Below are 144,179 nucleotides of genomic sequence, written 5' to 3'. Positions count from 1 at the left end.
AATTTGCATTAAAATACTCAAGTACAAAAGAAAAAAACAGGAAGGGGATAGCTTGAAAGACGATTTTGAAAGTGCTGACCACTTTTGGCTGAGTGATAGGTACAAGGAGGAGTATTATATCAATCTCTCAATTTTTTTGTGTTTGAAATTTTGTGTAACAAAATATTTTAAAAATATATCAACCACTTCTTCACAATAGCAAAGATGTGGAACCAACCCAAATGCCCATCAATGATAGACTGGATAAAGAAAATGTGGCACATATACACCATGGAATACTATGCAGCCATAAAAAAGGATGAGTTCATGTCCTTTGCAGGGACATGGATGACGCTGGAAACCATCATTCTCAGCAAATTAACACAAGGACAGACGACCAAACACTGCATGTTCTCACTCATAAGTGGGAGTTGAACAATGAGAACACATGGACACAGGGAGGGGAACATCACACACCAGGGCCTGTTGGGGGGTGGAGGGCTAGGGGCGGGATAGCATTAGGAGAAATGCCTAATGTAGATGACGGGTTGTTGGGTGCAGCAAACCACCATGGCACGTGTATAACTATGTAACAAACCTGCACGTTCTGCACATGTATCCCAGAACTTAAAGTATAAATATATACTTTAAGTATATATTTACATACTATAAATATATATATACATATCAACTCTTATCAGCAATCCATTTGCAGCCCCATTTGTTCATTCCTATATGTAAGCCCTCAGTGTAACTCCGGTATCTAAGTGCTTTTGAATGTTAACATTAAACAGAAATTTGAAACAAAATAACAATATTAAGACATGCCTTTCTCTTTAAAAACAGCGAAATACCTGGCAACTAGTCCAATTTTTTTGTTGTTTTAGAATGAGACTTCATGAGAAAGTTCAGCACATCTGGATGACAATGGCTGCTTTCCTTTCACACGAGAAGAAATAGAAGTGTATGTTCATTTTGAAGAGGATGTTTATTTAGCATGTGATGTATTATCTTCGTGAGACTCCACCCTTTAACTAAAATGGGAGTTAAGTACAGGAGCACTGCAAATAAACCGGATTTTTTTTAAGCTTCAGAACCTCTTGGAAGAATATGTGTTTGTAAACAGTTTCCGTATTATTACACATGCCAATCAGGTAACTATAAAAATAATAACACTGGAATAAAACACTAAAAAGTTGATCACCTCTGTAATTATTTCCATTTTAGAACTAGAGTACTGTACTTGCATTGACAGAAAAGGGCTTTAATGCACAATGAGGCTTTAATCCAAGGCCTGTGCAACAGAAAACTTGGAAACATTTTGTAGTTCATAAAACTCATCCTCAATTTTGACTGAAACCAGCTGTTTCATTTAAGCCAACAGAGATTTAAAAAAAAAAAAACAACTATGGTTTCTGGAGCCAGATCCCACATAGCAATGCCTCAACAGACTTCTGATCCTTTAGGAAATCACTACTAGAAACTTTTTACAAGCATGTTATGTCTCCAGGTATTGTTTTAAAGAATTGGCTTAAACTGCATATTTAGCCAAGTATATGAGAGTTCATCAAATATGTAACATGATTCACTGGGACAGTTATAATCAAAAAGAGGGACAATAACAAGTGTTGGTGATGATGCAGGGAAACTGGAACTCTCATACACTCCTGGTGGGAATATAAAATGGTGCAACCACTTTGAAAAACAGTCTGGCATTTCCTCAAAAATTTAAACATAGAGTTACTGTATCACCCAGCAGTTCCACTCCTAGGTATATACCCAAGAGAAATGAAAACATGCATCCACATAAAACTTGTCCACAGATGTTCATAGCAGCATGACTCATAATAACCATAAAGTAGAAAAACCCAAATGTTCAACAACTGATGAGTGGATTAAAAAAATGTGATATAGGCACATAATGGAATATTATTCAGTGAAATTCTGACACATGCTACAACACAGATAAACGTTGAAAACATACCAAGCAAAAGAAGCCAGACACAAAGGACACATATTGCATGAATCTCTATTAATATAAATAGACTTGTTTATGAACTGTCCAGAACTGGCCAATCTAGAGAGACAGAGTGATTGCCTGGGGCTGGGTGGGAGTAGGTTGAGGAAAAATGGGGGCTTCTTTTTGAGATGATGAAAGTGTTCTAGAATTATTAGTGATGGCTGCACAACTTTGTAAATATACTAAAAACTACTGAATTTTACACTTTACAATGGCGAATTTTATGGGATGTGAATTATATCTCAATAAAGAAAAAGCGTTTTTAAATACATAGCATGCCACTACCACATCCCTATTTATTTCCTTGTAGAAGCAAATGAAGAGCACTGTGTAGTGGGTAAGAGAACAATCTAGTTCCTCTCTTTTGCCTAAGTCATGCTTGGAATTTAACTCTCCAGACATATCAGTCTACACTGATCCAAAGAGGTAACACTTCACATGAGGTGTTGCCATTCTTTCACCACTTCATTGCATTGTGAAAATGCCATGATCATATTGGACTACGTCAATTAAAAGCAAACATAAAGACTGCGGTGAGAGCAGTAGGAGTAAACCTTTTCAAATGGTGCCCTTTCTAAATCTTGTCTTTCCTTGCCTCTCTCTTAGCCTGGATCAGGGCCCCCAAAAGAATTCCTTGTCTCCAGAGAGTAGAACCATATGAGGCATCTTCATCTGAATATCCAGTTGGGGAGGGCAGTTCTCTAACCTTTTCCCAGGCTTCCTGACAGCCATTTCTCTTTCCCACCCTGTTTTGGGAGTTGTGTTTCACTTGATAACCCCTGTGATGGGATATGTTTCAGATACATCTCTGAAACTTTCTGTATAAACCTGATTTTTATAAAAATAAGTGAAATTTAAACAAATTCAGGACAAGATTTAAAATAAATCTTATTATGAATCATTTTAGTAAATGACTAATCACCTCTATTTCTTTGTTGGGTCATATATCTGGTTTACTTAAAGAACAGGAGACATATAAACATTCTATATTACAGATACATATATGAGTCTGTGTCCATATATAAATATATATTATACATTTATATATATTATACATTTATATATATATATATACATCTATTTTTTTTAAAAATGAAACTTGTATGTAAAAAATTATTTTTTTTTATTTAGCTGTATAATATATATTAATATGTATAATATATTTATATATTATATATGTGTGTATATATATAATTATATATATATAAAATTCATTAGAGAAAAGCTTCCTGAGCCCAGAAAATAGTTAGGTTTAGATCTTAAATAGTGAAGTTAATGTAAAGCTTTCTTTTTAACAAGTTTCAAAATCACACATCCAAAACTTAGTATGGCTAACTCTAGGTAGGTTTTATTTATTTATTTATTTATTTATTTATTTATTTATTTTTTAACTGAATGAAACTTCTGTCTCATATCAGCTTATATAAGAATTAAGTAGGGTATATATACATGTAAATAATAACTAAATTTAAAAAACAATAATTATGTTGCACAAATACCATCAACAGAGATGGATAAACAAATGTGATATACACATACAGTGGAAGAATATTCAGCCTAGAAAAAAAAGAAAATTCCGACACATGCTGCAACATGGATGAGCCTTGAGAATATTCTGCTAAGTGAAAGAAGCCCATCACAAAAAGACAAATACTGTACAATTCCACTTATGAAGTACCTAGGGTAGTAAAATTCATAGACAAAGAGAGTAGAATGATGGTTGCCAGGGGCTGGGAGGAAATGGGGAGTTACTGTTTAATGGGTACAGTTTTAATTTTGCAAAATGAAAAAGTTCTGGAGATTGGTTGCACAACAATGTGAATATACTTAACACTACTGAACTACACTTAAAAATAGTTAAGACAGTAAATTTTATGTTATGTATATTTTACCACAATTTAAAATTTTTTAATTAAAAAATTAATGTCTCAAAACATACCAATTCTTACTTAATAAAATCTTTTCAAAAACATACTTCCCACCCAACTTGTGGGCTGCTGATATTCTGGCAAATCATAATATTGATGCCAATGGTTCTTCCTCCTATTGTCAAGGCTTTCCTGTCCCCAATCACTTTTTAAAATTGATACATAACAGTTGTACACATTTATGGGACACATGATATTTTGACATCTGTATACAATGTGTAATGATCAAATCAGTGTATTTAGGATACCCATCACCTCAAACAGTTATTTCTTTGTTAGGAATATTGCAATTCTTCTCTTCTAGCTATTTTGAAATATACAACATATTATTGTTAACTATAGTCACCCTACTGTGCCATCAAACACTAGAACTTATTCCTTCTATGTAACTGTATGTTTTGTACCCATTAACTGGCATCTCTTCATCCCCCACTCCCCTCTTCCCTTCCCAGCCTCTGGTAACCACCATTCTACTCTCTACCTCCATGCAACCCATCTTTTTTTTAGCTCCCACATATGAGTGAGAACATGCGATGTTTATCTTTCTGTGCCTGGATTATTTCACTTAACATAATGACCTCCAGGCTCATCCATGTTGCTGCAATGACAGGATTTCATTCTTTTTTAAGGCTGAATAGCATTGTAGTATACATACCATATTTTGTTTATCCGTTTATCCATTGATGGACACTAACGTTGATTTTGTATCTTGGCTATTGTGAATACTGCTGCAATAAATATGGGAGTGCAGATATCTCTGTGACATACTGATCTCCTTCCTTTTAAATATATACCCAGCAGTGGGATTGCTGGATTGTATGATATTTCTATTTTTAGTTTTTTGAGGAACCACCACACTGTTTTCCATAATGTCTATACTAATTTACATTCCCACCAACAGTATGAGAGTTTTCTTTTTTCCACATTCTTGCCAGCATTTGTTATTTTTTGTCTTTTTGGTAATAGCCATTTTAACTTGAGTAAGACAATATCTCATTGTGGTTTTGATTTGCATTTTCCTGATGATTAATCCATTTTGAGTTGATTTTTGTATACGGTCAGAGAGGGGGGGCTCTAGTTTTTTTCTTCTGCATATGGATATTCAATTTTCCCAGCACCATTTATTGAAGAGACGGTCCTTTCCCCGCTGTATGTTCTTGATGGCTTGTCAAGAATCAATTGGCCGTAAATGTGTGGATTTATTTCTGGAATTTTTTATTCGGTTCCTTTGGTCTATGTGTCTGTTTTTATGCCCCTACCATGTTATTTTGATTACTATAACTTTGTAGAATATTTTGAAGTCACGTAGTGTGATGACTCCAGTTTTGTTCTTTTTGCTCAGAATTGCTTTGGCTATTTGGGGTCTTTTGTGGTTCTATACAAATTTTAGAATTTTTTTTCTATTTCTGTGAAGAATGTCATTGGTATTTTAATACAGATTACATTGAATCTATAGATTGCTTAAAGTAGCGTGGGCATTTTAACAATATTAATTCTTCCAATCCGTGAGCATGGGATGCCTTACTGTGTTTTTTGTTTGTTTGCTGTTTGTTTTTTTGTCTTTTTGTCTTTTTGAGACAGAGTCTTGCTCTGTCATCCAGGCTGGAGTGCAGTTGCATGATCTCAGTTCACTGCAACCTCCGCCTCCTGGGTTCAAATGATTCTCCTGCCTCCGCCTCCTGAATAGCTGGGTCCACAGGCACATGCCACCATGCCTGACTAGTTTTTGTATTTTTACTAGAGACAGGGTTTCACTGTGTTGGCCAGGCTGGTCTCGAACTCCTGATGTCAAGTGATCCGCCTACCATAGCCTCTTAGAGCGCTGGGATTACAGGCATAAGGCACCACATCTGGCCTAAATTATGATTTTCACAGAAACTTCATTATGTTTTCAATTATCATCACAATCCTAAAGTTTATGCATTCACTACAAAGACTCTGTCAGTTCCTTTTGCTAATATTCAGTTTCTAGAGTACATTTGATGTCAGCTAATATATTTGTTGCTAGATTACATTTGATGTCAGCTAATATATTTTGTCATTTACATATTATTACTTACATTTGTCCAATTTGGATTTTTTGTTGTAACCATAGTGCCCCATTATATTCCCAGTTTTTAAAAATGGATCAACAGTTCATTGTAGTATAAAAGGGGTTAAGAAAAAGTTATCTAAATACTGCAGTGCGGGATAATTCATAAATATAAATAATACATAAGAAGTCAGTGTGAATATAGAGTATGACTCTGTATTACTGGGGCAAAAGAATATGTAATAGTGGTGGCAGAAAAAAACGAATAGGAATGAGAAATACAATAATTATATGAGAATTAGATGCTATCTATAGATGCCTGTGCTTCACCTATTATGAAACTGTCAAATAGTGGCAGGAAGCCACCACAGCCTTTTTATGCTTTTCAAAAACAATGCACAATGACCTCTCTGGTGAACCCACTGAGATTTTCCAGAATAAGCTAAAAATTGTGCTTTCCAGGATGCTAAAGGTTCAAGTTGTACTGCTGCCAAGAACTTTGTAAAACCAGTCGCAAAGTTAATAGAAATGTTGTGCAAGAAGGAAAATTGAATGGTCTGTTGGCAAAACTCTCTTATCAAATGATGGTGTTGTACATCATCTAATATCAATGGCATTCTGCAAAAACAAGTACTTACGTGTTTATGTGAGCAGATATTTTACATTACAGCTAAAATATGTTTGCTTTTGGCATATGTAATGAGCATACATGAGTGATATGTGCTCAGTGTTTTCTTCTGTTGATCTCTGAATACCCAGGTTACAAAAGTGATTTTTTATTTAGGTAAAAATTATTGTGGGCACCAGTACTGAGGTAGCACCCGCTATGCAAGCAGCAATGCCAAGCTTTGCTAGGTGAGTCAGATTGATGGCAAGTGATAGAAAAATAATTGCAACTGCCTTAAGCCATCGAGTGTTTATTTGCTCATACAATTGAATTCAGATACTCAAGCAATATCATCACACTGGTTTTGTCTCCATCTTTCCTCTCTGCCTTCTGCCATGTTAGCTTCAATTTCAGGCTCTGCAGAGTGTCTTCCAGCTATTCCAGTCACATATGCTCTCATGTTGAAGTCCAACATGCCACTCTTCCAATAGCCCCAACGAAAGTTTATGAGAATTTATTAGCTAAGTCCAACTGGGTCACATGCCCATCCATGAATCAGTTTCTATGGCCAAGGGAAGGCAATGCTTTGACTGGTCACACCTAAGTCACCATCCACCCCAGGAGAAGGGGATTAATTCAACTCTCCCCAAAGTGCAGAGTCTGACATGCAAGGAGGGCTGGTATCCCAAAGAAAAATCAAATACTTATACCAAGAAAAGTTTGAATGGATGATGGAGATGGGCCAATAATAGATGTCAACTCTAGTGTCTTAGTAAAATGACAGTTTTTTCACACTCCTTTATTCACTTAGGACTGCTGGATGTTAGCAATATGCTTCTTGAATCAGTATGGACGTAATCTGACTAAATTGCCACTACTCAGAGCATGTTTCTTCAACATACTGTGAAAAGTTATAGGAGCATGCATAAGATGGCTTTTCCACACCAGAGTGCATTAACTATCAAGCAAAAGATGCTGACACTGCATACAAGTGTGACACTGATAATGCCAGCAAGGACCATTTCTGCATGTCCCAGTGCTTGCTACTTTCCAAAGTGCAATTCAGTGGTGCATTTATTTATGTATATGATATACTATATATGTACATATTTCTGAGGCACATGTGATATTTTGTTACATCCATAGAATGTATAATGATCAAGTCAGGACATTTAGGGTATCCATCACGTGAGTATTTATTATTTCTGTGTGTTGGGTACATTTCAAGTCTTCTCTTCAGGTTATCTTGAACTATCCAATACGTTGTTGTTAACCACAGTCACCCTACTCTGTTATCCAGCATTAGAATTTATTCCTTCTATCTAACTGTATGGTTGTACCTATTAACTAATCTTTCTTCATCACCTCCCACCCCATACATCCTTCCTACCCTCTGGTTTCTATCATTCCACTCTCTATCTCCATGAGATCAACTTTTTCAGCTCCCACATGAGTGACAACATGTGGTATTTGTCTTTCTATGCCTATTTCACTCAACATAAGGACCTCCAGTTCCATGCATGTTGCTGCAAATAACAGGATTTCATTTTTTCTCATAACTGAATAGTATCCCATTTTTATATATATCGCATTTTTTTCATCCATATGTCTGTTGATGGACAGTTAGGTTGATTTCATATCTTGGCTATTGTGAATAGTGCATCAATAAACATGGGGGTGCAGGTATCCCTTTGATATATTGATTTCTTATTTTATTTATTTTCTTATTTATTTATTTTTTAGAGAAAGAATTTCACTCTGCTGCCCAGGCTGGAGTGCAGAGACAAGATCATAGCAGTTGCAGTCTCCAACTCCTGGCCTCAAGCAATCTTCCCATATCAGCCTCCTGAATAGCTGGGACTACAGGCACGTGCCACCACACTCGGCCAATTTTTAAATATTTTTGTAGAGACAGGACTTCACTATGTTGCCCAGGTTGGTCTTGAACTCCTGGCCTCAAGCGATCCTCCTGCCTTGGCCTCCCAAAGTGCTGGGATTACAGGTGTGAGTTACTGCACCCAGCCTGTTTTCTTTTTCTTGGGAAAAATACCCAATAGTGGTGTTGTGTTTAATACATTGAATAGTCTGAATTTATCACTTGAGATCCAAAATACTGTGATTTATAATGTTCAGCATAAAATATTGGACATAAATATTTTTAAAAATATTTTTAAGAAAATCAGACCAAGGTCCAAACAGCTCAATCACAAGGAATTTGGCCTTCTTTCAACCTTTGATGAATTTCTTTATTTGTGGAGAAAGAAACCACTGCTGTATTTTGGGGCTACATTTTGAAATCACATTCGGTTCTAGTTAAGCAAGGCAGATTGATCTCATATATGTATACATCTTAGGCCCCTCTTCAAACCCCACTAGAAAGACTGAAAGGAAATTTTTTAAGACATAAACTCACAAGGAATCAAAACACCCATCAAAATGACAGCAGATGAGATATGACAACAAAATTTTGAAAGCTGGAAAGTACATGGCCAAGTGGCAAATAACACAATAAAGCAGAAAAAGCTAAGTGCCTGCAAGGTGGGAAGCCAAGAAGAAGCAAGGTGATTTGTGTCACAGAACTCCAAAAAAGCTTAGGAATTAGAAGGAGAGAGCCTGCTGAAGGTGGGTTGCAGGGTAGAGCCAAAAACAGAACTGGTGAAAATTCTTTAAAGGAACAGCTAGACCTCAGATCTTCATCCCACTCCCACATCGTCCTAAATATAGATGAATGTGTGTAAAAAATTTACTTGACTTACTCATGAAGAAACCTGCAGCATAGGAAAGCTGTTTCAAAGATCATTTGAGAGACAGAAATTTATATATTCAAACAAGAAAAATGTGCTGATATAAGCACGTTAGCATCAAAACCCTTAATACCCTACAGGGCAATAAAGCCATAACCTTTGGGGTTATCCTTTCTACTACTCTTGGCCAAAAATCTACACGTTTACTTGTAAGTTTACAGAGTATGAACCCTAATTAAAAGTGTCAAACAGGGCCGGGCACGGTGGCTCACGCCTGTAATCCTAGCACTTTGGGAGGCCGAGGCGGGCGGATCAGGAGGTCAGGAGATCGAGACCATCCTGGCTAACACGGTGAAACCCCGTCTCTACTAAAAAAAATACAAAAAATTAGCCGGGCGTGGTGGTGCGCGCCTGTAGTCCCAGCTACTCGGGAGGCTGAGGCAGGAGAATGGCGTGAACCCGGGAGGCGGAGCTTGCAGTGAGCCGAGAATGCACCTCTGCACTCCAGCCTGGGCGAGAGTGCAAGACTCCGTCTCAAAAAAAAAAAAAAGGGTCAAACAAAGATACATTCTCCTAAAGAATGAAATAAACCTTGGGCGCCGGGCACGGTGGCTCACGCCTGTAATCCCAGCACTTTGGGAGGCCGAGGCGGGTGGATCACGAGGTCAGGAGATCGAGACCATCCTGGCTAACATGGTGAAACCCCGTCTCTACTAAAACTACAAAAAAAAATTAGTCGGGCATGGTGGCGGGCGCATGTAGTCCCAGCTACTCGGGAGGCTGAGGCAGGAGAATGGCGTGAACCCGGGAGGCGGAGCTTGCAGTGAGCCGAGATCGCGCCACTGCACTCCAGCCTGGGCGACAGCGAGACTCCGTCTCAAAAAAAAAAAAAAAAGAAATAAACCTTGGGCAGGCCTGTTGGATAGTGCTGTCACATGACATCTGGAAGACTTTCAGTCACCCTCTTGCGTTGTTATATGCTTCATATTATTTTTTCTTGATAAGAGAAATAAACGTCTCTTTGAAAAGCCGTTCTTAGCTTTTTTTTTTTAGCTTGCAGCTGAACACAATCACAACTAATAAGCCCTCTTTGTAGCAGGGAACTTGGCTACTGAGAGACAGAGCTCCTGAATTTCAAATTGTACAATTCCCACCACAATAAGGGATTGATTTAGGCTCTTTCTAATCATGAATGGGGATAGCAAAGGCATGTTGATACAAGTAGTAAGCTGTGTGGAAATTGTTTTCACTGTCTGAAACCCCTGAAATGGGTTTCAGAGCCTATTTTGGTGATTAAAAGTTAGATATTTACTTTGTTTTTGCATTCCTGCTGTAATAGTCTTTAAAAAAATCTTCAAGATAATGAATGCCTCTGGCTTCATGTGGCAAAGTTCACTTTTAGAAAGTACCAACATGAACTCACATTAATAATCCTCTAGATTTTATCTTCCTACCTAAATATGGTCAAGTCTCTTCAATTTTTAAAAACAAATCTCTCCAGGTAACCTGGGGCTTGTCTTAGTCCATTCCAGTGACTATTATAAAATAGTGTAGACTGTGTGGCTTACATACAACTTTTATTTCTTACAGTTCTGGAGGCTGGAAGTCTGAGATCAAGACACAGGTAGATTTTGTGTCTGGTGAGGGCCTCCTTCCTGATTCATAGATGATGCCTTCTCGCTGTATCCTCACATAATGGGAGGGGCAAGTGAGCTCTCTGGGGTCCCTTTTATAAAGACACTAATCCTGTTCATGAGGGCTCCACCGTCATGATCTCATCACCTCCCAAAGGCCCCACCTCCTAATACCATCACCTTGAGAGTTAGGATTTCAAGATAGGAATTTGGGAGGGATATGTATATTCAGTATATAGCAGGGCTCATAGGGCATTCATCATCTTCAGTGATGCCCATTGTGCTTGGCTTCTCTTTTTCTTCATCCTCAGATATCTGTTCCTGGAGGACGCGGAGGGGCCTCGCCATCTCTGCATCCCAGCAGCTCCAGGAACAGCTCCTGTGCATGGCAGATGCACACTAACTGCTTGAAAACTGGCACTAATAGAGCAGACAGGGAAGAGCAAAAATCAAAGAAAGAAAAACCCAAAGTAAACAAAAGCAACAACAATCTCCAAATTTTAGAAACAGAGGCTCACAGGCGCTGTTGCTACCCTTCTTTCTATCCTTTACAATCTGTCTACTGTCTGCTCTGCTCCATGACTTTTGCTAACAGCATGGATGGCATCATAACCACTAACTCAATGGTCGTTTCTTATTTTTTATCCTGCTTGATCTCTCTCTGAAGATCAAACAAACAAAACAAACAAACAAAAAAAGTTAGCTGGGCTTGGTGGCACGTACCTGTGGTCCCAGCTACTCAGGAGGCTGAGGTGGGAGGATCACTTGAGCTCTGGGAGGTCGAGGCTGCAGTGAGCTATGATGGCACCAATACACTCCAGCCAGGGCAAAGAGTGAGACACAGTCTCTAAAAAAAAAAGGAAAGAAAAGGGCTGGGCACGGTGGCTCACGCCTGTAATCCCAGCACTTTGGTAGGCCAAGGCAGGCAGATCACCTGAGGTCGGGAGTTCAAGACCAGCCTGACCAACTTGGAGAAACCCTGTCTCTACTAAAAATACAAAATTAGCTGGGTGTGTTGGCGCATGCCCGTAATCACAGCTACTCGGGAGGCTGAGGCAGAAGAATCGCTTGAACTCAGGAGGTGGAGGTGTCGGTGAGCCGAGATCGCGCCATTGCACTCCAGCCTGAGCAACAAGAGTGAAACTCCGTCTCAAAAAAAAAAAAAAGAAAAGAAAAGTCAAACACACCATTGTGCTTCCTTTTTTAAAAAGAGATGGAATAAGTCTCAAAAAAGGCAACAAATTTTTTTCATATATATCATGCCTTATCAACAAATGTTTGTAGTCAAAAGACCAGAAAAGCTAAGACAGAAAAGGAAAATAAAAATTGAGGCAGGAAAGGCAGCTTTTACTAAAACACCAAAGTAAGTTAGTTAAACCACAGGATCCTCAGGTTCAGATAGGATAGAGCCATAGTGCCTGTTGGTTAATTCCTACCTGGAGTTCAAGTCCAACAGAGCTTATGTCTTACCTAGAGGGACTTAGCCTGAAACAGAATTTTTTGCACTAGTTAGGTTGTCTGGGCAGACATCCTCTTTGGCAGGGTGGGGACAAAAGGGGGGTCTTACTTTTTAAATTGAAGTATAATTGATATAAAACATATAGTTTTTGTTTGGTTTTGTTTGTTTGGAAACAGGGTTTCGCTCTGTCACTTAGGCTTGAGTGCAGTGGTATGAACACGGCTCATGCAGCCTTGATCTCCCAGGCTCAATTGATCCTCCCACCTCAGCCTCCCAAGTAGCTGGGACCACAGGTGTATGCCACCATGCCCAGATAATTTTTGTATTTTTTGCAGAGATGAGTTTTCCCCATGTTGCCCAGGCTGGTCTCAAACTCTTGACCTCAAGTGATCTGCCCATCTCAGCCTCCTAAAGTGCTAGCATTACAGGCATGAGCCACTACACCTGGCCTAGATAGATCTTAAGTATACAGTTCTATGGGTCTTGGCAATTATGTACTTGTGTAACCGATAGCAAAATCAAGACATAGAATATTTCATTTTTTGTTTTCTGAGACAGGGTCTTGCTCTGTCACCCAAGCTGGAGTGCAGCAGCACCATCGTAGCTTACTGTAACCTCTGCCTCCTGGGCTCAAGCGATCCTCCCACCTCAGCCTCCAGAGTAGCTGGGACTACGTGCATACCACCATGCCTGGTTCATTTTTTGTATTTTTTGTAGAGACGAGTTTCACCATGTTGCCCAGACTGGTCTCAAACTCCTGGGCTCAAGCGTTCCACCTGCCTTGGCCTCCCAAAGTGCTGGGATTATAGGCTTGAACCGAGCCAGGCCGACATAGACCATTTCTTCCATCTTAGAGGTCCCTATTGCCTCTTTCCAGTCAATCCCCATGTACCTACCTTCCCCACCCCTGCAAGTCCCTCCAATTACTTTCTGGATTTTATCACTATAGGTTAGTTTTGCTTGTTCTAGAATTTCACTTACATGGACTCTGACAGAATGGCTTTTTTCATTCAACATGATGTTTCTGAGACTCATTCATGTTGCTGCATGTGTCCTATTTATTTCCTTTTTATTACTCAGTAGTATTCCATTGTATCGATATACTGCTATTTGATTATTAATTCTCCCGCTGATGGATATTTGAGTTGTTTTCAGTTTGGGGCTCTTAGGAAGAAAGTTGCTAATGAACGTTCTTGTCCGGAGTTTTTGTTTGTTTGTTTGTTTTTGACAAATGGTTTCATGACTCATGAGAAAATACCTAGGCATGGAATTCATGGGTCCTAGGGCAGATGTATGTATAACTTTATAAGAAACTGACAAAAATTGTTGTACCTTTTTTTTTTTTTTTGAGACAGTCTTGCTCTGTCACCCAGGCTGGAGTGCAGTGGCACTATAGAACTCAGCTCACTGCAACCTCCACCTCCTGGGTTCAAGTGATTCTCCTGCCTCAGCCTCCCAAGTAGCTGGGATTACGGGTGCCCACCACCACGCCTGGCTAATTTTTGTATTTTTAGTAGAGACAGGGTTTTGCCATATTGGCCAGGCTGGTCTCAAACTCTTGACCTCAGGTGATCCATGTTGTATCATTTTAAGTTCCTACCAGCAGTTCAAGAATATTCCAGTTGCTCCACATTCTTGCCATTACTTGGCATTGTCAGCTTTTCAAAATTTTAGCCACATAGTGGTATCTCAACTGGGTTTTAATTCCATTTCCGCGATAACTAACGATGATGAGCACTGTTACATGTACTTCTTGGACATTCCTATGTCTTCTTTCATGAAGTGTCTGTTTTTAATGCCTTCTATCTGCCTTTTTTTTTTTTTTACAGCCTGCATTAATTTCCCTTAAAGAAGCAGCTCTCCAAGTCTGCTGCCTGGAAGAGTTCTGTGATGAAACAGATCAATTCAAGCAAATACATTTAGCCAAAATAGCTTTCTATGCTGGTCCAATTTCACCGTTAAAAAGCAAATATGCTTGCTCACATAAATTGGTATAACCTTTCCAAAGTAAAATGCTGACTCTAGCGTTTTACTTCCAACTTTGGGGTATGTATGTACTATAAGCAGTTTCACCACTAGCATGACCACTATAGACTATGGTCTATTATAAATAATGTTTAAAAAAAACCCATGTGTTTGCTTTTAAATGAACTCTAGCCTGGGGCAACATTGAAAATCATTAGTATTTCTATTCTCACAAAATGAGGCTGAGGCAACAAGCACAATCAATAATTAATAATCAACGAGTCTTAAAATACTTTAGAATGATTGGCATAAAATATACTGTAAGAGCTCATTAAAAGATAAATGAGAAAACTTCATTTTCACCCACCACAAAGTGTTTCAATAAAGAATTAAAATCTTACAGAGAGGAAGTCGTGGTCTTATGAGGTAGGTTTACAGCAGTTCATCTAACTTTCATGTTGGCTATCACTGGTGACACCAGCTTCATCTTTGTACTTAAGGATTAATCAGTTTGAATGCTTGATTATTCCATCTTTACTGGTGAAGACTTATTAAACGGCACTTTTATATGCTGTAAGGAACTTAATATTACTGAATGTAATCATAAATATGACGTTAGGGTGTGATACAATGGCCATCAGGTAAGTCTCATTCCACTTGACAGAAAAAATAATCTCTTTTCTTCTCCTGTATCTATTGCATTATGCTCACATTACAACATTTCAAAGTTTTCTGATTTTTGCCCACTGTTCTTATATTTGCACTTTTATTTTCTGTGTTTTTGAGTACTGATGCCAATTTGTCCCTATTTCACAACAGCAAATTGCTTGATCTAGAGTATTTTAAGCATATTGTACTGAGTCACCTCGGCTAGAGCATCTCAAACCTTAGTGTGCATAGGAATCACCTGGAGTTCTTGTTAAACTGCAAATTCTAATTCAGTAGGTCGAGGGTGGACCCTGATTCTGCATTTCTAACGCTTTCAGGGTACACCCATTCTGCTCACCAGGGATCCGACTTTAGTAGTAAGGGACTATAGAATAATGGCTGTCACCATTTTGACTGATATTCAAATGTAATTTACCATTTAAACTTTTTTCAGATAGGGTCTTGCTCTGTCACCCAGGCTGGAGTGCAGTGGTGAGATTTTTGCTCACTGCAATCTCCACCTCCTGGGCTCAAGTGATCCTCCCACCTCAGCCTCCTGAGTAGCTGAGTGCATGCTATCACACTCAGCTAATTTTTGTAATTTTTGTACGGACTGTTACGCCATGTTACTCAAGCTGGACCCAAATTCCTGTGTTCAAGTGAATCACCAGCCTCGGCCTCCCAAAGTGCTGAAATTACAGGCATGAGCTACCACGCCCAACCAAAACATTTTTATTGATACACAATAATTGCACTTATTTACGGGATGGGTCCATGTGATATTTTGATACATGCATACAATGTGTAATGATCAAATCAGGGTATTTAGGTATTTGATACATGCATACAACATGTAATGATCAAATCAGAATATTTAGGTATTTGATACATGCATGCAATGTGTAATGATCAAATCAGGGTATTTAGGTATTTGATACATGCATACAACATGTAATGATCAAATCAGAATATTTAGGTATTTGATACATGCATGCAATGTGTAATGATCAAATCAGGGTATTTAGGTATTTGATACATACATACAACATGTAATGATCAAATCAGGGTATCTATCACCTCAAATATTTATCATTTCTTGTATTGGGAACACTTCAAATCTCTTCTAGCTATTTTGAAGTATAAAATAAATTACTGTTAACTGTATTAGGCTGTTCTTGCATTGCTATAAAGAAATACCTGAGACTAGGAAAAGAGGCTTAATTGGCTCACGGTTCTGCAGGAAGCATGGTGCTGGCATCTGCTTGGCTTCCAGTGAAACCTCAGGGAGCTTTCAGTCATGGCAGACGGTGAAGGGGGAACCAGCATGTCACATGGCAAAAGCAGGAGCAAGCAAGAGAGAGTTGGGAGAGAGTTGCCACATGCTTTTTTCTTTCTTTGGAGAAGGAGTCTCACTCTGTCACCAAGGCTGGAGTGCAGTGGTGCAATTTGGGCTCACTGCAACCTCCGTCTCCCGGGTTCAAACAATTCTCCTGCCTCAGCCTCCCAAGTAGCTGAGACTACAGGCACATGCCACTACACCCGGCTAATTTTTTGTATTTTAGTAGAGACGGGGTTTCACCATGTTACCCAGGCCAGTCTCGAACTCCTGAGCTCAGGCAATCCACCCGCCTCGGCCTCCCAAAGTGCTGGGATTACAGGGGTGAGCCACCACACCTGGCCAGCCACATGCTTTTAAACAAAGCATCTCATGTGAACTCAGAACAAGAGCTCACGTATCATGAAGGGGATGGCCTAAGCCATTCGTGAGGGATCTGCCCCCATGATCCAATCACCTCCCACTGGACCCACTTCCAGCATTGGGGATTACAATTCCACATGAGATTTGTGTGGGAACAAGTATCCACACTGTATCATTAACTACAGTCACCCTGCTGTGCTATGGAACACTAGAACATATTCATTCTATCTAACTGCATTACAAGTTTTTAGCTACACAAATATTGCATCATGGCAGGTGATGTACTTTGCCTGCCTAACTGCCATCTCATCCCCACCTCCTCCACAAACCTTCTGTTTATTGATACAACTCCCATTTTACTTAGGGAACAATCTGACATTAGCTATTATGCTCCTCTTATCCACTTTCCCAGACCCTCTGCATCTAATAATGGCCATGTTACTCAACACTGGCCAACAAAATGAAGAGAAGAATTCTCCTAGGACACTTCTGGGAAAGCTTTTATTTTCCTGCTGAAAGAGACTGTAATAAAAGAAACACCGCCCTCCCCCCACCTTTTTTTTCTTAGAGACAGTATCTTGCTCTGTCACCCAGGCTGGAGTGCAGTAGCATCATCATAGTTCAGTGCAGCCTCAAACTCCCAGGCTCAAGTGATCCTCCTGCCTCAACCTCCCAAGTAGCTGGGACCACAGGCATGCGCCACCATGTTGGGCTAATTTTTTATTTTTTGTAGAGACAGGGTCCCACTATGCTGCCCAGAATGGTCTCAAATTCCTGGGCTCAAGCAATCCTCCCACCTCAGCCTGATTACAGGCATGGGCCACCACACTTGCCGGGTTTATATATATTTTTAAAAGAAAAGGCCACCCATATGTTCTGAGGATCCTGGAAAACATTGGGATAGGTCCAGAAGTTAAAAACAAACAAAACAAAAATAAGCACCTATCAAAATATCACATTACTTTATCGTCTTAGTCCAATTTAAATACCATTTGTTTTAAGTTCTCAGATGTTCTATGGAATGGGGAAGCTCCTGACCAAAGTCTTCTGGCTTATGTTTTAAAAACTGTCACCAAAGAAAATGTTAGCTTTGCAAAGCCAACCACAAGCTGAAATGCAAGAAGAAATGAGAACTAAGAAATTTAGGGTGTTAAAAATAGAAATTATAACTAGCAATAGTATCACCCTGCTTCCTGGGCTTTTTGTTTTCGTTTCTTTCGCAAACATAATTATGAAAAATATTTGAGCCGTTAAAATTTTTTGAGATGATTGATTTTCTGAATTTAAATGTTGTTATAACTCTTAATGGGTGTCCATTCTAAAGAAATTTGACAAAGTTTAAAATTTTCTACCTACGTAATGATTTCTACATTTAATATGTCAAGCTGAGTTTTGTTTCTGTTAGGGCTACAAAGCTATATATTTCTTTTTTTTTTTTTTCTGAGACAGAGTCTCACTCTGTTGCCCAGGCTAGAGTGCAGTGGTGCGATCTCGGCTCACTGCAACCTCCGCCTCCCAGGCTCAAGTGATTCTCCTGACTCAGCCTCCCGAGTAGCTGGGATTACAGGCACTTACCACCACGGCCCAGCTAATTTTTGTATTTTTAGTAGAGACAGGGGTTCACCATATTGGCCAAGCTGGTTTTGAACTCCTGACCTCAGGTGATCCACCCACCTCAGCCTCCCAAACTGCTAGGATTACAGGCGTGAGCCACTGCACCTAGCCCAAAGCTATATATTTCTGTTTTCAGTGTTAAGTAGTAGTAGGTTTCTTTCTCACAAAGTTTGTTATGAAGTTTTCAGTATTTCAAGCTTGTTGTTTCACAAAGCAAATAAAATGGAAGTTGGAGCAAGATGGTGGAATAGGACTCTCCAATGACTGCCCCACCACCATCTCTGCCAAAACATCAATTTGAACAACTATCCATGCATGAAAATACCGGCTGGGCGTAGTGGCTCACGCCTGTAATCTCAGCACTTTGGGAGGTCGAGGTGGGTGGATCACCTGGGGTCGGGAGTTCGAGACCAGCCTGACCAACATGGTGAAACCCCATCTCCACTAAAAATACAAAAATTAACCAGGCATGGTGGTGGGCACCTATAATCCCAGCTACTCAGGAGGCCGAGGCAGGAGAATGGCTTGAACCCGGGAGGCGGAGGTTGCAGTGACCCGAGATCACGCTACTGCACTCCAGCCTGGATGACAGAGCAAGATTCCATCTAGGACGGAAGGAAGAAAGGAGGGAAGGAAGGAAGGAAGGAAGGAAGGAAGGAAGGAAGGAAGGAAGGAAGGAAGGAAGCAAAATATGAATATAAGAAAGATATAGTCCCTACCTTTGAGGATCTTAGAGTCCACCAAAAGGGAGATGGGCACGTTAACAAATGAGCACTAAAGTTATGTAGGTGCAAAATTAAAAATCTGGGCCGGCACCGTGGCTCACACCTGTAATCCTAGAACCTTGGGAGGTCGAGGTGGGAGGATTGCTTGAGCCCAGGAGTTCGAGACCAGCCTGGGCAACATAGCAAGATGTTAAAAATAAAAATTTAGCCAGACATGGTGGTGTGTGCCTGTGGTCCCAGCTACTCGGGAGACTGTGGAGGGAGGATCACTTGAGCCTAGAAGGTCAAGACTGCAGTGAGCTGCGATCATGCCACTGCACTCCAGCCTGGGTGACAGAGCAAGACCCTGTCTCAAAAAACAAAAACGAAAAAAACTGCATGTGGCTCTATGACTTCCAAAGAAATGAATGTTCAATTCTATCCAAAGCAGAGGGTAGGCTTCTTTGAGGAGGTAAATCCTGTTGTGTCTCTAAAGATGTTCAAAGATCAATGGTGGGTCAGTCTGTGGGACTCAGAGTGGGGGATTACATTCCAGTTGAACCAGCAGGAGCAATGATACAGGGTGTGAAATAGCAAGGTGCATTCCCCGTTAAAAAAGCTCAGTGTGCCCATTCTCTATAGTTTTGAGGTGGGGAGAAGGCATTATAGTGAGATAACATGTAGCAGGTAGTCATGTATCACAGCTAAGGACTTTGAACTTTATCTTAGAGGGACGCAGAAGCCATGGGCTAGCCATTTTTATTTATTTCCTAGCCTAAATCATCCTGATTCTGAGCAGCTACTATGGTCTATGATTACTGCAATAGATTGTTTTCAGAATGGTTACCATCATTCCCCTCCCTATATCCCTGCCTTGGGTAGTTCTCTTCACTCTGACGCTTGAGCTTAGCCATGTGACTTGCTTTGGACAATGGGGAAATAACAAACATGACACTTGGAAAGTGCTTGCACTACAGTAATAAAGACACTATACACTATGAGCCAGCAAGAGGACTCCTTTGTATTTGATGAGTTGAAAACAGGTCCACAGCAAACCTGCACAGAAATAATCAGAGTATATAGGGAAATTGGGAGAAAGTAACAAACAAGTGAACTAAATGTAAGACATTGGCTGGAAACTTTTTCACAGAAGTTCAAAGACGATACATTAAAATTTATTAACCTCATAGTTAATTAGTAAAAACCAATATAAAAACACAAGACGATCCCATTTCACATACACTAGATAGACAAAAATAATTCATTAAAACATTAGATCATTCCAGTGTTGCCAATTACATGGAATAAATAGACACATGTGCAAGAATGGTGGAAGGGTCAACTCATAGACTGTATTAGAAATTACTGGTAATCTTGAAGTTTCCCAGAACCTACAACCCTGCAAATTTTCTCTAATGTAGAAAATTTGTTATGTATAGGCACTTGCAAACTTAAGTATGATTCGAGCAACATTTTTCATAAGAGAAGAACGGAAAATCAAAGGAAGCCAAAGACTATAATAAATGGAATGGATGAGCAAACTGAGTTGTCCAAGACTCAGACACCAGCAGGTGTGAAATATCCTAGGGGGAAGAAAACAAAGGGATGCCAAAGCATTTACTTCCTTTCATGGAAAGTGCAAATGAGGCAACATTAAGTAAAACACTCCTTGGTGATAAATAGTGGATAGTAAAGCCATAAAAAATATCCACAGAATGATAGATAGTGGTCACCTCTGATGACAGAAGGCAAATGAAGTCAGGGTAGAGCACCACAGGGAGACTATGAAATGCCCAATGTCTGTTCATTACTGTGAGCCTCCAGTCTAAAAAACTTTATATGATGTTTATCTAAATGTAAAACAGAACATTTTACTCATTTTTCTGAATAAGATATAATTTATTATACATATAGGCCAGGCACAGTGGCTCACGCCTGTAATCCCAGCACTTTGCGAGGCCGAGGCGGGCGGATCACCTGAGGTCGGGAGTTTGAGACCAGCCTGACCAACATGGAGAAACCCTGTCTCTACTAAAAATACAAAATTAGCCAGGCATGGTGGCGCATGCCTGTAATCCCAGCTACTCGGGAGGCTTGAGGCAAGAGAATTGCTTGAACCTGGAAGGCAGAGGTTGCAGTGAGCCGAGGTCGCACCATTGCACTCCAGCCTGGGCAACAAGAGCAAAACTCTGTCTCAAAAAAAAAAATTATTACACATATATAAAGAATGATTTAAGCACTAAAATTATAATTTATTTATTTATTTATTATTTATTTATTTATTTGAGACAAAGTCTCACTGTTGCCCACACTGGAGTGCAGTGGTGCAATCCTAGTTTACTGCAACCTCCGCCTTCCGGGTTCTAGTGATTCCCCTGCTTCCGCCTCCCCAGTAGCTGAGATTACAGACCTGTGCCACCACGCCTGGCTAATTTTTGTATTTTTCGCAGAGACAGGGTTTTGCCATGTTGTCCAGGCTGGTCTCAAACTCCTGACATCAAGTGATCCAGCCGCCTCAGCCTCCCAAAGTGCTGGGATTACAAGAGTGAGCCACTGCACCCAGCTAAAAACTATAATTTAAAAAAATAAAGTCCTTACACTTTGGAGTTGTTCCTGGGACCCATGCGGTCATCACCTTGTGGACAAGGCCAGGATGCCCTTCCAGAGACATGTAATCCAGTCACCTTCATCACTCTAGCCAACAGCCAGCACCCATTCCAGACATGTGAGTAATGCATACTACATCAATCATTTCTATTAATGCATAATCGTTAGGGAAACTCAGAATGCTAGAAAGGAGACATGTCACTCATAATTATACTACCCAAATATAACTACTATAAGCTTTTTTAGTATTTTTATTTCCAATCTTTTTTTTTTTTAAGTTTTTTGAGACGGAGTTTCACTCTTGTTGCTCAGGCTGGAGTGCAATGGCATGATCTCAGCTCACTGCAACCTCTGCCTCCCGGGTTCGAGCGATTCTCCTACCTCCGCTTCCCAAGTAGCCGGGATTACAGGTGCCCGCCACCACACCCAGCTAATTTTTTGTATTTTTAGTAGAGACAGGGTTTCACCATGTTGGCCAGGCTGGTCTCGAACTCCTGACCTCAAGTGATCTGCCCGCCTCAGCCTCCCAAAGTGCTGGGATTACAAGCGTGAGCCACCGTGCCTGGCCTATTTCCAATCTTATCTGCCCAGATTTCTCTATATGGTTATAATCAATATATATGGACAGTTTTGCAGCCCGCTTTTTAATTTGTATTAAACAAGTATATTTTCGGCCAGGCACAGTGGCTCACACCTATAATTGCAGCATTTTGAAAGGCTGAGGCAGGCGGATCACTTGAGGTCAGGAGTTCGAGACCAGCCTGTCCAACATGGCGAAACGCCGTCTGTACTAAAAATACAAAAACTAGCCAGGTGTTGTGGCAGGTGCCTGTTATCTCAGCTACTCGGGAGGCTGAGGCAGGAGAATCACTTGAATCCAGGAGAAGGAAGTTGCAGTGAGCCGAGATCGTGCCACTGTACTGTAGCCTAGATGACAGATCAAGACTCTTGTCTCTACAAAAAAAAAAAAAAGTATATTTTCGTATATGTAACACTTTAAATATACCATGTTTAATGGCTGGGTAATAGTCCATCTGATCTGGCAAATGAACTATAATTCCTTTGCTGTTGTTGAAAAATTAGGTATATGATGTAATAAACCTTTAAAACCTTTAAAAGTCGGCACCCCTGTCAGAGCAGACCTGGGGACCTGTGAGCCCTGCACCCAGTTAACCACTGAAGGGGTTGGCTAAGGCTACCAGCCCCTTTGGTGAGAACTCTGCCTGGGGCTCCGCTGATGGTTCTGAATCATGGAGGTGAAGAGGACTTCTCTAGCCAGGTGACGTTCTTGTTGAAAGTCACAGTCTACCTCAATCGGCTCTTCCTGCAAACTGTCTTTAAGAGAGATGCCTGCCCCCACTGATCCAGGAGCTAGGGCGTAGCAGCTTCCATGGATAGGGAGGTGGGCCCTCTTGTGACCTTTGTGTGGAAGGCAATGTTGACTATGCTTCTGCACTGGCAGGCATCGCCTTCCACAATGAAGGGCGCTGGTTGAATGATCCAGCCACAAGACCCTCGTGGTGCTGAGCTGGACCTACTACCTCAGAAGAGTGGCTCCGACAGCACCGGCAACAGCACTTGACATAGGGTTGTCCAACTGGAGCTTCACAATAACCAAATATTTAGCTGTCCTCTTCATCGTCAATCTTCTCTCTGATCTCCAAGCTGGAGGAGCTGCAATGGCACTGGTCCTTGTGATCCTCCTCATCGCCAGGGGTCTCTTCATGTTCACCTTCAAGTCCACACAGCCCAATGTGGAGGGCTTCGCCTTGGTGCTGGGGACCTCGCTCATTGGTGGCATTCGCCGAACCCTCACCCAGACATTCCTGCAGAAGGCTGATCTTGGCTTCCAGGACTCCATCGACAGCATGCTCCACCTGCAGCCGCTCATGTTTCTGGGGCTTTTCCCTCTCTTTGCTGTATGTGAAAGTCGCCATTTGTCCACGTCTGGGGAAATATTTCATTTCCAGGATACAGGGCTGCTCCTGGGGTACTTGGGAGCCTCTTCCTTGGTGGGCGTCTCACCTTTGGTTTGGACTTCTCTGAGTTCCTCCTGGTCTCCAGACCCTCCAGCCTCACTCTCTCCATTGCTGGCATTTGGAAGGAAGTCTGCACTTTGCTGTTGGCAGCTCATCTGCTGGATGATCAGATCAGCCACCTGAACTGACTGGGCTTCCTTCTCTGCCTCTCGGGAATATCCTCAAAACCCTGCACTCCAGAGGTGATGACAGCTCTGAACCCTTGAAGGGGCTGGGCTCCAGTTCAACCTGGAGCCACTGCCCTGAAGCGGCCAGCAGGAGGAAGATGACAATGGGGAGGAGGAGTACTTTACGGCCCAGAGACAGCAGTGACCAGCCAAGGGGAGCAGCTTGAAAGCAGGCCACTCCCTACTAACACTTGGCAGTAGCACAGGGGACCTGGGTGGCTGGCTCTTCATGGCAGCTGGGAGCAGTGGACCAGGAGTCACCTGGGCGTGACCATATGGTGTGGCCAGGTCAGGGACTTGTGGCTCCTTCCCCTCTCTTTGGAGCATGGTCAAACAGACAGGGTGAGCACCAGGCCAGCTTGGGACCTGGCCAGAGCTGGGCCCAAGCTGTGCTAGAATCACAGCAGGAGATGGGAGTGGGCTGGTTCTCCTCAACTATTTCCCAGACTCTGACAGCCAAGTCTCATTTCTGAGGCTTAGCAGCTTTCTAAGGGGACTGGGTTTGGACTGCAGAGCAATTGGGAAGGGGATCTGGAGAGGCTGGGGCCCTCATCACCTGGGCAGCATCTTTTCTCAGATAGCAAATTTATTTATACTTTGGAAATACATGGTTCACGGTCCAGAGAAAAGGAACAAAAAAATCCCTCATAAGCATAAAGGTTTCTTTAACTTTAGGATTATTCCATATAACATTCTCATGAAGCAGAGCAATTGGATCAAAAGGTGTGAATATCATTGAGGACCAATACACATTACCAACTCACATGAAGGATTTCATACCAGTTTACATACCCATCAACATTGTCTGAGTGGTCATTTCACCAAAGCCTCAAATGCCCCATGGCTTTCTGTAGTTGTTCATTTTGTTTTGTTTTCTATCTTTTTTAATTTGGGTGAGAAATTAATTCTGGTTTTCATTTTAATTATTTCTTCAATAATTAATAAGGTGGAAGTGTTAGAAAGTCACATTTTCCAGTGCCTATCAGAGCACTAGGCTAGTTGATTTAAGTTGCGTTAAAATAACTTTCTTCATAGCCACACAATAGCTGCTTCCAAATTTCCATATAGTGTCTAGAAATAGCTATCTGTTTGAATATGTATTTGCACAGCAATTTCAAAATATTGAGAAGATGTCAGTTGTCTATAACTAAGAATAAGGCTACCCAGTGAAGATTATTCGGCGGAGACCTAAACTCCCAAGCTACCCATTGGTATTGCCAGGAAATCCACACCACAGTATTGCTGCAATTTACAGATGAGTACCCTAAGCCTTGGAGGTTTTAAGAAACTTGCCTGGCTGGGCGTGGTGGCTCACGATTGTAATCCCAGCACTTTGGGAGGCAGAGGGGGGGAGGATCACTTGAGTCCAAGAGTTCAAGACCAACCTGGGCAACATGACGAAACTCCGTCTCTACAAAAAATACATAAATGAGCCAGGTGTGGTGCATGCACCTGTAGTCCCAGCTACTAACTAGGGAGGCTGAGGCAGGACCGTCCCCTGAGCCTAGGAGGTCAAGGCTGCAGTGAGCCATGATCACACCAATGTACTCCAGCCTGGGCAATAGAATGAGGAAGAAGAAAAAAAGAAAAGGAAACTTTCTCAAGAGTCCTGTAGATATATAAACCTCAGAGAATGTAAATAGACGATCAGGGCAGAGTGGATGGGGGTCCTCAGTTCATAGAACAAAAATCAAATTAAGTAGCAAGAATGACATAACATCGTTACAAGATCTTTCCGGTACATCTCAAATACAATCACTTCTTATATCTCTACTGCTACTACCCCATCCAAAGCACATCCTCTCTGTCTCTGCTGGATTACCACAGTAGTCTGCAAACTAGTTTCCAAGTCCATCCATAATCCTCTACAGCTTACCTTCTACACGTCTCCTAAAGATATTAGCAATCTTCCTTTTTTTTTTTTTTTTTTTTTTTTGAGACGGAGTCTCGCTCTGGCCTAGCGCAGTGGCGCAGTCTCGGCTCACTGCAACCTCTGCCTCCTGGGCCCAAGCAATTCTTCCGCCTCAGCCTTCTGAGTAGCTAGGACTACAGGCTCATGCCACAATGCCTGGCTCATTTTTTTTGCAATTTTGGTAGAGACGGGGTTTCACCATGTTGGCCAGCCAGGCTGGTCTCGAATTCCTGACTTCAGGTGATCCACCCACCTCGGCCTCCCAAAATGCTGAGATTACAGGCGTAAACCACCGTGCCCGGCTACAATCTTCTTTTTCCTTTTATTCATTTGGCAGTGAAGGGAACTTGCATAGGTGACTCTGGTCACTCTGGTGACTCTGGTCATCTTCCTCTGACATCTCGTAGTTCCTCCCCACCCCCAGTGGAAAAAAAGAACCATAAGTACATGAGCCCAAGCTGACGCATTCCCCACCTGTAGGACTTGGGCTTTGCCCATGCCTGGGTAGGAAGAGCAGCCAGACCATCATCTCGGCCACCTGAAACAGTCTCCCTCATTCTCCCTGCTCAATTTCCAGCCTGCCAGATGGAGGGGTGTCTTGAGTACCTGCTATGGGACAGACACCATGTCAGATAATAGGTACAAGACAGTGAACAAGATACAAATGATTCTAGAATTTTGGCACTTACTTTCTAGCAAGGAATACTGACAAAAGTAAATAAACAAAGAAAATTCATGCAGTGTGATAAGCACTAGGAAGAAAGTGCAGTATGAAATTAGCCTAGAAAGTAATAGGGAGGGCAGTCAACTGACTTATATTGGGTGGTTGACAAAGGTCTCCCTGGGAAAATGACATTTAAGCTGAGACTCAAAGGAAGAGAAGGAGGAGTGGGGTTGGGGTTGTGGAGAGGCTGAAAGAGAACAGTAAGTTCAAAGACCCTGAGGTGGAATAAAAATGGGCAAGCTCAGTGATCTGAAAGATCAGAATGTTCTTGGTGCACAGCGAGCAAAGGGAAGTTTGATATGAAACGTCCCTGAGATGTAAGCAGGAGTCCAATCACATAAGGCCTTAGAGACTATGATAAGGAGTTTGGACTTCATTCAAGGTACAATGGAAAGGCATAAGAAGAGTTAATGAAGGGAAGAAAATTAATCAACTATCCCTTGATGTTCTATGAGAAATGGATTGGAATGTTCATGAGTGGTGGTGGGAAGACCAGGTGGGAGCCTGTGGCTCTGATCAGGTGAAAGTTAATGGTGGCTGGGACTGGGCTGGTGGCCATGAAGATGGAAAGAATTGGAGGGCTCTCAAGATACATTTGGGAGGTAGAATCAAAAGAAATTGCTAAAAAGGAAAATCCACATTCACCAAATACTAATAGATTCGTTTGTGTCTTTAACAATTAAACAATCACTAAACACCCCTAGATCAAAATGGCAAGAAAAAAAAAAAAGAAATGTAAAGACTATTCTAGAAAGAAATGTTGGCCGGGCGCAGTGGCTCATGCCTGTAATCCCAGCACTTTGGGAGGCTGAGATGGGCAGATCACAAGGTCAGGAGTTCGAGACCAGCGTGGCCAACATAGTGAAACCCAGTCTCTAATAAAAATACAAAAAAATTAGCCGGGCATGGTGGTGGGCGCCTGTAATCCCAGCTACTTGGGAGGTTGAGGCAAGGAGAATTGCTTGAACCTGGGAGGTGGAGGTTGCAGTGAGCCGAGATCATGTCACTGCACTCCAGCCCGGGCGACAGTGCAAGATTCTGTCTCAAAAAAAAAAAAAAAGAAAGAAAAAGAAAGAAAAGTTATACTGCCATTTGTGATTTAAATTTTAAGAAATCATTCTGAAGGACTTTGATGAAACAGGCACTTATAATTGGATGGCTGATGACTCACAACATGCATAATCATTAAAAAATAAACTTTTTGGCTGGGCGCGGTGGCTCACACCTGTAATCCCAGCACTTGGGAGGCTGAGCCGGGTGGATGGCCTGAGGTCAGGAGTTCGAGACCAGCCTGGCCAACATGGTGAAACCCCGTCTCTACTAAAAAAATACAAAAATTAGCCGGTTGTGGCGGCAGGCGCCTGTAATCCCAGCTACTCAGGAGGCTGAGGCAGGAGAATCGCTTGAACTTGGGAGACGGAGGTTGCCATGAGTGGAGATCGCACCATTGCACTCCAGCTTGGGTGACAAGAGCGAGACTTCGTCTCAAAAAATAAAATAAAATAAATATAAATATAAATAAATAAATAATTTTTTTAATTGAGGATGACTCCAAGGTTTCGGGTTGAATAATGAGTTGGCTGGCATTGCCCTTTACTGAGATAAGGACAACTGGGCAGGGAAATAAGGTAAAGGTTGTGCACAGGGATTAAGAGTTCAACTCTAGACATGTTAAGTTTGAGGTGGGCTTAGTCTTCTTGACTCTGGATAAGGTAAACACACGATGGTTCTTTATAAAAATAGATGTAACAACAACAAATTAAGCACTAATAACAGTGGAGAACAATCTGTAAAAGGCCTTCCAAAAGTAAAAGCACCCAAAACTGCTGTGTTTCTCAGATAATTTATTTGAAACTTGCAAATAATAACACTATGAGATAGGTACAGGATTATTGCTCTCTTATTGTAGTTGTGTAAACAGAGAGTGGAAATTTTAAAAACTCATCCAAAAAATACACATCTAATAAGGGGAGAAATTTGGATTATATAAATTGTAACAATCTATGGTACATGTAGGAAAAGGTTATTTTTCTAAGACCTTGTGCCCGATGGTACGTTATTGTCTCCCAGTTCCAAACTGGTCCTTGCCAGGCCTGGGACTCTGCAAACATTTCTGCTTTGCCAGCTGCTCTCTGCTAGGCTCTGCCAGTAGGGGGAGCTAGATAGAGACTGTAAGTCGGGAAAAGGGAAAATAGACTTGCTCCTCCCCATCTGCTTTCTACATCTTGATTGCAGCAGTTCCTTGCAGCAGGGGATGGCGCCCTCTCCCCTGAGGTCTGGGTCCCAGTCCCTTCCTCGACGTTTCTAAGTTTTAATAATTCCAGCCTCTTCCTTTATTCACTCAGCCTTCCTTTGCTCACCTTAGAGTTCTCTTTTGAGTCTTTCCCAAGTCAAAATCCTTTATATTAATTTCTGTTTAAGTGACTGATGTGGTTTCTGTCTCCTGACTGACCCATGGCAGATACAGGCCTAAAAAATGAAAATTCCCAGCCAGTGTCACTTATGAATATAAACGCTAAATCCTAAATGTAATTTTAGTAAACTCAGCAGCAAAACAGTTAAGGCTCATGACATGGATCATCCTGGTGAAGCAGGCCTAATTTAATATGTTAAATTAATGAAATTTAACATATTATATGCAAGACACAATCAAGGAAAGGGGAGACAATTATGACCAAAATCAAAGTCCTGTCCTTCATGGAGCTTCAGCAAAGCCAGATATTTATATATTATAAATTGTATATTATATATTTAGACAGCGTCTTGCTCTGTCACCCAGGCTAGAGTGCAGTGATGTGATCATGGCTCTACTGCAGCCTCCAACTCCCGGGCTCAAGTGATCCTCCCACCTCAGCCTCCCAAGCAGCTAGGACTACAGGCACATGCCACCACACCCAGCTAATCCATGAGAGCTTTTAATAGGGTATGTGACATGGTCAGGAAGGTCAAAGGTCAGAGAAGGCCTCCCTGAAGAAGTGACACTTGGACAGATATTTGAAGGACACATAAATAGCTATTCAGGCAAAGAGACGAGGGAAGAGCATGTGCAAAAGTCATGTACTACGCTGGGCACAGTGGCTCACGCCTGTAATCCCAGCACTTTGGGAGCCCGAGGTGGGCAGATCACTTGAAGTCAGGAGTTTGAGACCAGCCTGGCCAACAGAGTGAAACCTCATATCTACTAAAGATACAAAAATTAGCTGGGTGTGGTGACATGCACCTGTAGTCCCAGCTACTCAGGAGGCTGAGGCAGGAGGATCACTTGAGTCTGGGAGGCAGAGGTTGCAGTGAGCCGAGATCTCACCACTGCACTCCAGCCTGGGTGATAGATCGAGACTCTGCCTCAAAAAAAAAAAAAAAAAGAAGGAAATCTCCACTGCAGTGTGCTCATCTGGGGTGCTTTTAAATATCTCACACTGCACAGCAGACTAATTATGTCAAAATTTGGGGGGAAGACCCAAGCATCAGCATTTTTTAAAATTCCTCAGATGATTCCAATGTGTAGCCAAGGTTGACAATTGACAGACTATTATTGTATTCAAAGTCCTATTCTAAATTCTAGTGGTGTTAAAATAAATAAATAAATAATAAACAAACAAAGCATGCAATGTGTGCCTCAGCTGGGCGTGGTGGTTCACCACTGTAATCCCAGCACTTTTGGAGGCCGAGGCACAAAGATCACTTGAGCCCAGGAGTTCGAGACCAACCTGGGCAATGTAGTGAGACTGCCATCTCTAGTTTTAAAAGCAAATATTCCTTTTGGTAGGAGATAGCTAAAATAAATAAATAAATACATAACATATTTTTAAAAAGAAAAAATGTATGCCTGTATACGGAGTTCCTTCACTTATTAATAACATGCTATTTTTACATAAAGTAATTTTTCCTTGAGCATTCTGGTCTTCTCAAACAATTAAAGATAAGCAGGTTGGTCAGACATTTAAACTTATAACTCTTTGAACCTTATTAATTGCCCACTTCAAAAGAACTAGTGGACTTAAGATGCAAATGAAAACTGCAAGTTCAAAGCTATCAAAAAATTAATGATTGAACCTCTCTGTTGTTGCAGAGAGATGATTATTTGATAACACTCATGGTTATTTCAGAACCAAAGGAGGTGCCTGTTATAAAGAAAGATTAATCTCCAGTCCCTTCATCTAGAATTTTAAAATTGTAGTCACTTTTTGGAAAAAGTTTTTATTGTGAAATAATTTCAAACTTGCAGTGTAGATAGCTATAAATAGTTTTGATTTATAAGAGAGTAAGTTTATCATGTCCCTTTACCCCCTAAATACTTCCGAGCATACATCCCAAAAACAAGAACATTCTCTTACATAATCACAGTTCAATCACAAGAATTTGGAAATTTAATGGTGCTATAGCACTATTATCCAATCTACAGCTCATATTCAAAATTTTTAATTGAATCAATAATGTCCTTTCTAGCACTTTCTCCCAGTCCAGGATCTAATCCACAAGTACACATGGCATATATCATGTCATGGCTCTTCGATCTCCTTTCATCTGAAATGGTTCTGTTAATATGTTGCAGAAAATCCTTCAGTCTGGGTTTGTGTGATGTTTTCTCAAGAGCAGATTGAGCTGCACTTTTTTTTTTTTTTTTTTTGAGACAGAGTCTCGCTCTGTCACTTAGCTGGAGTGCAGTGGCACGATCTCGGCTCACTGCAGCCTCCACCTCCCAGGTTCAAGCCATTCTCCTGCCTCAGCCTCCTGAGTAACTGGGATTACAGACAGCCGCCACCATACCCGGCTAACGTCTGTATTTTTAGTAGAGACGGGGTTTCGCCATGTTGGCCAGGCTGGCACATTTTTTTTTTTAGGCAGAGTCTCGCCTCTCTCTGTCGCCCAGGCTGGAGTGCAGTGGCACAATAACGGCTAACTACAACCTCTGCCTCCTGGGCTCAAGCGATTCTCATGCCTCAGCCTCTCCAGTAGCTGGGATTACAGGCACCCGCACCCAGGCCTGGCTAATTTTTTGTATTTTTAGAAGAGACAGGGTTTCATCATGTTGGTCAGTCTGGTCTGGAACTCCCGACCTCAAGTGATCTGCCCACCTCGGCCTCCCAAAGTGCTGGGATTACAGGCGTGAGCCACCGCGCCCGACCAAGTTATACATTTTTGGATGGGGATACCACATAAGAGATGATGTGTTCTTCTCGGGGAACCACATCAGAAGGTTCATGACGTCAACTTGCCCGATTGCTGGTGATGTTTGCTTTGATCACTTGGCTAAGATGCTGTCTAGTGTCTGTCAGGTTATCATGATAATGTTACTAATTTCCCTTTGTGATGTCATCTGTGGGGATCTACCTGTAGGGTCCAGGCTAGGCTGAGGTGAGTGAGGCTTAGGGATGTAAGCAGGCCCTGTTGGGGAGATCCTAGTCTCCCTTTTTAAAGACACCTTGTCACGTAATCAGTTCACCTACCGTCTCTTATCAGGTTCAGGAGGAAGTCTTGCAAAAATAAAATTATGCTATCAAAATTTTAACAGGAAATTTAAATCAAATCAAGACATCAAATTTGGCATAAATGAGATGAAAAGAGAAAGCAGGAAGAGTAATCTAGGCAGGTGGGGCAAACAACAAAAGCAAAGCAAGCAGGACAGGGCAGGGTCTGCTGGGCAAACTCGGAGCAGAGAGTAGTGGTTGGGATGACTGTGAAGGCCTCCTAACTGGGGCCCCTAAGTCCATCCTTGTCCCCCTACAGTCTGTCTCATCATAGAAAGCCAAGTGATCCTTTCAAACTCTAAGTTGCACTTGGAAGGAAAGGCTAATGGCTCACAGGGCCCTGCCTGAGCCACCCACACCCAGCTTGCTGACCTCTTCGCCCACTGATTGCCATAGCTCAGTGACCTTGCAGTACAGAGCTGCTCTGCTCCAGTCCTGCAAGAACAGAACAAGCCCACCCACCTCGCCTCGCCTCCCCTGCCTCGGGAACTTTGCGCTATATCCCTGGGCCTGGGACATTGTGTCCCCAGATAGCCATGTGGCTCCCTCCCTCTCCTCCTTCAGATTTCTGCTCAACCTTCTCAGCAAGACCTTCTCTGACCAACCCCCACAAAATCCTCCCTGCTACCTCCCTACCTCCCTTCTTTGCTTTACTTTTCTCCAGGGCACTTACAAGCAGCCAACAGGCAAAATGGGGTTCTTTGCTTCATCTTGGACATTCCACTAGAATGCAAACTGCATGAGGCGAGGAAGTTTTGTGTCTTGCTCACTTCTGGATTCCCAAAGCCTAGAACATGCCTGGTGCATAAGAGCTCAGTAAATGTGTGTGTCTTTGTGTGTGTGTGTGTGTGTGTGTGTGAGAGAGAGAGAGAGAGACAGAGACTGAGACAGAGAGAGAGAGAGAGAGAAAACGAAGGGAAGGGAGATCAGATAAGGTTGAGAGGTAGGTTGGAACTAGATTTTATTGGTTGTCTGACATGATGGATTTACCATGAAGATAATGAAGCTTAAGGAAAGGTCCTAGCAATGTGCACATGGCCATGTGTTTAAATTTGCAAAAGTAGGCTAGGTTCGGTAGCTCATGCCTGTAATGCCAGCACTATGGGAGGCCAAGGCTGGAGGCTCACTTGAGCCTAAGTGTTCGAAACCAGCCTGAGCAACATAGTGAAACTCCATCTCTATAAAAAATACAAAAATTAGCTGGGCATGGTGGCACGCACCTGTAGTCCCACCTACTTGGGAGGCTGAAGCGGGAGCATCGCTTGAGCTCAGGAGATTGAGGCTGCAGTGAGGCGAGATTGCACTACTGCATTCCAGCCTGGGTGACAGAGTGAGACCCTGTCTCTAAAATAAAATAAAATGAAATAAAATAAATTTGCAAAAGCAAAATGCTTAAGCTGCAATCAGTTAGAAACACTGTCTCCATTCCAACTTACCCGCCATCTCAATATATGCACAGAGCATAGTGCTAAGCGGGAGCTTTTTCCCAGAGTTCTCAGCTCTATGTGGTTCCAGGTTAGCACTGGCCACTAGAGACATTCTGCAGGCGATGTGGAGGGTAGATGTACACCAGCGGGCATCTTTTTGAAGCTCTGAAGGTTAGTCTGGGGGTGTGGGGGTAGGCACTGTGGCAGCTTGCAGGCAGTGTCACTGATCTGATCCCTCACTTAGGCGACACTGGAAAGCTCCTTCAGGGACTCCAAAGCCTGTGTCAAATGCATGTGTAGTTGCATGGGAAAGAGTACCAGCTTCTCGTGCAGGCCACACATGACACCATGACAAGAGGTGGTGAGAGGTTGGACACGTGTTCCACTTTGTCCCTAAGCATTCCAATTGTTATCCACATGCAGCTCTCCTTCCTAAATGCTGGTCTGGCTGACCTACAGCAACTTCAGGCTCAACAATAAACATGGAGGTGACAGCTTACACATACTCTTCCCCCAGACCCCACAGTGGCATAGGATCGAATCCCTATAATAAATCCGTTATTCTAGATCTCTCATGGCAGTTCTGCTTGTCGGATTGACCCCTGACTAATACACTTTCCACTATGCTCAGTGACATTAGAGTGGCTACAGGCATTTTGGGGATCTAGCTAGGGGAAGTTGAGTTGGAGATATATTTGGCTAGGGTTTAGAGAAACATACATGTTTGACGGTCATTTCCATGAACGATTAAGTCATTGATTAGCCATCCAAATAAAGAATAGCTCTCAGGAATACTCCTACACCCCACCGCCAGAGGACATATCACAATACGATCATGTCTCAGGGCACCTGGCACCAGATGTGGGTAGTAGACAAAAAATGAGGCTTATGGTCAGGTGCAGTGGCTCATGCCTGTAATCCCAGCACTTTGGGAGGCCAAGGTGGGCAGATCACCTGAGGTCAGGAGTTTGAAACCAGCCTGGCCAACATGGTGAAACCCCGTCTCTACTAAAACTACAAAACTTAGCCAGGCTTGGTGGTGTGTGCCTGTAATCCCAGTTATTCAAGAGGCTGAGGCAGGAGAATTGCTTGAACCTGGGAGGCAGAGGTTGCAGTGAGCTGAGATCGCGCCACTGCACTCCAGTCTGAGGGACAGAGCGAGACTCTGTCTCAAAAAAAAAAAAAAAAAAAAAAAAAAAAAAGGCTTAAAATGCACAAAGCCAGAAGCAAGTCTGGGGAAAGTTCTTCCAAGCATATTATGTGATTTTTCCAGATTTTGTGATGTTTCTGGTATCTGTCAGCACATTTGTAATGTGCCGTGATTTCTCATTCCAAATAATTATTCACTTTTGTATCTAATGTTGTACTATGAAGTTCGTATTATTGTTCTTAAAGAGGGCCCCCAAACTGCATAAGCTTCAGCACCCGTGAGATCATCTTCTGCTCTTAAATATCAAGCTGGAGAAACTGGAATCCACTCTGGAGCCAATCAGAAACCATCACAGGATTCTGGCAGAAGAATGGAATAATCAGGTCTGTACCAAGCAGTGATGTGTTGAAGAAGGGTCATACTGGCTCATGAGAGCTCACTGTGAAGTTTTCAGGAATTTTATGAGGGGACTGACGTCAGATCGGTAGCTTGAAATCAGCCACTGCAGGGGTATTTATACCATAGAAATTGGCAAGTGCTGCAAATCAGGCCTTCCCCCACCACCAGAGAGCCGGTTATTAAACATATACCAACACATCACTGATATAATACCAGGTGATTCCCTTGGTCACAAATCTTCGTGAGAAAATATCCCTGGAATGAATTGACTCTCAAGTGTAGCTGATAGAGATGGGGGTTAGGGAGGGAAGAAAGGGTAGAAAGCATCACAGAGGAGTTGCTTAAAAGCTTTGAGTACCTGAAGGAGAGAAATAAAGAAAAAGGATGGGAAACTCAAGAGAAACAAAATTGTACCCATCCCCCAACTTTGCCTAAGATGAGTCCTGCTGATCTTCCATTCTACATGGGAGCGTACTGCAGTGAAGTTTTTTTTTTTTTTTTTTTGAGACAGAGTCTTGCTCTGTCGCCCAGGCTGGAGAGCAGTGGCGTGATCTTGGCTCACTACAACCTCTGCTTCACAGGTTCAGGCGATTCTCCTGTCTCAGCCTCCCGAATAGCTGGGATTACAGGTGCATGCCACCACACCTGGCAAATCTCTGTATTTTTAGTAGAGATGGGGTTTCTCCATGTTGGCCCGCCTGGTCTGGAACTCCTGGCCTCAAATTATCTGCCCACCTTGGCCTCCCAAAGTGCTGGGATTACAGGTGTGAGCCACCACACCCAGCCTACAGTGGAGATTTTTGAGTTTGTGTGTTGCGTGGTTACTTGGGGAAGCTCTGATTATAACATATGTAATTTAATATTCTAAATTGGATTTAGAATCACAAAAAAGGTCATTGTCTTTGTTTATGGGGGACTTTGAAGATATATTAAAAGAAATATGAAGGTACATATTTTCAATGACGTTATTAAATTACACAGATCATATTTCGTCTAGTTTAAGGTGCCATGATTATAAGAGACACCATTATTTTATATATAAAACTAAGAAAAAAATGTTGCCAACCATACTATGATGTATTTCAGATGAAACGTTAATTCAGAGATGTTAAAATGTGGGGGAAAAAGAGAATGAGTCTCATAATCAGTGAAATCTGAAATAACCTTCGGATCTCTCCTGGGCTAAAAACCTTGTTTGAGAAACGAGGAAATTATAGATCCAGAAGAGCAAACCATCTACTTAAGGGGATAGGCCTAGTTAGTGACAGAGTTGGAAATGAAATGCAATTATCTCCCTGCCTTGATCAGAGCTCACAGTGATTAGAGAATTTCATACATCAGAGACAGCAATAAGGGGCTAGTGTGGAAGTACTTTTTACCTCTGAGAATACAATGTGCTAAAATGTACGGATTGTCCTCTGATAAATCAAAAAATGCTATATAGGACAAAATGACAGCATCTGCTAAAAAGCTTCCCATATCTAGCATTGGGTCTCACTCTGCCTTCCAGGCTGGAGTGCAGCGGCGTGATCTCAGCTCACTGCAACCTCCACCTCCCGGGTGCAAGTCATTCTCCTGCCTCAGCCTCCCCAGAAGCTGGGATTACAGGCACCCGCCACCATGCCCGGCTGATTTCTGGGTTGGTTTTTTTTTTTTTTTTTTAGTAGAGACAGGGTTTCACCATGTTGGCCAGGCTGATCTTGAACTCCTGACCTCAGGTGATCCGCCCACCTCGGCCTCCCAGAGTGCTGGGATTACAGGCATGAGCCACCGTACCCAGCCTAGCATTGGTTTCTATTACAGATTTCCAGTGTCTGTAATAGTGCCTTGCTGAAATATTTATTGGCATATTGTAGGTTCTCAATGGATGTTAGATGCATTTATCTAGCTCAGTGACTTTCTTGATGACTTTGAACCAGTTACTTCATCTCTCTAGGTCTGCTGCATCTTCATCAAATGAGCATACTAATATCCTTCACTGAGGGGCATAGCAAAGGTTAAATGAGATGGGAATATAAGTCTGCCTGGCACAGAAGCTGGCCAATGGTGGGAACATCAATGTTAGTTTTCTTTACCCTTAAGGTATTGTTGTTAGATTCAAAGTCGTTTAAATGCCAACTTCGTAAAGCCATTCAGAAAAATCAATATTCCTATACAGTCTAATGCTCTTCTCCAATATAGTAGCCAGTAGCCATGTGTGGCTATTTAAATTTTTAATTAGCCGGGTGCGGTGGCTCACGCTTGTAATCCCAGTGCTTTGGGAGGCCGAGATGGTTGTGCGAGATCAGCCTGAGAAACATACAGAGACCCTGTCTCTATAAAAAAATTTAAAATTAGCCATGCACGGCGGCTCAGGCCTGTAGTCCCAGCTACTTGGGAGGCTGAGGTGGGATAATTACTTGAGCCCAGGAGGTTGAGGTTGTAGTGAGCCGTACTTTCGCCACTGCACTCCAGCCTGGGTGACAGAGCAAGACCCTGTCTCAAAAAATAAAATAAAGTAAAAATAAAAATAAATGTATAGTTAAATGAACCAAAATTAAAATTTCATTTATTCACTCATTTTAGCCACATATCCGCTTGTGGCTAGTGGCTGACGTGCTAGACAACACAGATATTGGACATTTCCTTCATTGCAGAAAGTTCCATTGGATAGTGCTGCTCTACTTTCATGAGAGGACCACAATGCCCGTTTTTTTCCTCAACCCAAGCAAGGAGGTCCCAAAACATGTTATACCAAACGTCACTTGATTTGTGCGCCCTCCCGTGGCTAGAGGTGGAAACTAGTCTGCGTTTAGCTGATAAAGCAGCACATTTATAAAAGGGATAGCTTAGAAATCTTCAGTAATCTGACTACTAGAAAGAAAAGTGACATAAAACAGAATATGCATTTTGAATGCTCTAGAGACTACTAAGGAAAATCTGTTTGAGAAGGTTTGATCACGTAATCCTGTTATTCCTGTATCTCGGTATTTCCTGGAGTACCTACCCTCGTGGGATAAAGACATTCTCTGTTTAAACAAAGGTTGGTACTATATGGCTGTTTAAAAGTGCGGAGAGACGGGCAGGATTATTCGATGAATGATCCCAGGCGCTCTCTCAGTGGCACCTGGCAACAAACAAGCTGGAAACTGTGGCTCCCCCTGTGGGGACTGGGAGGACTAGACTGAGATTCCACTTCCCACTGGATGAAGGGGACTCCTGTTTCTGGGTGCCGGGCACCTGGCCCTTCCGGGCACTCCCCCACACAGCTGGCACCAGAGCTTAGCCTGCATGGAGCCCGAGCCCAAGAGTTTATGCCCGACCTACCACCCATGCAAGGCTGTTCTCACGCGTGCGCATTAGAAATGAAGAACCGTGGAGGCGGGGTGGGGCTTCCCGCGAAGCAGTCCCCGCCTGAGTTCTGCGGGTCCCCAAGCACCCTCGCCACAGGATGCACAAAACATGGACCTGGGCGGCCGCTGACTCTTCTGCCTGGGATTTCAGCCTCACCAGTAACACCTCTGGTGCTGGGGAGGGGCGGGGCGGAGGGAGAGCTAAACCTCTTTGTACAGATTTTTTTCTGAAGACAATATATTAATATTTCCACACACACACAAAATCAGTAAACACAGAGAAATACAAAGAAAATAAAGATCACTCAAAATCCTGTCACGCAGATAAAATCACTAATACAACTAAATATACGGTTATACTACACATAATGGCATTTCCCCCTACGCTGGTTTACTTAGCTTTAAGAGATATTCAGTGAGCAATGCACGTGGCCAAACAGCAGCTGCCTCCTGAGGTCTGGCACAGCTTCCGGGTCCCTCCCCCACGCAGGACATGCACAGTACAAGAATTGGGTTGAACCTGGTGCAGTTCTTCAACTCAGAACAGCTACCCCTTCAAATGGGCACCTACGTGTGTACACTGTGTTCGGTGCATTGTCCCTGTCTGGGAGCAAGTGCCAAGTCACATCCCTTCTCGTGCAGCTGCAACTCATCAATCAAGAGTTTCACAAAGAATGTTTTTGGAAACCAGGTACACACTGACCCGCTAACGTTCCACATTTATCTGAGCCCACTACATTCTGGGGCACAGTGACACATCGTGTTGGCTCTTCCTTTTTAAAAAATTAGCTTTATTGAGATGTAATCACATACTATACAATTCACCCAATTAAAGCATACAAGTGACTAGCTTTTAGTACATTCACAGTCTAATTACAGAACATTTTCATACCTCCTAAAAGAAAGCGGACAAATTAGCAATCACTCCTCATTTTCCCTCAAACCTTCCAACGTTAGGTAATCACTAATCTATTTTGTGTATTGATGGGTTTGTCTATTCTGGCCATTTCATATAAATGGAACCATACGGCCGGGCGAGGTGGCTCACTCCTGTAATCCAGTACTTTGGGAGGCCGAGGTGGGCGGATCACCTGAGGTCAGGAGTTCAAGACCATCCTGACCAACATGGTGAAACTCTACTGAAAATACAAAAAAAAAAAAAAAAAAAATTAGCTGGGCGTGGTGGCACACATCTGTAAAACCAGCTACATGGGAGGCTGAGGCAGGAGTATTGCTTAAACCCGGGAGGCGGAGGTTGCAGTGAGCCAAGATCACACCACTGCACTCCAGCCTGGGCGACAGAGCGAGACTCCGTCAAATAAATAAATAAATAAACAAACCATATAATTTTTTTTGTGTGTCTGGCTTCTTTCATTTAGTATGATGTTTTCAAGGTTTATCCATGTTGTAGCATGTATCAGGACTTCATTTCTTTTTATTGCCAAGTAATATTTCTTTGTGTAGACACAATGCATTTACCCATTTGTCAGTTGGTGGAATCCCATTAATATATATGTGTATCCTTACCCCAGTACCACACTGTGTTGATCACTGTAGCGTGTAGTAAGTCTTGATCTAGGGAAGTGTGAGTCCTCCAGCTTCGTTCAAGATTGTTTTGGCCTTTCCAGATCCCTTGATTTTCATATGAATTGGAGGATCAGCTTATCAATTTCTGCAAAGAATTTAACTGAGTTAGGGATTGCGTTAAATCTGTAGATCACTTATACTGTTTTATAACCTGCTTGCTTTTCAGTTAAATATATTGTGGACATCTTTCCATTTCAGTAATTACAGAGTTCATCTTCCTTCTTATGTAATAATTCAACAAATATTTATTAAACAATTACAAGACACAAGGTGGTCTGGTTTCCGAGGTAGAAAGCTTCTTTTTTTCTGGGCGTACATGTACCAAAAAGATTACTTACAGCTTTGCAAAATGAGGTAAATATAGATATAGCCTTTTAGCTAGACTAGGGTTTCTTGATCTCAGCATTATTGATATTTGGGGATTATTCTTTGTCGTGGGGGGCTGTCTTGTACATTGGAAGATGTTTAGCAGCATTCCTGGCCTCTACCCACTAGATGCCAGAAGCATCCCCCTCTCCAAGTTACGACAACCAAAAATGTGTCCAGACATTGGCAAATGTCCCCTGGGAGGCAAAATTACCCCTGGTTGAGAACCACTGAGCTAGACCTTACATAATCATTTATGATGGTTCCATAGTACATCCCATGAATAATCTACAATTTATGCAACTAATACCCTATAATTCCAAGTTCCTGTTACGCCCAATTTTTTACTTTTTTTTTTATAAAACATTACTTTTAGAAAGTACGACATCAGCTCGTTGGGGTAAATAACTATGTCATGTTAGATTTTTTTTACTATAAAAGTTCTACGTGAAAACTACTTTTTCAAACAATTTTGAAGCTAAAATTAAAAGGATTTATCTCTCAATCCTACTCCCCAGAAATAGTGTATGGTATGTTAGTTTTAAATTTTTACATTTATTCAGAAGTGAAATGGTAAAAACCTTCTTTTAGTGCATTTTTATCATTACATGTGATAATTTTGTCTATTCACTGCACATTTTATCTGGAGCTCTCCAAGCCACATTTTTCGAGCTGCTGGTCTTGGCCCATTCGTGGAATCAAATTAGAGGGTCATGAGCAGCACTTTTTAAAATGAAATAGAACAAGACAGATCATATCAGAGTATATTATACATAACAAAAATAAGTACTATTTTTTGAAAAAAATGTTTCAGTATCAGACAGATAGATGAGATAGACATACAGATGAAAAATGTATGCGTAACTATAGGTTACAGCCAAGAAAAATGTAAAAGCCACTGCTGTAAGCAATCTAAATATACATATTTAACATTCCTTTCTATAATGGTAGTAAAGTGGTGGATGGGGCAAGTCTCTTCTTTCTTGACTAGAAAAGAATAATTAATATAACATAAGCAAAAATACTTAGTGTTAACAGCTACCCCCAGAAAAACAACACCTATTTAATGTAAATTTAAGTTACCCCCAGAACAACAAAATACTATTTAATGTAAATTTAAGGTCCATCAACTCAAATTACCCTGACTCCTTAGGAATTAAATGATAATATATGGGCTGGTGCAATGGCTCACGCCTGTAATCCCAGCACTTTGGGAGGCTGAGGCGGGCGGATCACGAGGTCAGGAGATCGAGACCATCCTGGCTAACACAGTGAAATCCTGTCTCTACTAACAATACAGAAAAATTAGCAAGGTGTGGTGGCACGCACCTGTAGTCTCAGCTACTCAGGAGGCTGAGGCAGGAGAATCGCTTGAACCCGGGAGGCGGAGGTTGCAGTGAGCTGAGATAGTGCCACTGCACTCCAGCCTGGGCTACAGAGTGAGACTCAGTCTCAAAAAAAAAAAAAAAGAAAACACCAGGCATGGTGGCAGGCACCTATAGTTCCAGCTACTTGGGAGGCTGAGGCAAGAGAATCACTTGAACCTGGGAAGCCTGGGCAACAGAATGAGACTCCGTCTCACAAAAAAATAAAATAAAATAAAATAAACGATTCAATAGGAATCATCCACAGTGCATTTATACATTTACAATTTAAATAACATTGTGATATACATTATGATGATTGCTGATTTTTTTAAATCTAGTTCTCTAATACCTCATTCTTCACTCAGTTTGACTCATTAAACATGACCAAACACTTATGACTGCCAGTAGGGAGAATGGGACATAGTGGCTTACATAAATGTTGTACCTCCCTTCAGCAAGAAGTTAGAATGGCAGAGTTCATATGGCCATGATGCTCTTGAATGTCTTTTAATTTAATGCCAGGATGAAACAATAAAGTCCATGTGACCAATTTACACTACTATATAAATCTTTATGTTCATTTAAGACTAAATTACTGTGATATTTGGCTACACGGCATGGTTAACAAAGGATTTCACTAAAATCATAGGATAATTAAGATTTCCTGGCCGGGTGCAGTGGCTCACTCCTGTGATCCCCACATGGGAGGATCCCAGGTGGGAGGATGGCTTAAACCCAGGAGTTTGAGACCAGCCTGGAATATAGAGAGACCATGTCTGTACAGAACATGCAAAAATTAGCCAGGCATGGTGGCATTTACCTATAGTCCAGGGAGGATTGCTTGTGTCCCAGAGGTCAAGTCTACAGCGAGCTGTGGTCACATCATTGCATTCCGGCCTGGGTGACAGAGCGAGACTTTATATTAAAAAAAAAAAAAAAGAAAAGAAAAGAAAAAAAAAGAAAGGATTTCCCCCCAAAATTTGAATATTTACTCTAACTTGAAATGATCATATTTTCAAGGTCGCTGAAGCTAAATTATAGATGAATACACAAAATGACCTTCAAACTAAGAAACAGAAAACATTTGCTAGACCTGAGAAACACGTTTTCCTCCAAAGTTTTGTTTAAAAGATCACCAAAAAGACTTGATAAAGAAAACTTTTGAATCCTCTGTGTGAGCCTATTCTTTGCCGGAACACCCACAGCCAAGTGATGCCAGCTTGGCTGATCTATCAATGCAATCATTGAAAGCCACATGGCAGAGAGAGGGAAAAATAATAAAGTGAACTCTTTTGGAAATGTAAGGGGATAAAAAAACAATTTATCTCTACTTATAAATACAGGATTTCATTCTGAGATCTAGTCCAACTCCTCACTTCAGAGATGAGGAAAATGAGTCTTAGAGAAGATAAGGCTTTTTAAATTAATAGACTATTTTTGTGAGCAGTTTAAGTTTACATGAGCTGAAAATACAGTTCCCATCAATACAGTTTCCCATGTTAATTCACCCATGTTAATCTCTGTTACTTTAATTTCACACATGTTAATCTTGCATTAATATGGCACATTTGTTATCATTGATCTGCCAATATAGATGCATTATTATTAACCAAAGTTCATAGTTTACATTAGGGTTCAGTCTTTGTGTTGTACATTATACGGCTTTTGACAAAGATATAATGACATGTATCCACCATTACAGAACCATACAGAATAGTTTTACTGTCTTAAAAATCTCATCTATTCATCCCTCCCTCCCTGCTCCTGAATCTCTGACAAGCACTGATCTTTTTACTGTTCCATAGATTTTAGCCATTTTAATATATGTGTAATGGTATCTTCTTGTTTTAATTTGCATTTTTGTAATGGCATATGATGTGGAGCATCTTTTCATATGCTTATTTGCCATCTGTAGATCTTCTTTGGTGAGGTGTCAGTTCAGATCTTTTGCGTTTTTAAATTGCGCTGTTTGTTTTCTTAAGGTTGTGTTTAAGAATCGCTTATATGTTTTGGATACCAGTCATTATCAGATAAATGTTTTGCAAATATTTTCTCTATGGCTTATCTTTTGGTTCTCTTAACAATGTCTTTTGCAGAGCAGTTTTAAGTTTTCATAGAGCTCAATTTATCAATTTTTCTTTTTGGTAGATCATACTTTGGGTGTTGTGTCTAAGCAGTGATCACCAATCCCAAAGTCATCTAGATTTTCTCTTATATTATCTTTTAGGAGTTTTGTAGTTTTCCATTTTACATTTAGGTCCGTGATCCATTTTGAGTTAATTTTTGTGAAAGGTGTAAGGCCTACGTCTGGCTTCAATTTTTTTTTTTTTCATGTGGATGTCCAGTTATTCCAGCACCATTCGTTAAAAGGATTATCCTTTGTCCATTAATTGCCTTTGCTCCTTTGTCAAAGAGAGGTAAGACTTTTTAGCAACACCTCGAGGTGTTATTTTCGTATCAGTTCTTTTTGCTGATAAACTGACTACAGCTCAGTGTTTAAGGGAATTGTCTCTGGAGTCAGACGATCTGTTTTTTTATCTAAACATTTTCAGTTGCAATCTGTGAGATCATGGGCAAGTTACTTAACCTCTCTTGGCCTCAGTATACTCAACTGTACAATGGGTTTGATGATAATAACATGATTAATAATAATTGTAAGGTTATCAGGAGACAGATTAGATAATATAGGTAAAATATCTGGCACATAGTAAGCCCCCAAAAAGTGCTGAGTAAGGGCTGCTACTATTGGAGTATTCCAAATTTAACTTGCTTTCTGCCTTGGGGCTCACTATTGAAATATACCAGACAAAAATATATACACATCTTTCTTCATTCTCTAAACATCCTTCTAATTTTTATAAAATTATGTACCATTTAAGTAGGTTTTTTTTCCAAAATCACGTTCTCTGCAAACTCATCTGTGGTGGCAGCAGCCAGATCCGTGGTTGCTCAGTGGTCATTGATGGAGGAAGGGGCACAAGGAAACTTCTGGGTGTGATTGAAATGTTCTGTTTTTTTTTTTTTTTTAATTGTAGTTGTGGTTTCATGGGTGTTTACATCTGTCAAAACCCGTTGAATTGTATACTTTATATGGGTGCAGTGTATTGTACATACATTATACCTCCATAAAGCTAAAATACACACAAGCAGGAAATGCAAATACTATCTGGATATTGACATCAAGGAATTATTGTTAGTTTTTTACATATGAGAATGTATTGTAGTTATTTTGAATTTTTTGAAAAGTCCTTATCTTTTAGAGATGCATAGAGAAATACTTGCAGATGAAACAGTGTGATATGTAATATTTGCATCAGAATAATAAGAGATGGGAAGGGTGGATTGGGGAGAGAGATGAAACACATTCGACTATGAGCTGATAACTATTGCAGCTGGATGGTATGTACATAGATAGTTCATTCCACTATTCTGTTTTCTTTTGTGTGTTTAAAATTGTCTATAATTTTAAAGCTTTTTAAAGAACCACTCCACACATACAGGAACTGTTGCCTTTATTTCAGTTGATAAATGGAACAGTACTGAAAGCATCATTACGGTTTTTTTATTTTTTTCTGCACACCATTTATTTTTTATTTTTTTATTATACTTTAAGTTCTAGGGTATATGTGCACAACGTGTAGGTTTGTTACATATGCATACATGTGCCATGTTGGTTTGCTGCACCCATCAATTCGTCATTTATATTAGGTATTTCTCCTAACACTATCCCTCCCCCAGCCCACCACCCCCCAACAGGCCCTGGTTTATGATGGTCCCCTCCCTGTGTCCATGTGTTGTCATTGTTCAATTCCCACCTATGAGTGAGAACATGCGGTCTGCACACCATTCATAATTTTTAATTACAATTTTTGAGATAATTGTAGATTCACAGACAGTTGTAAGAAATAATATAGAGAGATCCCCTGTACACTTTGCCCAGTTTCCCACAAAGGTAACATCTTGCAAAAGAATAGTATAAGATCTCAACCAGGATAGTCAATCCACTCATCTGATATAGATTCTCCCAGTTTTACTTGTCCTTGTATGTGTGTGTGTGTGTAAAGTACTATATAATTTTATCACCCAAAATTGTAGGTTCGTGTATGTACCACCAAAGTCAAGATACTGAACAGTTCCAACACTACACAAGCGCAAGGATTCTTCATTTTGCCCTTTTATAACCATACTTGCCTTCCTATACACCACCCCCCATCCCTATCCCCTGGTAAAACTAATCTGTCCTGATTTTTATTTCAAAAATGTAATATGAATGGAATCATATAGTATGTAACCTTTTGAGATTGGCTTTTTTCACTCAGCCTAATTCCCTGGAGCTTCATCCAAGTTATTGTTTGTATCAATAGTTTCTTCCTTTTTATTGGTACATTGATGATATGTATGTACCACGGTTTGTTTAACCATTCACTAGTTGAAGGACATCTGGGCTGATTTCAGTTTTTAGCTATTACAAATAAAGCTGCTGTGAACATTCACAGATGCATTTTCATCTAACATTTTGTATTCTACTAGTACAATAATTTTCCCCTCTATCGATTAATCTCAGATGAGCAGTAAGTTTGCAAACTTTCTGAAAAAAATCTGTTGGCTTAATAGATCTGTACATTTGAAGCATGTATAATTTCCCTTTAGAGATTGTGAAGTATTTTTTTCAACAATATAATTAATGTCTCTGATTTTTCTTCTAACCTATTTTGAAAAGCAATTCTCAATAGGAATTTGTAAGTGACCTTACAATTACAGACCTTTTGATGGCTATAATAGCTTTACATCAGTGCCAGTTTCCTCTTTGTAATAATCAAACTAAACAATCTTGCTGTACCTCCTGTACCTCATAAATATGTATTGGAAGGCAAATTTTCCGACTGATATATCCATATGCCATCACTGAGGGCCAGAGAACATGTTACAGATTTGAAATTAGTGCCCTTAGGTCTTTCAGTATAGTACAATAATGAAGTAATTTACATTCAGCCACAGTTATATTGCAAATTTCCAATTTACTAGGGAATTCTATTTTCAAAAACCATTACTGATCCTCTTAAAAGTGAAGCATGGTTTTGTTGTGGTTATTTGCCTGCCTTCTCTTAGTGCGAAGCTAACCCCCTTTCACTTTGTTTGTGATGCTAGGGCTGGCACTGCAAACTGCTTTTCCCAAACTCCCTTGCTGCTTGCCTTCCTGTTAGGTTCTGTCAATGGAAGGTTCTGATGGGAGATTGGAAGGGGTGAGAAGGGTCTTCTTGCTGCCAACTCCTATCAACAGCCGCCCAACACACATGGCTCTGGCCTCCACTTTCTTTCAGCCTTCCCAGCATCACCATACCACACAGCTGCCAGCACCAACCAGCCACACCTTCCTTGGTGATCTGAGTCTCAGCCGAGTACTACTCTTCTCAGTTGTCGGAGCAATGACTGTGGGGAGTGCCAGCCAGCAGGTGAGGTAGCTGGTATGTATCCAATTCTCTGTATTGAATCAGCTCTATGTGAAATACTTAGCATAGCTTTTGCTTTCCAGAGTGTTGTATCTTTCTTATACAATTGCAAGCACAATTTTGCGAATTTTTTAGTATTGTGTCTGTGTCCTCTCCAGCTACAAATGTCATGTTCCTCATTCAGGATAATCTGTGGTTAAATTCAGGACTTGGAGAGAGAAGGAGGTAGGTTTACGCAAATATCAGATTTCTTTGATGGTAGGCAACAAATGGACACAGGCTAACTTAAGGAAAAAGGAAATCTATAAAAGCTACGTAGGAGCTTTGCACAGTGGCAGTATCATAGCCAATGAGGTTTATCCGAGGCGCGATTATTGCTAATTGAAAAGCCACGTAAGAGCCCACAGAATCAAAAGAGCCAACTTGGAAAGGGTAGGAACCAGAGCCATTCCAGAGATCCAGGAAGCAGGAATCAATGGACTTGCACCTCCAGGTGTTTCACCAGCATGAATCTACAGAACTCACATTCCAAGAAGGGTGTTGCCCACTGGGGTCGGGCACCCTACCTTTTAGCTGGTGGAGAGTGGGACATCCTGATGGATAGTCCTCCCAAACTGTAACTGATTAAGGAAGAGTAGTTCACTCAAAAGAAATCTAGCATGCTGTTTCCTGGAGAAGGAAAAATGGATGGTGGCCAGAAATTACAACAAACGTACACTATAATGAATTTCAGAAGAGGTCTTCAGTGGTAAATAAGAATGCATTGTATATGAAAATTTTGAATAAAAGAACATTGTGCTTGGAGTGAAACACTCAGGGCTATGTGTCTACAAGAAGATTCTACAGTTAGGAGAAATAAGCTTTAGTGATCTATTCTACAGAATGGTGACTATAATAAACAGTAATGTGTTATATATTTTAAAATTGCTGAGAGTATATTTTAAGTGTTTTCACCACAAAAAATGTTAACTATGAGAAGTGATGAATTTGTTAACTAGCTTGATTTAATCATCTCACAATGTAAACATATATCAAAACATCACATTGTACCCCATAAATTTATACGATTGTGATGTCCGTTAAAAATAAAATTTAAAAGGCCGGGCGCGGTGGCTCACGCTTGTAATCCCAGCACTTTGGGAGGCCGAGGCGGGCGGATCACGAGGTCAGGAGATTGAGACCACATTGAAACCTCGTCTCTACTAAAAATACAAAAAATTAGCCGGGCGTGGTGGCGGGCGCCTGTAGTCCCAGCTACTCAGAGAGGCTGAGGCAGGAGAATGGCGTGAACCCGGGAAGCGGAGCTTGCAGTGAGCCGCGATCGCGCCACTGCACACCAGCCTGGGTGACAGAGTGAGACTCCGTCTCGAAAAATAAATAAATAAATAAATAAATAAATAAATAAAATTTAAAAAAGGTTTACATGCGAAGCTTTCTCATTGCTGCTTATGGATTGGGATAAGCCTAAGAGGAGTTTCTTGTTCATTATTTTCCATTTGACAAATATTTATTTACCATGCCCCACTGATTCTAAGTCTAAGCCTCAGTGATTCTGGTCTAGGTCATTTCCTTTATTCACTGTCCCCAATGCAGAGCTCAAGTGGCTTAGCCTCAACAGCTAGCAACAGGGTAGGTTGGTCTTTTAGAAATCCAGAGGGACACCCCACAAAGGTTACATTAACACATTTGTAAGTATAAAGCAGTTACTTCACTTTTCCTAATAAAATATCACAATAGTCAATGCAAACAAAGTACAAGTTCAAAGAACAGTGTATTTTCTATTAAAATAATTTTCCTTCAACTCCCTCTCACACAACTGCATTAAACAATATTTTAAAAGAAATTTCTTAGAATTTTATCACATTAAGACAACTCTTCATTTGTATTACTCCTCTGACATTTTTTTTCTAAAATGCATGCGTTTTTTTCTATTTACATGAGCAGTATGCATCCAGTGGAAAAAATTTTAAAATAGGGCAATATATGAAGAATAAAATAACAATATACTAGTATCAAGAGACAATGGCTATTAATATTTTAGTGTATTTTCTTCTGCTCCTAATAATGACTGGATGAAAACAATTTGGCCAGAAACAAAATTGGTATCCCTTATGCTCCTCTTTTGCTTGTATAATTTTCATATCTTTCTGTAACAAGCTTTGTTTTTGTAATAAGAAAAACAAACTATAAAGGAGAGTATAAAAGAGCCGGGTCTCTGTATGTCTTGTTCATCCAGCTAGTTGCAGTTTCCAGAACACTGCTTGGCTCACAGTAGGTACTTCAAAATTTTTTTTAAATGGCTAAAACTTTTTTGCCCCCAACCTAGTGAACCACAGTTGCTAATGAACATGGAATCACTCTGCAGGTATGTCTGGGTATTATGTCTCTGATTCCTTTTAGTAAATAGTTTATTCTATCCATAGGATCACTTTTGCTGTCTTAATATAAGACTGATTAAATTCAAATTCCAACTCCAACACTCACTAGCTATGTCACCTTGGCAAGAAACCTCACCACTCTGGCTCAGCTTCCTCATCCGGTAAGCACCGGTCCAGGTGCTGAGGGCACAACAAAACAAGAATCCTACCCTCTAATTTACATTCTAGTGTGCAAGAAAAAGCCTGTGGACAAACATCTGTCAGATGGCGATAAGCGATAATCGCTGTGAAAAAACAGAAAATAGAGTAAAGGGGATAGGAGGTGATTACCTGTGGGGGTGGATGAGGGTATGTTGCTATTTTATAAAGGGTAGTCGGGAACAGCTAAAGGTTTAAAAACTAGGCCCAGCACGGTGGCTCATGCCTGTAATTCCAGCACTTTGAGAGGCCAAGGTGGGCAGATCCTTGAGCTCAGGAGTTGGAGACCAGCCTGGGCAACACGGTGAAACCCTGTCTCTACTAAAAACAAAACAAAATCTGGGAATGGTGGCCTGTGTCTGTGGTCCCAGCTACTCGGGAGGCTGAGGTGTGAGGTTTGCCTGAGCCCAGGAGGTTGACACTGCAGTGAGCTGTGTTCGTGCCACTGCACTCCAGCCTGGGTGACAGAATGAGAGCCTCTCTCAAAAAAAAAAAAAAAAAAAAAAAGAAAGAAAGAAAGAAATAGAAATTTAAAAATCATAGTGTAGTGTTTTTCAAACTTCAAGTTGTGACTAAGCGCAATCATGAAGTCCATTTAGAATTTGCATTTTCGAAAAAATGAAATAAAATTCATCCCTTCCTTGTGTGTGTGCACCTGTTTGTGCCTTACTCTATTAGCTGAGCACAGGAGAGACAAAAAGAACAACCCCAGAAAAGTGCCAGAAAAGATTAGGACCAGAGCTAAGAGGTTGGGGAGAAAGGCAAAACAAACCCAACAGTTAAGCAATCCAAGAGAGAAAACATACCACTTTTTTTAATGTAAAAAAAGTAGTTGATGGAAAAAAGGCCAAAAAAATTAAATAGAATTGACAGATTCAATTTAACAACAACAAAAACGCAAAACTAATGAAATATGCTGTACATGATACTTTCGGATTAAATGCATGATAGCGTGTGAATATTCTCAGAAATTCCCAAAATATTTGTTCCATATTTCCTTCTCTGACCCTCACTGAGGTAAACAATATCAAGATTTTAAAGCGAAGTCGTCCGGGAAGATTTCTTTTCTTTCAGTCCTTTAAACATTTCTTTTAATAGGTTTTGGAAATCATGTCTACTTGTCAGAAATGAGTACACTGTATTAAAGGGACACAAATCATCTCCCAAGCCGCCTCTTGCTTGCACACGAGGTTCTCTTTGAAGCAGAGCCATAAGGTACAATTATTCTAGAACAAGGTGGGCAAACTACAGTCCTCCGACTAAATCTAACCCACCACATGTTTTTGTATGACCCTCGAGCTGAGAATGGTTTTTCCCTTTTCAAGTGGTAGAAAAAAAAATCAAAAGATTTTGTGACCCGTGAAAACGATTTTAGTGTCTGTAGTTTTATTGGAACACAGCCAAATGTATCCATATTTTCCATGGCTGCTTTGCGCTGCAACGCGACAGAGTCGAGCAGTTGCCCCCAAAGCCTAAAATATTTACTATCTCGGTCCTTTTAGAAAAAATCTCGCCAACTAACGTCCTAGAATATGAGGGCTGTATTACTTAAACACCCTTCCAACTCTCTTCCCTCTCTAGCCACCCCCTCAGCCTTTGGCACTAACAAGATTCCTTGACCCGGAATGGGGGGAGGGCGTTATAATAATGAACTGTATTGTATCGGAAACAAGACAGTAAATATCTACAGAAGGGAATGTGACTGGTTCTGCCACTGACTAACGTCTGGGTTTGCGTCCCGATCAGAAAAGTGGGCATGACAGCGGCATCTGCAAGATAGCATCTGAGCACGAAGGCACTTGGAAAGGCATCAAGGCAGCAAATGTTCCGGGGGTGCTTTTGCAAGAGGAGCCTCTTTCGGAGCTGGACGTACACTTCGGTTCCCTTTGCACGCAAGCACCTTGGTCGCCTCCCCCAACTCCGTCCCCTCCGCTCCTGGCCCTCATTTTGTTCTCTCTATTCCCCTTTTGGCCTTGCAGCCAGCTTTCTCCTCCCCCGCTCAGGGTCTACGAAGTTCCTGAGCAGAGCAGGGCTCAGGTAAGCAGGCCCAGGGTAGTTCAGCCCTGCTCTCTCCAGCTCCGCCAGCTTGAGGTGGGGTCGCCCTGGGACCCCTGCAGGTGACAAAAATGACTCAGCAGGGGCCGGGGCTGGGATGAGAAAGAACGCCAGTGCAGGAACAAAATCCCCTGACGCACGAAGAGGCCGCAAACCATCATCTTAAGGACCCAAACATCGAACAAATTAAAATGTAACTGTAAATCGGCTTCGGCCCGCCGGCGGCCTGTGCCGCCACAGGCTGCACATTTAGCCTAACAGGGCGGCCCGGAGGCTTTTGCAGGCAGAAAACGCCCGCGGCCTCTCCAAAAGGTCTCCTCCGTCTGAGACCAGCCCCACCTCGGCCCGACCGGGCCCCAGGAAAGGCCAGTCGGTTGGAGGAGAACATTTCAGGGGTGCAGAGAATTGCATGTCCGTGATTATCAGGGAGACTTTGAAGGCACAGTAATCTCTCGAGAACAGGAACCATTTTCCCCTCTTGCTCTGAGATTTTGCTTGGCTAAGCGGCGGCAGCCTCCCTGCCCCCCTCTCACCCCCACCACCGCTGCCGCTACAAGCAACCACGCCCCGCGGGCCCCAAGGCTCGCCGCCCCGGGGCTCACGGCCCCAGCTCAGCCGGCCAGCCGCGCCTCCATCCGCCCCGCCCTCGCGCGCCCCTATCCGCCCCGCCCCCTCGGGCCCTCATCCGCCCCGCCCCCGCGCGCCCCATCCGCCCCCGCGGCCGGCCCTGGGAGCGCCGGGCCAGCCCTCACGCCTGCGCATCGCCAACTTCCTGCCGCGGCACGCTCCGCCCACCCCGAGAAGCCCGCCTCCGAACGCCGCGTGAAACCCGCCCGCCGCGCATCATTGGTCGCAGCGCCGGAGCCGTTGGCTCCCAGACCCGCCTCTCCGCCTCCTCTCACTTTTCCCAAGGCGGATGCGCCTGCGCTCAGCTGCCTGGGCGGGCTGGGAGGCGCGGGTTGAAAAGTCTCGTTCCAAGTTTGGAGAGAGAGAGAAGAGCGCCTCAGACCTCGGTACCCGCGAGCGGGGAGGAGGCAGGAAAGAAGGACGCGGCGTCTGGGGAGCACCCAGGCAGCAAGACGGGGCCCGGGCTTTCGACAGCGGGGAGTGTGACGCGCTTGGGAAAGGCAGGAGCGCCAGCGGTCGGGCTGCTCTTGGCTAACGAGGGGAGTCCGAGGCGGCGGCGAGGGGCGAACGACCCGACGCAAGATGGCGAGTAAAGAGAGTAAGAGGCCCTGCGGGGCGGCGCGCGCCAGGGCCGCGGGGGGCGGCGGGCGCGCGAGGCCGCGGCACGCGCCGGCGAAAGGCGCGAATTGGCGTGCGGAGCAGGGGGCGGGGCCGGGCGCGAGGCTGGGCGCGCGCCTCGAGGGGCCTGCGCGGGACGGGACCGCCGCGCCGAGGGCTCCGAGCACTTCCGGAGCCGGGCGCGGGGCCGAGGGCTGGGCCCCCCTCTTCCCTTCCCTCCTCCAGCGGCTGCGCTCCCTCCGGCGCCCTCGGCCCCGGGGCGGAGGCGGCCGCCGCCGCCGGGATGGGAGCGCCGCGGCTCCTTCTACGCGCGCGCGCGTTGATCGCCTCGGGGTCGCGGCCCTTGTCCGGGGGTTGCTGGAGCCCTCAGGCCTATGGCTGCCGAGGCGGGCGTCGTGGGAGCTGGGGCCTCCCCTGATGGGGATTGGAGAGACCAGGCCTGTGGGCTTCTGCTACACGTGCATTTGTCTTCCCGACTGGGTCGCGCAGCCCCTGTACGTACAGGTCGTCATCTTAGAACAGGTGCGAACAGCTGTAACAGGGTAAACAATTTCCGTGTCCGTGTAATTGACTACCCAACAAGGTGTACGCAGCGGGTATTGATCTCAATGGAAAAAATAGGCTTCCTGATTGTTAGTATTTTCTCCATCTTCTGGAAGAGCAGTTAGTTGTCCGTGTCCAAATTAGAGGTAAAAGGAAAGAGTACATGAGGTGTGGCCATCTTGAGGTGACCTCCAATTTCTCACTTTGATCCATCTCAGCCACTTAATCGTGTGGGCTTTCTCCAAATTTCAGTGTTTGAAGATACTGTGGAGGAGCGTGTCATCAATGAAGAATATAAAATCTGGAAGAAGAATACACCGTTTCTATATGACCTGGTTATGACCCATGCTCTTCAGTGGCCCAGTCTTACCGTTCAGTGGCTTCCTGAAGTGACTAAGTAAGGGTTTCTGGCAACTTTTATTTTGTTTAAATTTAACTGTCGTTCTGAATTTCCTAGTTTTGGCGTTTTATGCATAGAACATAAGTATGTAATCAGCCCTTGCATGAGGTGGCAGGTGGTTTTTATTTTCAAAAGTGGAGGAAACACTGAATATATTTGACATTTCCTGGGCTTGAATGTAGAGTAGCATCTCTCTGGGCCCAAACTAATGGGTTTCTTTAAAACTTTATTGAAAAATAGAATATTTACGGAAAAGTTCACACATCGTAAGTGTTGTATGGCTTGATAAATTTTTACAAAGTGAACACATGTAACAGTCACCCAAGATAAATACATTTTAAATGGTAAAGGGGAAAAGACCTTGTCAACAATTGACCAAAGAAAAGATGTTATCATAGGCTTATGGAATACACTTTGAGATTGCTGTTAGTCTGCATAAGAGTATTCTTTTCTGTTAGATCTGTAGTTTCTCTGGTAATAATTGCTGGCATTTATTGAGCACTCAGAACAGGGCCTGGCACATCTGAAGAATCTACGTCCTGTTGTTTGTTGTAATCCTCATAATAGTACTATGCTGTAGGTACTTTTCATCATCCTTGTTTTACTGATAAGGGAACTGGGAGTGAGCGTTTAAGTGCCGTCCCAAGATCACACAGCTGGTCCCTGCATTAGACTACCTTTCTCATTCACTTGCACCTTTTCTAGTAGGAACTTGACCATGTACTTTTAAAGTGTGTTAAATATGGGGCCAGGCACAGTGGCTTATACTCCTGTAATCCTAGTGCTTTGGAAGGTTAGCTTGAGCTCAGGAGTTCAAGGCTGCAGTGAGCCATGATTGTGCCACTGCATTCCAGCTTAGCCAACAGAGTGAGACCCTGTCTCCCAAAGAAAAAAAAAAACAAAAAAGCATCTTAAATTTGGGTGTTGCGGGCATATAATTTAAAGAGGATTAAATGAAACTCTAACCTAAAAAGAGGATTTTGCAACAAGTTATAAAAATAATAAGCTAATTTTGGCCGGGCGCGGTGGCTCACGCCTGTAATCCTAGCACTTTGGGAGGCCGAGGCAGGCGGATTGCCTGAGCTCAGGAGTTCAAAACCAGCCCAGGCAACAAGGTGGAATCCCATCTCTACTAAAATACAAAAAAAAAAAAAAAAAAAAGCCGGGCGTGGCAGCGTGTACCTGTAGTCCTAGCTACAGGCCACAGGGAGGCTGAGGCAGGAGAATTGCTTGAACCTGGGAGGCGGAGGTTGCAGTGAGCCAAGATCTCACCACTGCACTCCAGCCTGGGCGAGAGCGAGACTCCATCTCTTAAAAATAAAAATAATAATTATAATTAATGTATATAAAAGTGCTCTTACAGTGGCCATGTTCTCCATATGCAAACATTGATTTCCATACAGATAGGAATTTCCACTGGGCTTCCCAAAAATCTAAATGTAAATGTACAGATGTGGGAAGAGTAGAGAAGAACTAAATGATGGAGACATGGAAGCATTGACGTTTACAGCCACCTTTGAACAGATTGAAAATAGATTAAGCATCATATACTCGGGTATTCAAGTTCTGGTTTGGAGCATCGTGTGCATTTGCCTCTTTGGTCTGTTAAGCAGATTTAAAATGTATTAACTAAATTTACCTTTTGGGGGATCTTTTTGACCCACTGTGACATAATAGAAAACAGCAGGGGCTTTAAACTTAGAGACCTGGGTTAGAATCATGCCCCTGCTTCTTCTTAGCTTCATGAACTGGGGCCGTGTTGTCTGGGCTGTAAATGGAGATGTTGGTCGTACTGACTACCTACATTTGAGGGAATGAAATAAGATCATACATGTTAAAGTGCCTGGTGCAGCATAAGTACATGGTAAGTGGTGACTGATGCTGATTCTCCCACCCCTTCCTGTTATTTGTCAGGATTGAAATAGCTCTGTGTTTCTTCATTTGGATTTTCAATGAAAGCTATTTGCTGAAGTTTTTTTAAAAAAATGTTACCTATAATATGTAATACTTAGGAACGTAACAGAAAATGCTTTAATTAAATTATTTAATGTGTATCATGGTGTTCTTTGTATACAAAGCTGTTGTGGGATTGGGTTGTGGGATGTGCAGTGGCTTAGAGAATGTAAGAAAATGCCAAGCAGCCTGCATTCTTGGATGTTGAGGATTGCTGTGTGGTGCTTTGCAGGGTTCAGTTTGGGGTATAAAGGGACTGTGTTTTATCACCATACAGAACTGTAAAAATGTTGACTATTCTCAATGCCTGACTCTGAGGAACAAGACCCTACTCCACCTCATAGGCCTTTCTTCTGCCGACTTACACAACATGCTTCATAACGATTACTTGGACTTTCTGAGCTATTGTCCCTCAGTTGAGTTAGGTAATTGTCCAACTAATTGATTTGACTTTCTTTTTTCTTTCTTTCTTTCTTTTTTTTTTTTTTTTTTTGAGACAGATTCTCGCTCTGTCTCCCAGGCTGGAGTGCAGTGGCGCCATCTTGGCTCACTGCAGCCTCCACCTCCCAGGTTCAAGCGATTCTCCTGCCTCAGCCTCCTGAGTAGCTGGGATTACAGGTGTGTGCCACCACACCCAGCTAATTTTTGTATTTTTAGTAAAGACAGGGTTTCACCATGTTGGTCAGGCTGGTCTCAAACTCCTGACCTCGTGATCCACCCGCCTCAGCCTCCCAGAGTACTGGGATTACAGGTGTTGATTTGGCTTTTAAAAGGTTTTATTTAATTATCTCTAAGAAATTTGTTTTAGGTAGTTATTTCATATCTCTTGTTGAATAATGTCTTAAATATATTGAGACTAACTTATTGTCTACCTAAAAAGCTTTGTAATTTTTCAAATTCAGGAAGTACAAAAGGACATAGAGTGAAGAATAAGTCCCCTTTCCACATCCCTTACTGTCCTCCTTCCTTTCCCCAGTCATTGTTTTCAGTTTCCTAACCCATCCTTGCCAGCATGTAGAAGTGCATACCTGTATCTTCATTTTTTATGGTAGCAAGTTCTTCACTTGAGTTTGTCAGTAAGGGTATATATTGGAGATTCTCCTGTCAGCATGCTTGGATATGCTTGTTCTTTTCAAGGGTGCCATAGAATTTTGTTTATGGATACACTGGCATGATACGAGTTCCTTACTGATGGATATTTAGTTATTTTCAGTCTTTTTGCTGCTATAAACAATACTGCTGAGAATAATCTTGTAATAGGCCATATTTATGTGATGCTTGGCTAAATTTCCTAGTGGTAGTTACTGGGGTCAAAGGATTCTGCAGTGAAAATGAATAGGCTTTCTTAACCATTAGTACTTCTCCAGCCTTTAGGTACATCCAGTATTGGAGGAAAATAGTGTCATATTGATTAGTTTAGGAAAACAGGCTGTGTTTTAATGATGGAGGTGAAGTGATTTCTAGTAAAAAGAAAAGTCCTCATATGATGATCAAGTTGGGGAAAACTGGAATAATTAAATTTGAGTCCAGAGGGATTTTTAAGCTCCTCCAGTCCATCTTGGGACAGTGTTCCTTAGAAAGGGCCTGTGGTAAACTGACTTACCTGTAATTTTTTACCTGTTGGTCTTAATTTTCCTACTTAACTCCACAAAAAACAAGTCACTTTTTACCTTTGATGACAGTACCAGCATTGCTCTGTGGTGCCTTCTTTCTCTCAAGCATTATTATTTCTCTTTTTAAATATTTATTTAAATTTTTGTTTTTTTGTTTTTTGTTTTTTTTTTGTGGAGATGGGATTTTGCCATGTTGCCCAGGCTGGTCTCGAACTCCTGGGTTCAAGCGATCCGCTTGCCTCGGCTTCCCAAAGTGCTGGGATTAGAGGCATGAGCCACCGCATCCGGCCAAATATTTCTTTATTCTTTCTTTTTTTTTTTTTTTTTTTTTTTGAGACAGGGTCTTGCTATGTTGCCCAGGCTGGACATGAACTCCTAGGCTCAAGCAGTCTTCCCTAGTAACCCTAGTAGCTGGTACTACAGGTGCACAGCACTGCACCTGGCTTACCCTTTCATTTTAAGCCACTATTCCCTATAAAGGTTTGATTTTTGTCCAAGTCCTCATAAAGTATGTTGCTTAGAGCCTAATGTTAATGTTTTTACTGGTTAAAAATAAGTGGGCAAGCCAGATGTGGTGGCACACATCTGTAGTCCCACCTACTGAAGAGGTTGATGCAGGAGGATCAACTTGAGCCCAGGAGTTGGAGGCCAGCCTGGGCAACATAGTGAGACCTTGTCTCTTAAAAAAAGAAAAGGTGGGCGGGGTGGGGGGGCACATGTGCTCATGTGCATTACCACCTGCACACATATAAGATGGAATTAATTAATTTTTTGATAGCCACATCATATTCTTGGCCCACTGTGCATGTATCAACCAAGACCCATGTCTTCTTCTTCTTTTTTTTTTTTTTTTTTTTTTTTTGGAGACAGAGTTTCACTCGTTGCCCAGGCTGGAGTGCAATGGTGTGATCTTGGCTCACCGCAACCTCTGCCTCCCAGGTTCAAGTGATTCTCCTGCCTCCGCCTCCTGAGTAGCTGGGATTACAGGCATGCGCCACCATGCCCGGCTAATTTTGTATTTTTAATAGAGATGGGTTTTCTCCATGTTGGCTAGGCTGGTGTCGAACTCCCGACCTCAGGTGATCCACCTGCCTTGGCCTCCTAAAGTGCTGGGATTACAGGCGTGAGCCACCACGCCCAGCTGTCTTTTTTTCAAACATGTTGCTATTGCTTAGTCACGGCTGCCTTACTCTGTTTTTGGGGGAGTGTGTGTGTGTGTCTCTTCTCCATGTGCACACACTTTTTTACCGTAAGCCAAATTTTGGTAAAATTGCATCTTGTATTTTCTTATTACTAAATTACTTGCCTAGAAGTAATCTTCAATCTTTTTAGAAAAAAAAAATTGAATCCTTTGTGCAGCTGAAATTTAGAAACAGATAAATGGCCTAACTTGTCTTGTGTTAGGGCCTAGAGCCCTACTTCTCAGTCCTCTTCATTGAAATGGGACCATGGAGCACAGTTGAAAATTGTGTTCTAGATAATACAAATGGGAAAGCCTTTTTGATAGATACTGATGCAAAAATCACTGCTTGGACCAAGGTGCCAAGAGGTTTGGGCAAGTTCTTCAGCTTCAAGGTGTTTCCACAGAACAAGGTAACAAAGATACCTCAGTAAAATTGAGAATATTCGTTTCATAAACTTAGGTATCATAAACGTCAGGGAGTTTCACATCATGCCATTTGCAGTTATAGCCTATTTTATTCAGTGAAGAAACTGAGGCCCCAAGGAGGTTATGTTTTAAGCAACTGCATTTTAGTTTGATCCAGGATTTAAGCTAAGTTTTTTTGATTCAACACTTTCTGTCCATACTACCTTGTAGAATTTCTTATTGGGAAATAAGAAACATCTAGTGTATAAGATATATTTAGGTGGGAAGAAGATTTCTTTAGGTGGGAAGTTGTGATTTATGAGTGTGGGGATTATTGGTGGATTCCTGTGTAGATGTTTGTGTTTACTGAGTTGGGCCTACCTTCCCCAGAGTGCTGCTCTATAAAAGGTAGTGTTCACATTGATAATTGAGGCACAGGAGGATGGCTCTTTGGGAAAGAATCAAGCCCTCTGCATGTTGTAGCTAGAATATTTTCTTATATTTGCATAAGTGGGGATTGTAAAGTTGGTAACCAGAGGGGGAGAAGATACACAGTTGATGCTAAGTATATATTTGCTAAAGAAATTTGAATGTATTTTGAGGGAACTAGACTGAATTTGTTAGCAATTGGAGGTTTCTTGTAGGATTAGTGTGACTTTCTTTCTTTCTTAAACAGACCGGAAGGAAAAGATTATGCCCTTCATTGGCTAGTGCTGGGGACTCATACGTCTGATGAGCAGAATCATCTGGTGGTTGCCCGAGTACATATTCCCAATGATGATGCACAGTTTGATGCTTCCCATTGTGACAGTGACAAGGGTGGTAGGTATATTATATATTCCAATATTGGTGTCAAAGGGAAAATGCCTCTTTCAAAGCATATACTATTAAAACTATACTATTAGCTTTTGGCCCAGTAATTTAACTTCTAGGACTTTATTCTACAGAACTACCCACCCACATGTCCACAAGGATTTTAGTCGTAATTGCAGAATTGAAAAATTAGGATCAACCTTGTAACTCAGATGTTGGTTCATAGAAAGTTGGTTAAGCACATGGTATGTTTGAAATACTACTCAGCGATTAATAAGAAAGGCCAGGTGCCATGGCTCACGCCTATAATCCCAGCACTTTGGGAGGCCAAGGTGGGAGGATTGCTTGAACTCAGGAGTTCAAGCCCAGTCTGAAAAACACAGATCTCATTTCTACCAAAAATTTAAAAAAAAAATTTTTTAATGAGAAAAATCTGTACACACTGGTATAGGAAGGTATCCAAGATAAATTAAGTGACTAACTGCTATGTGTAATTACAATATTCCACTTTGGTAGAAGTAATATGTGTTGGTTTGTGCAGTGGGTATTTTTTGTTTGAGGAGTGAGGCAGTAGTGGTAGGGTTAATTTAGGAATCTGTTGGCTGCTTTTTTCTTTTTTTAATTTGTCAAACATATACTCTCCTGTTTTGGTATTCCCATGACCACCCCAAGTTTGGTGATTTCGCTAGGACTCCCAAGAGCAAATTATACTTGTGGCTAAAGTTTGTTACAGTAAAGAACACAAAAGCAGCAGGAAAAAGATGTACATCGGCAAGTTCAGGGAGGTCTGGCACAAGTCTTGTCCAAGGCCACACAGGATGTGCTTTCTGGCAGCAAACTGCAGGGACATGTGTGAAATATCTCTGCTCAGGGAAGCCTGTTTGGGTCTTGGAATCTGAGGCTTTCTTGGGGGACTAGTTGCATAGGCACATCCTGCTGACAACCAGCCACAGCAACTGAAACTTGAGGACCCCAGTAATACAAACTGAGGACCCAGTAATAAAAGAAGGTATGTGTCATCAATCTTGATATCTGCAAAGTAACCCTGACAAACTGGTACAGCGCGGTCCATTGCTCCAGGTGCACACCACAAAATCATCAGTTCATCAGTGACAGAAAGAACATTCTGAGATGCATGTTCCTAGGAGTTAGCCAAGGGTCAGTAATGGGGTCCCAGTGTTCCTCAGAGACTACAGGGCTAAGCACCCAGACTGCTGTATTAACTCTTTCTTCACAGTCCCATATGGCTTAACGCTATTAGCACTTTCTAATACATGCCTTAGGGTTTTTTTCTTATTGAAAATAAAATACTGGCCAGGCACAGTGGCTACACCCATAGTCCCAACACTTTGGGAGGCCAAGGCAGGAGGAACACTTGAGCCCAGGAGTTTAAGACCACTCAGGGCACACAGCGAGACATTATCTCTATCAAAAAATAAAATTAAAAATCAGCACATGCCTGTAGTCCTAGCTACTTGGGAGGCTGAGGATCGCTTGAGCCCAGGAGTTCAAAGCTGTAGTGAGCTAGGATCACACCACTGCACTCCACCCTGAACAACAGAGCAAGATCCTGTCTCAAAAATATTACATTCTCTAGTGTAGTGAAACTGCTGGGTTGTATGGTGTATTCATTGTCAACTTCATAGAAAACTATTTTCCAAAGTGATTTACCCAGTTTACAACTCCCACAATTTACTGTTCATTCCCCGACAACTGTATGCATTATTTCTTTAAATATTGGGGTTTTTTTGTGTTTTGTTTTTGTTTGTTATGAGGCAGGGTCTCGCCCTGTCACCCAGGCTGGAGTGCAGTGGTGCGATCTTGGCTCACTGCAACCTCCACCTCCTGGGTTCAAGTGATTCTCGTGCCTCAGCCTCGAGAGTAGCTGGGATTACAGGTGCCCACCACCACGCCCGGCTAATTTTTGTATTTTTAGTAGAGACTGGGTTTTGTCATGTTGGCCAGGCAGGTCTCAAACTCCTGGCCTCAAGTGATTCGCCTGCCTAAACTTCCCAAAGTGCTGGAATTACAGGCATGAGCCACCACTCCCGGCCTGAATATATTGTAATCAGAAATTTTTAAATGGTTTTTAGCCCTGAAGTATGTATTTACTGGGCTTGCAGTTTAACAGTCTCTGCATAATGATGTTAATATATTATTAAAGTTACACATCCAGTGTATTCTAACAAGTAGCTGAAATAATTCAGTTAATACCTTTGTTAATATTCGGTGTGTATATATATATATATATATATTTTTTTTTTTTGAGACGAAGTCTCGCTCTGTCACCCAGGCTGAAGTGCAGTGGTGCGATCTCAGCTCACTGCAACCTCTGCCTCCCAGGTTCAAGCAATTTCCCGAGTAGCTGGGACTACAGGCGCCCGCCACCACACCCAGCTAATTTTTTGTATTTTTAGTAGAGACGGGGTTTCACCTTGTTAGCCAGGATGGTCTTGCTCTCCTGACCTCATGATCCACCCGCCTTGGCCTCCCAAAGTGCTGGGATTACAGGCGTGAGCCACCTCGCCCGGCCAATATTCAGTTACATTTTTTAATGGATATGATCATTAAGACAGTGACTTTTCAAAATTTTAAGTTTGAGAAAACGAAGCTCTGTGTTCAAAGTAAATCCTACTCGGAAGGCCCCCCCCCCTTTTTTTTTTTAAAGGAGAGCTCTTCAGGTTGTTTTAGCTAAAGGAATCAGGAAACTTGAGTATCTTTGTAGCAGAAGGGTTAGAGCCACTGGAGTCCATGGAATGGGATGTTGAAGGTCAAAGTGGAGCAGGTTTGGAGCAGTCTCAGGAGGAAGGAGACGATTGGATCAGGAGGGGTCTTAGCATTCCGAGGCACACTTCCATCATGGACCAGAAGGTGCTACGAGGAAAAAGGGTCCTTTTGCATGTGGTCACATGAGAGTAATGGGTAGAGGAGCTTTGAAGTAATCGTGGATTTGAGATACGGCTTTTTCAACCACACTGAAACAGTAAGCTATGTTTGCTTCAGAGAGGAACGGCTAGATACTGATATTAAGACATGGAAGCTGATGTTCATTAAGCATTCCACATAGAAGGAGCTGCCTGGAACTGAGAAATGGTTTGCTCCTTTTGGTGGTTGCTCCAGGCCCCGGTCTATTTTACTTCTTACCTGCCTGGCTCCAGTAGGCATTTGTGTTAGTTGTCCCTGACCTGAGACGCAGGGTGAGCTAAAATGGAATGTGCAAAGAAAAGGCAATATAGGTCAGGAAGAATAACACAATTGTAATGTGAACCCTCCTATCTTTTTTAAGCGTCAACAACTAATTCAAGTTTTTTATCTATGAGCACAAAAAAGAATGTTCTTGTTTGCTGTATTTGCTTAGATGTTCTCTACCTGTATTCTTTATGCTAACATGTTGCTACTTCTTGGAAGTTACCGTACTTTTTATATGGCTTTGTTACTTTACAAGGCCTTTTTCATGATTATTTAATACTATAGTCTTATTCACACACCATATGGGCAGAGAGGTTAACCTTGGCACTGCACTAGCAGTTAAACCAAGTATGCTAGCAGGGCCAACAAATGTGTGTTTAGGGACAGGTAGGGGTTAGCATGGGTTTCTGATTGATATGAGGATGCTCCTGACTTTAGACTCAAAGGGTGTTCATACTGTGGAGGGTTAAAACCTTTCCTGTTTTGATGAATCCTAAAATAAGATGCTAATTCAGTGCAGTACTTCCAGTGAGTTCTGCTTGAACTAAAAAGCTGTTGGTCTGCTTATTATATGGTTACTTGAAATTGCAGTGAATAACTATATCATCTTCATAACTGAAAGAGGACAGTTGTTTTAGATCCAAGGTGGAACTGAATTAAGTTGCATAAGGCAGCTACCAATATTTTCCAGTGCAAATGGGCTTTAAGAATAAATTGATGTGGCAAATGAACCCACATTTTTGGATTTTCTCTATGCATGTTTCTGTCCTTGTCTTGTCAATTTGTGTTGTATTCTGCCAGGTCAAAATCTGTTAGGTTGATTGAACTAAGTGATTTGTGAATTTTAATCCTGAGTGTGTGTGTGTGTGTGTTTCTTTCTCCTCACATTAGAATTTGGTGGCTTTGGTTCTGTAACAGGAAAAATTGAATGTGAAATTAAAATCAATCACGAAGGAGAAGTAAACCGTGCTCGTTACATGCCGCAGAATCCTCACATCATTGCTACAAAAACACCATCTTCTGATGTGTTGGTTTTTGACTATACAAAACACCCTGCTAAACCAGGTATGTAATAATAAAGTCAGGTCATTACTTGAGCAGTTTTCTTGATTCAAACTGGTAATGTTTTTAAGGTCAAAGTAGCATACTTTATTATAATATTTAAAGGTTTAAAAATTGCTTTGGGGACCCCATAACCATCCTCAAGTTCAGGGATTTGCCAGAACTACCTAAAAGCAGCTTATACTAACAGCTAAAGTTTATTACAGCAAAGAATCCAGAGCAAGAGTAGGAAGAAAAAGATACACATCAGGGGAAGTCCACAGGGGTTAGCTACAGGCATCTGAGTCCTTCCCATCCAGGGCCACGTAGGACATGCTTTGTCTCTAGCAGCAAACCATAGGAACATGTGCTAAATGTCTCTACCCAGGGCAGCCCATTTGAGTTTCAGAATCTGGGATTTTTGTGGAGATCTGTTGGCGTGGGTACATCCTGTTCTATGACCAGCCATGGTAACAAAATTGAGGACCGCAATAGTGAAGACAAATACATTGTGAATCTTGCTAAACAATCCTACAAGCCTTGACAGGTCCCTATGGCATACCCCACTGCTCTGGGCTTGCACAACTTTATCAGTCAGTGACGTGAAGAACTTTCTGAGGGTCACATTCCCAGGGGTTGGCCAAGGGTCATTTATGGTTGCAGGCTACCCTAGAGGCATGCAAGGACTGAGCAAGCAGACCTGCTGTGTTAGAAATATTTCTAAAAAATTGGGGGGTTGTGGGGATAGGGTTACCACTGCCCAAATTTGTAGGATAGCTATAGTTTTTAATATTTTTGTGTTGGGGATAGTATTAGGTTTTCCAAAGAAACCAATCATTTAATGGTCACGAGGCTCAATTTGCACTGGGTATTAAAGACCAGATCTTGTTCATGTGCAGTTGCTGCAATGGTTCACTCAATGAAGGAGTGAGAATTTATTCTCACCAGTTCTGATAAACAGAATGACTTAATGTTTTTCATCTTTTCTTAGACCCAAGTGGAGAATGTAATCCTGATCTCAGATTAAGAGGTCACCAGAAGGAAGGCTATGGTCTCTCCTGGAATTCGAATTTGAGTGGACATCTCCTAAGTGCATCTGATGACCATGTGAGAAACATTCTTTGTAATTTGTTCATACAGTGAGAGCTGACGTGTCACAGCTGTACTAGAGGAGTACTATATAGACGAAAGTTTTTCTAAGATAATACTGCTGATTATTCTGGTAACATTCCCCCAGGACTTTAGAGAGATGGTTTTCATACTGCCCTGTATGAGTCTTTGGATTCCACAGAGCTCTTTTGAAGTAGCCTTAGAATGGAGGGAGCATAGGCAAAAGGCCTCCCATTATTTAAAAGAGGACCCTCCAGGCCCTTATAATGGAAACTCTAGAATGTTTGTGGGACCTGATTAATATAAAGTATTTTTTAAGTGTACAATTCAGTAGGTTTTAGTATATTCACAAAGGTGCACAACTATTGCCACTAATTCTAGAATGTTTTCATTCACTCTCTGAAAGAGAAATTCCATACCCATTAAGCAGTGACTCCCCACTCATTCCCTGCCTTCCCCCAGCTCCTGGTAAGCACTAATTTATTTTCTGTCTCTATAGAGTTATCTGTTCTTGATATTTCATGTAAATGGAATCTCATATATGGCCTTTTCTGTTTGGTTTCTTTCACTTAGCATAATGTTTTCAAGTAATTACTTACATTCCATTCCTTTTTATGGATGAACAATATTCCACTGTATGGGTATACCACAGTTTGCTTATTTGTCAGTCGATGAACCATTTGAGTTCTTTCTACTTTTGGGCTATTTTGAATTATGTTACAAGCATTTATTTACAGGTTTTTGTGTAGATGTGTGTTTTCATTTCTCTTGGATATATACCTGGGAGTGGAATTATTGGATCATATGGTATCTCTGTTTAATTTTTTGAAGAACTACCAAACTGTTTTCCAAAGTGGTTTTCCATTTTACATTTCCACAAGCAATGTACAAATGTTCCAGTTTCTCTACATCCTCACTAATGCTTGTCTTTTTTATTATAGCTATCCTAGTGTGCGTAAAGTGGTATTTCCTGGGGTATTTTTTTTGTTTTTGTTTTTGTTTTTGGCGGGGTGGGGGGGGTTGGGTTTTTTTGTTTGTTTGTTTGTTTGTTTTTCTGAGACGGAGTCTGTCTCTGTCACCCAGGCTGGAGTATAATGGCACGATCTCAGCTCACTGCAACCTCCACCTCCCGGGTTCAAGCGATTCTCCTGCCTTAGCCTCCCAAGTAGCTGAGATTACAGCCATGCACCATGAAACCCAGCTAATTTTTGTACTTTTAGTAGAGACAGGGTTTCACCATGTTGGCCATGCTGGTCTTGAACTCCTGGGCTCAAGCAGTCCTCCTGCCTTGGCCTCCTAAAGTGCTGGGATTACAGGCATGAGTCACTATGCCCAGCTCATTGTGATTTTAATTTGCATTTCCCTGATGGCTAATGATAAGCATTTTTTCTTGTACTTACTGGCCATTTGCATATCTCCTCTGGAGGAATAGGTATTCAAATTCTTTGTCCATATTTTAATTTTGTCTTTTTACTGTAGAGTTATAAGAGTTTCTTATGTATTCTAGGTGTAAGTCCCTATGATTTTCAAAAATTTTCTCCCATTCTGTTGGTTGTCTTTTCACTTTTTTTTTTTTTTTTTTTTTTTTTTTTTGAGACAGGATGTTGCTCTGTCACCCAGGCTGAAGTGCAGTGGCTCAGTCTTCGCTCACTGCAACCTCCACCTCTCCAGCTTTAGTGGTTCTCTACCTCAGCCTGTCAAGTAGCTGGGACTACAGGTGCCCACCACCACACCCAGCAAATTTTTGTATTTTTTGTAGAGGTGGAGTTTTGCTATATTGCCCAAACTGGTCTTAAACTCCCGGGCTCAAGTGATCCACCTTCCTTGGCCTCCCAAAGAGCTGGGATTATAGGCTTTGTGAAAGGATGCTTCCCTCAAAGTGTGTATGAGACAGTTTCCCAAGTAGGGAAAGTGGATTGTACTCAGTAACCCAATTACTAGTACCTTTTGAAGAGACCAGGCTGGGAATTGGTAGTAATAATAATAGCTGACATTTACCAGGGGCTCCCCACATGCCAAGCATCATGCTAATCTTGCCAGGTCCTTCTGAGTCGGTGTGAATGGCAGGAGCGCCACATGTTCCTTTCTCTTCAGTTCACGTACGTTGAGTGTCTTCATGTGTAAGTAACAACAGAGACTGAGGGCATATGTATTGTGTAAAAAAAAGTTTTGTTACTGGGAAAATAGCCATTACTAGGAAATAGCTTTGTTACAGAAAGTCCTTCATGTGGCTGGGCACAGTGGCTCACGCCTGGAATCCCAGCACTTTGGGAGGCCGAGGCAGGTGGGTCACCTAAATTCAGGAGTACGAGACCAGCCTGGCCAACATGGTGAAACTCCGTCTCTACTAAAAATACAAAAAAATTAGCTGGACTTGGTGGCACACACCTGTAATCCTATCTACTCAGGAGGCTGAGGCAGGAGAATTGCTTGAACCCGGGAGGCGGAGGTTGTAGTGAGCCGAGATTGTGCCATTGCATTCCAGTCTGGGCAAGAGAGTGAGACTCTGTCTCAAAAAAAAAAAAAAAGTGATTTAATAAAAACAGGTGAAGCCCTTTCATGATCACGTGCTATGAATTAAAAAAAAAAAAAAAAAAACCATACCAGTGTCAGTGGAACTATAGTTAGTGCTAATATACCTTCATGGGATTATTTCTTATTAACCATTGAATGAGAATCATTGCCCTATACCTTGCAATATTTTTCCATTAAAAACTTAAGACTTTTCTCTTAACTCTTTCTGTGATAGGATGTCAAGGCCCACATCATGAGGCCTCCTTATTTGTGGGCTGCTGTGACCTTTGAGGCCCAAGCAAGGCCCCATGGCCTCTCCTTGGGCTCTGCTGACGTTTCAAGGAGCACATCATTGGGGATCTGTCTGTGGGCCCCAGGCCTTGACCTCTCAGAGTAGACTAGTAGAGGTTTCTGGCCCAGTGTCGTTTACCTGTCCCATCTCCTGATGTCTGTGGTGGTTTCTGCCATGAAGTGAAAGACTTGTCCATGAGGCTTTTGCTATGTGAGAGGCAGAGTTTAATTTTAATTCCCAGTCTTCCCATCCCAGTGTAAACTTTTAGGATGTGCATTTGTGTTCAGTAGATGCTGAGCACCGGGCTCTTGCTGATTTGTTGTGTTGTCTAAGTGAATTTGGGATACTTGAATGTATGAATGTATGTAGGTAGAAACTCCAGCATCAGTGTCCTTGCCTGCCACTGTACTCAGTCTCCCCTCCCCCTCATTACAGTGGAGTGTCCTTTTCCTCTGCACCTCACATGGAGGCTGCACCCACATACTCTTCTGTTTGGTTATGTTTTCTCTCTTGTGTTTACCTCAAACTTTTATAGAGTTGAATAGTTTTGTTTGTAATGAAATTATTTTAAATAAGATATTAGTATTTAAATTCAATCTCTTGTCCGGGCACAGTGGCTCACACCTGTAGTCCCAGCACTTTGGGAGGCTAAGGCAGGCAGATCACTTGAGGCCAGGAGTTGAAGACCAGCCTGGCCAATATGGTGAGACCCCCGTCTCTCCTAAAAATACAAAAAAAAAATGAGCCAGGCGTGGTGACTTGCACCTGTAATCCCAGCTCAGGAGGCTGAGGCAGGAGAATCGCTTGAGCCCGGGAGGCGGAGGCTGCAGTGAGCCGAGATCGCACCACTGTGCTCCAGCCTGGGTGACAGACTGAGACACTGTCTCGAGGAAAAAAAAAAAATCAGTCTCTTATAGCCCTTGTTCTTTTTTTTTTTCTCTCTCCTTCTCTCTTAGACTGTCTGTCTGTGGGATATAAACGCAGGACCAAAAGAAGGCAAAATTGTGGATGCTAAAGCGATCTTTACTGGCCACTCAGCTGTTGTAGAGGATGTGGCCTGGCACCTGCTGCACGAGTCATTGTTTGGATCTGTTGCTGATGATCAGAAACTTATGATGTAAGGTGGAAAGTTCAGTGGGATCTTGTTAAATGGGTGACCTGAATGACCATCAGTGATTGCTGCAGGCTGTAGTTTGATTTTTTTCTTTTTTTTTTTAAGTTATGGCTTTAAAAAACAGCTTTAGGTAGCTTACTCCTGTAATCTCAACATCTTGGGAAGCTGAGGCAGGAGGATTGCGTGAGACCAGGAGTGTGAGACTTTGTCTCTACACAAAATTTAAAAACAAAAAATTAGCTGGGTATGGTGGCGTGCACCTGTAGTCCTAGCTACTCAGGAGGCTGAAGTGGGAGGATCACTTATTATTTAGAAAAAAAGAAAAATAGGTATGGACATGTGAAGGAACATACTTGGTGTGGTGGTAAATATCAAAATTGAGATCCAGAGTGATGCCAGTTGGAGGTCAGGGAGGAAAATGATTTCATCAAGGTATGGCCGCAGGGCTTCATTCACTTATAATCTTATAAAGAAATACCTGAGGCAAATGTGACAAAATTCTGGGCATTTGTCAAAACTAGTTTTAGGTATCAGATTGTTACATTATTCTCTACATAGTCTGTATTTTGTGTACGCTTGAAATAGTTGGTAATTAAAATAGGAATCTAATTAAAAAAACAGGACTAACAGCCCTAGCTTGTTCTCTGTAGGTTTCGAATGTATCATTTAGTGGTCGAGGTCTGAATCACCAGCTGTGTGGTTGGTTTCTTCATGAAGGGGAGTACATAGTGGAGCTAGTTGTGGAGTGCAGTGACAGTGATGTGAGGCCGAATGTGAGTGTGTCCTCCCTGGGTGCTGTGTGCCTTTATCTTTGTGTTTTAGATGGGACACCAGGTCCAATACCACCTCCAAGCCGAGCCACTTGGTGGATGCACACACTGCTGAAGTCAACTGCCTCTCATTCAATCCCTACAGCGAATTTATTCTAGCCACCGGCTCTGCGGATAAGGTTTCGAAGTTTTTGCATTATTTGGTGTTTATAAAACCCAGTTCTCTTGTGCCTTAATCAGATATTTGAAAATTCTTAGGTAAAGCATATAAATCATTTTCACTTGTTATTTTTCTTTAGACCGTAGCTTTATGGGATCTGCGTAACTTAAAATTAAAACTCCATACCTTCGAATCTCATAAAGATGAAATTTTCCAGGTATGTGACAGTTTTCTGGTGTCTGTATGTCAGGAAATGAAATCTAGGGATTCATCAGTTAAGCTATACCAGACTGGTGGGTCCACTATTGAAAAAAATGCCTTGTACATGGTGTTACATGGAGATGTTCATAGGGTAAGGTACACATTGTTGAAGAATTAAAAAGCTTCTGGGATGGTTATGGGGTTGAATAAATTTATTGAGATCCCAGGCTGAGTTCCTCAGTGCTGGGGAGTGCAGCCTTCCTGAGGACAGGATGGAGCTGAGCCCTTTCAGAGCACTTGAAAGTCGGGGACAAGAGAGTGAGGCCATCAGGCCAAGGATAAGATAATAGAGTGCAAGATGGGAAAATATCAGATTACAACAACAGCCACAAACCTAGCAGCAGATGATTCTTTAAATACATTTTCAAAATTATCTATTACTAGGTCCACTGGTCTCCACATAATGAAACTATTCTGGCTTCAAGTGGTACTGACCGCCGCCTGAATGTGTGGGATTTAAGGTAACTTACAGTCCTGTGACAAGATACTGCATAAATATGCTCATCTGGCAAGTTACATAGTAATTCATAAACTAGAAAAGCAATTTGGTAATCCCCCTTCAAGAAACCTAATATTAAAGAAACTTTTAAGCATCTTCCTAAAGAGCCTTTGTTCTGTAAAATAGAAGTGAAGCAGCAAATGGACCATAAAATAAATTTCTCTGGTGTGAGTTTTGTCTCTTAATATTCAGGCATGAAGGTGTATGTGTCTGTGTTTGTTTTTGCATTCAAATGACTATATTTAAAACACACTTGATACAGAGAAATCAAGATGTTAGCTGTTTTATGTCTCATTGGATCTCATAGTACATGTAGGCAGGACTGTTTTTTCTGGGTTTTTGTACCATTTACTTTGCTTTCAGTGATTCATTCTGCAGATGTGCACTCCTGCTGTGGGTTGTGTAACTGCTGGGGAGACCTCTGTGAAGGGGACAAGGACAGCCCAAGCTGTCAGAGAGCTTATGTTCTCTGGGGCCTCATTGTATAAAGAGTTTCTCCAAATTTTTAAAGTTCCTTTACTTCAGACTTGCTGTTCTAAGAATTTTAGACTCCTTTACTTTTTTCATCTGAGCCTTTACAACTTAATAAAGTTGTTCAGTTACATACTTCTCCATGAGATGTCATCTTAAGTTTAAATCATAAAATTACCAAAAAAATAGCTTATTTATTTCCTGCTTGTATTAAATATATTGCTTTGAAGTGGACTGAATTTAGTACAGGTTGAGTATCCCTTATCCAAAATACTTGGAATAAGAAGTGTTTGGGGTTTTGGAATTTTTAGGATTTTGGAATATTTGCATTATACTTAATTGGTTGAGCATCTCAAATCTGAACTGAAAGTCCAAATTCTTCTTTTTCTCTTCTTTTTTTTGGAGACTGAATCTTGCTCTGTCACACAGGCTGGAGTGCAGTGGCACAGTCTTGGCTCACTATAACCTCTGCCTCCCAGGTTCCAGCGGTTCTCGTGCCTCAGCTTCCCGAGGAGCTGGGTCTACAGGCACTGCCACAGCCACCATGCCTGGTTTTGTATTCTTTACTAAAAAAAAAAAAAAAAAAAAAAAAAAAAAGACAGCTTTGCTGTATTGGCCAGGCTGGTCTCAAACTCCTGACCCCAAGTGATTCTCCCGCCTTGGCCTCCCAAAGTGCTGGGATTACAGGCATGAGCCACTGCACTCGGTGTGAAAGTCCAAATTCTGAGTGTCATGTGGTGCTTAAAGTTTTGGATTTTGGAACATTTTGGATTTGGGATGCTCAACCTGTATATTAAAACCAAGGCTGCCTTAATTATAGAGGCAGTAATCCTCAGTATATAGAAGAGACACTGGAGAATAAAATGCTTGTATGTAAAACTTAAAATAGCTAATGTTCAGGGTTCTGATGGAGCAAACTCTTGCCGTGATAAATACTTGAAGATGTAGAAAACCTTCAAAGCAGACAGTTGGGGGCATTGTATTTGATTTAAAAACAATTTTAGTAGTAAAATAAAACCTAAATCAAAACTATAAAGAGGTTGTATGAAGCGTACAGCAAGGTTTGGAAGTCTGATGCCCTGGCAACTGAGTTGCCCCTGAAGGTGCCAATAATTTGTGAGCATTGTGTGTAATTTCTTTTTAGAATTATTTCTTAGCTTGTTTAATATTAAAATTACATTAGATAGGGGGCCAGGCATGGCAGCTCATGTCTATAATCCCAGTGCTTTGTGAGGCTGAAGCAGGAGGATTGCTTGAACCCAGGAGTTCGAGACCAACCTGGGCAACATAGACCTTGTCTCCAAAAAATTGTAAAATTACATAGATAAAATTTGGGATTAAAATGGTGAGTGTTAGCAACTGTACTGACAGGTGGAAGAGAAGTATTGTCTAGCAATCCCACAGGTTTGAGATTGTTTGGTTAGTTTTATGGGAAGGAAAAAAATGTCTCACTTGGAGGGCTAGGTTTTGTTTTTTAGCAGTTGTTACTAGTAAAGTCTTTGGGCTAGGTATAAGGATAGGGCTGATATTGATACATAAAGAGTGATTTCACTGTTGAGCACTGGCAAATTCTACAAATTGAAGTTTTTTGTTTTTTGTTTTGTGAGACGGAGTCTCGCTCTGTCGCCCAGGCTGGAGTGCAGTGGCGCGATCTCGGCTCACTGCAAGCTCCGCCTCCCGGGTTCACGCCATTCTCCTGCCTCAGCCTCTCCGAGTAGCTGGGACTACAGGCGCCCGCCACCACGCCCGGCTAATTTTTTGTATTTTTAGTAGAGACGGGGTTTCACCGTGGTCTCGATCTCCTGACCTCGTGATCCGCCCGCCTCGGCCTCTCAAAGTGCTGGGATTACAAGCGTGAGCCACCGCGCCCGGCCTACAAATTGAAGTTTTTAAGAGAAAAACCATAAAAACCTTTCCTTGGCTTACACATTTCGTAAAGTTTTATTGCCATATCTTTAGACAGATCTATAGTACTGATGTGTAATTATATTTTACTGCAGGGATGCAAAAGGCTTTGAGTGAAGTATAGGGATTGCACATCAGTTCATGTGTAGATTTTTTTAACTATACATTTCACCTTTTAATTCTAAGGCAATAAACAGTTAAAATAATGAAGGGAGGCCAGGCGCAGTGGCTCACGCTTGTTATCCCAGCACTTTGGGAGGCCGAGGCGGGCGGATCACGAGGTCAGGAGATCAAGACCACGGTGAAACCCCGTCTCTACTAAAAATACAAAAAATTAGCCGGGCGTGGTGGCGGGCGCCTGTAGTCCCAGCTACTCGGAGAGGCTGAGGCAGGAGAATGGCGTGAACCCGGGAGGCGGAGCTTGCAGTGAGCCGAGATGGCGCCACTGCACTCCAGCCTGGGCGACAGAGCAAGACTCCATCTCAAAAAAATAAAAAAAAATGAAGGGATTTTGAGTTAATGTTTATTATTGACAATAATTCCTCATTCTGCAGCTTCAATTATGAACAACTCTAACTTATTTCCAGAAAGTAAACATCCCACCCTTACACCAAATATAAACAGTAGCCAGGTGTGGTGAGGCCGAGGCGAGAGGATCGCTTTTGAGCCCAGGAGTTCAAGGCTGTAGTGCACAGTGATCGTGCCTGTGAATGAATAGCCACTGCACTGCAGCCTGGGAAACATAGCGAGGCCATGTCTCTAAGGAAAAAAAAAAAAAATCTAATTGATTGTAGTATAGAAATAAGTTGTTTTTGTGAGGGTGTTTGTGTTTTAAGATTACTTTCTGGGCTGATACTGGTTTAGCAGATGTTCGTGCTACAAGAACTTCACTGATGAAAGCACTATATTCTTTATTCTTACAGTAAAATTGGGGAAGAACAATCAGCAGAAGATGCAGAAGATGGGCCTCCAGAACTCCTGGTACACATTGGCTTATAGAAGATGAAATGCCATATGCAGATTGGATTGTCATTGATCTCTTTATTTCGAGAATGAGTCAGAATTTCGAATTCTAGCTCTTGCAGATGGTTTCAAAATGGAGGCCCTGAAGGTTATTGCAGTTGGGCTTTGACATTTATCAAAAATAGAAAATGGAGCCCAGTAGGTTTTTATGAATGTTTCACTGAGAATGGTTTGAGATCCTGGAAAATAGTGTATAGTAATTTCTCACTGATTTCACCTCTGGTATTTGTGATGGTTTGGGGATGGGGAGTGAGTATAATTGCTATTCAGTTGGCAGGACTTAACATTTCCTAACAGTATAGAAAAAATTTTAAATGCTTCTTAAGTTTCCTGCCCAGAAAAGGAGTGCTTTCTCAATCTTGATGCTAGCAGAGCCCACTGTCTCCCTCCCATGCCTGATTGAAGCATCTCCTTCAATCTCCTTGGCCCTTTGAAAGCTTATGTGGTGGTATCTGCCCATCCTCATTCTTCCTGTCTGAGTCCTTCAGTGCTCACTTCGTCATTTTTCTATGAAGCATTGCCGGATTTAGCAATGGTTCCCTGTCCTTGCTCTGAATCCAACATTTGTCTCCTCCCATTATTTGGCAGATAGTCACTCATCACTCTGTCATTTATGATTTTAGTTCTAATGCCAGTACTCATTTTTGGCACACTTGTACTTTGTCCATGAGTTTTATTTAGTCATTTTTTCTGTGAACCTATGGAGTATATTGAATATCCACAAGTTTTCAAAGGTAAAGAAGGCCCTTGAGAGCAAGCCCTGCACTCAGAAGATGTTCACTAAGCCCACCTTGTAAGAATGCCCCAGTCCCTTTTATTTTGATGACAGCGTTACTGAGATATAATTTACATACCACACAGTTCACTTCTTTAAAGTGTACAGTTCAGTGGGGAGGGAGTGTTCTTGGGTTTTGAGGTTTTTTTTTCTTTTTGTGTTCTTGAAGTTAGTGGTTTTTAGTATATTTATAGACTTGTAAAACCATCACCACAAATCAATTCTAGAACATTATTCATCCCCTCCGAAAGAAACTATAGCTATCACCTCCCAATTCTCTTCTTCCTCCAGCCCTTGGCAACTACTACGCTACTTTCTGGCACTATAAGATTGGGCTATTCCAGTTATTTTATATAAATATGACTTTTGTCTTTTGGGACTGATTCTTTCACATAGTACAATGTTTTCAAGGTCTCCAGCTATTTTTAGGGAGAAAGGAAAGTGTATTACTTCGTATATTATGGCTCTGCAACAATTCCAAGGTCCTTGAGAAAATACACTAGGATTTTGCTTTTCACAAGAGAGCTTGAAATCAAGGGACATTTGAGAGTAGTAGACTGGGCCTGGGCATGGTGGCTCCTGCCTGGAATCCCAGCACTTTGGGAGGCCAAGGCAGGTGGATCACGTGAGCCCACAAGTTCAAGACCAGGCTGGGAAACATGGCAAAACCCTGTCTCTACCAAAAAAAAAAAAAAAGTACATAAATTAGCCAGGTGTGGTGGCGCGTGCCCGTAGTCCCAGCTACTTGGGAGACTGAAGTAGGAGAATCACTTGAGCCCAGGAAGTTGAGGCTGCAGTGAGCCATGATCACACCACTGCACCCCAGCCTGGGCAATGGGAGTGAGACCCTGTCCCAAAAAACAAAGTAGTAAACTATTCCACCAGTATGCTTTGATAACTCCTGTATGTATTCTAAGCCCCAGTGATCTTAAAATATATTCACTTGTGTACCCCTTAAGAGTACTCGCTCTGTCGCCCAGGCTGGAGTGCGGTGGTGCGATCTCAGCTCACTGCAACCTCTGCCTCCCAGGTTCAAGTGATTCTCCTGCCTCAGCCTCCCAAGTAGCTGGGACTACAGGTGTGCACCACCATGTCCAGCTAATTTTTGTATTTTTAGTAGAGACGAGGTTTCACCGTGTTGGCCAGGATGGTCTTGATCTCTTAACCTCGTGATCCGCCCACCTCAGCCTCCCAAAGTGGTGGAATTACAGGCGTGAGCCACCGCACCCAGCCAATATATTCACTTGTGTACCCCTTAAGAGTACTTTAAAAAGCTATTTACTTTTTTTTTTTTAAGTCAAGGTCTGGTTCTGTCACCCAGGCTGGAGTGCAGTGGCACAGTCTTAGTTCACTGCAATCTCCACCTCCCCGGTTCAAGCTGTCTTCCCATCTCAGCCTCCTGAGTAGCTGGGACTACAGGCACACCCTACCACACCCGGCTGATTTTCGTATGTTTTGTAGAGACGGGGTTTTGTCATGTTGCCCAGGCTGGTCTTGAACTCCTGAGCTCGAGCTATCCGCCTGCTTTGGCCTCCCAAAGTGCTGGGATTACAGGCATGAGTTTTACCCAGCCCCACCTCATATTTTTAACCTGATAAGATTATTTGGTAAAATAGATACATTGCATAATACCTAGTTGGCAGGCAGGGACCTCATTGTCAAACTAGAGTCAAATCAGACTGTCACAAAGTGTGATGTCCCAGTTCCAAACAATGTATTTAGTACTGTCCTTGTGAACTGTTTCGCTTAAGTCTTAATTCTAAGATAAATAAGGCATAGTGTGTTCCCACGAGGTTGTCTCTTGCAGGGAACAACTGCTCTCTTCAGAACTGTTTAGCAAAGCTGTCTCACCTTAGGCATAGCTTATGAGGGACTATCTGGAGCTATGCTTTTGGAGCCAGGGATTTTCTTTCACCCTGGTGCTGTCTGTGTACGTTGGAAAGATGGGCAAGAAGTATGCCTCTCTTAGTAAAGTGAAGAGGGGAAGAACCAGAAGACTCCTCAGGCCCCTTGTATAATAGAAGAGTATGTTACATGGCATATAACGGATTGATTACCTTAGATGTTTGTACCTAACTATGTATGAACAAATGATGCTGGATTAATGTTCATCATAATCAGTATGGAAATGGCATTTTGATTATGTAGGAAAATGTCCTCATTCTTAAGGGATGCAGGCTGAAGTCTTCAGCCATTTCATTGTATAGGCTCATGGATAAAGCATCAGTTACACTAGTAGTACTTGGTGAATCTAGGTAAAGGGTATACAGGTATCCATTGTACTATATTCTGTCACCTTTTCTGGAGGTTTGGAAATTTGCAAAATAAGTGTAAATAGATTACTGAGCCTGTACCACCCTCTCTCTAAAACCAGACAGCACCCACCCCCAGCTGAAATACTGATGGCTCTAAAAACTTAGTAAAATCTTTGTTAGGATTAACAGGAGAGTATATGAAACCAAAGCTTTTTTTATTCTTGTAACAGTTTATTCATGGAGGACACACTGCTAAGATTTCAGATTTTAGCTGGAACCCCAATGAGCCTTGGGTCATTTGCTCAGTGTCTGAGGATAACATCATGCAGATATGGCAAATGGTGAGTTAAAATGTTTTTCTTGAATGACTGTCTTGTAAAGGAGAGATTTACTAGTCACATAATGTAATAAAGTTATTTCAAATATGTAGGTGCATATTATGCCAAACATTTACAGAAACCGTTTAAAAGAACTTTTTCCATTTCAACAATACAATCTTAGGTCCCATATGGTGCTTCGTCCACTGTTTGCTATTTGTAGCACCTGTCAGTTCAGGAGAAATCTCTGCATCTGCACTGATTTTCATTGTTGTTGTGCTCTTCATACACTGGAGTCTTGGCATCGCTGCTCTGTCTCCACTGTCTGTTCTGTGTGGTAGACATGAGGGATGCGGGAAGGAGAGGTCAAGGCATTCAAATGACACCAAGTTCTCTGAGGATGAGTACTAAGTACTTGACATTTCTAAGGTGTTAACTGAGACTTACGTAACATCTGGGCTACCACTTCCTCTAAATGATGCTTGAAGTGCCTTTGGAAAACATCTCTTTTGAACAGTGATTGAAATAAGTAGTGCATGGATGGGTGGCTAAGTATACATATGGAATTACACACTAGCAAAGAATTTTTCAAAATACTGGCTAGCCTACCATTTCCTTATTGAAGTTTTTAAGAGAGAAATGTAAAAATGAAACTACTAAGTTCTAAATAGATTAAATTGTTTTTACATGACCTTGTGAAAACCATAGGGAGTTTTTACCTGTGAATTTGTTTGGTTATCTCCAGGCTGAAAATATTTACAATGATGAAGAGTCAGATGTCACGACATCCGAACTGGAGGGACAAGGATCTTAAACCCAAAGTACGAGAGATGTTTCTGTTGAATGTAATGCTACATGAATGCTTGATTTATCAAGCGCCAAAAAGGCATTGTATAGTAGGAAATGTAAGTGGGGTGGCTTATGGCTTCTTTATCCTCTGATTCTAGCACTTTCAAGTGAGCTGTTGCGTACTGTATCATATTGTAGCTATTAGGGAAGAGAAGAATGTTGCTTAAGAAAGAACATCACCATTGATTTTAAATACAAGTAGCAGGGTATTGCCTTTGATTCAACTGTTTTAAGTCCTCATTTTCTCAAACTAAGTGCTTGCTGTTCCCAAATATGCAAGAATAACTTTTACACTTTTTCCTTCCAACACTTCTTGATTGGCTTTGCAGAAATAAAGTTTTAAAATAAAACTTGTGTTTTTTTAAAAGCTTAGTAGGGGTGTGGGGGGGGCGGGGGGGTCTACTTTTTGAGCAGAAATGGGTAAAATGGTACCTTTGGACTCCTACAGTTAAGGCCACATGGATAATAAAAGAATACACAGAAGCTGTTAAGTTTATCATACATATTTACTTAATCTATACAGAATCAAGTAGATAAAATCAGATTCACATTAGTGAAAAATCTCTACAAAATGTCTTTGAAAAGCAAAACAAGACTGCCTCTTAACAATTCGTATCCTCATGAAAGACGTGGGCTGTAAAAATAAAGCAGTGTGTTTAGCACAAACTAGAAGATATCTGCATCATTTTTTTCACAGTTATTTCCATCTACAGTCTGAAAGAGGTAGATTTTTCTGCAACACCTGAGAATTGAATTGTGATAACCAGGTGTAATAAAGGCAGTTGCATACAGAACTGAAAAATACTGGTCTCAAGACCAAGAAATGTACTCCTAACAAGTCTGAGGATGAAATGGTCCATATTACCCAAGACCCAAGTTCTCTCTACACCTTGGAGTCTACCGCCACTATAAATAATACACATCACGATTCCATGATGGTGCAACAATTGCAATTTAAGTGAATTCAACATTTAAACCTTTTCTGGGCCAGCCTAGTAGCATTACAGTGTTCTAGAATATGGTAGATACGGGATGTGCTACAAAGCCACAACACTGGGCTGGTGAGGTGACCACTGTAGGAAGATGTCCTCAGAGGGTCCCATTTGTTTTTATTCACAGGGTAATGGGAGGAAGGGTTCTGAAAGGACAACAAATGCATCCCAGACAGAATCCATATCCTTTCAACACTACAATAGCATCTAGCTAAAAATACAAAGCCAAAAGCAGCAGGCCAAGTACTGTTAATCACATTGCTTTAAAGCCCTTGGAAGTATGCAACAGGCCCAAGAAAGATTTACAATCTTCCACACAGAACAAGCACCACAAAAAAACGTGGTGGGCTACACAAATGGCTTAATAAAAAGTTAAGAGCTGTACATCCAGCAGAGTTCTTGTGAAATGTGATCATTAGTACTAATTTTAAGGTAGATTATATTTCTGATCTATACCTGCATTTCCCCCCACCACCAGGGAAATTAGTCTAGTATTTCTTTAGTAGCAGAACAGGGTGTACTCATAAGAGGCTGTTGGAGGGTATTGTTTTTTGCTTCTGACTCATTTTGATGGTAATTAGATAATCATCTTTGTGGATTTATTTTCCTCCACTGTCTGGCCCCTTGAATTAACATGACTGGTGGTGGAGGCTTAGATACAACCCTCCTCCACTCCAGGCGGTTTCCTATCTGCTGGACAATTTTCAATTCTTTCAACCCAGTTTAGACCATGAATGTGACAGGACTTTACAAATAACACTTGTAACAAAGAGAAAACCCTTTTAACTGGACAAAACAGTTTATTCAGTCCAGTAAGCAATTTAACAGGTGTCAGTCTGATAGTTTTGCTCAGTGGAATGTGCTAACATCAGTTCTAGTAGAACCTTTTATTTCATAAAGTATTTCAATGCAAATTATACCAGGGACAAAGTCAAAACTTCCATCAGTGCAGCCTGATTAATCATCTGCATAACTGAGCCACATTCAACATTGAAACAAATAACTAATTCAAAAGTTATGTGCTTAATTTCAAATTTTCCCCCAGTCCAAGTGTAGAGATCTTGATAATACTGTGGCTTTTTTTTTCTTTTTTCTTCTTAAAAAAGAGATGGTAACTAAGAAGGGGGTGAGAAACAGACTGAATGCATAAGTAACAGATCCTGACTAACACTCTGCCAAGTCTTCCCAAAGTAAAAATGTTGGTGCCAGTGTTTGTTTTGGAAATGAAAATCAATTTCGGTTGGTACTGATCCATAATGAAAATTCCCTTTTGAAAAACCTGGAGTACTTTGCTGGTGTAATTTTTGTAATAACTTTCAAGTAGCCAGAAGGTATTGGAGAAACTTCTGCCTAGTGAAAGTGACACGTGAATTGACCGTCCTTGTCTTTGACAAGGGACTTCATTGAACGGCAAACATGAACACCAGTTTTCAAAGAATAAGTGGCCGTCCATGGGAAGTGGAGAATATGTACTGAAATCCCAAATCAGAATCAAACACAAACCACCATCCTCTACGAGAGCCCCTCATGGTCCAAATCCCACACCTGAAACCAAAGCAGGATGACTGTTCAGTCACATAAACACTAAGCTTATTTGTCGAGTGATTTGCCTGTATGTACTATTTTGTCCACAAGTGACATCTTTATATACATATTCTGCCAAAACTTAGGATTCTAAGCATGTGGCCATCTCAATTTGTCCCGAGATATAAATATTTTCAAAAAGCTAATTTCAATCAAATATGCTTCTGACCCAACACTAGAGTTTTATTTTTGCTTGGCATTTAAATGAGTTATTAGACAAAACTAATCACCTTGGTATTTTCTTTTTCTGAATAATATTAATGGGGGGGGGCTAAGACATTTAAATTAATATTGTTTTCACATCAAGGAACCATCATCAGAACAAAGTTCCCTTGTAATGGCCCTGTCAGTGAGATTTTCATTAGGATGATAATGTGCAAGGAGCAGGGAGAAGAAGGACAAGGCAGTGAACACATGCAGTCCAGTGGAGGGAGAATGAGGCCGATGTGCAACACAGCTGAGGAAAATTTATAGATTAAACTATTCAAAACTGCTAAGCAGCCTCCTGTACCACATAAGTCCAGTAGTTCTAAGAAAATACAGATATGGTAGAAAAAGTAAGAAAATTTTCACCACAAAACCAATAGTTAACTACTAACAGAGAAAGTTATACACAAAATATATCTCTCAATACAGTGATCACACCTCATCTTAGTCAACAGACTCAATGGCCGGAGCAGCAGAGCCTGTGGACGGGGGCTTTTGCACGGCGCTTCTCTGGCTCTTGGGCTCGGCCTCCAGGTGCGCTCCCAGGGCTCTTTTGGAGGAAGTGTTCGGCTCCTTGTGAGAATCCAGGGCAGTACAGGGCTGCGTCACAGGTGTTGCTAAATCCCTGTTGGCCGCTTTGATGGATACCTGCTCTTTCAGGACTTCCACCTTCTCATTGAGCTCATTCCTTTCTGTTTGAAGAGCCCTGCACAGCTTCTCTAACCGTTCCAGTTTTATTTGAAGGGCCTTGTACTCTTTATCACGGACTGTTTTCTGTAAGAAAAAAGAGGATTTCTGTAACCTTGTTAAATATCAATCAGGTTACAAAAAAATTAAGTCAGCTGAGCCATATTGGACACTTCTCACCTATGGCACGTGTTCCATCTCTTCAGCCTCGAAACATTCTAGCTAGCTAGCATGACTGCACCCATAACTATACCGAATGAGAGATTTAGCACCATTATATTGTTTCAGGGGTACAAAATTAAATTCCTTTTGTCACTTTTTTTTTTTTTTGAGACAGAGTCTTGCTCTGTCGCCAGGCTGGAGTGCAATGGCATGATCTCGGCTCACTGCAACCTCTGCCTCCTGGGTTGAGGTGATCCTCCTGCCTCAGCCTCCGGAGTAGCTGGGATTACAGGCACGCACCACCACACGCAGCTAATTTTTGTATTTTTAGTAGAGATGGGGTTTCACCATGTTGGCCTGGATGGTCTTGATTTCCTGACCTCATGATCTGCCCACCTTGGCCTCCCAAAGCGCTGGGATTACAGGCGTGAGCCAAAGATAAACTTTTTAAGACATTTCCTGTTGAACTATTAAGGAAATTCAAGATATCACAAAGAGTAGCAGACACAAAGGCCTACATACAGAAAATGACTCACTTCTACATAGATTTCTCCTCTACCAATTTTTAGATGAGAAGTTTTTTTTTTTTTTGAGACAGAGTCTCGCTCTGTCGCCCAGGCTGGAGTGCAGTGGTGCAATCTCGGCTCACTGCAACCTCCACCTCCCAGGTTCAAGCAATTCTCCTGCCTCAGCCTCCTGAGTAGCTGGGATTACAGGCACGTGCCACTACGCCCAGCTAATTTTTGTATTTTTAGTAGAGACGGGGTTTCATGATGTTGGCCAGGATGGTCTCGATCTCTTGACCTCGTGATCTGCCTGCCTCAGCCTCCCAAAGTGCTGGGATTACAGGTGTGAGCCACTGCGCCCAGCCGAAACAAGGTTCCTGTACACATGTGCCCCAGCATTTTATTTCTTTCCTGAAGTGTTATATAAAACAGGCAAAACGTACTTTGTTGCTTTTTTGAAAGCCTAATATGTCAAGCTAGAAAGGCCCTACATGCTGCATCAGCATCACCTGCATGCTTGTTAGAGAGGCAGATTATCTGCCTCTGCCCCCAAGAACTAGTGACTCAGCCTCTGGGAGGAGCCCAGCAATCCTGGTCTTAACAAGCAGGAGTTTGATGCAAGCTCAAGTTTGAGAAATCACTGCTGTAGAAGAAAGCACAATCTAGATGTTTTATGCTATCTCCGACACAAGCCTGGGCTGATTAACTGGGTGGTAGGAAGCTCAGCCCCTCACTCAGGGCCCTGTCCCTAACCTAACTGCCAGGAAAGAAGTCACAGATTCTACCCAGCAACTCATCCCACCCCCGCCCCAACACGGGCTGGAGTCCTCAGCTATGGCAGTAGTGTTACAGCACACGTCCCCGGCCCCGATAGATACCTGAACTCAAGGAGTCCCCATGACTAAGACTACACCTTAGTCGCAGGAAACCATCTCACCTCTTCAGCCATTTGCAGAAGTGCTTTATTATTGTTTTCCCATTTGGTACGCCATATTATTGTTTCTTTTTCCAGTTTTTTAATTTTCTTTGTCATCTGTGAACACAATTGCACATTTAAATTCTAAGTTCCCTTCCTTATCTCTACTCCCTGTCCCGCTACACAAAAATGTTTCTGTGCCCCTCCCCTCCCCCATTCCTGCACCTGCCTCACCCGGCTGACAGCTGTGTGTGTCTTTATAGAAGTAGCTGTGCCTGCCTGTCGGTAGCAGAGCTTATCTCAGAAGCTCCTAGGGTGGAACCAAAGAAGGGGGTTTGTATTATGAGAAAAACAAATTTAATCTCAATTTCAGAGGCAGCAGCACATGGAGGAAGCTGTCAGCCACCACACTCTGAACTCAGTTAAGGCTGAAGTGCAGCTTTCATCCCAGCTCTGGGTAGTGAGAGACAAGCCCTCCTTCTCCCTAAGTTGTAGGAAAAAATGCCCGTGACTGAGTTTTCTGTCCATTAAACGAATTCCTCAGATTCTTGGGAGGACAGCGATCTTCAGCCCCACCAGACATTAAGAACTGACACTCCACCACAACCTCCAAGAGCACATCAGTTTCAGAACTCAAGGCAGCATGATTCAGGTAAGACTCCAGTGACCAAGAAGATAAAAGTAGTTAATACCTCAGCTTTGGTCATCATCACAATTCGTGAGGCTGATTTACTTCAGATTTTGCTAAAGATAAAGTGGGTCCCCAAATCAGGGAAATGTTAAACCTATGCTACCAGAACACAATTTTCAGAAATTCAGGATGCATTTATCCATGCCTGTAGCTAGCTACTGTCTCAATATGCCTTCATCCACTGTTGACTGCACAACAGCTCTGATCCAGGTCGGGGCACTGAGCCAGGTGGCGTTAAGGGAAACGAGGATAAGACAGGGCCAGTGCCCTGTGCCTTGGGTAATTACCCACAAAACTGTAACACAAGGCAAACTGGGACAAAGGCCGTGGGAAGAGCTGGTGGAAGACCTAGGTTGACTGCTGACCCATGGTGATCTCTGCAGCCACGGACAGAGAGGAATGTGTTCCAGTCCCAGAGGACCAGAAGGATGGCAGGTGGAACTCTGTTCCACCTCAACAGTGAGTCTGTGCTGGCGTCCAGCTATCACCTGCACTGTGCCTAACAGCGCCCCCTCGATTGCAGCCTCAACTGAAAGGACTGGCAGTCAGAACGAATCTGCTGTTCATGGAATTCTCCAGATTACCAGGTCTAAAAATACCTGGAGGTGGTAATTTGAGCACCAATCAGCCACATTGTAACTGAGTACATGTTAATGTGCCAAGCACCGTCTGAAATACTCTATTTCATGAAAGGCAGGTTTTTTGTTACCATTTTTAACAGTGAAGGAACAGAAAGGTTAAACAACTTGTCCATAGTCACACGTTCTATGATGCAACTGGGACATGAACCCAGCGCACACGGTCTCCACCACTATGTGAGATCTAATAATAGTCATGACTAACATCTATTGAATGCTAACAAAGTGCCAGGCACTACTGTACTTCTCCCCAACCCAACACTATGTTTTTAAATCCCCCATTTTTAAGGGAAGGATGCCAAGTAAAATAAGGCTGGCTGGCTGGCTGGATATGTATAGAATTATATATCTTGGTCCTTAGCTTGATCTCAAGGATATCTCTTTCCTTAACATAGGCAGGAAAATGCAACAGAAGCGAAAGAATTGGTTTGGTCAGGGGAGAAAGAATTCAGTGGGAGTAAAGATAAGAAAGAGAAGCTAAAAAAGGTAGAAACACTGATATATCAACCAACCAAAATATATGATTATTCTTCTGGGCTTGGATGTCTTTTAATAGTTAATCTCCAAGGACAGAGTTTTATGAGAGGGCTGAGGATGATCCTCTAAAGTGGTTAAAACAAACAAAAAACAGCAACACACCAAAAAACCACCACTTTATTTCTAACAAGTTGCATTTAATATAGGATTTCACTATAATAAAGGTAGAATTCTAAGAGCATAGAGAACATTAGCTACTTGGGGTACATTGAGGGCAAAATGACCAAAAATGCCACTGGAGGATCACTAAAGAGAAAATGAAGACAGTATCGTAACAAAGGAAACTCAGCAAAGTTGTAATCACACTTAAAAGAGCTTACACAAATTCCATTTGATATAATATTCTACTAAAATATGTAAATACCTTTTCCATTTCCTGTCTGAAGGTTGTAAACAGTTCATTGCTTTTTGCCATGGTAGTCTGGAATTCTTCAAACTTATCCATATAAAGAGAAAGCTATAGGAAAAAAAGGAAACATTCTGAGTTCCATGCAAACAATTCCAGTTCCCAAACTTTCAAAAGAATGTAGTATGGTTACTTACTACAAGTGACAGAAATACGAACAAATGCACATCCAATCCTTGGACACCAGACATAGATGGCTAAAGTTCTGACAACCCACAGAAATGCATTAAAACTGAGGACATTCTGTTGACTTTAATGTTAGATCTCCACCCATTGATCATAACACAGCCTGAAGGATGTGGTGACTATAAACGTCATACATGTGGAGTGCTCGCCCAAGTACCCCTCTCTTGCCATGTGAAAACTGTCCTTGGGAAAAGATCATTCCTTTAGAATACCACCTGCAGAGTTCTTAGTTTGATAGCAATGGTATCTCTTTCCTTAACGAAGGGAGGAAAATGCAACAGAAGCCAAAGAATTGGTTTGGTTGGGGAAGAAGAATTCGATGAGAGTAAAATTAAAAGAAAATATAAAGAGATCTACTCTTAACATAGTCCTACCCTCAAGGAATTTTTATTTAAGGATGAGGAAACAAATGCTAACCAACAAGGCAAGCAAAATATAAAATGCAGTCACCATCTTCTCCCCCTTAGAAAGGAGTCCAGAGAAGTACGCGGGGAAGGGCACAGTGAGGCTCAGGATACTTAGGGGAAGGTTCATGTGGGAGGCCTGAGCTGGGCCTCATGGGTGAGCTGAATGAGTTCATCTTAGACCAGGAGGGAACCTTTCAGAGACTATCCAACATAATCACATTATTTTCAGGACAGGGGAACAGAGAGAGACCCAGAGGAATAAAGTATTTTGGGCAAGATCACACGATAGCTATAAGAAAAGCAGAGAAGAATAAAGGATCTTCAGAGGCCAACAAATAGCATAAGCAGTGCTGGATGCAGAATATTCAGCAGCACCACCTAGCGCGCAGGATGCGGGGCAGGGTGGAATATGATGGTGCCCACCCAGCCACAGCCAGCAGGGGGACGGGCCATCCAGGAAGCACTTTAGCAGCACGCACTGGTGTGGTGGACGCAGAAGCCAACTGAAAGTTAGTCATCTCACAGTGACCTCGTGCTTGTTAGGCTAGCTGAGGTCCCTGTGAGGTGGCCAAACCGCGTCTGCACAAGGGCCTGGCCTGGGATGAGGACAAAGCAGGAAGAGAAATGCAGGGTGACCTGGAGAACACACAGGATTTGTTAGCAGACACTGACGGGGCCTCTGACATGACAGGCCTGGAGTTGGGGCAAGAGTGGTGCTCACGCAGAGGGAGGGAGCAGTATTAGTGCCTGAGGGACATTCGAAATTACAGCGGTTTTGATGTGGTCCTTTAAGGTCTCACTGTTGCTCAGGCTGGAGTGCAGTGGCGCAATCACGGCTCATTGCAGCCTTGACCTCCCTCTTGGGCTCAAGCAATCCTCCCATCTCAGCCTCCTGAATAGAGGGGACTATAGGCACACACCACCACGCCTGGCTAATTTTTGTATTTTTTATAGAGATGGGGTTTCACCATGTTGCTCAGGGTGGTCTCAAACTCCTAAGCTCAAGCGATCTGCCCACCTTGGCTGGGATTACAGGCATGAGCCACTGCACCTGGCAGGCATGGTCCACTTTCATTGAAAATGGAACATCCAAATAAAGACTGTCCCATGTGAGAGTTCAACGCTGGCCCAGTGGGTAGCCAGTAAGTGGCCACTATCATCACACATGGACCTCCATGGCTAGATTACAAAACAGCGGGTCAAGACAGCACAAAGACTTTGAGTTTCACCAGCAGATGCTGGGAAATGACATGGTGAGGGCAGAGAAGGTGAGACATGCTTGGGAAGGACAGCCACATTTAGGTAGAGGAAAACAAGAGGTGACAGCAAAGGAAACAAAATAGTGACTGAATAAGAGGACTCTGAGTGGTACAGATCACAGACAACAGAAGCTACGGTGGTGACAGTACAACAGAATTGGAGCTGGCCTGGGGGCTTGGTAAAAGGGCCCTCTGCTGACTTCCGCAGCATTATCAATGACACCCACCTTCAGGAACATCTTCCAAAGCCATCTGGAGACTTCGTACCTTCTCCACATCAATTCTCATCTCTATTTACATGGACAACTGACTGTATAGGGCTGATAAGTAAGGGATTCAAATCTCCTAGAAGCTTTCTGGCATGATCTTCAGTTCCAAAGATTCTTCATATCTGACACCTCTTGAATATTCACTCCTTATAAGTTGGGCTAGCTTTATAGGACCTTAAATTCATCACATTGTAAGATGTTCGCAAAGAAAAGCAGCACTCCAAAGAGGTGCTCATGAAGACCACGCCAGTCTCAAGGTATCAGTGTTATTTTATGGCTAATCTAGAGTCTTCACAAAAACTTATATGATAAACTTTTAAATAAGTAACACTCAGCCAAATGTAATCTAGTTAACTGAAAAAAAGATGAATGTATAGGTACAGATGCCTAATTTTACCCATCTGTAAAGCCACGGCAAGTCTTTCCTGTACCTTTTTTTTTTTTTTAAGGAGATAACTCCTCCTACACTCATTCCACACAAGGCAACCACAGAGAGAGATCACAGTAGGACACACTTACAGGGTCTGGAATGAACAAGAGGGAGGGCCCTGATGAAAAACACCAGCACAAGCGATCCTGCCGCCTCGGACTCCTGAGTAGCTGGGACTACAGGTGCACGCCACCACACCCAGCTATACGTAGTTTTTAAAACAACTTACATGCTTATAGCACAAAACTCTAACGATATTAGAGTTCACTATATGAAACTGCCATTTTTTTAGGCCAAGAACATATTCTTGTCTTCTTTAGCAATTTCATGTGGTTCAACTTGATACAAAAAAAATATGCAGATGTATCAGTTTTCCTTTAGTGGGAAATTTAGTGGTAACCGACTGAAAAAGGGAGGAATTATCTGGGCTCTTAGAAAGGGTCACTGAAGACAGATCGACCAACCGTCCCAGGCTGCCTGAGACGGGGCATTTCCTGGGACACGAGACTTTCAGTACTAAAACCAGGAAAGTGCTGGGCAAACTGGGATGAGGTAGTCAACCTAAATGAAGAGGAAAATACCAAGAGGGCCATGAGATTTCTGCCTCAGTCCTGGTCAGCTCTGGCTGGGAAAAAGCAAAAAGCAAAACCATCTTAGAAGGGATTGAAGATATGCAGAATCAAAGGAACCACAGATTTTTCTTACAAATTGTACTATCCCCTGCTGTGAAGTTACCTGCTGTTTCAGTTGTACTTCTTGCTGTTTCATTTGTTCGTATTTGTGCCTCGATTCTGTCGCTTCTTTTAATAACTAGAAAACAGAAACATTCTGGCAAAATGCTAATAGTAATTACAAGCAGGACCGAATATGATCCAGTTAGGCTTCACCCTTCTGCTATTTTAGCAAGAACCACAGGTCCACAGATGAAACAGTCTGTTCCACAAATTGCCATTTACGTGTATCTTCTATCTGTCCCGCTGGTTAACACTTAGGAATGTAGGAATAATCTTTTATTGCTGAAGCAGAAAAAGTACCCTGGGGGCCTAATACGGTTTACAAAACTCAGAGGTAAATTGTTGTGTTTTAGGTGAAAATAATTACACGTACAGTATTAGCAGAGAACATGGCTGATAATCTTGATATTATCTGGGTGACTTAGAAAAGCCCCGCTATTCCCTGAGGCAAGACGAGGCAGAGTGAAAGGGTACGGGGAAAGCAACGCAATCAATCTGAGACCTGGTTTCTGAGTGCTTTTTTAGAAAGCGGGGAGGGGGTGGACATTCTCATTTATATATAGTACTTGTGCTTTCAAGAAAATTACAAAGTTGCATAGTAGGCAGTTGTGAAATTCAGTCCCTGAAGTAAAATATCACACATAGTCCAAAGAAGCCTAGAAAAGTCCTACTGAAGCAACCAGAAAGTACACACATGTAATGTGTGTGTGTGTGTGTATAAAATTTATACTCCAACTTTGGAAATGATAACCATTTCTCAGCTGAACACTGGATACTATTGTCAGTTCATATGGAAGGATCACATTGTGAAAAACATGTCTCTCTAAACCCTAGATGCACTCAGTGTGACATGCCCACATGACGAGGGCCACTCAGGAACTGAATCCTCACACTGTGCTCATGTCAGGACCGTGGATCCAACAGTCTGCATTATTGCAATCATTTCTCCCTTGCGGATAAGCACACTTAGCTGAATTTGCACATGGTAATATACATACCCAATGAGATTCCACTGTATTCACAATTACTGACAGGCAATAGAATCTGAGCATACGTTGGCAACAATGCTGAGTGATTAGGGTAGAGAATTCTGTTTAAATTTTATCAGAAAATTATACCAGAGTAAGTAAATAAATGACTTCCCCAGTTTCAAGTTACTTGTTTGAAAATGAAATGTAATCATATATAGGAGACCTGTGGCTTGGTAAGCTTGTTAAACTGAATCACCAAATTTAACGTGCTAAATGTGAGCACAACTCTTGAACCTGATGACCATTATCTAAGATGGGAACTAAATATTCTAAGCACAGAAAAACAACAAGTGCAGGTCTTCCCACTGATTTGGTGTAATCTCTCCAGTATATTTTCTGTATAAAAGGTTAAATAGAAATAAACAGCCAAATGCTTTCTAACACACACACACCACAACTCTCTTCTCAATCTACAGCAAAACACCAGCTGGCATGCCCCGAGGTGCTACATTAAAGGTAGAATAGATAAATGTTTCAAACGGCCTTGGTTACAATTTGATGTTTCAAATGGCCTCAGTTACAATATTGGCAATAATGTGTTTGTTTTTAAGAAGTAGAACTTACAAACTCTCTCTCTCTCTGATGTTTTTCATCAGCTTCTTTTATCAGCTGTGTCGTTTGCTGCAGTTTGGCATCCACGAGCTGTTGTTGCAGTTCCTTATGTTTGAACACCTTATCAATGTGCTATGGGAAAAGGAGAGTTTCTTCCATCACTCACCAAAGAAAGGAACACAGTGGGGAGGAAACATCACAGCAGTTACAGCACCATGCTCACCCTGCTGTTCTGCTGCTACCACCGCAGCTAAGAACACCAGCTCTCTCTCTGTCCCTGTATACTCCGCTTAGAGAAGTGGCGATTCGACACCACCTTGCAAACCATCCCACACGGGCAGAAGCGCGGCCCTCTGACTGCTGCCCATTCCCCCGCCCTGTCAGACATGGGCTGTCCCCCTCACCAGCTTGGTACTTCCTATTTCTGCCACACACTGAAAATAAGGCTCAGAGTGCACCAAGGCAAAGAAGGATAAGAAGAGCAAAGTACTAAACCATACATCATGCACACAGTTCCTTTTTTCCCTCCCCATATTTTCCCAAATTCCCCAGCTGGAGGCAGCATGGTATGACGGTAGGAATGGCCCAGGTCAAATCCCGGCCAGTGTGTGGTCCTGGACTAATTCCTCTCCACGCTGGAACGCAGTGCCCTCCTCTGTACAGGGGGTTACCTCCACCTACCTTGCAGAGCTGTAACAGTAAATGCGATGGTGGCACTAGGTAAGGTGCTTGGTGCCTGGCACACTTTAGACATTTGGTAAAAGCTCGTTAGTATTTCCAAACAAAACTGTTAAGTGGTTACTGATGTATAATAAAGTCAACAGAACAATCCCTTCCCAGCTGGAGAAACGGAACTCTTCCAGTTATAATACCCTATATAAGAGGGGAAAATGCTGGTTGGTGAAGTAAGGTGGTCTAACTATGTATTGAGAGCACCACAGACAGCTGATCTTCGCCTGCAAGTAATTTGATCATTATATTCTGACCAAAGAACATTACATAAGACACAATATGATTTAAACAAATCTGATTTTCAAATCTGCTACATCAGTTATGAGGTACATAGACTGTCAAAACAAACAACAAAACTAAAAGAATCATTTTAAGACAATTAAGGGCTTTATAATCTAATAAAAAGAAAATTTAACCTCTACGACAAAAAAGACGTTTCTTCAATAAATACACTGTAAGAATAAAGGGGGGAAACCTATATTTTAGAGACTGGCGTTATAGAAACCAGTGAAATGGACTTTCTTTGGATCTTGTTTCAAACAATTTCTCTTTTAAAACGAAGCTGATCCAAAAAATTTGAATAGTGACTAGATACTTAATATTCAGTAATTGTTATTTATTTGAGACAGTCTCACTCCCGTCACCCAGCCATGCGTACAGTGGTGGTGATCCTCCTGCCTCACTCTTCCGAGCAGCTGGGACTACAGGTGAGTATCACCTCACCCGGCTAGTCTTTGTATTTTTGTACAGACAGGCTTTCGCCATATTACCCACGCTGGTCTCAAACTCCTGGGCTCAAGCAATCCTCCTGCCTTGGCCTCCCAAAGTGCTGGGATTACAGGCGTGAGCCATTGCACCTGGCCTATTTGTTAATGTTTTAGGTATGAAACTGGTATTGTGGTTATACTTAAATCCTCATTTTTTTGAGCTACACATTCAAATATCAATGGAATATTTGACATCTTGGATTTGCTTCAAAATAATCTAGGGGAACAGAGATGAAATTATCAGCCATGTACAGTGGCTCACATCTACAATCCCAGCACTTTGGGAAGCCAAGACAGGGGGATCACCTGAGCCCAGGAGTTCAAGACCAGCCTGGGCAATTTAGCAAGAAACTGTATACACACACACACAGACACACACACACACACACAGACACACACACACACACACGGAATTATGGTTTCATCTGCTGAAGCCAGGTGCTATATTATCTCTCTACTTTTTGTTAAGCTTGAAATTTTCCATAATTTTTTTTAAAAAAGCAAAAGGCAGTAAGAAAAATAAAATCTTTAAAAAAAAAAAAGCAGTTTTTGAAGGGCTATATGTAAAACTATGAAGTTTGAGTTGAAAACAGGATAAAGTGGCCGGGCGCGGTGGCTCACGCCTGTAATCCCAGCACTTTGGGAGGCCGAGGCAGGCGGATCACAAGGTCAGGAGATCGAGACCATCCTGGCTAACACGGTGAAACCCTGTCTCTACTAAAAATACAAAAAATTAGCCGGGCGAGGTGGCAGGCGCCTGTAGTCCCAGCTACGCGGGAGGCTGAGGCAGGAGAATGGCGTGAACCCCGGGGGGCGGAGCCTGCAGTGAGCCGAGATCGCGCCACTGCACTCCAGCCTGGGTGAAAGAGCGAGACTCTATCTCAAAAAAAAAAAAAAAGAAAACAGGATAAAGTAACACACAGATGCCTGATCTTTTTTTTTAATTTGAATCAGCTTTTTGAATCCATTTCTGTAAGGAACATAACATAAAAGCCCAACATTTTACTAATGTTAAAGGCAGAGATGCACCATTTAAAAAAACCTAAAGCCTCTAACCCTGTCCATCGGACCTCTAAAAGTGAGGAACTTGAAAAACCAGGTTAGTACCTTTTAGCAAATAGGTACTAACCTGGTTTTTCAAGTTCCTCACTTTGTTCAGAGGACACTACCTCTGAAATTCCAGATTAGCTTATAAAATAATTCCAAGTCTTCACTGAAGGCCAATGGCCAAGTTCATTAGCCATGGATCTTCCCAGTAAACTTTTTACCCTTAATGGGCTTATGTGTGAGGGGTTAGAAGTAGGTTTTTCCTCCCAAATAATATAAAGCCCTCATTTAAAGAAAACAAAAAAAAAATCTGAAACATAACTGTACAGGTATAATTCAATGGTAGTGGATACTGTACAGATTATCATAGATGTCTGAGATACACGGTATTTGGGGCCCAAATATTTATTATTAGCCTGGATAATGGAAAACAATCTACATGCGAAAATTGCAATCTTCCAGTATTTCATGGAAGACAAGCAGTACTTAATGGGTCTTCTAGAAATAACCTCCCTTATCCAAACCCAGTGACTCCTGGGACATCAAGTGATGATCTCACTTGTGGTGCCTGATCGTTTCCTAATAAATAACTGACTGCCACTATGCATATGCAAAGTTCTGAAACACCCATGACAGCGGTTTTACTTTAGGTGTGAATGGTGACACTTTTGCTAATCTTGAGAAGCCGTTTAAATAAACCAAACGCAATTACCTCTTCCCTCAGTGCATACTGTTCGATGAGCTTCTTCAGCTTCTCCCCCAGCTCGATGTTCTCCTGTCGGAGTTTGGCGTTGTGGATGTCGTGCTGCTCCAGTTGGGCTTGAATTTCATTTAAGGTAATCTGGAAATGTGCAGTTGCTTCTTTACGTCGTTCTTCTTCCTCTCGTGCCTGCTGCATATTTTCCTCCTTATTATCCAAAATAATTTTTGTTAATAATACAGACCTATAGAGAAGATGCTCACAAGAGAAGCTGCTGCAACATGGGTTCATTTGTTGCTGCCCTGACATGTTGCCTCTGAACTACAATTCCTCCCCCTTATTTATGACCAGAAGGCTCTCATTGAAAAGCAAGCAGTTTTTCCTAAGTAGACGGATAACCAGAGAGATGCAAACTGTCCTGCTACAAAATAAATGTTATGGCTGTCTACAATTCACTCTACTGCAATACTCGCCGGTTACACAGGCCATCATCTTAGATGGGTCGGAAGAGATCCTGCCCCCTTGCAGCTTACTTTCTGGGTCACACCTACTCCCTAAAGGGCAAAGGACAAATGGAATCCTCATCTCAAAAAGCTTCCTTTCTGTAACTACTTTCTGATGATTAAAAAGACAAAACAAAAAATTTCAAAGCTTACTTTCAATTCTTGCTAGGATATGATTGTCAAAAGACCTTTACATGTCTGAACTGTTATCAGCCTACTCAAAATATTGATTTCCTATGGGAAAAAAAAATACCACTTACTTTGACATCTAAATCCAAGGGCTCAAAAGCAAAGAAGATAATAATGGCTCCCATACCAGGTGAAGATCCATTTCAAGAGTGCGCTTATAGTCTAGGGCCTTGGGAGTTTGTTGGGGCATAAAGGGAGTTTGATCAGAGATCCTGCTCAAAGTCATACTGCAACTGTACATGGCAACAGGCCTGTCCCATTCTAAGAGGCAGATTCCTTCCCGCGGCTCTGCTCCTTTCCTTCTTCCCCTGTTGGTATCAATGAATCTTTGGATACCTATTCCCTCTTCCTTTACAATCAGCCAAGGTATAAGTGGTTTCCTAAAAGTACTTAGCAACTGAATGGCTGGGGGTGGGCCAGTGGACCTGGCCAATGCCCCACCCAGGAGCTCAGCAGTTCTCCCTTCCCAGACTGTTACTAGTTTCTCATTTCACTGCAGCTTTTCCTACTTGGTGATCAGCTGTATCAGTGCTCAGCAGAAAACTGGCAATTCTGAGCTTCCTAAGCCACGGCTTTAAGCAGGAGGGCCTTGAGCGTAGATTCCCGGGGGCCAAGTATGAGGCAACTAAGACGCTCTTCCTTGAACAGGAAACCAAAACTTACGTAGAAAGAATTGGTCTTACATTTACAATGACCTCACACAAGGCATCAGGCCAAGCAAAATAAAAAGCAAGGCAGTATCTGTCTCCAAGTAGAGACAAGGATTTGTTTCAGATAGGTACAAGGTTGATTATGAAATCAGCTAAGTCCCTCCTGAAAAAAACAGACAAATGAAGCAACTAACCTTTAACGTCTTATTGTGACGCTGAAGTTCTCTGCAAAGAGACTCTAGCTTGCTTCTTGCCAAGATAGCCTTGCTATGTTCACTCTGCAAGTGAACTTTCTCTTTCACAATCTGGGCTTGCTTCTTCTGCAGGATCTTCATTTGCTTCTGAACATTCCTGCTCTCCTCCAGCTAAAATTCATAAGCACTTTATATTTAGGAAGTACAGTAAAAATCCTACAGTTATGGCTAGAATTATAATGAGAGCTATGGAACACATTTTCAAAAAGTTAAATACTATGGTGTAATATATTATTTAAATTGTTTCATGCCATGCTACACTGCCAACCTTCTCTTCCAGTTGTGACAAAAAAGTAAGCAAATTTAGGGCAGCAGAAAATAATCAATCTTTTTCGTTTTTAAAAAAATCCTTTAGACAGATTTAATTTTCACAACCCTTTATTATCCAGGTTTTATAGAAGAAATGTATACGCCTGGAGACATTAATAAGTTGCCTAACATTCTTTAATTAGTACAGATAATCAGTATGGGGTGAGGTGGGATTTGAACCCAGCAGCCTGAATCTCTGGCTTTCTTCACTTCCGTATTGGCCTGCTATCCCCTGGGGTCCTGAATTTTGCAAGCTTCCTGACTTCAGACACTGATCACAGATCTTCTTCCTGCTTTCAACCCAACAACTCACAAGCAACATGAGCTCCTCAACTTCCAGCCACAATCTTGTGCTTTCTGAAGGGTGATGCCCTTCAACTGGATACCTCCTGCCCCAGAATTTTCCTGGGCCCACTGGGAACACTGCCCAAGTATTCCAGCCTTAACCCTTTGGAAAATAAACCAGCTCCAGTTCTAGCTGAAACCTACTCCAATGCTGAAGGCCAGGAGTGACTCAGTGCTAAAGCCAGGCATGTCCCGAATTGCTGTTTGCTGGGTGAATGTCTGTCTAGATCATTTCCTACCTGGCAAAAAACCTGCTGAAATCCAAATATTTTAACAATCAATTTATTGTGCTTTGGGGTTTTGTTTTTTTACTTTTATTATCATTTTTTTAGACGGACTATTATTCCGTTGCTCAGGCTGGAGTGCAGTGGCATAATCTCGGCTCACTGCAGCCTCCACCTCCCGGGTTCAAGCGATTCTCCTGCCTCAGCCTCCCGAGTAGCTAGGACTACAGGCACCTGCCACCACGCCCAGCTAATTTTTATATTTTTAGTAGAGACAGGGTTTTGCTATGTTGGCCAGACTGGTCTCAAACTCATGACCTCAATTGATGCACCCACCTTGGCCTCCCAAAGTGCTGGGATTACAAGCATAAGCCACCATGCCCGGCCGGGTTTTGCTTTTTTGAGATGGAGTTTCGCTCTAGTTGCCCAGGCTGGAGTGCAATGGATCGCGCCATTGCACTCCAGCCTAGGCAACAAGAGTTAAAGCGATTCTCCTGCCTCAGCCTCCCAAGTAGCTGGGATTACAGGCATGTGCCACCACGCCCGGCTAATTTTGTATTTTTAGTAGAGATGGGGTTTCTCCATGTTGGTTAGGCTGGTCTCGAACTCCCGACCTCAGGTGATCCGCCCACCTCAGCCTCCCAAAGTGCTAAGATTACAGGCATGAGCCACTGACCCTGGCAGGGTTTTGTTTTTTTAAATGATGTTTTAGGAGTCAATACCATCAAGTTTTACACCCACAGGCTACTATACTGAAACAGTCATCAGAATCTAAAACTCAGTAAACAGCACTCAGGGTTCTTTGTAAGAAGAACTGCTGCAATTTTGGGTATGGAACAAATCAGTCTGTTTCAAGGTTAAATCAACATGAACAGATAAGATGGCAGCCTTACTGACCTTTCAATAAAACTTTTACTGAAAAAGAAAATGATGCTGAGTCACAATTTGAAGAGCAAGAGTGACATCTTGTGGCCTACCAAAACATATCACGCATCCTTACAGCCACACTTACAGATAATAAAAACACCTTTACTGAAATTCTTGCAGGAAAAAAATCATTGTTTTTGCATAATTTTGTAAAGCAAAATTACTGCGAACTGTACGCGGCCGCCCAGTTTAAGAGGCTGCAGGTCCGGCACACACTAGCTGTAATTTCACCAGGGTGCAGAGCTCCTGCCTTTCCTGACCCCGGGTTAGAGCAATCCTGAATCCGGTGTTCATTATTCCTTTGCTTTCCTTTCTATATAATTTCATTTCAACTGTGTGTACTTCTCTAAAAAAAAATCCTTTTGGTTTTAGCTGTTTTGACTTTATTGTAGCTAGTGCAAATGAGGAATTGAAATTTTCATTTAATTTACACTAATTTAATAAGCCACATGTGGCTGATGGCTACTGTTTTGGACAGCACAACTCGATTACATTGCTAGGACTCATCCACATTGTTGGCATGTAGCTGCAGATCAGGACTTAGCAGATTTTTTCTGTAAAGGGCCAGCAAGTAAATATTTTAGGCACTGCAGGCCACATATGGTCTCTGTCATGTGTTCTTCTTTATTTTTAAACATCTTAAAAATTAAAACCATTCTTAGCTTATGGGCAGTGTAAAAACAGACTTTGGATGCTTTTGGCCCACAGGCTGTATAATATTCCACTTTTTAAAAACACAGCACACACACAAACATACCACACAAAGTGAGATCTTGTCTCTAAAAAATAAACAGTGAGCCATGATTGCGCCACTGCACTCCAGCCTGGGTGGTAGAGTGAGACCCTGTCTGAAAAATAAACAAATAGATAAAAAATAAAAACACACCACACATACACACAAAACTCTTTATTAATCCATCTTCTTGTATAAACGGGCATCTGGGCTGTTTCTAGGTTTTGTTATTACTCACAGTGGTATGAACATTCTCATGTGTTTCCTGGTATACACGTGTCAGGAATTTCTCTTCTGTGCAAACATCAGAAATGAGGTTGCTGGGCAATGATTTCTAAATGTTTGATTTCACATGACAATGGCGAACTGATATTCCCAACAGCAATATATAAGAGACCACGCAGATCCACATCCTCTCCAAAATGATCAGATTTCTTCATTTATGCCACTACAATAGACGTAAAATGGCATCTCATTGTGGTCCTGATTTGCATTTCCCTAATCACTTATCAGGTGGAACATCACTTTGAATGTTTGTGGACCTTTATGTTAAGGTATCTTCGTATCTTTTTTTTCCACTTCTATGAAATGTCCCTTTCATGTCTCTCATCCAGCTTTCCATAGGGCTATTTGTCCTTTTCACATTAGTGTTCTTTAGATATTCTTGATACTAAATCGCCTGCTGGTTATATTTGTTGGAAATATGTTCTCCCCAGTTTGTAACGTTGTCTCGCTTTTTTTTTTTTTTTTCCTGAGATGAAGTCTTACTCTGTCACCCAGGCTGGAATGCAGTGGCGCAAACTTGGCTCACTGCAACTTCCGCCTCCCCAGTTCAAGCGATTCTCCTGCCTCAACCTCCTGAGTAGCTCGAACTACAGGCGCGCAACCACCACGCCCAGCTAATTTTTTTAGTAGAGACGGGCTTTCACCATATTGGCCAGGCTGGTCTTGAACTCCTGACCTTGTGATCCGCCTGCCTCAGCCTCCCAAAGTGCTGGGATTACAGGTGTGAGCCACCGCGCTTGGCCATCTTCTCACTTTTTTCAGGGCATCTTTTGACGAAAACAAAGTTCTTAATTTCAATAAAGCCAATTTGTACAATCTTTCCTCTGACAGTGCTTTTTGTGCTATAAGAAATATTTCCTAAACTCAAGGTTGGAAAAATATCTATTGATAAATCAAAATAATATCTAAAAATTTCAAAGCTTAATTTTTGACATTTAAGCCTTTAATCTATTTGGAATTGATTGTTGCCTCTGGTATGTAAGGATCTAATTTTACTTTTTCCTCATAAGGATAACTTTTTTTTTTTTTTTTTTTTTTTTGGAGATAGCATCTTGCACTGTCGCCCAGGCTGGGTTGCCATGTGGCACAAACTCACTGCAGCCTCCAATTCCTGGGCTCAAGCGATCCTTCCACTTCAGCCTCCCAAGTAGCTGGGACTACAGGCGTGCATGCGTGCGTGCGTGCGTGTGTGTGTGTGTACAGGGTCTTGCGACGTTGCCCAGGCTGGTCTTGAACTCCTGATTGTAAGCAATCCTGCTTCAGCCTCCCAAAGTGCAGATGTTACAGGGCTGACCTACCATACCTGGCCAAGATAACCACTTTTTAAGTTACATTAATATCACAAGGATGGCAATTCTCCCCCAAATCTATCTACAGATTCTGTGAAATGCTCTTTGAAATCCCAAATAGTGCCCCCCAACACATGGAACTACTAAATTGAATCTAAAATCTATAGAGAGTAAAGGGCCAAGAACAGCCAAGATACTTCAGAAGAGTAAGGAGAATGGAACCTACCCAAGCATATATTAAGATTATTACGCTATAATAATCTATACGAACTGACTACAGGATGGGAAAGAATAGCATTATAAAGTACTTAAGGATCATGTTAATGGTATCCACAGCTAAAAGCAAGATGCTACAATTTCATGAATCCATGTGATCTGGTGAACATGTTGGCCACAGGGTCTCTCCAATGGACAATCCCAGTTACAGTAAACAGAAATCCATTCCAACTGCTCCACAAAACAGTTATGCATGTCAGTGCAACAAGCACAATGACATCAGATGATATATGTCATAAAGGGGCAGAGGACAGTGATGGCAAAAGGGAACTTTTCAGAATAATCCTTGGGAAAAGGCTATGACTCCCTTGGTGGCCTCACCTATATATACTCTACTTTTTTTTTTTTTGAGACAGAGTTTCACTCTTGTTGCCTAGTCTGGAGTGCAATGGCACGATCTCGGCTCACCGCAACCTCTGCCTCCCAGGTTCAGGTGATTCTCCTGCCTCAGCCTCCTGAGTAGCTGGGATTACAGGCATGCACCACCACGCCCAGCAAATTTTGTATTTTTAGTAGAGACGGGGTTTCTCCATGTTGGTAAGGCTGGTCTCGAACTCCCTACCTCAGGTGATCTGCCTGCCTCGGCCTCCCAAATTGCTGGGATTATACGCCCGGCGTATATCTACCTTTTAAGTGAAATATGTGTTGCTTCAAGAAATCTAGCTTTAGAACATTTTCTGGAAACAATACACATTTTGTCTTTCAAATTTCTGGCACAAATCTGTATAAAAGAGAGATTACTCACTAGGAAAGTCTTCAGTGTGTCACATCCTGAAATGAACACAGTCATTACTGCTGGTGCTTAGCAATAACCTTACCCATAATCAAAACAATAAAACCAAAACCCACAAACAAAAACACCCTAGGCCCCTGCTACTTCAAGCGTGATCCAAGGTCTGGCAGCATCACTGTTGCCTGGGCATTTGTTAAAATGCAGATCCTCAGGCCCCAACCAAGACCTAGTGAATCAGAATGTGCATTTTAACCACAAGTTCAATGATCGGTGTGAGTCTGAGAACAACTACTCCAGATCACTATTTGTTCTCTCTTCTAACCAATTCATGGCTGTCTGTCATTGTCACATCACTGGGTTGAGTAGCTAACCTTCGACACTGCTTTTTCTGGTTTTTACTCTTTTCTCCATTTTTTCTTTTCCCTTTTCTGTTCTTGTCTTTCTTCTTTTTCCACCATTTCTTGCATGATTCTCCCCATGTGAAAGGCACCAAGGGAGACTGGCTTCCACAGGCAATGGAAGCATTCCTTTCCTAAAGCCATCAATCCAACCACGCTGTGTTTTCTGCCATCTTTGCATTTGTGACTGCTCTGGGACATTTTCATTGATGCACAGGGCATCCTGTTGCTACAAATAGTGGAAGGTGCCAGGCTGCTGAATGCCAGCTAAGTGAGGTATACCTGGACCACTTCATAAACTAAGGGAAAGTAACTGTCATTTTTTCTTTCTTTTTTTTTTTTTTGAGACAGAGTCTCACTCTGTCGTCCAGGCTGGAGTGCAGTGGCGCAATCTTGGCTCACTGCAAGCTCCGCCTCCCGGGTTCACACCATTCTCCTGCCTCAGCCTCCCGAGTACCTGGGACTACATGCACCCGCCACCACACCCGGCTAATTTTTTTTTGTATTTTTAGTAAAGATGGGGTTTTACCATGTTAGCCAGGATGGTCTTGATCTCCTGACCTCGTGATCCACCCGTCTCGGCCTCCCAAAGTACTGGGATTACAGGTGTGAGGTACTATGCCTGGCCTGTAACTGTCATTCTTGAAGCAATAAACTAACAGAATTCAGTTTTTTTATTTTTTATTTTTTTGAGATGGAGTCTCGCTCTGTTGCCCAGGCTGGAGTGCAGTGGCATGATCTCGGCTCACTGCAACCTCCGTCTCCCGGGTTCAAGTGTTTCTCCTGCCTCAGCCTCCCGAGTAGCTGGGATTGATTACAGGCTCCCGCCACCATGCCAGGCCAATTTTTTATATTTTAGTAGAGACGGGGTTTCACCATGTTGGCCAGGCTGGTCTCGAACTCCCGACCAAGAGATCTGCCCAACTTGGCCTCCCAAAGTGCTGGGATTACAGGCGTGAACCACCATGCCCGGCCTCAAAATTTTTTTTTTTTTTTTTTTTTGAGACAGAGTCTCGCTCTGTCGCCCAGGCTGGAGTGCAGTGGCACGATCTCAGCTCACTGCAAGCTCTGCCTCCCGGGTTCACGCCATTCTCCTGCCTCAGCCTCCCGAGTAGCTGGGACTACAGGCGCCCGCCACCACGCCAGGCTAATGTTTTTTTTGTATTTTTAGTAGAGACGGGGTTTCACCGTGTTAGCCAGGATAGTCTCGATCTCCTGACCTCGTGATCTGCCCACCTTGGCCTCCCAAAGTGCTGGGATTACAGGCGTGAGCCACTGCACCCCGCCTCAGAATTCATTTTTTCAGAGCTGATCATTGATTTAAAAAAGAGTAATGGCTTATGATATGGAATTAACTGTTTTAACAGATGAAGATGCATATAAATTGTATATGATAATTCACCTATTTCACAAAAGGCAATAATTTTAGCATTTATATTAGAACCACTTATTCTAAAAGTTTCCCACAACCATTCCTTCAAAGGGTTCTATGATTTTCCCATTCTTCAATTCAAATAGGATGGCAGGGTTTCCAAGTTGAAACTGCCTTCACGGGCCGGGCACGGTGGCTCACGCCTGTAATCCCAGAACTTTGGGAGGCCAAGGCGGGCGGATCACAAGGTCAGGAGATGGAGAGCATCCTGGCTAACACAGTGAAACCCCGTCTCTACTAAAAATACAAAAAATTAGCCAGGCGTGGTGGCACGCGCCTGTAGTCCCAACTACTCAGGAGGCTGAGGCAGGAGAATCGCTTGAACCCAGGAGGCGGAGGTTGCAGTGAGCCGAGATCGCGTCACTGAAATCCAGCCTGGGTGACAGAGCAAGACTCTGTCTCAAAAAAAAAAAAAAAAAAAACCTCCAAAAAGAGAATTAATGCTACCCGTAATATAGCTGAGAACAGACGGGCGCAATGGCTCGTGCCTGTAATCCCAGCAATTTGGGAGGCCGAGGCGGGCAGATCACGAGGTCAGGAGATTGAGACCATCCTGGCTAACACGGTGAAACCCCATCTCTACTAAAAAATACAAAAAACTAGCCAGGTGTGGTGGCGGGCGCCTGTAGTCCCAGCTACTCGGGAGGCTGAGGCAGGAGAATGGCATGAACCCAGGAGGCGGAGCTTGCAGTGAGCTAAGATCACGCCACTGCACTCCAGCCTGGACCACAGGTGAGACTCCATCTCAAAAAAATAAAATAAAATAATATAGCTGAGAACAAACTCTTTGATAAGGTCAGTGTTCCTGGAAGATGGAAAAAAGGATGCAACACAGTAGATGCTAAATAAGTATTTCTGAGACAAAGTATTGTTTTAGCAGACGATTTCATGTAACTCACAATCTCAATCAAAACAGTCCTCGATCTCTAGAATTCCCTTAGGAAAAGTTTAAGACAGGAACCACTACACCCCAACTGAGTGGCACCTAAGGCATCACAACATAGCAATGGAAAGGCTGACTTAGACTCTAAAACCGAGTTTTAGAAAATCTATGCCACATCTTAGTATTACAATGTTCCCTATATATTACCTCATAAAATTAAACTAGACGACCAATAAAAAGCCCCAACAAACCAGATTCTCTTCTTCAATTTCAGAATAAAATATAATTTTACATTTAAGGCCATATCAACTTCGTACTTTAAGAAATTTATCAAGCACACACACATTTTGATATATTTTATATGGCTCTCACATCCTTGACTTAATACTCACAAGATCAGCATATTTCTTACAGAGAGCTGCCAGCTTCTCCTCTGGGGTTGAAAGGGTGTTTAGGGCTTGCATCAGTAATAAAACTTCTTTTCCTGATGATTAACAAGAAATGAAATAAGTCCCAGAAGAATGAGATCAAATCTAACCTGTAAATTCTACTAACAATTCCCGTGCTCTGACATCCAGAGTAAACTAATTTACACCTATGATTATAGATAAGAGATTTACCAGCTCAATGAAAAAGGCAATTTTTAAATTCTGGATTAGCAGGCCTCACTCCCCTCCCCATCCCTACCCCAAATTTCTTAACTCACTCACTAACACTGCTAGCTATTTATAAGAACTCTTGTTAAAAGCTTATAAATTTCCTTGCCTAATCACTGATGTCCAAGTTAAGACAAAGGGCAAGTTACAAAGGGCATGGAAATTTTTTTAAAGCTTCCTCCTAACCAAGTTCGAATATAGAAGCAAGTTCAAAGGGAGTTTCAGTTGGTACTACACTTTGCCAAAGACACACATAATCGCAGGTGAACATATCTTTTCCTATGAACAATTTAAAAACATATGCTTTTCTTATGATTTACTAAGTATATTCTATGTGTTAACTAAGGTTAACTAACTAAAGGATGACAAGCTAGCTCTTCCCGTGGGGAAAGACCTTAACAATATTGTAAGGACTTTGGCAGAGAGAGGCAGGTGGGTGAGATAGGAGGGGACTAATGGCATTTCAAAGTAAGGGGTAATCTTTTATTTATTAAGCTAGGTGATAGGTACCATTTTTATTTTTTTAATGTTCATTCTTATATGTAAGATATTGCATCAAAATATGTATCTTAAAATAACTCTGACATACAGACTGCTATGGAGGAAAAAGGGTGACTTCAAAAAAGAATGCTTTTCTACTCACATAAAATTTTATTAATGAAATCTTCTCTCATTTAACCCAAGGCCAATAAGACCTTTAAGAGACGATTAAACACGATTACTGAAAATGATCAGAAATAACTGCAATGTGGCCGGGCACAGTGGCTCACACCTGAAATCTCAGCACTTTGGGAGGCCGAGGCAGGAGAGGACTGCTTGAGCTTAGGAGTTTGAGACCAGCCTGGGCAACACAGTGAGACCCTGTCTCTACAAAAAAATTTTTTAATTAGCCAATTCTTGATTATTTGGAAAAAAAAACTAAGCGTCCTCTCTGCTGTTTTCGCCTCCTGCACATAACTGCAGCAGACACATGGGCTGACCTCACCGAAGAAGACACTAGGTGTGTTGGCTAAGCACCTCTAAAGTGGCTGTGTTCAAAATTATCTGGGCTGCAGAAAACACAAGTAAAATGATTAGCATGTGAAACGTCCAACCACTGAACAGATTATTACCTAAGGTTTTTTCTTTGTTCCTGTTGCACTCCGAATCTTGCTGACCATCAGGGGGATCTGTTCGAGCTTCTCCCCCAGGGATTTCCTCTCTTGACTCTTGTGTGCAGTATGCTGGGCTCACCAAATTCCTGTTCTCTGTTATAAAGTCACTGCCTTCATCCTCTTCCAATGAATGCTTGTTACTTGTGCCACCACAATTTGAGTCTTGATGTTGAAGAATATCATTTGATTCAGAGTTACACAATGTATCTGCTTTCACCCCTAGCCCACAAATTCCAGCTTCTTCCATTGTGCCAATTTCAAACTAGAGGAAAGGAGAAGGAGAAAAAAGATGGAGAAGGGGTTAAATCAAATGTAATCAATGTTTACAAGCAATGGAACATCATAGCCTGACGGTTTTTTCTTCCTTAGTGGTTTGCAAAATTGATGTAAATATGGTACTTTCTAGGTTTCACTGAGAGGTGACCTAACTATAAAGTATAAGGAAATTAGTTAAAATGAATCACACAACTGTGCAGTACCAAAGGAGGCAAGAAAGCCATTTAATTATAAATCTAAATTGATTTCCATATAAAAACTCACCACTTAATTAGCACCTTAACAGAAGTGAAACTGTCCCCAGTTAATGAATATTAATTATTCTGATCTTATCCTCAAGGAGACAGTACAGCAGGGATGGCTAGCTAGCTATCCATCAAAACCCCATGCTCCCCCAAGTTCCTGTGGAGTTGGCACTATGAGACAAGTGCCCAGCCAGGGACTATTCCCCAGCCCCCTTACACCAAGGGGCAACTTCCATGTGAAGTTCCCACCAACTGAATGCAGGCATAGGACATGACTGTCCTTTCTGTAACAAGACTTTTATTCTTAGAAGCACAAGTTCTTTCTCCACCATCTCTCCCCGACTCTGGCAAAACACAGACATCTCCAAGACCCTAAGGGATGGCAGAGCCACAGGATAAATGCAGCCTGGGCCTCCATATCCTACGTACATACAGGAAAGCCACCCTACTTACAAAGAAAACCTACACCGGACTATAGGTGAACAAGAAATAAACTTCTCTCATGCTAAGCCATGGAAATTTTGAGACTGATGTTTTAAGCAGCTATCCCTGCCCTAATACACATGGTAAAGATGCCTTTATTCCAGTATGTTATTCTTATGTCAGTAATTTTACCTCACTCTGTCTTCTATCACATTGTTAACCCTATTTGAGTTTTTTCCCCTTGTGAACACTACCTGGTCATGATGTGGCACAAAATTTAAATTCTGTGCATTTACTCTCTGTATGAAAGAGGGCCTCTTCCTTTTCTGAATAATACAGTTGAGGTGAGGAGATGTGTAGTATCCTCTTATCACAAATGGACAAAAGCTACTTTCAAAATTTATGGGAGAGCAGATATTTGAGATTTTAGGTTACAATCATTTTGTGCAACTGAAGAACTCAAAATATCAAAGTAGGAGGGAATGGAGAGGTTAAGGAAAATAAAATCTTATATTTTATAGTCTAATGTTGATAAATCCAGTACTGTGCTTTCATAAGAACAAACTGGCAAGGACACTTTGAAAAACTCTTTGGCAATATATGGATACCTTCTAACCCAGTTAACTCTACTCCTGGGATTTTGCCCAAGTGTGTACATATGTGTATCCAAAGGCCAAGAATAAAGGAGCACTATTCCTAATAGCTCCAAAATGGAATCAACCCAAATTTCTATCAGTAGCAGAATGGATAAACTATAGTATCAAAGCAGTGAGAATGAACTAGTGTTGGATGCAACCACATAGATGAGTTTCACAGACCTATGTTGTGAAAAAGGTGCTAGAAGAGTATCTACTGTAGGAAAACATTTATGTATAAAGTTCAAAAACACGGCAAGCTAATAAATGGTGCTAGAAATCAGGAAAGCGGTTACCATTGGGGGTGGGGCCTCCTGGGGTGCTTGTAGTGTTCTATTTCTTGGTCTAGATGAGGTGACACATTCACTTTGTGAAAATTCATTAAGCCTAACATTTATGATTTGTATACTTTTCTCAATTTATGTATTTCAGTAAAGTTTATTTTAAAAGTTGCAATTTATACATTATTCAAGAAGAGGAACCAAAACAAATATTTTCCTCTAAGAAGAGGCATTAAAGATATGCTGCTTTTCATGATGCTTTTAAAATAATGTGCATGTAATACTTTGATATCTTAAAAAAATTAACACATTAAGGGGAAATGGGTTATCTATTTCAGAGTTATGGTTTGATGCCACACTCTAAGCCTAATTCAGATAGAAAAAACTTACAAATACTGAAACTCTTAAATTATTTGAAAAGATTTTAAAAATTCACTTCCATATGTATCATATTCTATAGAGCAATGTTTCTCACGCGTAACCCATAAAGTTTTTCAAAAATTCACAACGGCACGCATCGTGGGGCATGCCTGTAGTCCTAGCTATTTGGGGGGCTAAGGCAAGTTTGAGGAAAGCCTGGGCAATATTGTGAGACCTCGTCTCTTGGGGTGGGAGAGGATTCACAATCAAGTTTTAGGAAAAATCATTTGTAAGATTTTACTACTGTAGAAACTTCTTAAAATTGTTAATAGGCCAGGCGAGGTGGCTCATGCCTGTAATCCTAGCACTTTGGGAGGCTGAGGTGGGCAAACCACTTGAGGTCAGGAGTTCAAGACCAGCCTGGCCAAAATGGTGAAACCCCGCCTCTACTAAAAATACAAAAATTAGCTGGGCAGAGGTTGTAGTGAGCTGAGATCACGCCACTGCACTCCAGTCTGGGTGACAAAGCGAGACTCCATCTCAAAAAAAAAAAAAAAAAAAAAAAAAAAAAACAACATTAATATACCCAAATAACATACTATAGCAGTATTATTATTAACAGAACAGGTGCAAAGTGATAATTTCAATGCTACATTTCACATGTAACTACTAGTTTCACCTCTACTTTAATCAAATATTGAAATGTCATGTACTAATTGGGCACATAGATATATAAAGAGACCCTTTACACAAAAGCAATAGAAAGAGAAAAAGTGAGTACTATTAATACCATTTTCCCCAATTAAAAAAAAAAATTTTCGGACAGGCGCGGTGGCTCACGCCTGTAATCCCAGCACTTTGGGAGACTGAGATGGGCAGATCACAAGGTTAGGAGTTCAAGACGAGCCTGACCAACATGGTGAAACCCCACCTCTACTAAAAATAAAAAAATTAGCCAGGTGTGGTGGAGCACGCCTGTAATCCCAGCTACTCGGGAGGCTGAGGCAGGAGAATCGCTTGAATCTGGGAAGCGGAGGTTGCAGTGAGCAACCACTGTACTCCAGCCTGGGTGACAGAGCGAGACTCCGTCTCAAAAAAAATAATAATAGCTTCAAACCTATTCCCTGAAAACCATTAGGTGTAAGAATGGCACTACAGGCCGGTCACAGTGGCTCACGCCTGTAATCCCAGCACTTTGGGAGGCCGAGGCAGGCAAATCACTTGAGGTCAGGAGTTCGAGACCAGCCTGGCCAACATGGTGAAACCCTATCTCTACTAAAAATACAAAAAATTAGCTGGGCATGGTGGTGGGTGCCTGTAATCCCAACTACTTGGGAGGGTGAGTCAGGGAGAATTGCTGGAACCCGGGAGGCAGAGGTTGCAGTGAGCCAAGATCGCGCCACTGCACTCCAGCCTGGGTGACAGAGTGAGACTCCGTCTCAAAAAAAAAAAAAAAAAGAATGGCGCTACAAAATTACAATGCTGGCTGTAAATATTGATGAAAAGTGTATAAAGAGGTAATAGAAGGGCTGGGCGCAGTGGCTCACGCCTGTAATCCCAGCACTTTGGGAGGCCGAGGCGGGCAGATCACCTGAGGTCAGGAGTTTGAGACCAGCCTGACCAACATGGTGAAGCCCCGTCTCTACTAAAAATACAAATTTAACTGGGCGTGGTGGTGCATTCCTGTAATCCCAGCTACTCGGGAGGCTGAGGCAGGAGAATCGCTTGAACCTGGGAGGCGGAGGTTGCAGTGAGCCTAGATCACGCCATTGCACTCCAGCCTGGGCGACAGAGCAAGACTCCGTCTCAAACAACAACAAAAACAAACAAACAAACAGAAAGAGAATAGAAGACTGCTTATCTCTAATACAGAATTTCTCAGACATGTAATGATAATAAAACCCACACAATCCCAGAAAATATGGTGTCAAGCCGTATCAAAAATATAGTGAGCATGAAATTTGTAGAAAAAAGGGGAAGCATAATTTTCACCAAGAAAACCCTGAGGCCTGTCCTAACCCTGAGGCTACTTGAGGAATGAGATTGGTTCATTTGTAGTTTTTCAGTTCCATTAGCGATTTATTTTGTAACACCTTTATTGTGATATAATTCACACACCATACAATTCCCCAACTTATAGTGTACAGTTCGCTAATTTTTAGTGCATTCACAAAGTTGTGCAAACGTTATCACAGTCAACTTTACAACACTTTCATAACCTGAAAATGAAACCCAGTTCTCCTTAGCTATCAACCGTTAATGCTTCTATAACCTTCAGCACCAGGCCACTAATCTACTTGCTGCCTCTATGGATTTGGCTATTCTAGACACACTTCACATGGAGCTATACAATATGTGGCCTTTTGAGTCTGCCTATTTTTTCTTTTGAGATGGAGTCTCACTCTGTCGCCCAGGCTGGAGTACAATGGCACGGTCTCCGCTCACTGCAACCTCTGCCTCCCGGGTTCAAGTGATTCTCCTGCCTTAGCCTCCCAAGTAGCTGGGATTACGGGCACCCACAACCATGCTCGCCTAATTTTTTGTATTTTTAGTAGAGACAGGGTTTCACTATGTTGGCCAGGCTGGTCACGAACTCCTGACCTTAGGTGTTCCACCCACCTTGGCCTCCCAAAGTGCTGGGTTTACAGGTGTGAACCACCACGCCGGGCTGAGTCTGCCTATTTGCATGTGGCAAATTTTCAAGGTTCCTCCATGTTATAGCATGTATCAGTATTCCATCCCTTTTTATGGCTGAATAACATCCCTTATACAGATAGACTACATTGTATTTATCCATTCATCAGATGGACATGTGGGTTATTTCCAATTTTTGGCTATTATGACTATTTCTTTTTATTTTTTTTTGAGATGGAGTCTCGCTCTGTTGCCCAGGCTGGAGTGCAGTGGAGCGATCTCGGCTCACTGCAAGCTCCACCTCCCGGGTTCACGCCATTCTCCTGCCTCAGCCTCCCGAGTAGCTGGGACTACAGGTGCCCGCCACCACGCCTGGCTAATTTTTTGTGTTTTTAGTAGAGACGGGGTTTCACCGTGTTAGCCAGGATGGTCTCGATCTCCTGACCTTGTGATCCGCCCACCTCGGCCTCCCAAAGTGCTGGGATTACAGGCGTGAGCCACCGCACCCGGCCAATTATGATTATTTCTGCTATGAACATTAATGCATTCATTTTTGTGTGGACATTTCTCCAGGGTACAGTCCTAGGAGTGGAACTGCTATATGGCCACTCTATGTTGTACCTTTTGAGGAACTGTAAGACTATTTTCCCAAGCAACTGTACTTTTTTTTTTTTTTGAGACGAGGTCTTGCTTTGTTGCCCAGACTGCACAATGCAAGCTTACTGCAGCCTCAACCACCTGGGCTCAAGGGATTTTCTCGCCTCAGCCTCCCAAAGTGCTGAGATTACAGGTATGTGCCACTACACCAGGCTCATTTTTTTTTTTTTTTTAATTTTGTAGAGGGAGAGTCTTGCTATGTTGCCCAGGCTGGTCTCAAACTTCTGGGCTCAAGCAATCCTCTTGCTTCAGTCTCCCAGGGCACTAGGATTACAGGCGTGAGCCACCATGTGCAGCTCATTGGTACCATTTAAAATTCCCACTAGAAGTGTATGAGGGTTCCAATTTCTCCACATCCTCAGCAACACTTGTTATTATTATTTTTTATAGCCATCCTACTGAGTGTGATGGTACCTCACTGTGTTTTTGATTTGCATTTCCCTAATGACTAACAATATTGAACATCTTTTCATGTGCCTATTGGCCATTTGTATACCTTTTTTGAAGAATGTTTTTCAGATCTTTTGCCCATGTTAACTGGGTTGTTATTTTATCGTTGGACTGTAAGAGTTCTTTATGTAACTAGCTACAAGTCCCTTACCAGATATATTTCTCAGATGTCTTCATGGTTACCTCAACTTGGAAGAACAGAACAATAGGCCTGGTGCAGTGGCTCACACCTGTAATCCCAGCACTTTGGGAGGCTGAGGCGGGCAGATCACCTGAGGTCAGGAGTTCAAGACTAGCCTGACCAACATGGAGAAACCCTGTCTCTATTAAAAATACAAAATTAGCCAGGCGTGGTGGTGCAAGCCTGTAATCCTAGCTACTAGGGAGGCTGAGGCAGGAAAATCACTAGAACACAGGAGGCGGTGGTTGTGGTGAGCCGAGATCACACCATTGCACTCCAGCCTGGGCAGTAACAGAGAAACTCCATCTCAAAAAAAAAAAACAAAGGCTGGGCGCGGTGGCTCATGCCTGTAATCCCAGAACTTTGGGAGGCTGAGGCCGGTGGATCACGAGATCAGGAGTTTGAGACCAGCCTGGCCAACATGGTGAAACCCTGTCTCTGCTAAAAATACAAACATTAGCCGGGCATGATGGCACGCACCTGTAATCCCAGCTACTCGGGAGGCTGAGGCAGGAGAATCACTTGAACCTGGGAGGCGAAGGTTGCAGTGAGCCGAGATCGTGCCACTGCATTCCAGCCCGGGACACAGCGAGACTCTGTCTCACAAAAAAAAAAAAAGAAAGAAAAAAAGAAAGGAACAAATAATCACTTATTTCAAAACATCATAAGGAGATGTAATTAAAAGTTACTCTTGTTTTCAGATTAAAAGTATACAGGTCATTGGCCAGGCACAGTGGCTCACACCTGTAATCCCAGCACTTTGGGAGGCCGAGGCGGGCGGATCACAAGGTCAGGAGATCGAGACCATCCTGGCTAACACGGTGAAACCCCGTCTCTACTAAAAAAAAGCAAAAATTAGCTGGGCGTGGTGGCGGGCGCCTGTAATCCCAGCTGCTCAGGAGGCTGAGGTAGGAGAATTGCTTGAACTCAGGAGACAAAGGTTACAGTGAGCCAAGATCGTGCTACTGCACTCCAGCCTGGGCGACAGAGCAAGACTACATCTCAAAAAAAAAAAAAAAGAAAAAAAAAGAAAAAAAGTATACAGGTCATTTACTATTACCACTATACAGCAAAAAGACAATGTAAAGACTCAGGGTCGGGTGCGGTGACTCACGTCTGTAATTCCAGCAGTTTGGGAGGCTGAGGCAGGCAGATCACGAGGTCAAGAGATGATCGAGACCATCCTGGCCTACATGGTGAAACCCCGTCTCTACTAAAAATACAAAAATTAGCTGGGCGTGGTGGTGCGTGCCTGTAGTCCCAGCTACTCGAGATGCTGAGGCAGGAGAATCACTTGAACCCGGGAGGCGGAGGTTGCAGTGAGCCAAGATCGGATCACTGCACTCCAGCCTGGCAGTGAGACTCCGTCTCAAAAAAAAAAGCTGGCCACGGTGACTCACACCTGTAATCCCAGCACTTTGGGAGGCCGAGGCAAGCAGATCACCTGAGATCAAGAGTTCAAGAACAGCCTGGCCAACATGGTGAAACCCCGTCTCTACTAAAATCACAAAAATTAGCTGGGCGTGGTGGCGCATGCCTGTAATCCCAGCTACTCGGGAGGCTGAGGCCAGAGAATTGCTTGAACCTGGGAGGCAGAGGTTGCAGTGAGCCGAGATCACGCCATTACACTCCAGCCTGGGCGACAAGATTGAAAACTCCATCTCAAAAAAAAATAATAATAACAGACTCAAGGAAGGCCAAAAAACTATTGTGTAATGCAGAATAATAGGTGGTGGCATATGGCATAAACAAGAATATTAAATTAATCTGTATAGTGCACAAACACATCACCTATTTTCCTTTTAATTGTATGTCATCACTTCCTATTTGTAGTTAATCTGATTTTTTTTTTGTCTTTCCAGACACTCCTGCCTCTGAACTCTTATCACATATGACAATATCACGTATTTGATATATACAGCCTCCTAAGTAGCAATAGCTTACTATGCACAAATGGTACTCAAATGCCAACTGATAGGGAGCATACAGAGGCAAAAATGGCTGTTGAAGACAATCCACGAAAAGAACCTAGGCATTAATACACAAGTTATAGAAAATACCACTATTGGCCAGGCACGGTAGTTCATGCCTGAAACCCAGCAATTTGGGGGGCCGAGGTGGGTAGAACACTTGAGGTCAGGAGTTCAAGAACAGCCTGGCCAACATGGCAAAACACCATCTCTGGTAAAAATACAAAAATTAGCTGGGCATGGTGGTACGTGCCTGGAATCCCAGTTTACTCGGGAGGCTGAGGCACAAGAATTGTTTGAACCCAGGAGGTGGAGGTTGCAGTGAGCTGAGATCATACCACTGCACTCCAGCCTGGGCAACAGAGCGAGACTCTGTCTCAAACAAACAAAAAATGAAAATACCACTGTTTTTATCATTAGAAGCAAGACAGTATTACATTTCCCTTCTCTCTTGTACAACTAATTTTGATGTCGTATCAGGGTATTTTTTACATTTGCTAATGAAAGATATACTTTGGCTCTACAAAATCTTTTTGTTTATTAATAAGCCCAGTTCCAACATGACTTGATTCAAACCACAGTCTACAAATACTCTTGAAATAGCAGGCCTCGGCCGGGCGCGGTGGCTCACGCTTGTAATCCCAGTACTTTGGGAGGCCGAGGCGGGCGGATCACGAGGTCAGGAGATCGAGACCACGGTGAAACCCTGTCTCTACTAAAAATACAAAAAAATTAGCCGGGCGTGGTGGCGGGCGCCTGTAGTCCCAGCTACTCGGAGAGGCTGAGCCAGGAGAATGGCGTGAACCCGGGAGGCGGAGCTTGCAGTGAGCCGAGATTGCGCCACTGCACTCCAGCCTGGGCGACAGAGCAAGACTCCGTCTCAAAAAAAAAAAAAAAAAAAAAAAAAAAAAAAGAAATAGCAGGCCTCAATTTTTCTACCACAAGGACTATTCAGTTAACAACCTACTTGGGGCTCTGTACCTGGGCTATTGAATATTAAGCAAATTCTTAGGCCAATAACTTTATTAAATTGTAAATGATTTCTCAGACCTCATCTCCTCAACCAGAGAATTCTATATCATATGCCCAGTACAATTTTCTACTCTGTCTTCTCTCTCTGATGCACATTCTGGATGCCTTTTCTTGGATCAATCTCTTATATAAATAGTAGTAGCACCTAACACTCATACAGTAAATAGTACATCCAGGCACTACTGTAAGAACTTTCCTATATTAACTAGCTTAATCCTCACAACAATGCCACTACGTAGGCACTATTATTTTCTCCATTTTAGAGATGAGCAAACTATGGCATGTAAAGTTAAGTATCCTGCCTAAGGTCACAGTTAGTAAATTGCACGGCAAAGATTTGAACTCTAGCAGTCTAGCTTCCGAGTCCATGCTCTTAACCACAAAAACATACTGCTTCATAACTACCTTCTGTCTACTACGATTCAAACATCCTTGTCCTGGCCCAGCCATCTTAGAGAAGCCTACTTAATAATGGGGAAGAGATGCTCCCAAAATACGATGTACAAAAATGAATTACAAAACAGAATGTACTGTATATTTTGTATACGCACACATATATGTATACAGATGCTCCTCAACATACATTGGGGTTACACAGTGATAAATCCATCCTAAAGTCAACAATGCAAGTTGAACCACAGTAAGCCAGGAACCATCTGTGTGTATGTACGTATGTACATACACAGACAAAGTGTTGGAAGAAAATATTGAAGAAAATATCTTGGCCTGGTGCAGTGGCTCACACCTGTAATCCTAGCACTTTGGGAGGCTGAGGCGGGCAGACAACCTGAGGTCAGGAGTTTGAGGCCAGCCTGGCCAACATGGTGGAACCCCATCTCTACTAAAAATACAAAAATTAGCCGGGCGTGGTGGCGGGTGCCTGTAATCCCAGCTACTCAGGAGGCTGAGGCAGGAGAATTGCTTGAACCCAGGAGGCGGAGGTTGCAGAGAGCCGAGATCACGCCACTGCACTCCAACCTGAGCAACAGAGCGAGACTTCGTCTCAAAAAAAAAAAAAAAAAAAAACCAACAACAACAAAAAAAACTATAAGATACCATTTTACACATCAAAAACTTCGACAACACTGTGGGAGGGGGTGTGGGGCATTCTCAAGCATTCCTGGTGGGAGGATAAATTGACTTAACCACCAAGGAGACTGGGAACCAGCACAAGGGAACCTCTAGGGTGTTGGTAATGCTCTGCATCTTGATGGGGATTTGCATGCATTTGCTAAAACTTAGCACATATGCACTTCTGATGGCTTCATGGGTGAAGGGACAGATAAATGGACAGATAACTGAAAAAGCAACCAGAGTAAAATGTCAAAGGTAAAATCTAGGTGGTGGCAAAATTGATGTTTAGTATCAACTTTGCAGTAGCTTTGAAATTTTTCATAAGATGTTGGAGGGAGAAAACATCAAGTCACATATGCGTTGATCCAGCAAATTCATTTCTTACCAGTTTTTCCTACAGATATACCAGTACATTTGTGAATGACATAATACATAAGGTTATTTATGCAGCATTATTTATGGTAGCAAAAAATCAGAAATATCCTAAATATCAATAAATAGACTGGATGAATAAACTGCTGTACATCCATCCAATTGAGTACCATACTATCTGTTAAAAAAAAGAATAAGGCGGTTATATAATTACTGGTAAGGATAGATTGATAAGGGAAAAAGCAAAATACCCTGTAGTACATATCATATGCCATGATATGAGGCTTCAGGAGGTGCTGTATAAATGTATGAGCAGAGAAGTATATCCAATCTCTGGCCGGACACAAAGAAACATTACTGGAGACAAACTGAGTGAGTGGGGACAAGACTTTCACAGCAGGCGTGTTTTCACCTTTTAACTTAGGTGCCTTGAGTTACCTTTACAAGAGCTTTAACATGTTTTTTAACAGCAAAATGAAGAGAGCTCTCTAATATAGTGCCTTATTCGGAAAAACAAAAGGGGAGGAGATGTTTATTTAAATTCCAATCTCAAATGAAAATGAAACCAACACTGAGTAGTTTCCAGATGGATTTCTATTAGAACCCTTCCCTGTAGAAAATCATGACACAAAAGCTATCACATCTGCAACTTGTGAGCAGCATGTGTACCTTTTAGAGAAGCACAACACTGTGCTACAAGTGTTTGTTTACAAGAGCCTTAAACACCAATAATCCCCCACCCTAGCCACTCCCCTCCGGTCAAAGGATATATTTCGCAATCTTCCTTCCACTGTCTCAATACCTGGAGCTAAGAGGACTCACTAACTGACCAAGAGATGCCTTCAAAATGGGCGGCCACCATTTTATCAATAATAAACGACAGGAGCAAAGAACAACTATCATAGAAATTTTTGCAAATGAACTTGAGGAAGTACTCTGCATTCATCAACTACTTGTAATAGCTTTTTGGATCAAAACATTCAAAACTAAGAACATGGAAATTAAAACCTAAAGGAAAAAAAATTTTTTAGGTTTCTTTCCCTTCTACCAACACCCACATTCACTTCCTAATTATTTCTTTTTTTTTTTTTTTGAGAGGGAGTCTCGCTCTGTCGCCCAGGCTGGAGTGCAGTGGCGCAATCTCGGCTCACTGCAAGCTCCGCCTCCCGGGTTCACGCCATTCTCCTGCCTCAGCCTCTCTGAGTAGCTGGGACTACAGGCGCCCGCCACCATGCCCGGCTAATTTTTTATATTTTTAGTAGAGACGGGGTTTCACCGTGGTCTCGATCTCTTGACCTTGTGAGCCGCCCGCCTCAGCCTCCCAAAGTGCTGGGATTACAAGCGTGAGCCACCGCGCCCGGCTCTAATTATTTCAACTACTGCTTGCTCACATGAGCTCAAACACCTTTGACCAGGGCCAGGTATGTGCAGAGGACACAAATTACCCAGTCCTTGCCAGCAAGAGCTAGAGTGGACCTTCAGAGGGAGCAGTTGGGAAAGGTTGTGTGTATTTCTGCATTTTCCTAGACAGACATCCTTAGCTTGCCTCAGATTCCCAAACGGTCTAGGAGGAACTTATCAAGTAAGTAAAGGGAACCTTTAGCGCCTCAGGCTGACACTGTGTGAGGTGTTCTCAAGGTGACCCCATTTAACCTTCCCTGCCTCACTGAGATACAGGCCTTATTGTTCCCAGGTACAGAAAATGAGACTTGATGAGATTAAGTAACTCGCTCAAAATCATATTAAAATCAGTAAAAGGGGCTGGGAAAATTCAAAACCACATCCACCAAACTCAAGAGTCAATGTTCTCTCTATTACACTGTTTCCCTCACTTTATAAATCAGCTTTGGAAAATGCAAGTTCAAAATCAAACAGATCTCTGACGCAGTTACAAAATAAATCTAAATTAAACGTCTAAAAATACACAGCACACTAGAAATACCAATATGCATTCAGAAAACATCATGAAAGATATGTAGAATTTTTAGCAGGGATTAACTCTGGGATTTAGGGAGGTAAGACATGTCTAATTTGGGGGTAGGGATAGCTTCAAATAATCTGAAGTGATTAAGGAACTGGAGTTAGTTTGTTGTTGTTTTTTAATTTTGCGGTTTGTTTTTGTTTTGTTTGTTTTAAGACAGTCTCCCTCCATCACCCAGGCTGGAGTGCAGTGGCCCTATCTCAGCTCACTGCAACCTCCGCCTCCCGGGTTCAAGCAATTCTCCTGCCTCAGCCTCCCGAGTAGCTGGGACTACAGGCGCGCACCACCACTCCCAGCTAATTTTTTTCTATTTTTAGTAGAGATGGGGTTTCACTGTGTTAACCAGGATGGTCTTGATCTCCTGACCTCATGATCCACTGGCCTTGGCCTCCCAAAGTGCTGGGATTACACGCGTGAGCCACTGTGCCCAGCCAATTTTTGTATTTTTTAGTAGAGATGGGGTTTTGCCATGTTGGCCAGGCTGGTCTTGAACTCCTGGCCTCAGATGATCTGCCCACCTCAGCCTCCCAAAGTGCTGGAATTACAGGCATGAGCCACCATGCTTGGCCTTAATTTTGTGTTTTAGGATAAACCAAATTATCTCTAAAAATTTTTCCAACCCTTTGTTTCTAATAATTTACCCTAAGAGTTGTTAACTTCAACCAGGAGTGTACGGACAACAGTGTATGTGCAACCATGCTCACGCTGCCCTGGGAGGGGCAGTGGAGACAGAAATGGATGAGGAAATAGTGAAAGATATCAAAGATACCCCATACTCTTGGGGCATCAGCTATTGGCCTTATTTGATTTTGTAAAACATAAACCTGCCTCCTAAACCCTTCCAGTATTTTGAGGGGCTTTCACATTTCCAAATACAAAGTTTTACAAACAAACCTATTATAAAAATTACATTGTCATGTGGCTAAATTACAAAAATGACTTCAGCTTTGTATAAGTCATTTAAAACAGTGTATACACTAAGGCTATTTTAATCTTCCAAAGAACTACTGGGGATAGCACAGTTTTCCTCACAGCTAATGCTTTATCAATCATTTATCTCAAATTCCTGTTTTAACCATTTTGGATCAAAGCCTTTAAAATATGTATTACATAACTCAATGCCTCCTTAAATAGTATGTTTTACTGTGTTAGAACAAAGAAATGAAATGAAAGGATATTTATTTTCAACAGATAAAATATTACTGTGCAATATTATATAATTAGATTCTGGTATACATGTCTCTACAACATGCCTATATTCTTTAAGATAATAAATTCTCAATGTTTCCAAATATAAACTCCCAAAGGTGAGATCTTATTTAAATTTTAGGTATGAAATACTTGTCTGAGACTTCCTAAGTTATATAGCACTGTCTTTAAAAACAGACCACACAGACCCATACATGGGAATTTACTACATTAAAAATGGTGTCATTTCAAATTGGTAAAGGAAATAAATGATTTATGATATCTCCCAAACCATATGGGGGAACAAAGGGTTATCCTGTCTTACCCTCTCCAGATATACCAAGATTGAAACATGAAAAATGAAAACCACAAAGAGCTTGAAGAAGTCCTCAACAAATTTTTTTCCATAACCTTGGCATGAAGAAGGCCTTTCTTTTGTTGTTGTTGTTTTGGTTTTTTTATTTTTATGAAATTATATACAGCAGAATGACTGCTCCATAGACAGAGCAGGGCTATCTCAGTAGCACAGAGTAGCCAAGAAGGCCTTTCAAAGGAAAGCAAAAAACCCAGAAGCTATTTTTAAAAAGGGGGTGGTGGCGGGTGCGGTGGCTCACGCCTGTAATCCCAACACTATGCAAGGCGGAGGTAGGAGGATTGCTTGAGCTCAGGAGTTCAAGACTAGCCTGTGCAACACAGCAAGACCTGTCTCTACTAAAAATAAAAAAATTAGCCTTGTGTGACGGCACACATCTGCAGTCCCAGCTACTCAGGAGGCTGAGGTGGGAGGATCACTTGAGCTTGGAAGATCAGCAAGCTATGACTGCACCACTGCACTCTAGCCTGGGCAACACAGCCAGGCTCTGTCTCAGAAAAAAAAAAAGGGGGGGGGGGGGTGGTAATGATTGGAGATTAATTTGCTAAATAATTAAAATCTTTGAAATTCCTGGGGTGGAGGGACAACGGACAGTGAGGTATGAGAAATTACCTATTGGGCCCAACTTATACTATTCCTAGTGATGGTTATACTAAAATCCCAGACTTCACCGCTACATAATGTATCCATGTAACGAAACTTGTACCCCTTAAATCTACAACAAATTTTTAAAAACTAAAAACTTTCAGACTAGCCAGAAGACTGCAGGAAGCCCTTACAAATGAGCCAGAGACACACTTTTCAAGGGTTTGTGAACAGGCAGATCACAATTAAAGAACTAAAAATGCCCAATATACAAATAAAAATGCAAAGCAAACCAAGGTACCATCTTTAACTTACCACATTTTAAAGGAGTAAAAAAACAACCTTGGTGTGGGCAAACAGGTCACTCAGCATACTTTTGGCAGGGGGTGGGGGGCTCCAAATTGGTAGAGTGGGTTTGTAGAGGTATTAGCAAGCTCTATCAACGTCTGAACTCACATGCACTTTCACCCAGCAATTCTACCGCTTGGAGTTTATTCCAGATATTCTCACTCAAGTGTAAATGGTTACTCACCAAACCAGAAAACAACCTAACTGTCCACCAATAAGGAACTGGTTAAATAATGGTCATCCATACAAGGTAAAACTATGCAGCCATTCAAAGGAATAAAACAGATTGTATGCCAACATAGTATAATTAGGTAGGAAAAAAAGGCAAATGGCCAGTACAGGATGAATACATCAGTATAAATTTAAAATACCCATATACTGTATAAGCCAATATATGGATACAATTTTCCTACAAGAATATCCCCAAAATTGTTCACCATAATTACCTTTGGATTGTGGACCTAGAAGTTGGAAATGAAGAATTATTTTTTCTTTTTATAATTCTTGGCTCTGCCTTAATTTATTTTACTTTTTGGCTGTCAAATGATCCATTTTTGGAATATTTTCCTTTGTGCTTCCTTTTTTTGTGACAGAGTCTCACTCTGTTGCCCAGGCTAGAGTGCAATGGCATGATCTCAGCTCATCACAACCTCCGCCTCCCGGGTTCAAGCGATTCTCCTGCCTCAGACCTCCGAGTAGCTGGGATTACAGGTGCACACCACCATGCCCGGCTAATTTTTGTATTTTTAGTAGAGACGGAGTTTCACTATGTTGGCCAGGCTGATCTCGAACTCCTGACCTCGTGATCCGCCCGCCTAGGCCTCCCAAAATGCTGGGATTACAGGCGTGAGCCACCGCACCTGGCCCCTTTGTGCTTCTTAAATAGCTGGGTATTGGCCAGGCGCAGTGGCTCACGCCTGTAATCCCAGCACTTTGGGAGGCCGAGGCGGGCGGATCACGAGGTCAGGAGATCAAGACCACAGTGAAACCCTGTCTGTACTAAAAATACAAAAAAATTAGCCGGGCGTCGGTCTGGGAAGTGAGGAGCACCTCTGCCTGGCCGCCCCATCTGGGATGTGGGGAGCGCCTCTGCCCGACCTCCCCGTCTGGGAGGTCTACCACGGAGGCCAGAAGCAATGTGGGGGCTGGACGTGGTGGCTCACGCCTGTGGTCCCGGCACTCTGGGGGGCCGAGGCGGGTTGATCACTTCGGGCTAGGAGTTCGAGACCAGTCTGGCCAACATGGCGAAACATATGAAAAATACAACAGACAAACCAACCAACCAACCAACTCAGTGACAACAAAACAGGTCTACCCTGTAGTCATACTCTAATTTTTTCTATTTTCCTCCCTTTCTGATCCTTTATCCCACTTTCTTTTTCTTCCTCTTCCTTCTCCTTCTTCTTTGTCAAATAGAGGATTGAGTTATTATCACTGATCCATATAAAGTCCCTGTCTCATTTATTTTAATTCCCACCCCCCATTTCTATTCTCCGACTTCCCATGTGCAACCTTCCTAATATGTTTGATACGCATCTTTTTGTTTGTATGTATTTTTAGAAAATGTTTATTGTTTTTGTGTGAAAAAAAAAAATTAATACAAAAAAATTAGCCGGGCGTGGTGGCGGGCGCCTGTAGTCCCAGCTACTCGGAGAGGCTGAGGCAGGAGAATGGCGTGAACCCAGGAGGCGGAGCTTGCAGTGAGCCGAGATTGTGCCACTGCACTCCAGCCTGGGCAACAGAGCGAGACTCCATCTCAAAAAAAAAAAAAAATAGCTGGGTATTGCACTGCATCACTGTTGATGTCATCTATGATGTCATGAGAGTGACAGCCGTCAACATTGCAATCCACAGACTGGGCAGTCCCCAGGATCTCTAATGGTTACGGAGAGTTCTTAAAAGATCCGTGCCACATCTGTAAGGCAGTTTGTTAGGTCAAACTTAGGCTGGATGGTGGAGGTAGCAGATGTCCGACGAACCCAGATTTGGGACAACCAAAGAAAGTAGCAGGCCAGGCGCTGTGGGCTCACGCCTGTAATCCTGGCACTTTGGGAGGCCGAGGAGGGTGGATCATGAGGTCAGGAGTTCAAGATCAGCCTGGCCAAGATGGTGAAACCCCGTCTCTACTAAAAATACAAAAATTAGCCGGGCGTGGTGGCAGGGACCTGTAATCCCATCTACTCGGGAGGCTGAGGCAGGGAATTGCTTGAACCTGGGAGACGGAGGTTGCAGTGACCCGAGATTGTGCCACTGCACTCTAACCTGGGCAAAAGAGCAAAACTCTGTCTCAAAAAAAAAAAAAAAAAAAAAAAAGGAAAGCACCTTGGCTTCCTCCAAGCAGAAAACTGAAAGTAGTATTTTTTATTTTATGAATGTCTTACTTTTATTTTTTAAAAAAGACCTTTTAAGTTGAGATTTTGGTTGGTATTACAGTATTATACTTACTCACTTTTCCATTACTAACGCAAGCTCAGAATCTGAACACGGCAGGAGGTCATACCTTATTTCATGTCATCTTTTCCCTTTGCCTTGCTCTACGCCAGTGGGAAATGCGACCAAGCCAACTTAACATAAGTAGCAGTCAGAATCACTAACAAAAGGGGCTGGGTGCACTTTGGGAGGCTGAGGTGGATGAATCACCTGAGGTCAGGGGTTCAAGACCAGCCTGGCCAACATGGCGAAACCCTGTCTCTACTAAAAATACAAAAATTAGCTGGGCGTGGTGGTGTGTGCTTATAATCCCAGCTACTCGGGGGGCTCAGTCAGGAGAATTGCTTGAACCTGGGTGGCAGAGGCTACAGTGAGCCAAGATTGTGCCACTGCATTCCAGCCTGGGTGACAGAGTGAGACTGTGTCAAAAAAAAAAAAAAAAAAAAAAGCCAGGTGGGTGGCTCACCCCTGTAATCCCAGCACTTTGGGAGGCCGAGGCGGGCAGATCACGAGGTCAGGAGTTCGAGACCAGTCTGACCAACAGAGTGAAACCCTGTCTCTACGAAAAACACACAAAAAATTAGCCGGGCATGGTGGTGTGCGCCTGTAATCCCAGCTACTCGGAAGGCTGAGGCAGGAAAATCGCATGAACCCAGGAGGCAGAGGTTGCAGTGAGCCGAGATCGCACCACTGCACTCCAGTCTGGGTGACAGAGCAAGACTCCGTCTCAAAAAAGCAAAAAAGAAAAAAAAATCGCTAATAAAAAGTATCCCTTATTTGCCCAAGATTATGCAACGGTTAGGCCAAGATCTGAACACGGGGAGTCTGGCTTTGTCCAAAGCCCGGGCTTTTTATTACTGTCACAGGGTTCACAGGCAACACTAACATTAAGAATAAAATACAGGCCAGGCGCGGTGGCTCACGCCTGTAATCCCAGCACTTTGAGGCCTCTCAAAGGATCACCTGAGGTTGGGAGTTCGAGACCAGCCTGACCAACATGGAGGAAACCCTGTCTCTACTAAAAATACAAAAATTAGCCGGGCATAGTGGCACATGCCTGTAATCCCAGCTACTCGGGAGGCTGAGGCAGGAGAATTGCTTGAACCCAGGAGGTGGAGGTTGTGGTGAGCAGAGGCTGTGCCATTGCACTCCAGCCTGGGCAACAAAAGCAAAACTCCATCTCAAAAAAAAAAAAAAAAAAAAAAAAAGAATAAAATACATGCAAGACATGGGCTTCAGGAGAACTCACCAACGACTGTAGACTTATTTATAAGCAGAGAAAATAGCCAACCTCTTTCCCTCCAACCCCACTAGGTGGAGAATTAATCTATCATAACGCTAAAAAAATCACTATCTTTGGGAGAAAGGTAGGTTGCCTTTAAATAAATCAGTTGACCACTGAGTAAAGGGGGAAAGTCCTTGACTATCTGGATGTTTTGGGGACTAGACTTCAGGTAAGCATAATGGAAAGGGAGGTGTGTTAGCCATTCTCATATTGCTATAAAAGAATGCCTGAGGCCGAGCGTGGTGACCCATGCCTGTAATCCCAGCACTTTGGGAGGCTGAGGCGGGCGGATCACCTGAGGCCAGAAGTTCGAGACCAGCCTGGCCAACATGGTAAAACCCCATCTCTACTAAAAATACAAAAATTAGCCAGGTGTGGTGGCATGTCCCTGTAATCTCAGCTACTCAGGAGGCTGAGGCAGGAGAATTGCATGAACCCGGGAGGTGGAGGTTGCAGTGAGCTGAGATTGCATCACTGCACTCCAGCCAGGGCGACAGAGCGAGACTCTGTCTCAAAAAACAAACAAAAAAAGAATGCCTGAGACTGGATAATTTATAAGAAAAGAGGCTTAACTGGCTCACGGTTCTGTTGGCTGTACAGGAAGCACAGTGCTGGCATCTGCTTCTGGCGAGGCCCAGGGAGCTCCAACAAAACAGGAGCAGGCGTGCCACACAGCGAGAGCAGGAGCAAGAGAGCTAAGGGGTCAGGGGCGCCACATATTTTTAAGAATCAGATCTCGCTAGAACTCACTATCGGGGGATGGTTGGCACCAAGCCATGAGGGCCCCTATGATCCAATCACCTCCCACCAGGCCCCACCTCCAACACTGGGATTACAATATAACACGAGATTTGGAGGGAACAAGATCCAAACCGTATCAGGTCTGAGGTTGCTGAAGCCAAGAACTGCTCCACAGGAAATACACTAACAAATAAGCATTTTTCAGAAGTATCTCCTCTTAGCCAGATGTGTTGGCACACGCCTGTAATCCCAGCTACCCAGGAGGCTGAGACAGGAGAATCGCTTGAACCCGGGAGGCAGAGGTTGCAGGGAGCTGAGATAACGCAATTGCACTCCAGCCTGGGCGACAGAGTGAGACTCCATCTCAAAAAAAAAAAAAAAAAGTTTCCTCCTCTCCAGGCCTGGCTCGGTGGCTTACGCCTGTAATTCCAGCACTTTGGGAGGCTGAGGTGGGCAGATTGTTTGAGTCTAGCAGTTGCAAACCAGCCTGGGCAATATAGCAACACTCCGTCTCTAAACAAAAATTTGCCAGGTGTGGTAGTGAATGCCTATAGTCCCAACTAATCGGGAGGCAGAGGCAGGAAGATCACCTGAGCCCGGGAAGTTGAGACTGCAGCGAGCTGAGACTGTGCCACTGCACTCCAGCCTGGGTGACAGAATGAGACCCTGTCTCAAAAAAATAAAAAATTAAAAATAATAATAAAGTGGCTGGGCATAGTGGCTCACGCCTGTAATCCCAGCACTTTGGGAGACCAAGGTGGGTGGATCGCCTGAGGTCAGGAGCTTGAGACCAGCCTAGCCAACATGGTAAAACCCTGTCTCTACTAAAAATACAAAAATTAGCCAGGCGTGGTGGCGGAAGCCTGTAATCCCAGCTACTCGGGAGGCTGAGGCAAGAGAATCACTTGAACCCGGGAGGCGGAGGTTGCAGTAAGCCAAGGTCACGCCACTGCACTCCAGCCTGGGCTAAAGAGCAAGACTCCATCTCAAAAAAAAAAGATTTGATGATGGATAATTATTCCCAAGTGGAATTAGATGGTCAATATCTAAGTTTACTATGTGAGATAAATGGAACACACAAGATGGCTAACAGAATACATGCAAGGCTAAGTTCTGAGTGAAAAAAAGGAATTAAAAAAACTAACATTACTAAATGCCTGACATTTTATTTATTTTTTTGAGACAGAGTCTCGCTCTGTCACCCAGGCTGGAGTTCAGTGGCGCGATCTCAGTTCACTGCAACCTCCGCCTCCTGGGTTCAAACAATTCTCCTGCCTCAGCCTCCCGAGTAGCTGGGACTACAGGCGCCCGCCACCATGTCCGGCTAATTTTTGTATTTTTAGTAGAGATGGGGTTTCACCATGTTGGCCAGGCTGGTCTCAAACTCCTGACCTCGTGATCCGCCCGCCTTGGCCTCCCAAAGTGCTGGGATTACAGGCATGAGCCACCATGCCCGGCCTAATGCCTGACATTTTAAATATATTATTTAGTTCACAGTTACAATTCTAAGACAGTAGGAACATCACCCCATTGTATAGCTAAAGAAACTAGGGAGCAGAGTAGGAAGTGAGGGGAGGAAGCCATTATTTCAGACCTACATTTATTAAGCCTGGCATGGAGGTTGATGCTTCTATAAGGGGACGTCCTAAAGAACCACATCTAAAGCTAAGAATCATGATGAATACCCAAGTATCCATCGCCAGATGGATATACAAAATATGGTTAATATGTAAGGTAGAATATTATTCCACCTTAAAAAGGAAATGCAGGCGGGTGTGGTAGCTCATGCCTGTAATCCCAGCACTCTGGGAAGCCGAGGTGGGCGGATCACCTGAGGTTGGGAGTTCGAGACCACCCTGACCAACATGGAGAAACCCCGTCTCTACTAAAAATACAAAATTAGCCGGGCGTGGTGGCGCATGCCTGTAATCCCAGCTACTCGGGAGGCTGAGGCAGGAGAATCGCTTGAACCCGGGAGGCGGTGGTTGCGGTGAGCTGAGATCGTGCCATTGCACTCCAGCCTGGGAAACGAGCGAAATTCCGTCTCAAAAAAAAAAAAAAAAAAAGGAAATGCTGGCTGGGCACAGTGGCTCATACCTGTAATCCTAGCACTCTGGGAGGCCAAGGCAGTAGGATCACTTGAGCCCAGGAGTTGCAGACCAGCTATAGTGAGACTCTGTCTCCACAAAAAATAAAAATATTAGCCTTGTATGGTGGCACATTCCTGTAGTCCCAGCTACTTGGGAGGCTGAAGCAGGAGGCTTGCTTGAGCCTAGGAGTTCAAGGCTGCAGTGAGCTATGATCATGCCACCGCATTCCAGCCTGGGCGACAGAGCAAGACCCTGTCTCTAAGGAAAAAAAAAACAAAACTTTTGCTGTACACCACAGTATGCTGGTGGTCTTCGAAAAAAGCATGAGTGCAGCTGTTTGAGTTATGAACCCAACTTGCTGCTCTTTCTATGGAACATTTTTTAAATAGACAAACTATGGTTGTTTGTTCAGACCTGGGTATTTGGCAGACATTTTCTCCAAAATATACGAAGAGAGCCTGTCACTTCAAGGCAAGCAAACAACAGTACTTGTTGCCAATGATAAAATTTGAGCTTTCAAGCAAAAAACAGAATTTTTGAAAATTATCTGCCACCATGAGCTTAACAGCTTCCCAATTCTTGAAAAGACTTTTCTGCTGAGATCAGTGGTGATTAATTAACAAATGTGATTTTTATATAGTATACCAAAACGTACCAACATTTGGAAGATGAACACAATTCAGTTAACCAATATTTTCGAAATGACTAATGGATGGTATTACAAAATGACACATGGGGAAAAGAGACCCATTTGACACGCAAGACAGACCAACAGAATCAAAGGATTTCCACAATTATCCACAAAGACTATTACAATACTCCTCCCTGTTCCAACTACATACATGGGTGAGGCCACATTCTCTTCATATACTTAGGCTGAAAGGGCATATTACAACAGATTGAATGCAGAAGCAGATGTCTTCTATTAAGCCATTCATTATAGAGATCTGCAAAAATGTAAAAGAATGCCACTCTTTCCAATAACATTTTGGAAAATCAGCTATTTTTAATTTTTTTTAAATGTTACTTATGTTAACATGTATGGCAGCTTTTGCCATGGCCCCCAATGGTCCCCTCCCCTTGAGCGTGGGCTGAACCTAGTGACTGGCTTCTAATGAAGAGAGAATTCATCAAAAGTGAGAAGATGTCATTTCTATGATTACGATACAAAAGACTGCAACTTCCTTCTCTTTCGTGCTGGCACTCTCTCTCACTCACTCTGATGAAGCAGCTGCCATGTTGTGAGATGCTTACAGAAAGACCCATGTGGCAAGGAACCAAGGAAGGCCTCCGGCCAACTGCTCATGAGGAACTGAGGCCTCAGTCCAACAGCCCACGAGGAACTGAAGCCTGCCAACAGCCACAAGAGTGAGCTCGGAAGTGGATCTTTCCCAGTCAAGCCTTCAGGTGACTGCAGCCCTCGAGAAACCCTAAAGCAAAGGACCTGGCTAAGCCACACTCAGATTCCTAAACCCCGAAACTGTGAGATCACAAATGTTCCAAGTCAGTAAATTTTGGGGTGATCTGTTACACAGCAATAGATAACCAGAGTACAACATTTCTTTCTTTTTTTTTTTTTTTGAGACAGTCTTGCTCTGTCGACCAGGCTGGAGTGTAATGGTATGATCTCGGCTCACTGCAACCTCCAACTCCTGGGTTCAAGCGATTTTCCTGCCTCAACCTCCCAAGTAGCTGGGATTACAGGCATGCGCCACCACGTCTGGCTAATTTTTGAGGCTGGAGAACTGCCTGAACCCGGGAGGCAGAGGTTGCAGTGAGCCGAGATCGCACCACCGCACTCCAGCTTGGGCAACAAGAGTGAAACTCCGACTCAAAAAAAAAAAAAAAATTGAATTATACACTATAAATGGGCAAACTGTATGGCATGTTACCCAAACAAATTAATAAATAAATGAAGCCAGAGAAATGATGGAGTTCTGAGGAGGGATCATAAAGTGGAGGCAGGGTAAGTTCTAGGAGTTGTCCTAACTACTACCTGGGGGCAGGCAGCTAAAGGATCCAGAGTAACAGTCACAGCATGTAAGAGCACAAAGAACACACAGAACCATTAGTAGGTAAATGACAAGAAAAGAGAGGCAGACTAGTGCTAAACTAAGGGATGAGGGAACCTGATCTCCCCCACTGGTGAAGAAGCCAAGAATAAGCAAAAGGATCCGGGAAAGGTCTACTTTGGACACAGCTTCTTTAGTCTCATAACCTAGCAGTGTAAGTGCTAATATTGTACATTTACTGGTAACATCTATATTAGACTGTGTACATCATTTGCCTTTTAATAAGTGAATGTTAATGACTGCATTAAATTTTGCATTTAACTTCTGTGGCTATTTCTTTTATAAAAATAAATTATTCTTTTTTTTATTTTTATTTTTTTGAGATGGAGTCTCGCTCTGTCGCCCAGGCTGGAGTGCAGTGGCGCAATCTTGGCTTACTGCAAGTTCTGCCTCCCGGGTTCACACCATTCTCCTGCCTCAGCCTCCTGAGTAGCTGGGAATACAGACACCCGCCACCACACCCGGCTAATTTTTTATATTTTTAGTAGAGACGGGGTTTCACCGTGTTAGCCAGGATGGTCTCGATCTCTTGATCTCGTGATCCACCCGCCTCTGCCTCCCAAAGTGCTGGGATTACAGGTGTGAGCCACCACACCCGGCTAAATTATTCTTTTATAAAAATAAAGGATGCTGGATTCCATGATTTGCAAAATCACTTCTAGTTCGAAAACTGTAACTCAATGAATATCTGCAATCTGAAAGATACTTGTATTAGCGTAAGTACCTCTTTCAGTAGCAAAGGAGCAGGACATTCAAAGATTTTAATGCCCAAAGCCACTGAAATATACTTGGACCTGATGTATTTACAGGACAGGGGCTGGGTCACACAACTAGCACCTTTAAGCCACAGACTCTTAGATGTAAAATGGTCCTTTACTTTTATGGGTTACCTAAGTGAACATCCCTGTCCCAATTTTATGAAGTCATCCTTCCCTAGCACCATATGGACCAATCCTGATACACCTCTGAAACATCAAGCCTTCTTTTTATTTGTCTTACTGCCCCAGACCACTTCAACTCTTTGCTAACACCAGGTTGTATGAACTTTATTTAGAAGAAGTTAAAGAGAGTCTTTCAATTTATTCAAATTACACTTGGAGGTACTGTTGCAGGAAGTTGTATCATGGCATACCTGCTAAATCATAAATCTCAAGGTCAACCTAGGGCCTAGGTGAATGAAGCAAAAGATATTAAGAGGCTCAAAACTCCTCTGGTCCCCAAATTATAATCAATTTTCGATATCCCCTAATCATCCAACTCCATCCCTCATAATTTGTCTTCGTTTAGCAAAAACTATTACTATTACTATTTTACCTACCAGCATGTTTTGCTCACTTTCAACTAGGGGCACTTTTGTGACCTTTACTATCTGAGGAGATGTTAACATGAGAGATACGAAATATGGACAATGGCTTTGGAGCCCAAAGAGCCGAAACTCTGAATATACCACTTAGCATCTCCTGTGTGGCCATAGGGAGGCCAACATCTCAGTTTCCTTATCTGTAAACTGGGATGTACAGTACTTACCTTCTTGGGTAAGTAGATATAATAGGTATAATAGGTATAAATTGCTGATAGATATAAATTGCTGACACATAGCAGAACTGTTATAATATTTGAATGAAGACATTTTACAGGCTGGGTGCAGTGGCTCACACCTGTAATCCCAGCAGTTTGGGAGGCCAAGGCAGGAGAATCACGCTTGAGCCTAAGAGTTTAAGACCAGCCTGCACAACATAGGAAGACCCTGTCTCTCAAAAAAAAAAGAAAAAAAACAGCCAGACATGGTGGCACACACACCTATAGTCCTAGCTACTAGGAAGGCTGAGGCAGGAAGATCACTTGAGACCAGGAGTTCAAGGCTGCAATAAGCGTAACTGCACTCCAGCCTGGGCAACACAGGGAGATCCTGTCTCAAAAAAAAAAAAAAAAAGATATTTTACAAAATGCATTCATTCTCACTTTTAATATGGCCCATTTTGCAATCCAAAAGGCCCATAAAGAAATGAGTTTCTAAGCTACTGGCACATCTTTCTTGCCAAACCATTCTACCTTGAAAGTAGGGAAAGAAGAAACATGAAAAAAAAAAGTAGCCAGTAAATATTACTCAGGACAGACTATAAGGTGGGAAGTAGGAGATAACAGAGGTCATTCTAGGGACATTTTGGAAATGCAACACAGAATGCAAATCAACACCCTAAGCAATAAATGCTAATACAATTATTTTGATAGCATAGGAGGACAACACCAGTTATTTTATGTATCTTTTCCTTCAAGTAATGTAAGTATTTATAAGTGCCAACAGAATTTCAACTAGGAGGTAGATTCAATCATAAAAACATACTCCCAGGGTCTTAATGGATCTTAAAGGTCACCTTACCAATTTCTATCCTCTTCTAGAAATGTCCCATCTCAATGTTGATGAATATGATATTAAATTTGTATATTATTATATACTTTTTTTTTTTTGACATGGAGTCTCCCTCTATGTCACCCAGGCTGGAGTATAGTGGCACGATCTCGGCTCACAGCAACATCCGCCTCCCAAGTTCAAGTGATTCTCCTGCCTCAGCCTCCCGAGTAGCTGGGATTACAGGCATGTGCCACCATGCCCAGCTAATTTTTGTATTTTTAGTAGAGATGGGGTTTCACCATGTTGACCAGGCTGGTCTTGAACTCCTGACCTCAGGTGATCCACCTGCCTCAGCCTTCCAAAGTGCTGGGATTACAGGCATAAGCCACCACGCCCAGCCTATACTTTTTATTTTTATTATTTTTTAGAGACAGGATCTCACTCTCATGCCCAGGCTAGAGTGCAGTGGCCCAATCATGGCTCACTGCAGCCTTGACCTCCTGGACTCAAGTGATCCTTCCACCTCAGCCTCCCAAGTAGCTGGAACTACAGGCACATACCAATGTGCCTAGCTAAGTTTTTTATTCTTCATAGAGACAGGGTCTCCCTGTGTTGCCCAAGCTGGTCTCAAAATCCTGGCCTCAAGCAGTCCTCCTGTCTCAGCCTCCCAAAGCACTGGGATTACAAGCATGAGCCACCATGCCTGGCCCATACTTTATAAATACTGACACATCCGTTATACTAACTAAAAGTTATTCATAATCACATTAGAACCAAACAAGAGGAATTAGGGGGAGGGCAGCAGGAAGAGGAGGAACAGGCAAACAGATTTCTTGAGGTATTAAGTTAAAACTTAATGAGGTAAGCAGAAACTTCCCATGCATTAGAAGACATCTGTCATACTATCAGTTACGCAACTATACACTAACTCTAGCAAACTTCACCAGCCGTGGGCTCTATTATTCAAGCAAGTTTGTTTCTGACTGAGACTCAGATGCCTTATCTATATACCTGGCGATACCACCTACCTTGCAGAGTTAAGGAGATATTAGAATGCATTCACACCTTAAGTGACTAACACAGTGCATGAAACACAAATGAAATTTGAGGTCTCAAAATTTCTTCCCTTTGAAACATAACTCTGAGAAGTATAAAACTGTGACAGCATATCTATTTAATAGAAGCCCATTATAGTGAATCTTGTGAAGAATCCCACAAAAGCAGTTTTATGTCATTTGGATTTGATACATACCTTCCTAAATAAAACTTCTCTAGGCAAGACCAATATAAATAACACAAAAAATAACATATAAAACACCTTCCAGGCCAGGCGCGGTGGCTCACGCCTATAATTCCAGCACTCTGGGAGGCCGAGGCAGGTGGATCATTTGAGGTCAGGAGTTCAAGACCAGCCTGGCCAACATGGTGAAACCCCATCTCTACTAAAAATACAAAAATTAGCCAGGCCTGGTGGCGCATGCCTGTAATCTCAGCTACTCGGGAGGCTGATACAGGAGAATCACTTGAACCCAGGAAGTGGAGGTTGCAGTGAGCTGAGATTGCGCCATTGCACTCCTGCCTGGGCGACAGAACAAGACTCCATCTCAAAAAAACAAAATAAATTAAAAATAAATAAATAAAACACGTTCCAATAACATAATAAATATGGCATAATATGATATGAAAATGTGGCATGAATAGCAGAATATGCTGTATCTGGTTTGTTCTCATTACTGCTTATCCTATTTGATCCCAGTAAAAGAAAAAAATAAATTTACCTAAGCTTGGTGATACAATTAGAAAACAATGGTGTAAGCAGAAGATCACTTTACTTCTCATTACTTAATCTCTGTACTAGAAGAGTGGAAGTTCATCAAGTTGGCAAATGGGGAGAAAAACAAGATTAATGAAATGGCTTCTTCCTGCCCCCATATTCTTGCCCAACCCTGACCTGATTTCTCCTCATTATGTCTATCACGGAGAGATTCTGGGAAGAGGAGAGAATATAAAGGTTGGAAGATGGATTTACAAAATTAGCACCCTAAATGCAAGAGAAATTAATCTCTTCCATATGTCCTCCCCTCCAAACCATGTAAAATTCTACATATCCCACACTGTGCCAAATGTGTCCCACCAACTCCTTCTTCACAGTAATCCCCTGTGGTAGGTATGAGCATTATCCCCTCTTTACAGATGATGCAACTGAAGCTTAGAAAGACTGAGAAACTTGCCCAAGGTTGCAGAGCTATGGGCGGCAGAAAGCCGAGTCCCAACTCCAAAATCCATAGATTTACCCAGTACTACACTACTCATTACTGTAGTATAGATGAAAGAGTATTGGGTTCCAGACTCAGCTTCACCCCTTAGGCAAGTGAGTTAACCTGGTTGAGCAGCTTGTCATCAGCAAATGAGGGCAGTGAAAGCTGCCCAGCCTTCTCCACAGCCTCTGACTGGTGCTGAAAGAGTGTATGTGCAAATGTGCCATAAAAACTACAGGGCATTATGTAAATGCAAGATTTTGTTAATTTGGGCCTGGGTACCTTGTATTATCCTTCCACATGGTTTATGGACCTAAAAATTAGTTTAATAGTAAATAATTTTTAACATTCCCAAGCAAAAATCTAGTAAAGAAAAAAAAATACCAACCTTAGACATCTGGAAAAGGCAAAACTATGGAGACAGTAAAACGATCAGGCCAGGTGTGGTGGCTCATACTTATAATCCCAGCACTTTGGGAGGCCAAGGCAGAAGGATCGCCTGAGCCTAGGAGATAAAGACCAGCCTGGGCAACATAGCAGGAACCCCATCTCAATAAAATTAAAAAAAATAAAATCAGTGGCTGCCAGTAGTCTAGGGGAAGAGAGAGAGGGATGAATAAGTAGAGCACAAGGGATTTATAGGACTGTGAAACTCTTCTGTGTGATACTGTAATCGTGGATCCATGTCACTACACATTTGTCAAAATGCACAGAATATATAGCACCAGAGTGAACCCTAACGTAAACTATGGACTTAGTCAATAATAATATAGCAATATTGGCTCATGAATTTTAACACAAGTATCACACTAATGCAAGATGTAAATAATAGGGGATAAGAGTCGGGCGCAGTGGCTCATGCCTGTAACCTCAGCACTTTGGGAGGCCGAGGCAGGCGGATCACCTGAGGTCGGGAGTTTGAGACTAGCCTGACCAACATGGAGAAACCCCGTCTCTACTAAAAATACAAAAAAAATTAGCCGGGCGTGGTGGCACATGCCTGTAATCCCAGCTACTTGGGAGGCTGAGGCAGGAGAATTGCTTGAACCCAGGAGGCAGAGGTTGTGGTGAGCCGAGATCATGCCATTGCACTCCAGCCTGGGCAACGAGAGCAAAACCCCATCTCAAAAATAATAATAAGAATAGGGGGAAAGGGTGTATGTGAGGGGGTATATGGAAACTGTACTTTCTACTCAATTTTTCTGTAAAACTAAAAACCATTCCCAAAAAAAGTCTATTAATTTTTTTTTTAAATCAACCTTATAAAGCAAATTCTACATAGGGATTTAGGAAGTAAAATGAATGAGCCTGATGTTCTAAAAAATGCCTGACATACTAGATATTGTGTACTCATCTTTTTAGACCAATGCTGATAAAATTTTTATGCAATGATGGAAATACTCTAGATCTGCTCTAATACAGTAGCCACTAGCCACACTGGCTACTGAATACCTGAAACTTGGTTAGTATGACTGAAGAAAAAAATTTTTAATTTTAATTTTAGTTAACAAATTTAGCTACATGTCACTAGTGGCTACTATCAGCACAGTTTTAGACAATTCCTCAACAGACCCCTAGTAGTGTACTGTAACATTACCTTTAGAAGCAAAAGGCTACCTCAAGAGACCATTCAAATGGATGTAGTTATGAAACAATGCCACAATTAACTGAGCAGGTCACGAGTGACTAGGCAGATGATTAAAGCAACCAGGAACCAAGAAAGCCCATCTCCAATTGTTCCTCACTTCAGGTCCCATAATGTAACTAGATAATGACAAAACACTCACTTTTCTTTTAATTCTTTCAATATTTTCAAAAAACTCAATTCATTAAACATTTCTGCTTCCTGAAAAAAAGGGTAGAGGTTAAGTTGGAATTAAGGAATATTTTTTCAAGTCAGTGACCCAAAAGAAATTTTAAAATTAAGGGACACAAGGAAGTAATGTAAAAATGATTTTTTAAAAAATTTTTGGCCAGTTGCAGTGGCTCATGCCTGTAATCCCACCACTTTGGAAGGCCAAGGTGGGTGGCTTACCTGAGGCCAGGAGTTCAAGACCAGCCTGGTCAACATAGTGAAACGCTGTTTCTACGAAAAATACAAAAATTAGCTGGGCGTGGTGGCACACAACTGTAATCCCAGCTACTCAGGAGGCTGAGGCACGAGAATCGCTGGAACCCAGGAGGTGGAAGATGCAGTGAGCCAAGATCGCTTCACTGCACTGCAGCCTGGATAACAGAGCAAGACTCTGACTCAAAAAAAAAAAAAACTTTGTTTTTTTAAGAGACAGGGTCTCTCACTCTGCGGCCCAGGCTACCCTCCTGCTTCAGTCTCCCGACTAGGTGGTACTACAGGTGCATGCCACCATAGCTGGCTTAAAAATGATTTTTACAAACACAAGATATTCACCCAATTTGTTAAATGAAAATTCAAAGATTATTTTACCATGTATTTGAATGCCGTCACTGTCAGTTAGAAATCAAAAGGAAAAAGATGCTCAGAAGAGCATAAGCAAAGAAGAATGGAGTATGAGGTACATAAACAAAAATGAGTAGACACACACATGACTATTCCTATCCAGCTGTTAACCAAAGCTCTGCACCTCAAAGGGTCATTACCTCCTATCTTGGTTATTTTAAATGCTAGTTGATTAAACCTCAGTTCCTAATTCAACGACTTTTTGTCCTTATCCCAGTGTCATAAAAGGGAACTTATATCCTCAATTGCAGTGGCTTTTTATCAGAGTCCTCCTCCCCTGGGGAACCTACGAAATCAAACACTGAGATTGGCACCCCACCCTCAGGGAATAAGTAAAGTGTCCAAAGTGCCGGTGTTGAATCCCTTACAGGACATTGGTCCACAGCTTCTTTTTCAGTCCTGCAAGCACTGGATCTTTCTTTTAGAATACAAAGAGAGGGAGAGAAAGAAAGAGAGGTAATTGAGAAGTAGTAACACTGTCATGCAGAAACATGAAAACACCTGACCTTAGAAACAGGCCCCAAAAAGCTAATTCTTAACACTCTGCTCAGACGTAAACTGGACCTTTGTTCTCCCATGTGAAGTTTATGAATTGCATTAGAAAAATATTATTTCGTAATTTCATACAGGAGTTTTTAAGAGTGTTCAAATACACAATTAAGTAATATTAAATAGCCCTCGGTGATCAAGCAAGACATCCAACAAGTTGAAAGTTTCAATATGTTCACCTGCAAGGAAAAAAAGAGATGGGGTTCCCACCTTCCCAGCCTCAGTCCCCGCAATTATCCATTCCAGGGCCCCGAAAACCCTGTACCCCATTCGTTGTGCAATCTTTCTCAAACTCCACCCACTGAGATCCAGAACAAGTGGAATTGTCCCGTTCTGAAAGAGGTCTCAATTTTCCTGTATCTAGGGACGGACTGAAAACTCCTTGACATGAGTCAAGTAAGGCAAGGGGAACAGTCCGGCCTGTTTCCCAGATTGAGAAAGACCCAAGACCAGGGTCGGGAAGGCGTTCAAGTTTCCACTCATCAAATTAAAAAAACTAATAATAAATGAAAGAAAGAAAAGAGGGGAAAAAAGGGGAGGGTGGTAAATAGGACTGGGAGGACCAGCTATCATGCGATATCCCAACTCTGCAGGACCAAGGTCCTCCAGCATCGCCTCCCCATCCATCCCCGGCCCCACGTGCAGCCAAGCCCGCGGAGCCCCCGGGTCTAGGTCCCGGGGGCCGAGCGTCCCGCTCGCACCGGCCCTGCGACGCTCACCCGCTCTCCTGCCCGCCCGCGCAGTGGCGGGGAGCGCAGGGGGGCGGGGGAAGGGGGGCCAAGCACACCCCGGCTCCCGCGCGGTTATCTTACTGCGCAACAGCCTAGCCTGAGCAGCCCGAGGGCAGCCCGCAGCGCGCCCTGCGCACCTGCCCGACGCCAGGAGGGCGAGCCCACGACCCCAGCGAGCCCCTGGACGGCGGCGCTCAGCGCCGGGAGCACGGTAACGGCGGTGACTGGGAGACGGAACGCCTGGCGCCCGGATCCCCGCGGTGCTGGCCGCACGTGGCTGTCACACCTGGCGCACCCCCGCCTCGCACCCCTTCTCCCTTAGAACCGCGTGCGCCCCCTGCCCTCCCTCCCGGCTTCCCCGCCGCGCGCCGCCAAACCCCAACCGTCGTCCCTTCCCACACCATCCATCGCGGTCCCACCACCCCCACCTGCTCCCACTGTCGTCACCCCCGGGAGGGAAGAGGACCGGATGTTCGTCCCGTGGCTAAAGGTAACCAGGGAGAGAGAAGAGGTGTACCCTGAAAAAGGGAGCCCAAACATCCCCCGGGCCGGACAACAACGAGGGCGTCCCCCTGACTGACCTGCTGCCGCGGGCTGCGTCGCCGTCCGCCCCGTCCGGCCTCAGTCGCCTCTTCGGCGCCGCCGCCTCTTCCCCGCGCTGCCTCCTCTACCCGCGTCGCCATGAGGTGACGGCAGCAGCCAAACAAGCGGCCCGACAAGGGGCACGGAATCTCGCAGGGCCTTTCGCCCCGCCCCCGAGCCCCCACGACCACTCGCCGCGTGCGAGACTTCCCACGTGACCGGAGGAGGTTGGCCCCCGAGGGGACGGAGCGAGATGGGGGTGGGGAGCATTGAATACTGGGCTGGGCTTCAGCAAGACCGAAGGGCAGATAGAGGCCGTGTGAGTCTGCGCGGATCGGGAATGGGACTCGGGAGTGGACTACAAGTCCCAGCAGGGCGTGCGGCCACAGCTCGCAGGCTCGGATCGGGATTGGAACATAAAGCGGCGTTCTGAAAAGGGGAGAGTGCTGCACTCAGTATGCTTCGTGTGCAGCCTAGTGGGACTTGCGGTTTCTGGGGGCGATGTCTGGCTATAGGACTCGTTATGATCCTTCGGGGAAAGTTTAGAAATATCCCGGTGTTTGAGAAGGAGCACGATCGGCGACACATTCTTGTGTTTTTGTTTTTGTTGCCATTCTTAGGAATTGGGCGCGAATGATTTGGGGATAAGGGAAAATATTTCGCGACTTTCAAGACGGAAGGTGTATTGGCTCTTAGAATTTGAAGTTTCGTGCTCGGGCACCTGCCCCGAGCCCTGCCCCTCCACCAGAGTTGTCACCACGGTTTACTTGTCCTGAGCTCCCGCGAGATAGGTGCCGCATTCTATTCACCTTGGTTGAACCGCCCCGGCTTCTGCACACTTGCTTGGCACTTCATTCATGTTGAATGTATCCTGCTTTCTCCCACCCCATTTACTGGTTTCATTACCTAAATTTTTCAACAAACTCGGTTTGCTGAACCGAATTTTTTTTTCTTGATATGATGTTGGGGGAGAGAGGGGAGCTTTCCTCAGGAATATTCCCTATTTCCATCTGATGGAACCAGATCTCCAATGGCCGAGCTTCTGAAAGGCACAGACCATCATGAAATCCTGATAGATTGTCTTAAACAATTCATTATGAGGCCGGGCGCGGTGGCTCACGCCTGTAATCCCAACACTTTGGGGGACCGAGGCGGGTGGATCACGAGGTCAGGAGTTGCAGACCAGCCTGGCCAACATAGTGAAACTCTGTCTCTACTAAAAATACAAAAATTAGCCTGGCATAGTGGTGCGCGCCTATAGTCCCAGTTACTCGGGAGACTGAGGCAGGAGAATCGCTTGAACCCGGGAGGCGGAGGTTGCGGTGAGCCGAGATCGCGCCACTGCACTCTAGCCTGGGCCATAGAGCGAGACTCCGTCTCAATAATAATGATAATAATTCATTAAGAAAATCTGTGCAAGTCATATCATTTTTATTAGATTTGAATACAAAACGGTGGTAGCAGGTGGCAACAATTTAATAACATAGATGAGAGTGAATTTCAATATTGGGGAAATTCCATCCATTACTTTTAAATATTTCTGTAAGTTTGAAAAAAGTATCATTATTTTGTTTCCTGGGCAGAACATCACAGTCCAGCTTTGCGATTTCAAAACCAAAGCATACTTTGGGACATAGGTGACAACTGATAATGAACCGATAACTAGACTCTATAAAACTGATGACCTCAGCCACCATGTCTCATATTCTTAAAGGCAAGTCCCAATAAGATGCAGAATAAATCTATCAGTAATGCAATTCTCCAGGGATCAAGTGGCAAATGCACTGTAGTTAAATTATGGTACAATAGCCGGGCGCGGTGGCTCACGCTTGTAATCCCAGCACTTTGGGAGGCCGAGGCGGGCGGATCACGAGGTCAGGAGATCGAGACCACGGTGAAACCCCGTCTCTACTAAAAATACAAAAAATTAGCCGGGCGTGGCGGCGGGCGCCTGTAGTCCCAGCTACTCGGAGAGGCTGAGGCAGGAGAATGGCGTGAACCCGGGAGGCGGAGCTTGCAGTGAGCCGAGATTGTGCCACTGCACTCCAGCCTGGGCGAGAGAGCAAGACTCCGTCTCAAAAAAAAAAAAAAAAAAAAAATAGAATGCAACGAAGCCACTAAAACTGATAAGCATTTAAAAAAATTGATATAGAAAAAATATTCCATTTATGTAGAATTGCCTCCGAGTATGTTTTTTTGTTTTGTTTTGTTTTGTTTTGTTTTTTTGAGACGGAGTCTTTCTCTGTCACCCAGGCTGGAGTGCAGTGGCCAACATAGTGAAACCCCGTCTCTACTAAAAATACAAAAATTAGCCGGGCATGGTGGTGGTGGTGGGCTTTTCTTTTTTCTTTTTTCTTTTTTTTTTTCCCCAAGTCTTTCCCGGAGTCTTGCTGTCACCCAAAGCTGGAGTGCAGTGGCACAATCTCAGCTCACTGCAACCTCCGCCTCCCAGGTTCAAGCAATTCTCCTGCCTCAGCCTCCCGAGTAGCTGGGATTGCAGGCACGTGCCACCACGCTGGACTAATTTTTGTATTTTTAGTAGAGACAGGGGTTTCGCCATGTTGGCCAGGCTGGTCTTGAACTTCTGACCTCCTGATCTGCCCTCCTCGGCCTCCCAAAATGCTGGGATTACAGGTGTGAGCAACCGCCCCCAGCCAGTGATGGGCTTCTGTAATTCCAGCTATTTGGGATCTGAGACAGGAGAATCACTTGAACCTGGGCAGCAGAGGTTGCAGTGAGCCAATATCGTGCCATTGAACTCCAGCCTGGGTGAGGAGAAACTCCATCACACACACACACAAAAAAAGTAAGCTATTCCTCAAAAAAAAATTTTTTTTTAGATATGGGGCATTATGTTGCCCAGGCTGGTTTCAAATTTCATGATTTTCTATATTGCTTAAGTATGTATGGAATGAAAAAAATCAATAAAGTTATCTTTATTAAGGAAAGAGGCCGGCCACGGTGGCTCACGCCTGTAACCCCAGCACTTTGGGAGGCCGAGGCGGGCGGATCACATGAGGTCAGAAGTTCAAGACCAGCCAGACCAACGTGGTGAAACCCGGTCTGTGCTAAAAATAGAATTAGCCAGGCGTGGTGACACGTGCCTGCAATCCCAGCTACTAGGGAGGCTGAGGCAGGAGAATCGCTTGAACCCAGGAGGCGGAAGTTGCAGTGAGCCGGGATCACGCCATTGCACTCCAGCCTGGGCAACAAGAGCGAGACTCCATCTCGAAAAATAAAAAGAAAAGAAAAGAAAAGAACTATGCCATTAACCCCAAGCCTTCAGAGAAATGAAAAATATTTAATTGAATTAAATGCATATCTTTTTTTTTTTTTTTTTGAGACAGCATTTTGCTCTTGTTGCCCCAGCTGGAGTGCAGTGGCCAATCTTGGCTCACTGCAACCTCTGCCTCCCGGGTTCAAGCGATTCTCCTGCCTCAGCCTCCCAAGTAGCTGGGATTACAGGCGCGCACCACCACGCCCAGCTAATTTTTCTATTTTTAGTAGAGAAGGGGTTTCACCATGTTCGCCAGAATGGTCTTCATCTCTTGACCTTGTGATCCGTCCACCTCAGCCTCCCAAAGTGCTGGGAGGCACCTTGCCTGGTCTCTTTTTTTTTTTTTTTTTTTTTAAATGCAGAGACTTGCTCTGTCGCCCAGACTGGAGTGCAGTGGCATGATCACAGCCCACTGCAATCTCCATCTCCTGGGTTCAAGGAATTCTCGTGTCTCAGCCTCCCTAGTAGCTGGGATTACTGGCGTGCGCCACCACCCCCGGCTAATTCTTGCATTTTTAGTAGAGATGGGGTTTCGCCATGTTGGCCAGGCTGCTCTCAAACTCCTGGCCTCAAGTGCTCTGCCCAACTCGTCCTCCACCCAACTCGTCCTCCCAAAGTGCTGGGATTACGAGTTTGAGCCGCAATGCCTGGCCTATCCTTTCTTTTTTTTTTTTTTTTTTTTTTTTTTGAGATGGAGTTTCGCTCTTGTTCACGGGGCTAGAGTGCAATGGTGTGATCTCGGCTCACGACAACCTGTGCCTCCTGGGTTTAAGCGATTCTCCTGGCTCAGCCTCCCAAGTAGCTGGGATTACAGGCGTGTGCCACCAAGCCCAGCTAATTTTTGAATTTTAGTAGAGACGGGGTTTCTCCATGTTGGTCAGGCTGGTCTCGAACTCCTGACCTCAGGTGATCCGCCTGCCTCAGCCTCCCAAAGTGCTGGGATTACAGGCATGAGCCACCGTGCCCGGCTCCTTTCTTTATTTCCAAGACTTTAAGGGTCATCCAATGTTCTGTTTACATTGATTGTTCTCACCTTTGCTCCAGGACTATTGTCTTTTAACTGTGCCTGCAGGCGTGGCTCACACCTGTAATCTCAGCAGTTTGGGAGGCCGAGGCAAGAGAACTGCCTGAGCCCCGGTGTTTGAAACCAGCGTAGGCGACAAAGCGAGACCTCGTCTCTGAATAAATAAAGTTATAAAATAAAAAAAAACCGGGCGCTGTGGCTCACGCCTGTAATCCCAGTACTTTGGGAGGCCGAGGAGGGCGGATCACCTGAGGTCGGGAGTTCGAAACCAGCCTGACCAACATGGTGAAACCTCGTCTCTACTAAAAATACAAAAAAAAAAAAAATCAGCAGGGCATGGTGGCGTGTGCCTGTAGTCCCAGCTACTCGGGGAGGCTGAGGTAGGAAAATCGTTTGAACCCAGGAGGCGGAGGTTGCAGTGAGCCGAGTTCATGCCACTGCACTCCAGCCTGGGTGACAGAGGGAAACTCTATCTCAAAAAACAAAAACAACACTGTGTCTGCTAGAAGGGTAAAGGCCACCAGAACAATAGCTCCTCATTGGGTATGGGGTGTTCTCTCCAGGCTCCCTAAGGAATGTGAATATAACCTGAATGTGGCTCCATTTATTCAGATGTTTATTAAAGTCTTGAGCAAGCAGGCATCAAACAATTTATGTGAACGGTAAGCTCAATGAGGTCCCAACTCTTTGACCTTTGAGATGCTCTGACCACCGTTGTGATGAAATGTAGGGCTCTCAAGGTGGACTCACCACTATTACAGAGGCAGGATTCTGTTGGCCTTATAGCCAATATCAGGGAACTGGAACCCTCAGAGTTTATAGCTGGACACAGGACCGTTTAGAGGTTTAGCCTAGAGTATTATCCTGAAGGAAACAAGCTTCGGACTTGCTAGATTCTTTTTTTTTTTCTTATTAATTGTCTGTATGACAAAGATTCTTTTTTTTAAGAAAGATTCTTATACTCTTTTAAAGCAAAAGTGAGGAGAGTCTCATATATTTTAAACAATGCATATATCTTGAATATCCCTGATTTCACTAATGTGAGCCCATTCTAATGCTGTTATTTTTATCTTTATTATTTATGTTTGGTGACAGGGTCTCACTCTGTCACCCAGGCTGTAGTTCAATGGTGCCATCACGGCTTACTGCAGCTGCCACCTGCTGGGCTCAGGTGTTCCTCCTGCCTCAGCCTCCCCAGTAGCTGGGACCACAGGTGTGCACCACTACACCTGGCTAATTAAATATATATATATATATAATTTGTAGAGATGGTGGGAGGGTGTCTCCCTATGTTGCCCAGGCTGGTCTCAAACTCCTAGGCTCAAGTGATCCTCCCACTTTGGCCTTGTAAACTGTTAGGATTACAGGTGTGAGCCACCATGCCCAGCCTCTAATGCCTGTTACATTAGCTAAAGCTAATAAGCTACTAATTTCACCTATGAAAACCCATTTCTGGCCGGGCACGGTGGCTCACACCTGTAACCCCACCACTTTGGAAGACTAAGGTGGGTGTATCGCTTGACTCCAGGAGTTGGAGACCAGCCTGGGCAATATGGCAAAACCCCATCTCTGCAAAAAATTAGCTGGGCGTGGTGGTGCACACCTGTAGTCCCAGTTATTTGGGAGGCTGAGGCAGGAGGATCACCTGAGCCTGGGAGGTGGAGGTTGCAGGGAGCCAAGATTGTGCCACTGCACTCCAGCCTGGGCGATAGAGTGAGACCCTGTCTAAAAAAAGAAAAAAGAAAACCCATTTCTTTTTTCTTTTTTTAGACGGAGTTTCGCTCTTGTTGCCCAGGCTGGAGTGCAATGGTGCGATTTCAGCTCACTGCAATCTCCGCCTTCTGGGTTCAAGCCATTCTCTTGCCTCAGCCTCCCAAGTAGCTGCAATTACAGGCATGTGCCACCACGCCCAGCTAATTTTGTATTTTTAGTGAAGATGGGGTTTCTCCATGTTGGTCAGGCTGGTCTCGAACTCCTGACCTCAGGTGATCCACCCGCCTCAGCTTCCAAAGTGCTGGGATTACAGGCGTGAGCCACTGCGCCTGGCAGAACCCATTTTTTTTTTTTTTTTTTTTTGAGACGGAGTCTCGCTCTGTTGCCCAGGCTGGAGTGCAGTGGCACAATCTCGGCTCACTGCAAGCTCCGCCTCCCGGGTTCACGCCATTCTCCTGCCTCAGCCTCTCCGAGTAGCTGGGACTACAGGCGCC

General features: G+C 42.8%; 3 protein-coding genes and 1 pseudogene across 6 annotated transcripts; 3 read left to right on the top strand and 1 right to left on the bottom strand.

Annotated features, from left to right (window-relative positions):
* Positions 1-23,252: 23,252 nt before the first annotated feature.
* On the top strand, positions 23,253-23,807 carry LOC100588248 (solute carrier family 35 member C2-like). The gene is made up of 2 exons (XM_030807502.1): positions 23,253-23,569; positions 23,611-23,807. The coding sequence occupies exons 1-2, from the start codon at positions 23,320-23,322 to the stop codon at positions 23,805-23,807; spliced, it is 447 nt and encodes a 148-aa protein (XP_030663362.1). The 5' UTR covers positions 23,253-23,319.
* A 23,541-nt stretch (positions 23,808-47,348) lies between these two features.
* On the top strand, positions 47,349-47,470 carry LOC115833516 (annotated as a pseudogene).
* A 5,004-nt stretch (positions 47,471-52,474) lies between these two features.
* RBBP7 (RB binding protein 7, chromatin remodeling factor) lies at positions 52,475-78,709 on the top strand. Of its 4 annotated transcripts, none has more exons than XM_012500926.1 (12): positions 52,475-52,884; positions 53,700-53,844; positions 59,678-59,823; positions 63,922-64,068; positions 65,036-65,151; positions 68,917-69,077; positions 69,897-70,023; positions 70,144-70,221; positions 70,650-70,726; positions 74,064-74,121; positions 77,424-77,534; positions 78,256-78,709. In XM_012500926.1, the coding sequence occupies exons 1-12, from the start codon at positions 52,869-52,871 to the stop codon at positions 78,322-78,324; spliced, it is 1,251 nt and encodes a 416-aa protein (XP_012356380.1). In that variant the 5' UTR covers positions 52,475-52,868; the 3' UTR covers positions 78,325-78,709. The 4 variants fall into 4 exon arrangements, with proteins under 4 accessions (XP_012356380.1, XP_003261144.1, XP_030663497.1 ...); XM_003261096.3 differs by having other exon boundaries at positions 63,895-64,068; XM_030807637.1 differs by lacking the exon at positions 52,475-52,884 and adding an exon at positions 53,036-53,426.
* Positions 78,710-78,846: 137 nt separating this feature from the next.
* Positions 78,847-137,829, bottom strand: TXLNG (taxilin gamma). The gene is made up of 10 exons (XM_003261094.4): positions 137,671-137,829; positions 104,998-105,301; positions 103,622-103,713; positions 95,336-95,506; positions 93,812-94,006; positions 90,566-90,685; positions 88,972-89,046; positions 85,644-85,736; positions 83,435-83,530; positions 78,847-81,916 (listed from the first exon to the last, which is right to left on the bottom strand). Exons 1-10 carry the CDS (start codon positions 137,770-137,772, stop codon positions 81,587-81,589), a joined length of 1,578 nt encoding a protein of 525 aa, XP_003261142.1. The 5' UTR covers positions 137,773-137,829; the 3' UTR covers positions 78,847-81,586.
* Between the last annotated feature and the right edge of the window lie 6,350 nt (positions 137,830-144,179).

Source organism: Nomascus leucogenys, chromosome X (genome assembly GCF_006542625.1).
Source record: "Nomascus leucogenys isolate Asia chromosome X, Asia_NLE_v1, whole genome shotgun sequence".
In the NCBI taxonomy this organism is placed as follows: Eukaryota; Metazoa; Chordata; class Mammalia; order Primates; family Hylobatidae; genus Nomascus; species Nomascus leucogenys.
The sequence above is the reverse complement of the archived record's forward strand: the minus strand, read 5'-3'. Positions and strand labels throughout refer to the sequence as shown.

What these genes read in the sequence shown, in the direction of transcription:
- TXLNG (XM_003261094.4), bottom strand. Translation starts at nt 137,772, where the DNA reads ATGGCGACGCGGGTAGAGGAGGCAGCGCGGGGAAGAGGCGGCGGCGCC. An exon ending in GTCACAATAAGACGTTAAAG is followed by an intron (nt 94,007 to 95,335) that starts GTTAGTTGCTTC and finishes TTGGATAATAAG; the next exon opens with GAGGAAAATATGCAGCAGGC. An exon ending in TTCTGCAAATGGCTGAAGAG is followed by an intron (nt 81,917 to 83,434) that starts GTGAGATGGTTT and finishes TTTTTCTTACAG; the next exon opens with AAAACAGTCCGTGATAAAGA.
- LOC100588248 (XM_030807502.1), top strand. Translation starts at nt 23,320, where the DNA reads ATGGCACTGGTCCTTGTGATCCTCCTCATCGCCAGGGGTCTCTTCATG. An exon ending in TCTCTTTGCTGTATGTGAAA is followed by an intron (nt 23,570 to 23,610) that starts GTCGCCATTTGT and finishes TTTCATTTCCAG; the next exon opens with GATACAGGGCTGCTCCTGGG.
- RBBP7 (XM_003261097.3), top strand. Translation starts at nt 53,279, where the DNA reads ATGGCTGCCGAGGCGGGCGTCGTGGGAGCTGGGGCCTCCCCTGATGGG. An exon ending in TAAGTGCATCTGATGACCAT is followed by an intron (nt 65,152 to 68,916) that starts GTGAGAAACATT and finishes CTTCTCTCTTAG; the next exon opens with ACTGTCTGTCTGTGGGATAT. An exon ending in ATGGGCCTCCAGAACTCCTG is followed by an intron (nt 74,122 to 77,423) that starts GTACACATTGGC and finishes TTCTTGTAACAG; the next exon opens with TTTATTCATGGAGGACACAC.